The sequence below is a fragment of the Cebidichthys violaceus genome, unplaced genomic scaffold (assembly GCF_023349555.1).
Source record: "Cebidichthys violaceus isolate CVI_PGR_0920_01 unplaced genomic scaffold, fCebVio1.0.p SCAF_5, whole genome shotgun sequence".
Classification (NCBI taxonomy): domain Eukaryota; kingdom Metazoa; phylum Chordata; class Actinopteri; order Perciformes; family Stichaeidae; genus Cebidichthys; species Cebidichthys violaceus.
In genome coordinates this window covers 2901822-3025000 of record NW_027176705.1, presented here as the reverse complement: position 1 = coordinate 3025000, position 123179 = coordinate 2901822, and the positions used below count along the sequence as shown (strand labels likewise).

Genomic DNA, 123179 nt, shown 5'->3' with positions numbered 1-123179 from the left:
ATTTAAATCCTCGGACATAAACCATATGTGTGGTGTTGCATTTAGGTAAAATGAGTCCTGAAAAAAAAAGATTGGGATTAATATAAATATAAAAATGTGTAAAATATATCCTATTTCTCTTCAATACGAAACAGAAACCTATGATTTAACAAAGTAATACACCTGTTTGCTTAAAAGCCGTTCGGGTCAACATTTTCACCAAAAGGCTTCAAGGGTAGAGTGTCCTATGCTCATTCTCAGTGCTCTCATGTCCAGATGGCCACTGCAGACTGTTTTAATTGCAAATTGCATTGCAAATGACCGGTGGAGAGAGATGCTGGAGCCTATATTAACTCTGGACGCTGTTCTAGCTAAGTTCATTAGCTCCACCAATCATGAGTAGTGGAGGTGGATTGTTCAAAGCAACAATGCAAGTAAACAGTTCTCTCCAAGGTGTCTTTCAATCTCTTTGACGCATAGTGTCATAGGTTCACATGCTTAACGCTAATTGCCTTTGCAATCAAAAGACAGATACAAAAAAAAAATCCCAATTTCCCCTCCCAGAGACATACTCTGCATTAACAGGAGTCATGGCTGCAGTGCAGCAGGTTTTTATGAAGCAATATTTCTTTTTAATAACACCACACACACACACACACACACACACACACACACACACACAGCCTTGAGCAAGTCACAGTGTACAGATCAGAGTTTAACCCTCACAGGCCCCTGGGAGAGACAACTCCATGCTCCGGAGATCAAAACAAAATCTATTATTTCTATCCTGAAATCCTGCCATCGCTGCACTTTGGGCATGCAGAGAGAAATTTCACCAGTGCAATTTCCCTGCACTTTATAGGAAGAATTTCACTCCACAGCCAGGACAATAATCTGTTTAACATAGTGCATTATACATAAAAGCTTTAAACAAAAAAAAACAAGCACAATTGGTTTAGATGGCCCTTAGTTTATTGCAGCGAAATCTGGAAAAAACTATTTCTCAGAACAAAGAGATAAAGACTTGTTCCAGCTCACACAGTATATGTTAGGGCTATATTAAACATACTGTAGGTGTAACCTCAGTGTTGCGTTTACATGTAGTATGTGATATAAATATAGGCGGTCCTCGAGAGTAATAGCTTGTCTCATGTTGTAGGTATTAAAGGATCTATAGTGAGCAGGAGCAGGTGCGTCATTTAGGTTACTGAGCTTGACTCACATCACAGATCATTCATTGCATTGCTACAGTTGCATTCACCAATTTCCTCCAGCTGCCATCGCTGACACCCTTAAAAATGCAAATCCTGTAATCCAGCACCTCACAGGACTCAAATAGTCTCTTAAGTAGGCAGATGGCTTGCCAGAAGGAATGTATGTAGAAATGTAAGGGATTCTGCTTAAGTTATACGTACAATTATGTGAGAGGTGCTACTAATGTATTAGCACATAATTGCATTGAGCCATTAATTGATACTTGATACATGATTGTCAGGTACACAGCAGTGTTTGAATACCCAAAATTGTGGATGTCCTTTTTTACAAGCTGGTATTTCATGTAGAAATAGTTCAATATCAACGGTCCTCTGACACTATGGCCTTGACTGGCCAGTCTGTAAACTGCTCCAAGCTGCATGGCTTAATAAACCATCAATAACTAGCAGGTTGCAGATTCCACACACTTTCTTTCCATATGTTTGCCAATGATAGGGATGTTGGCATGTATGTAGTTGGAATTTTCAGTTAAAAAAGCATGACATTTTTCAGAAAAGATGACAGCTTGGGTTTGCTATCGGCTAGTGTTAATGTCGTCAACAGTTGCTGCACAGCTCAAACGTTTGACGTGGTGTGCGAGACGTGTGACATGTTTATTTTCCTCTTTAAGACTGTTGGCCACAGGGTTTCTCGGGCGCTGCTAGAAATGATTTCACAGCAGAACCAGGTAGTGCCTTGAGGGCAAAAACATCAGAGAAACAACTTATCAGAAGAGATCAACCCAATATTAGGAAAACTTTATACATATTATAGAAATGTATCCTAACCAGAATATGAACTACATTCCCCTCTCCAGTCCTCCTATAAAGATCTATTTGTATGTACCCCTTTATTTCGTGCCACATGGTTTTGGCCAATGACAGTTATTGCAGTCTTCATATGCGTGTGCCATATTACTGCATTACTGTGCCAGGCTAGGGTGGAAGTGCCAACAGGAAATGTATCATCCTACTTTGAAACATTAAAGCTTTTGTTATTGTGCTTTAAAACAGACTGATGGAATCTCACACTTGTGATTGCTTAGGCTATAACTGTGTCAAAGGAAGCAATTGAAAATAAATTACGGTATGTGAAAAAATGATGAGCAAACAATTCAGGTTCTTAGTAGAAATGTCTATGTTTATGTTCATTTCCTAGAGGTATCAAACAAAGCCCTAGCTTATAACGCAATCACTTACTGTCAAGAAAATGGTTTAAATTAAGTTTTTATGTAAACACACTGAAACTAGAGCATCCTCTTTAAATGGATCTCTCAAACTATAGTGACATTTTTGTCATTTTCCTCCAGCATGTGAGGCAGACACCGGTTGACCCTACCCGAAAATAAATTTAGCAAATTACGCAAAAGAAGAAAAAAAAAGATATTTAACAGTTTATGTTAGCAGTAAGTTATCTTTATTTCTCTGCTATATTTAATCTGAATTGCTCTGCCTCTTTCTCTCCTTTTCCCGATTCCCACATCACTCCCTTGGGCACAAAGACATATAATATTTCCTCACCACCATGGGTTGGTTTAATGTGTCATTTATTTATTTTTGTCTTGTAAGTCATCCAAACTGGGCTCTTTCTTATACATAAATTATGTATCCAACATTTATTTACCTTTTCTGGTAAACAAACAGCATATCCGAACTCCAGTGGTCTTCACGGAAACTTGCTTAATTAAGTGATTTAATCAGTTGCAAAAATACAAAAGATGTATTTTGAAGCAGGTTTTTTTTTTTTTACTAGATTCTCCAGACTGGAACATCTGTGGAGCTGTCCGTCTCCTGTCTATCAACATCCAAGGTCCTGAAGCAAGGGAATCAATATCTAAAGCTCAAGTTGACAGCAGTAGTCTCTGGTTGCACTGTGAAGCTCCCACTGTGAATGTACTGCAGGGAATATTATGAACATAAGGTGAAAGCAGTGCTGATGAACAAGAAGCTCACCTAAAAACACTTTGTCAATCAATGAAGGCTGAATGAAGAAATATGAATGTCAGCTGGATATTTTTTTTTTAAATTGATTTTTAAGCATTTACTTTGATCAGCCTGTCAATATTTCATTAAAGATGTGTGCATGTGAATCAGACAAGCAAACAAAATTGGATATACACGGTATCAACACAACACATACACAGTAGAGGTTAGAGACAGTTTTTCCTCCCTAACAAAGTCATGTTACTCTGTGGGGCTCCATCCCTTGCGTTTGAGCCTGCGTGTGTATCAATCTTCACCATTTCTTCAGTCTGACTGCACAGGTTTGTTTGCTTTCCCATACCTGTCAATCAAAGTGCAGGCTCGTATAGTAAAAGCAAGCTCCTTTAGCTTCTCTTCCAGCAACTGTGTGGCTGTCACCTTTGGTTGTTCCAGAAAGTCTCGCCACTGCAGAGATGAAATGAAGTATTAATGGGCACCTCTACTGTGAAGGGAGGACAAGGACAGATTACTAATCTGATTTATGTGTGTGGTCTCCCCGTCTTCCCGGACGAAGGTGCGCATTGATATGAGCAGAACGTACAGGCGCTGTTTTATTACGGACTTTGATGGCGACAGTGGAAACAGGTGCAGTATATTGCAGTGTAGTGAAGCTTGACCTCTGTCTGGTGAAGCTTTGTGTGCGTCTTCTCCCTGAAGTGGTAGTTCTATTTGTCAATTCTATTTGTCAAGGAATTCATTAAAACAACACTGCTCGTACCACTTGTACCTCGCCAACGGTCAGTGGAGGAAGAAGTATAATAGTTTTATAATGGTATAATATAATAGAAAATAAACGAGTATTAGCTGTGAGGTGTACTATAAAGTAAGTATCAAAAGTATGTACGCTTTCAGAGTGTCATTATAAATTACATTACTGGAAAAAAAGTGTACACGTGCCCAGTATCCATACTCAGAACAAGATTTAGCATAAGGAGTAGTGATACTTTAAGTATTGATCCACCCATCCCTATAGAAGAGCTGTGGTGGACCCTAGGAGGGGAGGAAACATTTTGTTCCTTTAGAGGTTGAATGTGCTTTCACACTAAAGAGAGGAAGTATTCGGATCAAACAATTTCTGTTCCAGTGTTCAGACATACTCTGCCCTTCTGGTCCTATCAAGCATTAGTGTATGTAGCTGTTGAAGTTTATATTCAAACTTTGCAGAGGGTGTGGTGATTAATAATATTCCAGTGCTTGTCTGAGCTTTCATGTGTGGAGCCTGATAATGTCCTCTATGTATGAAATCACCAACCGTGTGAGATTTTTCTGCTGCTGGTTTGCATACTCAGTATGACTGGAGCCGCTGCAACTGAAATCACTTGGATAGTTACTTTTTGATTTATATGTCAGACCTATAGCATAGATCCAGGCTGAGATGGCCTACTTTTTCATGGAATTATTCAAGGCATTTCTCTGCTCCTCCTAAAAGATCATTCCTCACACTGTTGCACAAATCATGAAAAGCTGTTATTGCAGGGTAAACAGAGCATCTGCAGACTGGCTCAGTGAGGGGAATAGATGGAATCTCAGGTGTTTGATGTTGGCCGAGTGTGGCCGTTCCTCAGCGGCAGCTTCTCTCCCTTTTTAGAATCCCAGCTCCAGGCTGTCCTCTGATCCCGTCATGTCTCGCAGGACGCTCCCTCTTGAATGCTTTTTTTGCAGATCTAACAGCACGTAACAGTAAAACCATGTCAATTATTTAGGGAATGCATCTCTGAATTCTCCTAAATATTTTCTGCTGGTCTTAGTTCAATGGTTCCTCTGTCACTCTCCAGTGAGAAACTAAAATTTGTTGGCAAGAGAAGCACTCCAGTCGACATGTTACCTTTTGAACCCGGCTAAGTGTGTCACCCAGTTTGATAGAATCCACACCGCCAAACCGTGCAAAATAAGGATTTACTGCCTATTAACTGGGATCCGAGTGTGTAGTTGGAATGCTTAAGATGCTGCAAACCCTTGCTGAAATTGAAGCAGAGTATTTGGCATTAAAATATAGTGATTTATGGACTTGATGAAGAACATGAAAGGAAAGGGCACAAATGAAATGCTGATGTGCAATTTCTAAAGATGACCAACATAAATCAGAAACAGTTTGCACGATATAAATTCGCAAAGTATCAGAAACACTCCTGCAGCTGAAGTGAAGGACTTCTGCTTTCTGTGTTATCTGAATTTTTATTCTTGAAGACGACTCTTTGTGGGTTTCAAGGACGACAGTTGTTTAGTGGTCTACCATAGTTATTAGGGATGCGAGTGTATTCTGTGTGACTGTGATGGATCAGAGAAGCATGGCTCACAAGCCTGCGTCAGCACTCAATGTGACACAGTCAATGGCCTCTGACGAATGAAAATTTACTGATGGCACTCGTCTCTCCTCACTGACACTGTTTCTTTATAATGCACTCCTGGTGTACAACATAGGGGAGGTCGGAAAATCCTCAAGCCTGCTAATAGAGTGCTGTCAATGTATTTGGATAATGCTTTTATAATGTCAAAACTTGTCCAATTTTCTTAATCTTTTAAATGTAAATTGTCATTATAGAGTCATTAAGTCCTTTCAAAATGTCATTACTAAGCCATTTCAAAATATAAGCCAACTGTGGTTTCAAAACTCCATGCCTTACACTGAGGTTGTTTAAATAATTTCTTTAAAATTGTAATATTTCTAAAATGCAAAATTTTCAGCCAGAGATAATCATCTCCATATCTTGTTTTTTTCCTCTCACTCTCATTCTCCCTCCGGTTATGGCGTCAACAAAATGATTATTATGTTGGTCATGCTTCACCTTGAATGCGATTTCATTATTCCAAAGCACAATCACCAAAGTGAGACTTGCCAACAGTTAAACTCATATTGATTGCCTTGCTGGAGGGTACAGTGATTGGATACCCCCCACCATCCCTCCCTCACTCCCCCCTCCCTCCCCCATCACACCCATCCTCATTTTCTTTTTAATTTTAATTTTAATTTATAATGTATTTTTCAGACGAGGAAAGTCTCCAACTGTGCAGGTAAACTGTGGCTGGTGTGCGATAAGGTGAATTTGGCAATCTTAAAAGCTGGTCTCATAGCAACCTATTAGTGCAAGTCTTGTGGCTGATGGGGAAACAGGCTCCCAGGCTCTGGGCATATATACTGTAGAGGGGGAAATTAGCTTGATGGTGGAGCCACAGAGAACTATAAAGAGCCGTAGAAAGTCTCTGGGCTGTTTCCCACTCAAATACTCTGTGCTGCAATTTTTGGGGGGCTATAAAAGACGAGGAATGTTACCCAGCGGCTTCTTGCATTACTGCGATTGTTATGCTAATGTACACCAACAACTGTCTGGGAATGTGTCATAACCAACCAACTGGCTGATTGGGGTTTCCATGTTCAATTCTGTCTTGACTGTCATCTTTTCGCTCTAATGGCTGCCTATTTAGTTTTTTTCCCCTATGGGGTAAGTGCACTGCTCTAAACTGAATATTCAACAATGAAGGCAATATGTGACCCTCCCCTGCACTCCTTACACATGTATGTATAGGCTGCCAGGAAACAACTGCAGACAAAGAACATAGATGGGCCTGCTTGGTAGGTAATTGATATCTGATACTCAGATTACTGTGATGTGTCTTAGGGTGTACGGTTACAAACTAAACCAGGGGATATGTTTAAAATGCAAACAAGCTGGCAATGCCACCAATGCCACTTAGTTCTCCATAGGTAGATATCTTTCATATATCAGTTTCCAAATAAGTTTAAATAGATTTGACACCTAGCGAATATAATTGTATTAATTATATATTGATCTGTGCCGTGTGTTTATGTTGTTGTTTGCTTGCTCCCTTGAATCTTTAGTATATCAATAACTTGTTTGTCTTGTAATTGCATATTGATTCAGCAAATTCAATGTGGCTGTAAGTGTAACTTTTTTTTGGTCAATTCCCTTTAAGACAGAGCAAATCCCTGCAGCCTGATACAATCTTTATTTTCCCTTTAGAGGTATGAAAACATTTATTCGCCAACCAGGTGCATAATAATCATTAGCATATCTTTGGAATTTGTCGAGCACCGGGAGACACGGACAGTTTACCGTTTACTGTACAGGACAAAACAATGCCTGAGTTGTGGAGATATGCAGCTGCTGAAAGAGTCCGCTGTGAGATTTCACATGCCACTAAACATGAACATCCAGCATTCTTGAGTACCTTTCTAACACCTTCCCAGAAAAATTAGACACAGCTCAGTAGCACTCAATGGGCTTCACCCCTGGGAAATTATCACAAGACAATGGGCTTCCCATCTTTCTTTTATGTTCTGAGGCGGAAATGGAGAAAAAAGAGTTTTGAGACTTCTCTTTAAAAAAAAAAAGAAAAAGAAGAAAAAAAAGGGAGACTGGCAATTTCGACAATCAGAGAGCTGTGAATGATAAGTAATTTTCTTGTGGGTTTGTCAACGCACAGTTGGATCCCTGAGACTCCATAGAAGTGGTGTTTTCAGAGGGATGATTGCATCCTGAAGATGATGGATGCTTGCTGGGTAATGTGGATGACAGGAGGATGTCCAGGCTGATGACTTGCCACTGGCAGCCATAACCACAGCCTCATTACACACATAGCATGAGCTAAACTCTTTATCCTGTAGCAGGAACAGTAGACAGGTGATCTCAATAGTCTTGCTCAATTAAGCAGGAGGATTCACACTCCTGTGAGTCTGTTCAAGATTCCAAACTATAAATGAGGATATCATAAAAAAGAAGTGCCTAGGATCTATCGCGAAGGCTGCAGGTAACCCCACACTCTGAGGTGCGCAAGCAAAGAAGTAGAATATCCCCCTCGAGAAATGTCAAAAATGATGATATTCAACGTATCCAAAAGTGAGACTTCTCTTACTTTGGGGGTTATTTCCTGCAGCTCATCCTTGGTGTGAGCTTACAAAGGTCTTATTTGCATATGATTTTGGAACGGCACAGGCGGGCAGCATCGACCCCTGTTATCCGGATGCACTGACCTGTTTCAAGCTGTTGACTCACACAATCCAGAGCACATTTCCTCAGCTACTACGGCTCAGTGAGAGGATGAAGAGGACAGTTTGAGTGCTGAGTCAGAGAAAGCCTGCAAAAAGAAAAACATAAAATGTTACCGTTAAACTGAGGAAAGGACTAAAAATACAGTATTGGATGAAGTGTGTGTGAGTAGTGCTTATTAGCAGGTTAAATAATCAGAAAACTAACTCCTTTTTTCAAATACCACCACAACAATTACAGATTCTAATTTGTGATTTGTTGCCTTTCCCTGTTTTAAATAACATTAGATATGTATCTGTATGGGTATGGATAGAACGAGCAACTTGAGAAAATGACAGAGGGCTTTTGGAAACTGTGATGGGCATTTCCAAGTTTATTCTTACATTTTAAACAAGAGTCTACAGTCATGCTAGTGGCTCTGTGAGGCTGTACTGAGGCACAGTAGTGCTTTAAGCTAAATGCAAGCATGCTAACATGCTTACCACGACAATGCTAACTTGTTGATGTTTAACTGACATACTGCTAATTAGCACAATACACATAGTGTAGATGATGCTGTTGGGAATGTCATTGGTTCTGCAGGTATTTTAAAATAATAAATAATGAACCCAAATATTGAACAAAATCAAATTTTGACCTGATGGTGACAGAACAAAAAAAGTTGGGGGATCACCAAGGTTACATTTCATTCTAGAGGGGCATACATGTCTGTACAACATGTAACGGCAAGTCCAGTCAGTCTGGATCAGATGGTTAGACCACTGAAAACAAATGAAATCCAAAACCTGCACAACTTGCAGTTATGCGGAGAATCCAGACCTCTCATTCTTCTCTTACTGGCAGGGTTCTGGGTTTGTTTCTCTCACAGGGGTTTTATTCTAAAATGTAGACTGAGTCACAGTTAACTGTTTGGAAAAATGTATATGACATCCAGTGTGCTGACTCACTTCCCCAGTGATCGCCTCTCTACTGATTAAATCAGTGAGTTTGTTAACCTGATGGCAAAGCACCCACTAGACAAATATATATTTCCCATTGAATGACCCAGATGTGTTTTCTCTGGGAAACAGCCACCTTGGCAATAACCAGCAGTACTTTATTAGATGTATCTTTATGTGGTGTGAAAGCTGGGAGAGCTCCAGGTAGTTGTCTAACCCATCCTTTTCTCTCCGACTATTGCCTCAGAGCAGCTGTAATTCTAGGCCTGTTAGGCTGAGAGCAGCTGTCTGAAGACCTCACATGTTCCACAATACTCTGAGCAATGAAGAAAGAGAATACAATTGTGTAGTGATCATGAGCAAAATGTTACCAGTTACCAGTGAGGATGCTCTTGTACGTTCCATCCTTGCAGTAAAATGTTTTTTTAATCCCTTGACCTCTGATGTTGATGACCCCAGATGCCTGTTGCCCATACATTCCCCACATTGTTTGTTTTCCACACTTTACAACATTATCACACGCTTCATTGAGGATACAGTACGTATTGTGTGAAGAATTCAAGACCAAGATTCCATTTTTAGGCCCATGACATGGAATTCTATCAGACACATTTCTGTGGAATCCAGCATGACTGTGACGTATGTGCTATCTTTGGAAACCTTGGACTAGAATTAAAAATTATTTTCTGCAGATTTAAACAAAGCTTGGCCATGCAACATGGCCTTGAGTGATGGAATGGAAAGGTTAAGCAACACACAGTTCAAATTGTCATAATTATATTGATGCAACAAGCCCTCTTGTGGTCTCCCAAAAGTTTGTTACATTTTATGATAAAATAAATACTTAGAAATACTAAAAAGATAAAGCTCAGTTTGAATATCATTTTGGATAGATGTACAGAATAGACTTGATTTACACTGCTTCTCTCTTTAGTGCAAAAAATTACAGTTCACAGTGTCTAGATAAGGACATTTGAAAAGTTGTTTTCTGTGCAGGAATAACTTAAATCCCCTGTTGCACAACTGCTCCCGACTGTTTTACTCAGCTTTTTAAATGTTTTAAAATTCTCTTAACTATTCAAGTGATTGCACAATTAAACGGCTAATTGTTAAGATGCTTACTGAAAACTGTATCAGGAATGACAGCAACAGAAACATTGGTGCATCCCTACCAGCAGTGCTACAGTATGTGTGCAAAAAAGGGAACTTATTTTGCAAGTGTGCAGACCAGCTTTAGCATGACAGATATTGAGTTCTAAATGGAGCGGTGCACACCTTTTCTGTTTCCCCCAGGCTCAGGATACCAATCCCTGTGACAGCTCCTCCCCTGAGAGAACAGTCTGTATCTTCACCGTGACAAAGTTCTTGGACCAACAGAGAGAGAGACAGTGAGATAGAGAGAAAACTAGATTTCTGTACTAAAGATATCCATATGCATCAAGGTAATCCACTATGCTACCAGGTCATGACCATTGCACTTTCTTTCATGGCTTGAATTAAAAATGTGGAAGAAATTTTCATCATTAAGAAAACCAAAACTGAACATACAGTATACAATAGCCTCTTAAGATGGACGTATTTTACAGTAGTAGAGGGAAATGTTTCATGGGAAAGCCTAATTTCTTTTGTTTTTCTTTCATAGTTTAGTTGTAAATCAATTATAATTTTTTTCCCAAAAGAGATACTGCAATTAGTGCTGCAGACAGACTATGTGACCAGACAATAATCTATAGTTCAGGACTGGAGAAATCTGACGACCGATCAATACATTAGGCGTTGCAGCCGATTCACACCATGTCGAGCTCCATTTTTATCATTCCCTCAGATGGATGCAAGCCTTGTCCCATCTGAGTGAGCATAATTAACGCCCGGTGATAAAACCAAGTCCCGGGGGAGCTGTCCACTCACAATATATTTAATTGAAGCGAATCATAAAAAAAGGATAAATTGTGAGTTATACTGAGCTGCCTTGACCAAAGGGTTCAACCATAAAGTGTTATACAAGGCACAGTCATTTTCTTTGGAGCATTCATTAAATAAAATGGTTCCAGGCACTGAAAACCAGGAGAGGATTCAGACTCACTCATGCTATACTCCGGCTCCTTTCCCTACAATAATGTGTGTGGATACAGACTCAAGTGAGAGTGAGTGTGTGTTTTTGTGCGTCTGTGTACAGTATTTCTTCATGCTAATGAGCCACTCCTGACGGTCTCTACTCACCTTTCTGCCCTGGTCTGTTGAGACCTCTGACAAAGCATTCAGAGGTCAGGGCTTCTCGAGACAGGCTGCTGGCTTTCTGATCCACTGACTTCATCAGCATGCACATACAGCATGCACACAAATTCAAGTGAACAATTCCCACTCACACAGACAACCAGAAGAAACTGAAGTTGATTGACGTATAAAAACCCACATTCACCAAACAAAGGCATGCACGCTTGCACACATTCAATCACTTCACGTTGCTTGAGTGCTTCCTTAACACTTAAGACCATATTCAAACCAAAACGATCCAATCACAATGCAAGGAAGAGGTTTACAGATTTCCTCTCTAGGTAATATAGCCAGACAGAGATTGCATTATAATACCAGGTACATTTGTTCTTTTTTTTGTCAGCAAGGACAGCAATAAAACAAAGCAGTTGAAAACATCCCAATTGCTTTCCTTGGCTTCAAATGACTGAGTGTTTGCTTCTGTTATAAAACTTGTTTCAACCCCTCAACACAATCTATTTATCATCAGAAAAACTAGGAGATACCATATTGAAATAAATAACAGTATGAAATAGAGTTGGTACAGAAACATTTGGGATGTTGGGCTACATTGCTGAATTAATGTTTTCATCATGATGCAGCCCCATGGTGATACTGTAGTTAGTCTTGAGCACGGTCCTTCCTAAAGTCGAGAGTAGAAAGTGGATGGTTGGAGTTCCTCAGTTCAATTTAATTTAAGATAATCAGAAGATCACAATGGAGACAGGGAAGATGCTGTGCAGCACATTACTCGGACTAAAAGAGAATATAACCGTATAAGATATTTTAAGATAAGCACTCACCAAATGATTCATTCAAAGAACAGAACGTGCGCAGAAAATATATTGATTCACAAAGTAATTTGTGAAGAAGGGGAGGAGATTGACCAGGACCTTAAAATGTATGAATGAAGACTGACAGCAGCTAGAGATTCAGTAGTAAGAGCAAAAAAAAAATATCACAAAAGCTTCATTAGAAGAATATTATCTGACTCATTTAAATTCACAGTGGGATTACATTAAAACCTGGGATTCAGCTGGCACTGCTATCAAGAATGACATACAGAGAGTGAGCAGGTAAAGTGCCAGTGGCGTGTTAAAGGCCACTTTGACACGTGACTCCAATCTTTCACCAGTGACCTTTTGCTGACAGTGAAGCCTGTCTACGTTTGGAGCTTCCCTTCTGCCTAGAAAAGCGCTACAGTACAGTAGTCTTCAACATGATCTGCTCCTGCAATGACATCCTCATGTACAGGTATATTTAAATACAACTAGGTCTGCAAACAATAGCAATCCCCATTGATAACTTTTGTAACTAGAAGTGCCACCACAAGATTTTTGGTTGTTAGCAAAATATCCTTTAACTTCTGGATGAATTACCATGACATTTTGTGCATTAATGTTCCCCTCAGGATGCATCGTAATGACTTTGGTGAGCCCCTGTCTTCTCATCTATCTTTTGATTTACCTGCAGAACCGATGACAATCCCATCACCCTGAGCTCTGTTAGTGTTAATATGGTCCTATTACAAACTAAAATGGTGAATAAGGTAAACATAGTACCTGCTAAACATCAGTGTGGTTATCTGAAAAGCACCACGTTGCTACAGTCTTGCACAGGCGCTTGCATAACTTCTCTAGTGTCTTCAAATTGCCAAGAATTTCCACCTGTAGACACCCAGCAGAGGATCCAACACGCTTTATAAGAGCGCTTCTTGAAGTAAAAAACCTATTTTTCATCTAATCCTGTGGCCTACATAAACTGAGGCATAAACTATAAAATGATCTTTCATCACTTTACCAGTTCCTCCTAAGCTGCTGTAATAAATCCTACAGTGACACATGTTCAGAAGAGTTGACTCTGTCTATACATATGTGTGTATATTTGCATCAGTGCCAGAGCATGAGATCATGGATGATGAAAAATGCACACTTAGGAAAAGCCATTGTGTTTACTAATGGTAAAATGATGTCACAGAGGCTTTTTGAGCCACTTAGCTCTGCAACCAGATCAATAGTGTAGCTTTGGGATTATTTACACCGTCCACATCTCAATTTAGGGTAACGTCTTGTTCATCACTCACAGATAAATGTATGTTTCTGTAGCAGGCAACTGAATAGAGCAGTTGTTTGGGTCAAACAGCCAATTTGATGAACCTGATTAGGTAAAGTGGGTGTCTATTAGAGTATTGATTTTTGAGTCATTCTGGTTGAGATCATCAGCTAAGTGGGGTGACACATAGAACTGAACATAGACCTGAATCTGCAGGGAATTTATTGACAATTGAAGTGAATGATAAGTGCATGTTCACTTTTAGTGCACAGTTCTCGTAGATCTAGCTGAGGTCAGTATGGATTATTTACTGTAGCTGAATGTAGGTCATATAAGTGTATGATGGTAAACTAATGTGCTGCTTTGTATTGATTCCTTTTGGTTTACAGCTTCAACGGGCAGGGTTGCAAATAAGACAGCAGAGGGATGTGATTAGCATTGTGCCAAAACAACAGAGGTATAACAATCCAATGTTTGGCAGATATTCGGTTCACCATCAATCTAAAAATATTCACTTTGCAAAGCAATCTGAGAAGGATCAAGCTCTCCAGTGTGTGTTTACTGCTCCCTCCTTTTCAATACACCTTCAGTTTGATTCTGACATCCCATTGTTTATTTCAGTATCTCTATTCCTGCCCTCAGAGGCCAGGCGACGAGGAGTGATGGTAAGATCTTGTAACATCGCATCTTTGATTCCTGGACCTCTGCCACAGTCCTGCAAAAGCCCCCGCTATGCTTGGCTCCTGTGTCTCCCCACCTTTTCCACCCCGTCACAGATGAGAGAGGAATACAAATGCCTACGGTCCCTGAAGCCCAACCCCCCCCGTCCTTCCTCTGCTGTATTCCTTCTCCCACATCTACACCACCCCTCTGTCTGACTCCCTCTATCCCTGACTGCTCTCCTCCAAGGACAGCCAAAGACATTCTCCTGAGTGCGATAAGAGTGATTTCAGCCAACACAACATGGCAGCGCTCGCACGGCCGTCTGTGGCGGCCGCCTGTGGGTGTTGCTGGTGGAGCTGCACTGAGATTGAGAGTTTGAATGCATATGTTTGGCTTGCTGCCGCACCACCAGTGATGTGTTGCGCCGGAAAACCATCTATATTTGTCTTTCTTCATCTATGACAGCAATGTCAGAGGACTACCGCCTTTCAAAGCATGAGGGGCTTGTCATGTTACAGATACACTTGCATGAGACCCAGGTTGAGAGGCCAAGGCCTGCAGCATGAATGATGAATGAATGGGACCTATTCTCAACTGTCAGCAAAGATACTGTATGATGCATGTTGTGTGTGAGTGTCTTCTCTTTTTATTTTGCTTTTTTAAGCCACAACTTATCAATGTTTAGTCCTTCACATGGATGATCACTAGATTCTTGTTGTGTACAGAATGTCTTGATGCTGTTTTCATTTTATCCACATGGAAATCCAATAAATTATATTTTGATGCACATGCTGTTGAAGGTATAAGTAAATATGCTATGCCATCCTGCCAAAATAATTCAAGGATACAACTGTAGCAATAAATCACAGCTTATCACCATTCAACTCGCTAAATCAGATTACTTCTTCTAACTAATCAATTAATCAGCATTTTCTGTGATGAAAAAAACACTTTAAAAGCTAAGAGGTAGAAATATGGTTAAAGACGCAGCAGGTGACTTGTGAACTCCAAGACCATGAACTTGTATTTGGGCCTGCACGCAGTTCTAGACAGGTAATGTATGGGTTTTATGACCATCATCTATGGAGTTGTTTGGTTCCAGAAGGACAAAGCAGAAAGAAGTGATTAAAAAGCAGAATGGAATGTCACACCTAATAGAAACAGAGCCGCTCAGAGGAAATAGAAAAGGAGAGCGGGAAGGGACAGCAAAAGGGGAGAGGAGGCAAAAAGCAAAGAAAAAAGGTCTATTTAAGTTTATGTGTGTGTGTTTGTCCGTGCACGTGTGTCTGGCAGTGTGTATCTATGCGTGTACATGAGTATACTGCAAGTGTGTGTGTCCATATGAAGGGGCCTGTAGTGGAATTGGAGAGTGTGTGAATGGAGGTGTTCTTGGCTCCACCAATTTCAGGTGTAATTACCCAGACAGAAAACGAGACTTAAGTGGACTAGACAGAGCCTCCCTGAGTCCCCCTTTCTTAGATACAGTCTCCTCCCTCCTCCCTCCTCCCTCCTCCTCTAGGCAATGCCAGGAGGACAACATCTATAGCAATAAAAGGTACAGTATACTGTATACCACCTTGGCTTGTCGGATTTAGGGAAGTTTGTAGCATCACCGGCATGTCCTTTGAAACATGTACAATTTGTAATGTTGTAATTCTGACCTACTGCCTGGGTATAGAGGCAGTAAATATATTGGATGGCCACTAGTATTTAGAATACTATTAGGTTGATTCACCTGCAACAAAAACATGTTTGAGGAAAACAACAAATTCTGATATCAGCAAAGTCCTTAACTGTATTGATATTAAAGTTTCGCAATATCTCCAGTATCCTTTTTATTAAGTTTGTATTCTTTTTTTTTAATTTGTGCAATGACGGTTTAATTGCTTTTCTCTTCTGCTTTCCCGTTGCCAAGGAAGCGCTGGAACTGGAAGCTGCCCAGTACTCCCACTCTCTTCCACATTTGACCACTGAGCTTTTCACTGAAGCACTTCCAGCTTAAGGAAGCATGTGGTCCTGGAATCCCAATATTGGCTCTAGAGTTTTTACCTTCACATTCTTTACAGAGGGCATTTTTGGCAGTTGCGGAGGTTTCCTGGTGCGACACGTTTGTGCTATGGGAGGTGCAGTGATAATGAAAAATGGGCCAAAGTCGTATTCAAACTCTCCAACATTGACAGGATCTTCAACCATCACTCATCCCGGGCAAGAAAAGAAAGCACAATTGGTTATTATTACAATTAGATTGTATGGACGCAATAGAAGAGGTGAAATGCTGACCCGTACTACTTTGGAGCAGGTGGCCAGATCTCACACATTGCACCTTTAACAACAATGTAAGACTATTAAAGGGGCTGGTGCTTTTTATTGATACTTCTGTAGCCTGCATGTAACTGCTAACAGCTAGCTTGTAACCACCACTGCAACTTCTTTTTTTTTTTTTTTTACTTTTTTTCTTTTCTTTTTCAGTTGCTGTTTCACTCAACAAAACTCACAACAAAAGGATGACAAAAAAAATAGAAATAAAAATGAAAGTAAAAGTAAAAGGGGGGTCACCATACACTCTTTTCAACCTTTGATCCGTACTTTACAGACCAACTGAGAACGCTACCCATCTTTTCTCTTGTATATTGTCCATTTTCCCCAGCGTTGATCAACTTCTGTTTTGACTGAAATTAGATTTAAAATAAAATAATATTTTGGAAAACCTTTGACAGCAGGATTTGAATATCTTCGTATTGTTGTGTGGAGTACATACATTTAGGTTCCTGGTCAAGACAAACGTCATACAGAACTATAGTAAAAATTGCTATCAGTTTTGTAAGGCAACACCATTGTGCTACTAATTCCTACAGTAACAATAATCAAAGGACACACAAAGAAAAAATGCTGCCGTGTCCTTTTTCACCACTTTGAACCACCTGCGTAGGCTATGTATTAAAGCATCTATTGAAAATGACTGATGTCCTGCCCCTTCCTTTGTCTCTCTGCAGCATAATGCTTCAAACTAATATATTTTGTTGGCTGCTCAAACACTGAACTCTCTGACAACATTGATCTCCGTTAGTTTTAGGCCTATTTGCTTTAGACATCATCTCTATGAGGTGAAGACCAGCTCTTTCTCAAGCTCACCCGAGGCTGTGTGGAAGGATGGCTCCCTGTCAGATTGTTAAATTGTTAAGCTATGATATTCAGGTCTGCGGCATTTGTGCGGAACGAGGCCTAAATGCAAGGAGACATCTATTACAGAGTGACCTTCTCAACAGACACCCCTCCTTTCTCCTCCTCCTGTCTCTCTGCCTCCTTCTGCATTCCCACTCTGTCCTTGTTTGAAACATTTCCTCACCTGGCTCTACAGGGTGTTTGTTTATTGGAGATTTATTTCAGCGCCCCTGCATTTACTAACTGAAGAAGACCATTGAATAATACAGAAACAAAAAACAGTCAAGACAAACAGATAACAGATCTCATATATGAAAACACACATTTTTATGGGAAAAAAACAATTTAAAGTTTGGTGAAAGAAAACAAATACAGATTTCCTCAGTCATCACTGTCTATTTTTTGGTGAGTATTAACCCCAGGATGTAAATTGTGAATGTTACTTTCTTTCTTTTCTGTCATTTAAAAATTTGAATTATGGTCCAGTGGAAGCTCAAACAAAATCATTATGAGGAGAGTCACAGACCAAGATTCACCCTCAGGCAAGGTGATGGAGCTGGCAGGTGGTGGATACAACGAGGCAGGGTAAAATAGGAAACAGAATAATTGACTTTGAAATGTGCACTTGGGAAAAAAACTATAAACATGCTTTAGAGGAACAATACTCACCACTCTACTCAGTGGGAGTAAAGATTACAAATGTACAGCTAAACAACCAATGTGCTTACCTTTTGTGTGTGCATGTGTGTCTGTTAAAATGTTTATTCCATTATTCCGGCCTGTTGATGACAGTGTATTGTACTAGGTACATTTATCATTTATCCAGGAGTAAGTATTCTGCATGTTTGCAATCTTTTAATTTTGATTCTGATTCAGAACAATGGGCTTGTATCTGCATCAATAAATACAGTTAAAATCCATATTCTTCATTTCTGGTGCTATACTTACAAACTTGATATCTGGGAAAGCAATGGACTTGCATTTGTGTAGCGCCTTTCTAGTCTTCCGACGACTCAAAACGCTGTACACTACATGTCAACACTCACCCATTCACACACACATTCATACACTGATGGCAGAGGTGCCCCCTGCCCATCAGGACTCTAAACTAATTCAAATTCACGCTCATTCACACACCCTTCGGGAGCAATTTGGGTTTAGTGTCTTTGCCCAAGGACACTTTGACATGCGGACTAGAGGAGCCGGGGATTGAAGTACTGATCTTCCGATTGGGAGAGGACCCGCTCTAGCTCTGAGCCACAGCTCAGAAAGTCTAGGAACTGAATGAGAAACCCGTTATCCTCCTGCAGAAAGTGACTGTTGGATTAGCAAAGCCGAACCTCAAGATGAGGAAGAAATCAATGGTGCATGTTAGTTGTGTTGCTGAGATGCAATAGATTTACTGATGCATGTTAACAAGGAACTTCCCCCAAGTTTGAGCTGATGTAATGTCTTGCAAAGGTCACCAACATTGTAAACGTTGAAAGAAAGAAATTGGGTATTCATGTGAGTTAACAAAAAAGGCACTGTGTTTTTCCTTTAGGTGCTTATTGTGCTTCTCCAATTTTCAACAGTGTTTTCTTCGGAGTCATCTCACCTGGAGGAAAAATATATTCATGTGACACTACATTTCTTCACAAAAAACATTCTGATACTTTTTTCTAAATTTTGATGTCATTTACTTGGTATAACTGGAGGTCAGCGGGCATCACATGAGCCCCTCTGCATTTCCCAGCTTTCCCTCTGTGATGTGGATAAGATGATGTCATTTTGTCATTTTGACCATATGATTATTGGCAAAGGGAGGTTGATATACACTATATATATATATATACACAAGTCCAGGTTTACTCACAGTAGTCACACTGTAAAAGTAGTTGTTCAGTATCAAACAATACTTCCCACTATATTATTGGACACCTAATAACATTTACATCAAGAAAATAAAACTGAATCCCAGTAAAGAATGGCTTCATGCCAGTATGGTGTTAATGCAATTTGAGTTTCATGCTTTCATCAGCTTCCAACTCCCTCACACTCCATCTTGCTCCCTCTCTCTCTCACACACTCACATATTCAAACGCACAGATGGTTCAGTGTCAGCAGAATGCAGTTTTATAATCAATTTGGACTCGGGGGTGGAGTGGGTTGATGTTCCTTACTGCAAAGTAAATCCCAAAGTGACTGTTGCTCACATAGTGCAAGCAGGGCAATCAATTTCACCCGTCTGACCACTGGAAAGCTGGGTGCTGTGAAAGATACGAGCTGAGGCAGAGTTCAGGCAGAGAACACTTTCCACTTGTTCCCTCAGAGTGGGGTACACTTAGTTCTCCCTGCCCCCATACAGATCTCCATTTTGACTTCAATCTGTTTTTCCGCTCCAATGAGGACACATTGTTGAGATAGCTATGAAATCATATCATAGCCTGCAATTGCATTTACGCCAGTGAAATACTCTCCTGTTGAGAAAATGAATTTCCATGGGAGGTACGCAATATGAAAAGCAGTTCCCTTCCACTATCTTAAGCCATCTTCCAAAATAAGATGCCACTGTTGTCTTAAAAATCCATTTTCAATGTGTCCCGTAATAAGGTGTTAGATTTGAAGTAGGAATACATATAGGATCACAACGTTTTTGAAATGAATGAGTATGTTATGCCTATTCAACAATAAACTTTTAAACAAAGTGACGAGCAAATTATTTATGCTGTTTTAAGAGATGAGGCTGGCAAATTACAAATACATCTAACAGAGAAAAGCGCTTAAAAAATAAACAAGAAGACATGATTTATTTCCTATGCAGTGCTGCATTTCAGATACAGATCACCCTTTTCCAATAAAGGAATGTTGCAGGATATGCCAATTTGATGTAGATTCATCAAAGTCATTTGTATTCCTTAGAGGTTTTCTGGTTTTATTGGCAATCTTATAAATGTGATTCTCTGAAATTGTAGGCTGCTTTAACAGTGGGGCCACCGGGTTTTTAATCTGTCTTAAAAGCCCATTAAAAGCCATGAATCAGTTGGCAAGATAAGAAACTGTGGAGGACGCTGTCGCCTTTCCCCCTTTAAGAACTGTGTAATTACTTCTCTCATGTTTTATATAGGTTAATGAGAACACAATTTTCTGGGAATCGTTGAATCTCATCTACAGAGATGAGGAAAACTATCGCCTTTGTTGGGTGAAAGCTTTGTCTCTCTAAGATCTTGTGACTGAAGACAGTTATTTTCAGATTGTCTACTGTGTATTGGTGAAGTTATTGCAGCAGAGGTTTTCGGGTTTCAAGGACCTCACAAAACCTTCTGTGGGCTGCACCTGGGCTACGAGTCCCAATGGAAAACCAAATGTGGTTCATCAGCCCAGTGGTCTTATGGCTCCAGGTCTGTCTGCCAAGGTGGGTTCAATCATGGACTCAAGAAGTTGGACACAGAGAGAATACCTATTTTGGGGCCTGAAGGTGATGTGCCCAACTTGTTTACCTCCTTGGTCCAATTGTTACCTGTATTTTCACAGAATGGGACCCATGTTGGGCCTGAGGATGATTCCTCATATGGGCCCTACTTTAAGCTCACCACTGCCATCAACATGGACTCACATGGGGGCCATTTGGCACGAATAGGACCCAAATGCCATGTGAGACACACATGGACATGTTTGCTGGGCAGTTCATGACCTGTGGAAAAATGTGAAGCACATCAATTGTCCCTGAAAAGGGACTGGGAGTTAAATCAAACATAATGGTGCTCTGTGGCGTTTTCTTCTTAACAAACAAAAAGTTTACTTTCAGTGTTTCTCACCCAAACGCAGCATGGATCTTTGAGGTCTAACAAACATGTTGAGTGCATTTCCTGAACACATTTGCAAAGCTATCTAAAAAAAAAAGAATCAAGCATTGTTTGCATTTGTGTTTGCTTGCTTGCAGTCTTCTTCATTGCCTTCTCAGCACGTTGTAGCACAACCAGCTGCTGAACAGAATAACGGGACATGACAATGACATGTACGTTCTCACGCAAAAGAAAACAGGGACCCACATACACTGCTCGAGTTAAAAAATTCCCAAATGCTGCAGCAGCCTGTCTCTCATTTCCTAGACTGCTGCTACTGTAAAACATTCACATCCATGCCAGTAAACCAAAGCACACCTGTTGAAGTTCACTGGTCTGGCCCTAATCCGCCTCTTCAAAGTCCCCAGAGAAAAAGTCGGACACTTCGTTCACTCTGCAGCCTCCACGCTCTGTGTACCACTCAGGCCCACGCACACATGTTCAAAGTGCTGGTCTCCTCTTCCTGTCATCTAATCTGTGATTCATATCAAATGGATGCATGGCTAATGTTCAAACTGTTGGCTTTCAGTTTAACTGGATATTATCTGGATGTGTTCCACAACCTGAAAATGATGACAGCTATCAGTATGTGTGTGTGTGTGTGTGGTTGTGAGAGAGAGACGTACTGAGAGACTTTGATTGTCCCTTGCTCCATATATACACAATTATTAATGAGCCACTCCAGTCATCTTCTACCATCTGTTTGCTGTGTGCTGATGGAACAGTGTTCAGTCGTTCTTCTATGTTTCATGCAGCTCCACAAAGTCTCTTGCATTATAATACAATACTCACATGGCATATGTAAGTAGAAAGAGTTATTGGAGGTTGTAGTAATTTCTTCTCTACACGCTGGTCGTGAAGAGACCCCCTCCTACACTGTAAGAAATGCATTTTAAAGTTAGCTAAAATAAAAATGCATTTTAAAGTTAGATTCAAAAAGATGCGTTATAGTTCGGTTCTATCTTCCAAAATGATTGCCTGTTTAGTATGAAATTACCCTTTTGTGTTTTGTTGCTGAGCCACATCCCAATTAGGTTAATAGATTTCGTCCCTTAATTATTATTATTATTTGTCGCATTAGAATAGAATTTCTTCACGGCCAGTAAGAAGAGGAACATTTTTTTCGCCAAAAAACTTTTTTACATAGCGTACTGTACGTCATATAGGCAAACAAACTTGACAAAATGTAAACCTATCCTACTAATAAATTGTCCCTGAATTCTGAACTACATAGTAAATAGTTACTTCATTCTTTTGTGCACCTTTAACTAAGGAAGTGCATCTTAGTGAGTAGGTATGAATCATTATTCCCCCTCAAGGCATCATCTTACCAAACTGACAAGCAGCAACTGTTTTTCTACAGTTCCCAGCTTGCAGCTACAGTTCCTAATTGACAAACCAAACACAGCAATACAGGCTACTTGAAAAAGATATTTGTCATCAATCAATTCTTCATTTATACCTATCAATTTGTCACTGTCTTCTCTTTGTCAATTTTCCTATTCTTATGTCCCTATCTATCACTTGTCCTTTCTCTTCCTGCCTTGCCCTCTCTATATTTATCTTGTGTCTCTTTCAGCTCACTCATCTGTCTCTCCACCTTCCTCTTTCTCCACCCTTCTCATCCTCTCTTTTTCTCTTTCTCAACCTCCTTTTGCACTTTCCCTCTTTCTGTCTCTTTCTTTTTTCCTCCATCAGTGTTGCCACACAGTCCTTCGGCCTCACTGATGTAAACTGACATGTGAAATATAGCTAATTGGAGGGTCTGGCGCTATTTAATCCCATCTGACAAAAAATCCATTTCCCCCTTCCCCCTTTGTATGCAACGTTCATCAACTCAGAAACAAACTTGTTGCATGAGGTATGAAAGGATCGATCATAAGTGAGTCACAAGCTTCCTTTACAAAAGGAGAATGACAGTATATTTCCTACAGTGTTTTTGAGACTCAGACCACATTGGTCTTGACATGGCTGACTGAGAGTAGGTTCTTATTGATGTGGGAGAAAAAAAATAGACCTTTTTTTCCGTAGATTTAAGTAAAGCATTGACACCCTATTCAATTTTCCACATTTTGTCGTGTTGCAAACTCAACGAACTCTTCAAATTTGAGACCACCCTCCCAGAAAATGATGGTCCATGATCTGTGGGTAAGGCAGACAAAACAGAGAGCCACTCATAAAGACACTGCTCCATAGCACTTAAACTCAAAAGGGTACCTTTAGGTGAAGGAGTGCAGATATTTGAAATTTGACATATATTGTGATGGAGCATAGTCATTTTCTTAGACTGACTGACACCGTAACTTGTTTAGGATTATACAGTAAGTCGAAAGTAACCATCAAAGAGCCTTCATCCAATTTCAATCAGCAATCTGGTAGCTAGCTGAACATTAACAACAATGCATATCATTATTAATCTTTTATTTTATATACTGTACAATGTGTGAACGTATACAGGAGGTTCTTTCATCCAATTTCAAATCAGCAAAAAAACAACAGAACAGGTACTTAGTTAAGGTAACAAAAACATCCTGGTTTGAGTTAAAATGACTACTTAAGTGAAGCTAGGTGACCTTCATCGTCATGAATACTTATAACCACACCTCAACTTTTAAGTTAATTCTCTTATGATGGGAAAATTCATTCTTGTAATCAGAGCAAAGGCACTTCCAAGGTCCCCTAAGCATGTCATTCACTGCTGCATAATCCTTCCATATCTCCACAGAGTGGGCCAGGGCAGTGAATTAATAATACTCTGAGGGCCGCGGCTCAAACCTCTCTCAAAAATGAGGTCTGACAAAGTCTCAGCTCTAATTGTATAAGCATTGCCACTTTTCGTCCGCTTCCAAGCACATCAGTGGAAGTAATGCTTGCAAGAGCTGCCCCCTTTGGCCTTGGCGCTGCTGTCATATCTCTGCCCTGCCAGCTACCCCCTCAGCGGGAAATCAAATACACTTAATGGAGAGGGGAAACATTACGACTGTAATCGAAACCTCGAACGAGATAAGTGTGTCACCAATCGGCACCTTCCTGCATCTCGTTGCTGTAGTGGAAAAACCTTTTACGATAACTCCAGTGTCAGCGGTCTTCATGATTTCACTTGAATGGTAGGATGACACGGTGCTTCATGTGCTGAATGTATTCAACGACCTTCAGGCACATGAAACCGTTTCAAAATTGAATTTCACCAATGCACAGCAGGCAAAATTACCTTTGAAAAATACAAGGTTTTAATACTCCAGTGACTATTAACACCTTAATACAGCTTTTGTATTTTTGATTTTCATGTGTTGCTTTCACAGTCACTCAGAAACACACACACACATACACACACAGTGAGCCACATGTCCATCTACTGATGGCCTACCCAGCTCCAGTGGGCTACATGAGTGCATGGCCAGTGGATCAAGTTCTCCCTTTGATTGAGGTCAGTGTTCCTGAGAGCAGAGGCTTAGTGGTGCTCGGCTCACCACAATCCAGCTCCTGTTTCAGGGGAAATGGGCAGACCTCAGAGGGCAACTTCCAGGTGAAAGACACGATAAGTGTTGGGGAGTAGTGGAGGACTGACGCTGTGTCCACATTAAAGATGTGGATTGCTTCCGTTGAGTCAAAGGACTGAGGTTTCTGAGAGATGCTGACAGACTTTGAACGTAAAGCTAGTAATTGTCTTGTATTAAAGAAGTTTACAGGATTTGTATCTGAGAGCTGTTAATGAGACATGCAGCTGCCGGGTTCAAGAAAGAGGGAATATAAGGCGAACGGTTGACCTTTCATCAGTTCAAACACGTAAATAAAAACCCTTAATGATATAGGTGATAAAAGACATCCGTTAACAAAAGTCTCTAAATCTAATCAGCAGTAAATATCCATTAACAATTTTCTAGACAGCTAAAAATAATAATTTAAGTGATCACTCACTTGCTAAAGAAATAAAGTCTTTTTTTCTTGTGATCAAATAATGTTTTCTGTGATTAATACAGCCAATATTTAATCTCTCAGCTTGAATGGAAACTGGCAAATTAGTCTGGAGAACACAGTGAGCCATGAGGAGTTAAATTATCCTGATAAAATACAATTGCACAGAAATATCCATGTTCCCTTATTTTCACATCACTCTTTGACAGTTTCTTCATATCATCCCGATTTGTATTGATTTATTTTACCATAAATATTGAGAATATTCGTTACATTCTGTATTTATTTCTGTTTTCTACAGATTACACACAATATTACACTTTCAGGTGTGTAGCTGTGTTATGATATTGTATTTATTTATCTTTATTACTGAACTAAGATTTTGTGCTTATACAAATTTCAAAATTTTCATTTATTTACTGGCCATGCTACAGGTAATATAAAGCTAAATTACAGTGATGTAGTTTGAATCACAACATGACAGGGAATTATTCTGAAATGACAACATAATAATGTGATAAATTCCTGTAATTACTGGTAGATAGAGTTTAATTACACATCATAATTATATACCCCAAAATACTGCATCACATGTGCATCAGAGTCCAAAGCAGCCTTCCAGTTCACTCTTCTTCTGTGTAAACTGTCAAGCCAACTCTCAGTGCCTCACGCTTTCATAAGACAATACGGTGTAGAACCAACAGCCTTCTCTCTTCATCATGGCTATACAGTAATACATTAACAACAAATAATGAAGAAATTCATCAGAGAAGACTTTGCATATAGATAGCCTACTTAAGCCGGAAGCGACCATTAACATAACTTGCAGGGAGTGGTGGATAATTAGAGCGACTCCTTCTTTCCTCCCCTTTCTGTGACTAATGGAGAGACCATGGTGACAGAAGGAGGACATGTCACAGGCTTTTAGCTTCCCAATCTACGATGAATCTCCATTCAATCAATTCAATGGAAATAAATTGCATATAACTCTTCAGTATTGTTTTGTTTCACCCACACTCACAAACTCTGCCTGAATTTAATCACCGTAAACCTAACAACAGTCTTTGAATGTTGTGTTTACAAACCTCAACCAACAAATCCATTAAGGAACATTTAAGCCACTGCCTATCTGGCCAGGCTCAAGTCCCCCTCAGGTTTCATTTTAGGTCCTGTAGTTGGGTCTCTAACCACCTGTGGACGAACAAATCTTAACCTAATAGATGAAGCGCTTATCCCTGCTATATCCCTGACAGCACTCAACTAATTATACAAATCTCTGGGAACAGGTCATTAACTACAGGATGTGTTAAATATCCTAAGGATTTAGACCCCATCCATCAAACATCCTGTCTTTACTCCCTTCGACGGGATGGGTCGTGTGCACATCAATCACTGCTGGGCGCTATTTGAAGCAGGTGGAGGAGTTGGGGGCATTTGCCAAACAGTTGGTCTAAGTTCCAGAGTTGTAGCGTAGATTGAAAGCATTGCCTCTTGTGTGATCAATGTTGGCAGCACGATAGCAAGTTTTAAATACGTATGCAATTGTTTCCCTCATTACCTTTTTCAATCTGCTGTTTCCTGCTGTCAAAAGCTTCTCGCTGGCATTAGCGACCCTAGCTGTTTTCACTTTTTCTCTTGACATCCACTGAAACACACAAAGAAAAACAAAGATATGACTAATAGCTAATGGTGCTTGGCTTAAGTTCGGATGACGGTGCAAATTAAGGAGTGCAAAACATGCCAAAAAATCTTTCTTAAGGGCACTCCCTGCAATGCCAAGTGATATTTAAACAGCTGGAGTTACCACTATTATTATATCAAAACATTTTTCATAACTTTGGATGGCAGCTGCAAAATAACACATTTCCCATGATTCCCATAAAAAAACAAAAAACCTGCAGGTGTTCTGTGGGATATTAGCAAAAGAGAAAAATGCTGTGCTTGTATTTTCTCAGATTATTGTGTCAAAGCTGCAACTCAAGAAATGATATGATTGGTATATTTTGCAATATTGGACACACACACATACATCACATAGCAGCTTATTCATTTGACATCACTGGCCTAGCTTGAGTGGTATGTTAACCGTGCAGCTGCAGTGATTTGAAAAGTGTCATGTCAGGGACCTGAAAATTGATTCAAGGAAATGACATGAAATGAGCTTGTGTGCATTACTCATGTGCACGACTGCTGCTCTGCTGCGCTCTATAGGTCTGCTCAAAGTTGCCTGTCAAGAATGCCAGGGTGACAGTGAGACGTCAGGCTGTGAAAATAACACATTAACACAACAGATAATCTATATCTATACCTTACATACAGTCCTACCCTGAAACATGACATGACACTGCCAGGTAATTGTTTATTCATCACATCCATGTATGGGAGTGTCTGTCTGTGTATGTGAATGTACATTTATTTTTTATTTATAATGTGTGGCATGCAAATTTGATTTTAGGTTGATGGAAATGCATGACAATGTTGCTGTTAATAAATATCAGATTTGACAGGACATGTCATGATTCATGCTCCATGTGAAACAAATTGTGTGGCGACATTGTTCGGGGTCATCTATCATTTCTGATAGATGACATATTCTAGAGTTAGATGAGCAGAGTTAGATGATAATATATATCTATTACCACCCTCATGCATGCATTTCTGCTAAATATGAAGCTACAACTCTGAGATTTTTAGCTTAGCTTATTCGAATAGGTCTCATGCAGCTAGCTTAAATGCCAAAAAACTGTACTGAAATGTACAAAATGTGCACATTTCTGTCATAGTATTACTGGATATCTATCTTTCTATGAATCCATTAATCTACTTGTCCTTGTACCTGCTTATGCAGCCATATATTCTCATAAATCTATAATTTAAACAATTCTATCTGAAATGCATGTCTCATTCACATCCAAAACATCCATGCAGCTGCAGCAGCACGAGGACAGCTGTGATGTTTCCCTTGTTGAGGACGAGACAGGAGAAAGGAGAGAAGGTGGAGAGATTGTCAGCAGCGTTTATTTCTTCCCCTCACAGTTGACGATGGATGGCTGCAACACTCCATCGTCACTGTTGGCTTCTGATAAGCCCATTTTTTTTTGAGGCCCAAGGTGGCAGGCCGTCTTAATGGAATTGCTCTCATCCGGGTAGCAGTGGTCTATCGACTGCTCTCACCAGTGAAAGAGGACCCCCTTTGTGAACCGAATGAACTGGGAGATTGATGAGGCTTAGCTGTGTGAAATCAGCCCAGCCCCATCTCCAATCTAGCCCGAAGCCTCCAAGGGGAGACTATTTAGGCGGTATAATTCATATGTATGTGAAAATGAAATGCCTCCACCGGGTTGTTGGAAAAGCAATGTAATGCCAACATATGTCACACTCAAGTGAAACAGCCTGGAGATCCTCCATGTAATTGGCAACAGAAAACACAACATAATGTATATCTCTGTCTCAGCGTTGTGCATCACCACCCTCTGAAAATAGGATAACATAGACTGTGGAACACTAGAAAAAGATGAAAACGGTTATGTAACAGTACAACAATAAATGGCACTGCATACACTTTTAGCATGACCCAGTTTCTGCCTGAGAAAAATGCTTTACATGAAATGACTTAATTGATACACTGTCAAAGGGGGTTTTCTAAATGTATGCTGTGCAGAGAAACAAAAACAGAAGAGTCTTTTGTCTGCAGGAACCAGTGGCTGTCTTACATTCTGTAATACAACAGGTATCCAGAGAGTTCAGGAGGCAGACGACAGGCAGATAAGATACTTATCGCCGCTGAGGCTCTACAGCCTTATCTCTCTTATAGAGACTCTTACCTTTTGGCTCTCACACAGGCAGACAATGATCCATTCTCAACAGGAATTTCAGCTCTGTGTGGAAAAAAAATATTTGTTTTCTGTTGTAACTTCATTTATGTCAAAGAAGAGTTGGATAAAACATACACATTGTGAATTAATATAAAATGTGGATATTTGGGTCTTTTAATTGTAAAAAACGTTCTTTTTGTATACTACTAAATATATGACATAAAACTGTTTCCATATTAGGCTTATTGGTCAATGTGACAAGATTATCATGCAACATATTTTGGTTGGCCACAATTATGGTCCTCACGTGTCCACAGTAACAGACAAACATTCAATAATGCTTTTATGAATGTTGTGCTGTATTCAGTGCTGTTAGATTGCTGTTAGGTTGCCCTTTTGTTACAGGAGCGAACAGTTTTTGACTACACAGGAAATTTAGTTTTTGAAAGGCTAAACACCAACAAATATGGATTGAGGCAGAATATTTTGTCAGATCAAAACATGTTGTAAATTTTGGAAATCATTTCATCTATCTTTTTTAAATAAATTTAGACTTTTGGACTGAGACAATAACAGATCGTCAATTTAGAGATTTTGTGGTTTTAAACCAAATGAAAAAAGGAGAAACAGAGAACGGGATTAAAGTGTAAACTGTACAATAAACAAGTCACGACTAAAGATCAGAATCAGAATCAGAATCAGCTTTATTGGCCATGTATTCGTACGCATCCAAATAATTTGACTCCGGTTTTTCCGTTGCTATCAACGTAGATACACAGAAATAGACAAATAAACAAAAAACAAGGACAACAAATTAGAACAGACGTAAGCATAAACATTTAACTCTGCTCCCCTCTTAAAAACTCACCACCCAACAGAATACGCCTGAGTAAATGGCGTCTGCCACAGACTTTGTCCACAAAGAGCAGCCAGACCAAAACTCTTATCGTGGTGGTGATGAATCAACCCTCAATCATCGGGCTGTTGCCAAGGCAACAAAATATTTTTTGGACAATCATTTTTTATATTGTGTTTTTTCTTAAAGCAATGTTGTCATTATGTCAATATCACCCAACCATATTCCAATATCTTGGTAATGACTAACACTAGCCTTATGATGCACTATACTTTTGTGCAAATAGCAATTAATATTACTTCATGGCAAAAAGCCCATTCTGTTAATGCAATTGTCCCCCAGTAATGGAGAGTCCTTTGTCTTTTCTTCTGGCCTCTGTGTCTTCAATGGTGGTGTAGCCATTTAGCCAACGTAGAGATCTCATTCATCAGGCCTGTGAGTGCCCTTGTGTCTGATCGTCTGTCACCAGCTTCCTTACATCTTTCACATCACTCCTGCTGCTTCTCAAAATAGAGCAGGAGATTAGGAAGAGGGGAGCATTTTAGCCAAGTCCCAGGAGGTCCATCATCCCCCTTCATCCATCCTTCAAACCTCCTCGTTTTCCACCCCCTCCTTCCCCAAACCCTCCTTTAAACATCCACATTCTCTTTTCTTCCCTCTCCTCCTCCTTCCTGCTTCTCCTCCCCATTTCCTCCAGCATCTTCACCTGATGGAGCCATCAAGGGAAATCATTGTCCAGAAGATGTGCTGTGTGCTTTGGGGGACCGCCATCAGTCACAGGGACACAGACTAGTCCAGACATGGACACACACTGGTGGGGCAGAAAGGATAAATATTGAGTAACTGCAGAGACTAAAAGCACTGCCAATCAAAGCTTTCTGAGTAACCTATATCTTAGCTTTACGGGTAAAATCTTAAACAATGTAAATGTGAATTAATTGCAAATGGTCTTAAATGAAACAAAACCCATAAGTGAAGGAATAGAAGTGGGTAAAATGAGAATTGCTTGCACAGTGTAATACAGTAATATAGTCATTTATATTATAGTGATCACGATTAAAAATCATATGGCAGGAAAATCTTTAAAGGGGTGGCCAGACTTCATTAGTGTCTTATTGAATGCAGGTGCACTGTAAAGTTTAAACCCTCCTACATGTTACTTTCATGCTACAGGCTGAAACCATTTAAATTCACATAGGCACATCAGTTTCCTCAGTAGTCGCATTTTGAATGTTGATGAATAGTGTTTCAGCTATATCCACATCATTTTAGACGGCAACACAAAGCTGAAAAAATGTAATCACAACTACCACTTTAAGATACTTTTTAACTTACTTTCACTTACTTCCGGTGATGTCCTGAAGAAGTGTTTCTTCCACCATATAATCTATTTAAGCAACCCACACCCCTCAAATGCATGCATTACCACTAATGCATTACATTACATTACAGTCATTTAGCAGACGCTTTTATCCAAAGCAACTACAATAAGTGTATTCAACATAGGTATTCAAGAGAACTACTAGTCACCAGAAGCCATAAGTGCATCTCCTTTTTTAAACAAGCATCTAAGAGCATGAACCAGAGCAAAAGTACAGTACCGAAACGAACTAATATGAATAGAATAAGTGCTAAGTGGAAGGCTCAGGGTAGTACTTCTTGAAGAGGTGAGTTTTCAACCTGCGCCGAAAGATGGGCATGACTCTGCTGTCCTGACGTCAGTGGGGAGTTCATTCCTCCACTGTGGGGCCAGGACAGAAAAATTGGCCGCAGGGACCTCTGAGCGACGGGGCAACCAATCGCCCCGAGGCAGCAGAGCGAAGTGGTCGGGCGGGGGTGTAGGGCTTGACCATGGCCTGGAGATATGAAGGAGCTGTTCCTTTCACTGCCCTGTAGGCTAGTTCCAGAGTCTTAGACTGGATCAGCTCTTACAGGGAGCCAGCATAGAGAACGGAGAAGGGAAGTTGTGTGGGAGAACTTGGGGCGATTGAACACCAGACGAGCTGCAGCTTTCTGGACAAGCTCCAGAGGTCTGATGGCCGACCACCGGGGCTCCAGCAAGTAGTGAGTTGCAGTAGTCCAGGCGGGAGATGACAAGAGCCTGGATGAGCACTAGCGCCGTCTCGTCAGTGAGGAAGGGGATGCCCCCTTTCAGTAAACATACTTAACTCTCTATACAAAGCAAACAGTACATTTACTGCATTTTTTATTAGTTTATAGGTAAGGATGAAGTCTATGAAACTGCATGTAATATTACTATTTCACAGTAGTTATTCTCACCATTTTAGTTAGCTAGTAATGTTTTTGGGATGGGGGTGATTAGCCAACGTTAACAAGGTTAATCAGTGAGCTCCAAGCACCATTTTACATTAGCCAAACTATAACATTGGCTGGCAGTAAGACAAGAAGTTTAGTTACAGGTGCCATTTTACACTGACATTAGCCAACATTGGTGAGCTATATTAGCTACGCTAGCTAGTGGGGAAAAACTTTAGCAAGCAACCTACAGATCCAATTTTGCGTTAGCTAGCATGCGCTCAAGTTTTGGGGTTCCCGGATTCACAGTAGCCTTACTTTGACTGTAATCCAGTTTAAATTTAAATTTACCTCTGAGACTCTCAACTTTGACTTCAGTGATCTTTATGTTTGCTCCATTCAGTTATATCATTAATAGGTCCTCAAATCGAAAGGCTTGTGAGCACCGTAGAGATGAGTTGTAGCGCACAAACATTACATTACATTACATTACAGTCATTTAGCAGACACTTTTATCCAAAGCGACTTACAATAAGTGCATTCAACATTGGTATTCAAAAGAACTACTAGTCACCAGAAGTCATAAGTACATTTCCTTTTCCAAACAAGCATCTAAGAGCATGAAGCAGAGCATAACTCAGAGCCAAAGTACAGTGCAGAAACAAGAAAAACAGTTAGTGCTATAAGTAATACGAATACAATAAGTGCAACAAGCTAGTATGAATACAATAAGTGCTAAGTGGAAGGCTCAGGGTAGCACTTCCTGAAGAGGTGGGTTTTCAGCCTGCGCCGAAAGATGGGCAGCGACTCCGCTGTCCTGACGTCAGTGGGAAGTTCATTCCACCACTGTGGGGCCAGGACAGAAAACAGCCGTGACACAAACCGTGAGCTAGCTTTTGTGAACTTGAAAGTCCAACGGCTCTACATGTCTGACACATATATTCACTTAACAAAAGTAGCTAGCAATCTCTGGCTCTCTCTAAAAATAGCAAATGGAATACACACATATGCCTCATGCTTTTTACTCTGCAGCCAGTAGAGTCTGATTCAGCCTCGTCCGGGTGTTCCTACAGAGCACGACAGGAACACCCACAGTCTGCCAGCGGCAGATGATAAAGTGTTCATCTTTTGTTAAAATACTTTTTAAAATCCCACTAGAGATGCAAGAGGATCATTTTTAGATGATCTTTACCTTAAGAAATGTGGCAAATTGCTCTATGCCCTGCAGAGGTACTCACACTGCAAGAAACCCATTAAAGAGCGCTCTGCATTATAATAACTGTTGTTGTGGTATCTACAACAAAAAACAAACAAAAGATTATCCTGCTTAATGTAATAGAATGAAACAATAATGAACTAAATAGACTTAGCATTAATCAGTCAGAGCCCTGCACAACTCTGCACATGCACAAGTCATGAAAATGTAAGATTGGATCTAGTAAAGAAGTCGAGGATATTTTTCTTCAAATAAAGAATCTAAATAATAAAAGTTGGGTTTAAATGGCCATCTATGCTACAGTTTACATTATCCTTGCAACAGTATAGGAAGTTTTTTGAACTGACAACGAGGTACCAAATATTGGTGGGTTCCAGCTCTAATTCCAGACACCATCACAAAAGGTATTTGTATCTAATTATCTTTGATAAATTAGCTATTTTCATTAAGATCCCACAAGACTTCCTAGGAGAGAAGAGAGTGCTGCTTCTGTTTTAAATCAATGCTCAGACAATAATTCAGTTCTATCTGTTCTCTTCAGTCGAGGGGCTGCATAAGGGAATCACAGCAAGACGGATGGTCCATTTCACTGAGATCATTGCTTTTCCTATTGATCGCCCAATGCAGGTCTAGCCCGAGTCCAGACACTGCTGAGGAGATATACGTAGCAGTATAGGAACATAACATGCACTCACTGCCCCAAGCAACCCCACTGCCCAACAAAACAGGTTGATACAATGTGGTAGTTTCAGCCAAGCAGGCTGGTCAGAGATGCATTTTAACTGAACTAATTCCCATTAGCTGTTCTGTATTGCTTACTTTGCGGAGATAGTTAGAAATCTGTCTTGTTTTCCTCTTTTCATGTGTATGCATGCTTCTTTGTCAGACAGCACCCATGCTACAGTCTCCACAATACCAATACCAACCCTCCTTGCGGCGATGATTGCCACACGTGTAAAGGTACGAGGCATAGCTCTCTCTGGACACTATCTCATCCAAGAATGTTTGGTTTTGTTGTCCTTTTGTTCTGTCTGAAGGAAACTGTCTGCTACAGTGCCCGCACAGTATTGAGTAAGCATCTGGAATGAGTCATAGCCCCAGTAATGGAAATCCATTTAGCTTGGACTGAAGTATAAGTCTGCGCAGGGAAGCGTATCGTCACGCTGAACTGACCCTGGCTACCTTTCAGCAAAGGAAGGACAAGCAGGCAACATTCAAGGTGAAAAGAACAATCAACAAAAAGTCTCACAAACAAGTGTTTGCAGTTGATTGCAGCTGAATGCATCTTTTTTAAAACTATTTCAGTTTTTTGTTTTATATGTTTTTTCACTGGATACACACTAATGACTGTATTCTTATGCAGTAAGCGCCTACCCTTGGGTGATTGAAAACTGGGTGTCCCCAGTGAACGAATGATCTGATCTGAATGAGAAGAGCCATGAAAGCTCCAGAATATGAAGCAAAATGCAGATCCATGGATCGTTAATATTTACATATCCTTCAAGACAGGGAGAATTGGATTTTGAAGCCGCCCTTTTAGTGTAATGTATGCGCTCTGGCTCTTGATTGTGACGTTGCCGCAGCCTGAGAGGCAAAACTGTGAATACATTTGAAGTGAATCTTTTAATGGAGACATAAAAGAAGGCCAGTGAAGGTCAGTCTCTCTGTGGTGCTGCAAGCTTCTGCACTCTCCTAAAATGTTTGGGTTACTCAAAATTGAATAAAACTGGCTTCCCTTCCAAATAGGATGTTCTGTAATTAAATTGTGCAGTCTTCTCCTTTACCACTGGAAATGTGAAGCTTAGTGTTTTCTCTTGATCAGGGGATCGTTAGAGTAAAGCACTGCATCTCGCCAAGCTCTTTTCAGGAGTAAAGCAATGCACTAATATTCTCTATCTTATAACAAATTGTGTTTTAACACTCGTGACTTCACTAAACTAGATTTATGAGACTTATTCTGCAACATATAAAAACAATCAAGAAAAAACACCAAAAGTTAAGCTGTCATCTTGATATTCCATTTTCTCCAGCAGAGGTGGTGTTAGTGTTCCTATTAAAGTGACACAACAGCTGAATGAGTAATGAGCTCCATCACTTTTTTTCATCTCTTTGTTCATCCCTCTCTTCAACTTTTATCATTTTGCTCTCTCTTTTTCTCGCTGTGTGTGTGTGTGTGTTCAAAAGATATGATTCATTTACAATTCTGTGCCCTATCAGCCACCAATTTATTTCAAAGTCCTTGAAGGTAAATCTGTCACTGACTGGTGATGTGTGTTACATTCCCTTCCAAGGACAGAAAGGTAATTAGAGATAAAATTGATAGATGATAGATAGATATAGGCAGAATATAGATGGATAGATAGATGGATGGATAGATGGAAGCTGTGAGACCTTCTCATCTGAGTCCATATGCAAAAACGCACAATATAATGAAATTCTGAAATACTTCAATGATAAACATATGGTTCCACATACAGCATATTTTATTCAGTAGCCAGTCACAATGCTCTCCCTGTCAAAATGACTCCCCACATTGCCATTCACCACCATCAGAGAATCAGAATACATTATACCTCCTCCCTGATCACCCATTTCCCCTGCACTGTAACCCGTTTTTGAAGAGTTGTATACCTCTGCAATTGTGGATAACCCTTCTAACGCCATTTACAATATTTTCATTTATTTTCATTGAGTACAAATGTTACATTAAGTGGAAAATATCACAACCTTTGGTTTGAATTTAAAAAACAAAACAATTGTCTGTTAATGTGAAAGTGTGAGCAGTGGAGACTTTTACAGCTGTAGAGTAACAGTGTCTGTGGGGATGACACCTGTCTTAGTGCTCTCCAGACGCTCCGCTCTAACATCAGGTCATTTAGAGTCACATTGGGATTGGTTGTTCTTCAGCCACTGATTCTTCTGTGTCTTTCAAAGCCAGACGTTGTTACTGCAGCTCTGTGCCTGTGTTCTCAATTTACTCTAACAAGGCTCACACCGACCACCATAAAAGTGTTGGTTGTCTATTAATATCAGGAATCGCCTGCTGTCTGTCTGGTTTTGTTTCTACGCTGCTGCACTGTTTAGAGCGTCTTTGGGACACTGACCAGAGGAGTTGGCAGGAGCAGATTGCATGAGTCAAATTAATCTGGGGGAGAACAGATAACTGCAGGCGCTCGCAGTTAGTTACATACTGACAAAACTAGGAAACAGTTGAGACTTCAGGAAGTCACTGTCCTCCACCAAGAAATAGACATGCACAAAACTTTCTTAAAATAGTAAATTGTTGTTTTTACACTTTGCGTTTTGTGTGGATTAAACAAACAAGATGTATTGTGTTCATTGAGCTTAAGGTAGGCAGATTGTGTTACCTTTGGACAGAGCTAGCTGGCTCCCCCTATTTCTAGTCAGTATGCTAAGCTAAGCTAAGCTAAGCTAAGTGGCTGCTGGCTGTATATTTAACAAATAGATATGCAAGTGGCATCAGCCTTCTCATCTAACCCTAAGCATGAACGTGAACAACCATATTGCCCTAATCTGTACACCAATTTCTTCAAAATGGCCACAAAAGTTAGTTGATGGACAGAAATCTGTGTGAATGAAATCCATATTGTATGCAGCAAACTAAAAGCGACTAATGTCAGTGACGTATTAGCTCATTCATCCGCAGTATGGCATCTGACCTCATTGGTCGGTGGAGACGGATGAAGCAAGGCTTCTCCCTCAGTCTGAATCTGGGTTTACTTTTGAGTATGTTTGCTTTGGGGTGGAAAAGCAGTGCGAGTCAGGCTCTGATGGATGCAGCCGTTAAGCCGCAGGCTATCAATCAACTCCAGCTGATTCTGAATGCGGCCCCACCGTGTGCTGTGCTGTGGCCCAGGGTGAAGGAGGAGAAGTCAGCTATTTCTTGCTGTCTCAGTGCGGGCACCGGCAAGTTAATCACAGAGATGCACAGCCTCCTTCCTCGGGGGGCCCGGAGCCTTGACGGCCTCCTCACAGTGTTGTGTCCAAGGCGAGCGACAGGCTGGACAAACAGATTGGCTGAAGCTGGATAATGAGGCGTGCTCTTCTCCAGCCAAGATGCCAGCCAGCCAAACACACACCACAACAAAAATAAAAAAAGTGCTCCAATAATAGGCAATTAGCCTTTCGTTGGCGAACTGCAGAGATCCACTTCTCTCTCTCCTTGCCCCCTCTTTACTACAATCTGCCCCTTTGGTTTGAATTATGCTCCTGATTTCTTCAAAAACTACACTCTGATTCTTGGTTTGAGTGATTTCTAAAATCCATAACTACCCAGGCTCCAAAAACATGATCGACCACAGACTCAATAGGTCACCCTGTTATCTATTACGGCCCTCCTTCTCATGAGAACTGATGGAGGTTGATTCAGCTATTTATCACAAATCTGACATCTATGAGAGCGGCGCTCGCCAACCCACCACGACAATATCGGACTCAAACACACTCATGTAGAATATGAGCTGTCCGTATCCGACTGCGTCTCATCAATAGCTGTCTGCTCACTGAAACAAATCACCTTTATTCATTCAACCTTGAAGGAAATGAGCCAGAGCTGGTAAGAGCAGGAATGAGTGTAATAATGGTGAGCCAACTGCTAACGGTGTTCTTGACCGTTGCCAGAGTGCTCCAATACCATCTAGTGGTGATTCTTAGCGCCCGCGCACACGCACACACACACAAAGAGGGAAGCCAAAATAACAATGAGTAAGTGGGGAGAAATTAAAAAAGGAAATCTATTATAGTAGTAATCTGTTCATCCCGCCCATCCAGCACACCACCTGTTCCAGCCTATTCTAAATCAATGCACCACCAAGACAAACTGATTCAAAATCAGATTTTTATCCACCGCAACCCACCGTTTACTCCATCCACTGCCTTCTTGGCAAATTGCACCCGTTGTTACTGTTGTCAGATGTTTGAAGTAGATATCACGTGGTGTGTAATGTGGCCATTTTCTGTATTTCCTGTGAATATATTATGTTGATGGAGCCATGCTGCCACATAAAAGGGACACGAATCACACCTCCTCTGCTGTGCACTCATTAAAGTGAATTGAATGAAATCGTCATACCCGAGTTGCAATGTTTTGGTTGTAAATAGTAAGTCAGTGGCTGGTATGCTTTGAGCAGCAGAGGCCTTTAAACACACACAGAGCTACAGTAATGCATGTCAGAGGTAAACCAGAGGTTCCTGGGGCAACGAGGGACACGGGTGGTTGTCCCTCTGGACGTTGACAGCAGCTCTGGAGAAAAACAGACACCAGAATATTTTGGCAAAGAACACCATCTACTGGAAAATACAAGAAATACATTAAGCCAGGATCCAAGTGGAACAACTGAAGCTCAGGGAACTCGTTGAAGGTTGGTGGGTAATGTAAAGCATGTATGAGATGCAGTTTGACCTCTTTTTTTGAGTTTTAGTGCCAAAACAAGTTAGCTAATCAATACTTTTATTTGTTGCTATTTGTTGGTGATACATTTTCATTGAAATGGCATGGAGATTTTTGGATGGATTACTCTTCCAGGAAACAAATAAGTTTTACATTTCCTACCGATAAACACTTCATCAGAACAGAATAAGTGATATTTCATAAAATTCTTTATTTATAAACTTGATGCAAGTTTACAAATTACTTTACATGGTCAAAATCACCCTTGCAATGGAAAAAATGAAACCAAACCAAAGCATGCTAACAGTGCATAACTTTATAACCCGGCCACTGCAGTTAATGAAGCAAGGTAAAGAACCCAGGAACAGGCCAAGTCAGACCTCAGACCAATATGTCGCTCGCCAAAGCAGAGAAGGTTTTTTGTTAGTCAGACAACAGGAGTTGGTGTGAGAGAAGCTGTTTTTTTTTTTTTTTAGGTGCACAACAGTCTTGAGTACACCATTATTCCAAATGTCAGGGTAAAGATGTGGGTTTACTATTGTTCTGATGGCACACAAATCTGAACTGCTACTTCTGTTGGGAATCCTGGCATCTTTAAAGGGAATCCAAAGCAGGTTGGGTGTCTTGTTAAGTCCATGCGTCTCTCATAGAATCTGACCTGGTTAAATAAGCGGCACGCAGGGAGAAACTACCCTGTGCACTGATGTAGGGAACCACAAGTAAACAATTAATGAACAACCGATACATCTAGTCTTTTTATCACCCTACCCGACCACTCTTTTGTCTTCAGTAGCTTGGTGTAAAACACCCATTGATATATTGACATGCAAAATACAGCAATATCAAAGAGACGGGGTAGATGTGTTCTGATCCCCTCATCAAGTGCAGGTTAATCCGAGGGTGGGAGCAAAACTCCGGCTCCACATCTGATTCCAAAAAAAACTTTTTTTTTTTTTTTAACCTCAGGTATTCAGAATTTGACAGCAAACCATACTGTAATGCCTTTTGGTAAAACAGATGCGTCTTACTAAAATGGCCCAAAACATCAAAAAAAGATTGACACGTTGAATCTTGCACTTTATGACGATATTCTGAAGCAATCCTTAGCAAAGTCGAGTGTGCAGTATGTATTCCTGAGTTTGCTTCTCCAGAGAATGCATGGTGACCAGAATGAAGTGATTAGTACATTACCAATGGCATCACAACAGCTAACAACCATGCCAATGATTCCGTCATGTTGGGATTTTTGCTTGAGGTGAAAGAACAGAGGAAATGGACGTCCTGCTATGAACAGGCTGAATGATTTTTACCCATCTGTACCGTTTTTTTGAAAATATTGGCGCTGTGACTGAGGTCAGCATCGCTGAGGAAATTCTAAATCAACCTAAAAAAACAAACAAGGAATGACTGTATGAATTAGCATAACTAAGCTTTCTATGCTGGTTTTCAGGACAATATACTTAAAACAATGCAAGTAACCACACAATAGAACACCCACAACAAACGTGTAACTGCATTAATTGGAATGCTCCACACAGTTTTCTGCATATTATTCACATTACATCAAAGACCCAGCACGCCGAGGGGTACAGCAGCGCTGAGAGTGGTTATGAATAGTAACCAGAGAGGTGGTAACGGGAAGAGCTGGGTCCCTCCTGTGGCAAATCTGAACAAATATTTATCAAACCTACACAAATATTCTGGAAACGGAACAGACTCCAGTCGATCTTCCCAGGTGTGAAGCCAGAAGGTATCAGGTCAAGACTATTGCTGTGAAATTGAAACTCGGGCTGCATTTTAAAACCAGCCATGAGGTCAAGGAAAAGTCAGAAGGTAAAAAAAGGTCACTTTTTTTTCTCCCCTCCAGACGGTTACAACTGCAGGATTGGCAAAGTGCTCAGGATGTGAACGAGCTACAAGGACTAAGCAGGCGACTACGCTGATAAGACTCATTTTCCTCAGTACAACAAAACTCCAAAAACTGTCTCCTCACTGCATAGCCTTACTGAGGTTCATCCGGTTTGAGTGAAACGATATGAATAGCCAACCCTCTGGAATGCCAGAAACAGCTGCGTCTAAGAGGTGCTGTCAAAAAAGGGGAATGGTACTGTTGCCAATAACATGAGGATTACAAATCAATATTTAAAAAAACCAAAAAAAACCGCAGTAGTCATTAAGCTTACATAAGATCACGGTGTACTTTTGTTTCCTTCTGCAAGAGTATCCATGAAGCAACTTTTTCTTATTCTAAATGGGTCTTGAGAAGTTGCAGAGCCCCTGCTGTTAATAGTCAAGGGTGTATATAGTAATACAGTCTTTGCCCAGTCAAAGACCCAGACAAGGTTACATTATAAACAATTAAATCCTTTTGCAGAAATACAAATTTACATGTTTACACGTGAAGTTAAAATCAACTACATTACAGTGTGATCCAAACCCAAACACGCCGCCGCGTCGCCTGGTCGTGTTTCTTGGGTTGCCAACACGCCAAACCTCTCCTGCGGGGAGTTGTCCAGTTGCTGGTTGTGGTGATGATGGCAATGATGATGATGATGATGATGATGATGATGATGATGATGATGATGATGATGACGACAACAACAGTGGTCTCCAACTTTGGAGATCAGCAAGATGCTGTTCTTCATTATGTGCTGTCCCACCCGGGCTGCAAAAGTCTCGTTATCTTCCTCCCCCACCTCAGGGCTTCAAGCCTTAAAAGAAAAGAGGTTTGAAAGCAAGCTCGCCCCCGGAAGCATGTTATTCCAGAGGAGGGATCTTGGCATTGCAAAGATAATACATGAGCACAATATTACAGAGGACGTCCATGGAGAGAAAGGATAGTGGTTCTTCCACCACCAGCATTTAAATGTCTCTCCCAGCCACCACTGCATCACATCAGGGATCCAGTCTGTGGCCAGAGAGGCAGTGTCAGGCGGATACAGTCATGCTGCACCGTTCAGCCCACAGCCAGCGAGTAACCGTGGCATGCTCAACGCCAAAACCAAAAAAGGGTGAGTGCGCCATATTTAGTCCGTCGTTTTCCTGGATTATGGGATGAATGTCGCAATGGAGAAATTAGATTGTACCAGACAACAGATGTACAGAGATAAATATTGAGGAGAGGACACTATTGCGAGTAGCTGATGAGCTTGGATGTAGATTTCAGGTGTCTCTGTGTGTGTGTGTGTGTGTGTGTGTGTGTGTGTGTGTGTGTGTGTGTGTGTGTGTGTGTGTGTGTGTGTGTGTGGGCACTGAATGAGGAATTTGGTTTGGAGTTCAAACTCTCATGTAAGAGAGCCAAATGGTTCGCAGGATAAAAAAAAAAAAATATTAATATTGGTCGCAAGGAAAAAAAAATAAATCGAAGACATGTGGTCCCAGTGCAGGAAAAGCAGGAGTCCGTTTTAGCCGTCTTCCTTGGGGGGTGTGTACCAGCCTGAGGGGGGAAAACAACAAAGAATGACGATACAGATAACATAACAACTATTTACAGTCCCCAGGTCTCCACCACCAGTAGTATCAGGGTTACATGCAGAGGCTTTTTGCATGTGCATTATATTCTGCCTCATTAGCATGTACCGACATGCTAATGGTTGGTTCAAGACCCAAAACGCTGTCTAGAAAGTGTTCAGTGGTAAAACCCAGGGCACATGTGGTTCTGAATTTTGAATGTTGATTCTTCTCTTGTTGAGTCTGTTGTCAATTCTATATTAAACGGCATATTAATTGGATTTGAATGGTTATATCATTACTTTATTCTGCTCTGCTTGCAAACAGCAGAATATCAGTTATAATGATCAAAGTCAAAAAGCATTCAGTTCATATACAGCTAGGCAGCATGTCTATGAAACAATGTTAATCATCAACAGTCATCATTGGACCTGAACATGACATTTTGAAATACATTGGTAAACAGCAAGTTATACAATTAATTTGAATAGTTGTTAAGACCATTATTTAGGGCATTTGTCATCTTCCAGCACACCTATGCACTACTACTTCTACTACTTTCCTGACATACTGTATAACCAACAACCTACACTTTGTATATTAGTTACTTATAGATTAGTAATTATAGTAATCAGCTTTATAGAAGCTTAGGAATTATGAATTTAAATACTAACAGCACCAAATAATACCAGTTGTTGATGTTCTTATCTCTCATTATGCAGTTTAGTTCTTAGCAGGAATATTTAAAACACACATAACAAATAGTCGTGCGTAGACTCTTTTCTTTGAATGTTATACACTCCTGAAAACACCAAAATCTAAACTGAAGGCAAAACATCTGAATAATCAAGTTGGTTTACTTTTTTTTTTCTTATTTTATTAAATCCATTTGTCAAAAATCATGAACAAAAGTATGAATCTCATGGTCTTTACATCTGTTTTGGAAGTCCATTTCTAGCAGCACACCTGACATTTATACTCTTAAGTATTTAATCTGCCGTAATAAAAAACTTGCAAGAGATTAGCTGGTGTCTTTGGTGGCTCACATAGGCTTCAATGCCCAAATGCTCCGTGTGCTATTGTTAGGTCAGTAAGATATGAAATGGTTTAGTCAGAGTCACGGTAACAGAACAGCCAAAGTAACATGGTTATTGCTTAAGTAGGACTCTGAATGGTGTTGAATCACAAGCATGTTGTACTTAGTGCGTACTACTATTATCTATTTCCTGCTAACTTTACAAATTGAGTGTAATAATGTGGACTACATAAATGTTGTCCATGTTTTGTAATTACACAACAGTACAAGCAATACTTCCCCTCAGCTTTGATGCAGTGCAGGGGTTTGGTTTCAGTAAACAAGGTCAGTAACTGGAGACAAAAACACTCACCGTTCTTTTCATGGATCTGAACCAGGGATTTGTAGGACTGCTGAGCTCGGGCAAGATTGTACTGGTTCTGTAGTAAAAGATGAAAATGAAATAACCTTAGAGTGTACACTGGGTTTATGACCAACAGAATATACAGATCAGGAAACAGATGTTTTCTACAAGTTAAAATAAAATAAAAAGCCTATCTAACTGTATCCAAATTCAAGAGCAAAACCCAGTGTATGGTGCAGGACAACACGCTGTCACTCTGCACAGAATAGACTCTTCGCTAAGTCCCGCCTCTCAAATGCAGACTGACCAATCACAGCGTATTATCAGCCCGTTCCATAGACAGGAACAGGGCCCAGATTTACGTTTCTAAAACGTTAACGTTTCTGAGGAGCCAATGTTAGCAGAAGTACAGCACATCAATCACGACATTTACTCTTTATAAAAACTTTCTTTTTTAAAAAAAAAAAGTATATCTCTGTCGGTTCCTTTCCATAATGTTGTTAGACGCTTATGATAACAATCTGAGCCAGTCAGTGGTAAGACCAAGCATTTGTGGTGTGGTGGTTTACTTTTACACTGATCTGTAACGTTGATCTTTATCTCTTTAACCGGTTTATACTGCAGAGTTAGTTCGACATGTCCTTTGTTAGTTTCTCCAAAACAATAGATCCTCCTCATGCAGGGAGTGCATAATGTTAAGATGGACTGTGACTATGGCTTGGATCAAAGCAATAGTCATCCTTTGCACACGAGTTCTAGTTCCCGACTAGCTTAGGCAGGACTAGTTTACCATGAACATGGCCGACTGCTCAAACCGCTCCGCTCCCTTCACTCCAGAAAAAAATGTTGTGGAAGAATTCAACAGTTTCAAGGACATTTTACAGGGAAAAGAGTGTCACCATAAGAAAATAAAAATCAAATCAAATCTCAACACAATGCAGACCTGTAGCAGAGTTGAGATGCTGTAGAAGGGCTCAACTCTTCTGTCAGGCTTAGGATAGTTTCCTTAGGCAAATAAAAATAACTCTCCTCACTGGTTTATGTATTTTTATATCCAACGCGTTACGTTGTCCTTCTCACTTAAGTCTTAAACCAATAGGCTTCTATTTTAATCAACACAGCCAGCTACATAGGCCACACAATAGCTTGTGTCTCACTTGCGCTGTATGCGCTAAACATTACACCGAAGCGTGTTATTATGCATCAGGTCTATTTTCTTCCATTTTATGCAAGTAGGCTTTGAGACCTGCCAAAACGCGGGGGACCTGCACTCAACACACAGCGTGAACATCTCCTGTGTGTACGTGGAGACAGGAGGAAGACTGAAGCTGCTCTGTGTACATGCTGCTTTCACTAGGCGGGCTGTGGAGACAATATGAAGACTCTAGCAATTCTATAGTGACCCCATAGTACCTCTACAGCTTTTAAAGAAGCTCCTGTCCCCCTTTTCATACGGTATCAGATGAAGTGCTTAACCCTGGTTGAAACAGTTGAACATGACATATGTTAATCTGTCAATAACACCGACGGCAAACACCGTTTGACAAATAAATTTAATCTTAGTTGCTCATATCCCTGCATTTAAAAAGTTAAATGAATTGAATAAAAGATGAAAGCCAAACACATGAAAAGATAAAAGTGAGAAACAACAACTAATTTGCATCTATGAGCTTCTGAGACATGAAATATCTCTGTTTCTTTGGTACTAAACGTATCAAACTCTGGGAGATTGAGTTTCGTTAACAGAACATGACAGCACAAAAAGATAAGCATATTAACAGCTTTGGCTGCATAAACAGAAGATGTTCACACTGCATAACAGACCACGATTTTAAAAGCAGGGAACCAGGCCTCGGTGTCAAAGCGCGGTCATCGTGGTCCACATCATTCATTATGTGAACTCAACATTATCACAGGACATCACCGAACTTAATAAGAAAGCTGCTTCCTCACTTACTTTATTGGCTCCAAACTGCACTCTGGCTTTTCCTTTGACTAAAGTGGCATTGATCTGCATGATGACAGACTCAATGGAATAGGCACTGCTCCAACCCTGCAATCAGAAAAACCAATGTCAATCAAATGTAAAACAGACACAAATATATTGATTATTATGTATTGCAAAATCACATTCTTTTACTTCTTTAAAAAAAAATACACTTGACATACCTGTTTGGTGAGAAGTTCCATGCACAGGGCACCTCCTCCAAGAACATAACTAAGTAAACACAGAACAGCATAATTAAGTCCTCTTCCAAGAAGAAAAAAACGTTGCCGCATCAACTGAGAAAATTGTCAATCGGGAAGGAAAAAAGTGTACCAGCTAAATGAACTCACCCTCCAGAAAGCACAGGAGAAACCACTCGGACAAAAGGTGGATCAAAGGGGAAATTATCCTGTAAAGCAGGACCAGCAAAAACACTCAATTTACAGACTTCAAAGACTCCAAAATGGTGTGTGTATATGTATATATACACACATATAGATATATATATATATATATATATACACATATACATATAGTATTTTTTTAAATGTAGAGTCAAATTTACTCACTTTATATGAGAAGTTTAGTAAAATGTAATCCATTCCTTCCTTTTCCTTGAGGACTTGTAAATCGCTGTGTAAGGGGCTATCTGGATCCACCCTGTTAGTCAATAAATTATGAAATCAGTCTGCGTTTATGCTGACGTGGAGATAAATAATACGCGACACAAGATCCCGCGGTTACTTACGTCCTTAGTTTGACGTGCCATTCATACAGGCTGTCGTTAACAAGCTCGACCGAATAGATGCCTGCAAAAGAAATTGATTATATAAGAGTTTAGTAAAAACTACAATGATTTAATCTCCCTTTTCATTTACAGTGAGGCAAAGCATAACATGTATTTGAACATGTACCTCCACTCTCATACCACTGTCAGTTAATTCTGAGGCAGTTGTTTAAGGCCTAGTTCAAAAGGTGAAGAATTCATTTTTGTGGTTATTACTTTTTCAAGGAATGACATTTGTCTTTGTTAAGCTTCTGTGGAAAAGTGTGCCAATCTGTTGATAGCCTTTAAACATCCCAGCTCTTGTATTACAGAGCTTGAAGTTCACCAACACTCGCCAATCACATCAAGTGGACAGAATTGATGATTGTAGTGTGTGGTCATACATATGCTAGTTTACGGGTTGAGTTATTTGCAAATGTTCCTTTCACTCAGGTCTGCACCAAAGAGCAGACCACGGTGCAGAGTGCATACCTGTCTTGTAACTCTGAGACCTGTAGATCTCTCTGAGCTCCTTCATCAGGCGGTCAGAGGCCTGCACGGAACCAGACACAGCTCCCTGCGAAATACAAAACATTAGTTCCATAGTATCAACGACAAGGGTCTCAGCACCCTAAAACATATGTACTTTACTGACTAAAGACTTACATTCAAGTGGTCCTGCCTCTGGTTCTTTCGGATTTTCTCCAGGATGGCCAAATTCTCCTTCTCGATGCCATCATCCTCGGATTTTTTCCCGTCCACAGGCTCCTCCTCTTTCATTTCATAGTGGTCCAGATCCTCTATGTCCTGTTGTATAATATTTGATATTTTAGGCAATTTAAATACTTTCTGGCTCTCCAGCAATACATGCAACATGAAAACGTATCAAAGCCAAAAGATGTGCTAAAAACATCCTTGTTCACTAGAATAACACTGTAACGAAGCCAACATTGACATTAGCTAGAGAATAACCAGAGTGACTAGATCATAGTCACATCAAACCTAAAGACAATAATCATGTGTATGTATTGGTGGAGGATAAGGACAGACATTCCATTCAAAAGCATCTTTATTAAACAATATGCTTTGCTCACAGCCTAAACATTCCTCTTTCAAGATATGCGAGACGAAGACGGGAGGAAATTACAAGTGGTTCATTACTGAGCATCTAGTCCAACCTTCTAAGAGCAAAACATTGAGTGTTTGGACCAAAGGTGACAACTTACCTCTCCCATCTCTTCCTCCTCCTCTTCTTCAGATGTGACCTCCTCTGTCCCATGCTATACACACACACACACACACACACACACACACACACACACACACACACACACACACACACACACACACACACACACACACACACACGAAGGCATTGAGTCAAGCTGAATAAAGTCATCTGAAAGAGCCTCATGAGCTGACCTCATGAAGACCACCTTCTGCTGACCATCACCACAGGAAGAGCCTATTGATCAGCTAAGAATGTAGGCGGCCATTTCAGTACTGAGCAAAAGTTGTTTGGATGTGCATAATTAAAAACATCCTTATTTAAATGAGCATGTCTTATTCCTTAAAAGTGATAAAATACTGGCCATGTCCTGGCTGTGCCATTCCATGCCATGCGGAGGTATCTCACAAGAGCACAACTAGGTAGCCTTGCCTTTCGGTCTTGTCCCACAGGACCTGCTGGCAGGGGCTGGTCCAGCATCTCCACATCTGGATGTTGGGGAAGGTTGTACAGCCGACAGAGATCACAAATGAGTTTCTTCAACTGCTGCAAAAGCTAGAAAATACAAAAGCACAAACAGGAGGGGATAAAGAGTTAGACAAACAGCTACACAGCAATGCCACGTGGCAGACATGTGACAGATTGCAGGCATGAAAAAAAATGTTGATTATCAAGTTAATCTTAAAATGTATAAAGCTCATCATCAGAAATCAAAATCTGCTTTACAATCTGTACAGCATTCATAAGGACATCTGTCCTAAGACCCTCACTTCAGATAATTACTTATCAAATGCGAGTGGACATCAATAAAATATATATATTCTTTGTAATCACCAGATCTTGAATGCAAAACTAGCAATTTGTGATTGTATGAAACAGAAGACATGGGATGATTACATTATTCACCAAGCAGTGTGTTTCTGGGCATTCAACCTTAAACTGTGGAATAACAAAGTAAAAACTTGCAGTGTGTAAGTGTAGCAAAAAAGTTAGGGCCAATGACTCTCACATGACGTCAAAGCAAGGATTTACACATAATACCACTGACACAGTTTGTACTCGTACACAAAAAATAGGCAACATAGTCATTAAGGTGCCATCAGCTACTGTGTTCTGCCTTTGCAAATTTGGTGCAATTCAAATGTAGGGTGCCGCTAAAACATCTGTGCAACAGTTTGAAACTAGATTGATCTTATCTATCCACAGGAAGGTTTGTCCCTTACCCAACACACAACATTAACATGTTTTATAGATTAAAGTAGACGAAATTATGGTGCAAAATGCAAACATAAAAAAAAACCTGACAGCTCTTCTATAAAAAGCACATTTTGTGTCCTACAACCAGAGCACCATGAATAAGTAGGCTAACTAAGCTCAGGATGTCACCACACGTGTAGGATTACATAAGAATCTGCGTGTCACTGCTACACCTTCACCTTAAAAGTTGTCCCAATGATCTAATGTCAGTCATTTGGTGTGCTTAAAACCTGCCAGTTAGAAAAGTTCAACTCATCCCCCAAGTACAAAGTCACACACATTTATGCCGCACATGCAGGCTGTTTGTGAAGAAAATTTACTTAAGCTCCATGCTGTGAGCATCTTGTAAATACATCCCTATAATGAGGAAAAACCCCAACGCTGCATCAGTGAACACTCTCTTTAACTCGTTCAGTGAGCAGAAAATATTGCAAGAATGATGCAAACAAACGTTAAAGGACAAGTACTTTTTGAAATGAATCTAGAATACAAATATAAAAAGCCAGTACTAATCACAGTCCACCTCCCTGTGATGAAGCTCAACACAGCAGGCTGGCATTATGTCAAAAATAATGCAACGGAAATGCTCCCGCTGAGTGGCAGCCTGGTCAACACTTGTAACGTTAACCTTCACCATGACAACTAAAATTGTCAGCAGCAGATCCTCACTAAGTGGGCATAATTCGTCAAAATTCTCCTCAGTGACACATAGTGGAAAAAAACAAAAATGAGTGAGGATAACTAACCAGGGTGCTGCCTTTCCTCACATCTTCCAACCTCTCCAAAACTTGCGCCAAGCTCGGATCATCAGAGTCCACAAACCATATTGGCGGCGTAGAGGGATAAGATTCCTAAAGACAGAGGAATACAGCAAAAAAAAAAACGGGACCGTTACATCAAAACATTTGACCTATATTCACCTGCGTGTCGCAGGGCTAAACATAGAATCCGTAAATAGCGTAACATTTGATTTAGCGACATTAGCATTCAGAGTGCAGTGTTAGCCAACAGCTAAGGTTGCTTATTATACGTCGTGTATTAGACCAACAAACCCCCCCTATTGAGACTGCGTAGTTGCCACTGACACTTATGAAACTACGGAAAACCTGTGCGACATAGCATCAGATTGTTCAGTCGTTGGGGTAGCCTGCTACCTGACTAGCAAGTTAACCAGCTAACTTTAGCTCGCTAACGACCAACAAGGGAAGTGTATAAATCCAGCATTTGTGTTCCTGTCCCCCTTACCGTTATATTACAGTGGATAATTAACAGCTTTTCCCCAGTTACATTAAACTGGCAGCTCAGTTCGTCAGGCTTCCAGTCAATGATCCTGAAGCGTTCGTGGTTTGGATCAAAAATGGACTCCAAAAACTTCAGTTCGGCCTTCAGCCCCGACACCGACATCTTCCACGCATCTCCGGCTGGGCCGCTGGGGAGGGGGAGAAGTCGGGACTTAGCTTTTAGCTAACGTTAGCTAAAGCCACAACGCAGATTTCTGTACAAAATTGGTTAAAATGTGGCAAAGCAATGGCAGACTGTCCCCAATAGGTGTAGCTGGACACCCAGTACCAGCTATTACAAGTGTCCGGACAAATTGAAGCGATTTGCTGATTAAGTTGCTAACGGTAGCTAGCCTTCAGTTAGCATTTGATAACAGCGCAGCGCTTGGCAAGATGCTAGCGAGCGAGTTAGCAAGCTAGTCCGTTGTTGTTGTCTTTCCGTCTATTGTTGTTGTCTGCCTAGGATAACGTATAGTTCAAGGTATTCGCGGTGTCCCGTGACCAGCTCTTCACAGTATCCCCGGACAGTTACTAATTATTAATTTAACCAGGGTTCAATCATACTATCTCCACGATCTGAGCTTAAATCCTGCTGTACGGACAGTGTTTTTCATCCCGGTGTGCAACTGTAGCTGGCCTCTTGTGGGGTTTAAAGATGGCGTTCTGCAACCTCCCCGTTCCCGCAGAATCCCAGCATACAGCGCGTCCTCAGTATATTTGAGGGTAAGAAAATAAAGGAAAGTTTACAACAGTTGATAATTTAGTCAGTCATTAAAGTAGGACAGTGGCTTCAATGTGATTTCATTTTTTTTGTGAGTGAAAACAAACCAATTTCCTGCATCAGACAATACATACATCAGTTAAAACTGGTGCACATAACTTTGATAGAGTTTCCAGTGCATCTTTTTGCTTTGGTACCACAAATATGGCTGAAATTATTTGGATACGTTTCCATGAAAATTATCCTTGATGCAGTGTCCATCACGAGTTGGACATACTTGATATTACAACTCCACATACGTCTTTAATACAATCAAACAATCATCATTTTAAATGTTGTGTTTACTCACAGAAATGTACAAAAATATAGTATTTTGCTATGTAAATGGGGCATTGACAATTTGAGCAATTTAACATTTGGGTGTACACAGTCTACACACCGTTCTTGATTATTTATTTTCAGTTCAGCACATGATGAACATGGCTATGATTCCAACTGATTTTAATCTAAGCTCACAATAAATGTGCCTGTATCATCTTGTTAACAATAGGTTAACTGGAAATAACAGGTTATTACAAAGAATAATATAAATGTCATTATACTTCATATATTTGAGGTCATACATGTTTATATATAGAAATATAGACATAATATGGTTCAATGAGGCCAATGATGTAAAAAAGTAAAAAATGGTCTTGCTAGGAGGGAGAAAAAAGCAGGTTTGATATTCAAATCCAAAGTTAACTCATTGGTAGTCTACTTGAGTGATCCGAGCCATATGATTTGTCTAAGTATAATAAGCGTATGTTCTTCTTTTGTTACTAAAATTCCATTACTAATCGTATTCAGAATCTGTCATGTGTGCTCTTCTGTTTTATCTAACTAAGGAAATTATAGGAGATGCTTGTAAAATAGGTCTATTATATCTTAATGAACATATAATATAACACATATTGACCTTAAATATGGAATCGCATGGCTGTTCAGGCCAACTGTTATTTCGCCCCTGCCTGATGCACATTTGTGAAAAATTATCTGCCATGCTCACAGGAATAACATAGTCCACATGCACTCTGCATCTTTCCCCACAAGAAACCATTAACAGTCTATCTATCAAATCGTGTCTGTAGTAGTATCTGGTGCCCACTAGGAGGTAGTGTTGGCTCAAGTTTCAAACAATTAGGGTTAGGGTTAAAGTAGGGTTAGCGCTTGAAAATATGATGTTGTTGGTCCTGCTCTCCACTAACTGGTGGTTAGCGCTTCAGGCTACATGAATATCTCTTCTGTTCATATTTATGTATATAAATGTTGACATCATTTTGATGGTTGAACAAATGGTAAAAGTGTTTACATTATTTGCACGTTTGTCGGAAAACTACTCTTTGATCACTATCTCTTGGGCATATTTTGACTTTCAGGTTTAAGGAGTCAGACAGGTTCAATACCAAGCAGGTGTCCTTTAATTAGATTAGACAGATTGTCTGGGTTTCAGGGAACACACCAACCCTTAAAAGCAAACTTTGAAAGTCATTCTCTTTGTGAGTTAATCTGATATCAGGAAAGATTTGGGAGTAGCTGACTGGCCCAGAACAGTGCTGTGCTGTCGCCTCTACTTATGCTATCATGAGTTCTAACTTTTTTTTTGGCCCTCCCCAGATAAGAGATCTGCCATAGACATTGGAGGACGCAGGCAACTCACACAAACATTACTGGTAAATTCGATGCTTAGTGTCTAATTTAGTCACACGTTATCCCTCAGACCTGTCATACCTCTGACATTCAGGGGATTGAACAGAGAAATGCAAATTCTTCAATTTACTGTGTAGAATATTGCAACTATGTGCAATAAACTCTAACAATCTACCTGAAGTCACTGGGTGTGCAGTGAGGTCAGGGACTTTGTTAATGCAATATTTCCTCATGAAAGGTCAAGGTTCCAGTCTAGAAAGCACTGTAATTCTTTTTTTTAGGTGGTGGTGTTAAATCAACAAGGATAAATGTGGCGAACACACATTGTGGCCACGTTTTCTTTCTTTTTTTTGTTATGTATGCATCTGTATAAATGGGTGAGTGAGGAAGAAATGTAGTGGCTGCCTCTTTATGTGCACTTCTGGTCTCGTGTGTCCGTGCAGTGAATAATGAAATTCAGAAATCAGTGTATTGGCCAGCCTATGATCATAATAATTAATTTAGAGTTGGTTACAAATATTTCAGTAATTAAGAAGGGAAATTATTTAATTCCCTGTTCAAATTGTAATATTACAGCCTACTTCCAAATATGAAGATTGACCGGTTGAATGGGCTGCAGAAATTCACTACAATTAAAAAAAAAAACAATTCACTGTATCAGTCCTGAGCAATAAAAGACATTACAAGGTCTGAAAGTAATAAGCTTAGTAAGATATATCACTTATTGATAAAAAAAACAAAAAAAACAATACTAGACTATCTCTGTTAACTATCAGTCTTTTACAGCACTTCCACCTTGCCACCTCACATCATTTAAATGTTGCTGACGTGTTTTACCCAAGTTGACTTTTCACTTAGGTTAGATTAGGGGTTAAATCTATTAGTATACATTCTTCTTCTTAGGGTGTAATTACTCTGCCTTGCGGGACTTGCATCTTCATGTGTCTACTGTTAGGATACTATATTATGGAAGATAGCAGTTATATAACATACTGACAAAAGCAATTAACCCACTCCACTAAACATGTTGCATCTTCCCACAATTCACAGCCACGGAGAGGGTTTGTACTCTTAGATGTATTTATTATACCAGAATATGTCTTCTTAAATCTTTTTTTCATAAATATTTTTTGTTAGTAAAATACACTATGCATATGTTTGTTTGCATTGGAAAACATTGTCATAATTGTTGTTGAATATTGACTGCACCCACAGTATTATATCCATTTCACTCATGTAATGATATGCAAATGAAGGGGCGGAGACAGACATTTGAGAAATGGATTGTAGACCTCAGTGCTTATGTTTCATACGTATATTTTATGCTGAGTGTATACAGAACATTCTTGACGGAGCATATCTTCAGGGATGTCACAAAGGCCAGTGCCAAGCCATTCAAGGGTCAGAACACACCAAAACAAATGTCTTTGGTTGACTCCTGATTGTCTTTTCAGCCCTGTTTTATGATTGAGCAGCTGACAGGCAGTTTGTCACAGCGTGCCTGTGTACGCACTAACAAAGAGGCAGATTGCTGTTGTCCTTTGTGATTTATACTGCTCTTCTGTTCTCCATCTGCACTAGACGAAAACTTAATTAGAACCCTGCCTTGTCTCCTCATTTCATCACAGACAGCACGAGCAAATCATCTCCCACCATTTACAGCCTTTATTATTTCTTTATGAACAACACCAGAACTGAGGAACTGGGCAGCATGGAGGCTCCACATGCCTTCTTTTTCATCTTGAACTCGAACCTCATTATAAGATGTAAATGCACAACTCTAAGCATGTTTTATTTCAGTCATCCCCTTGAATTAATAGTAAAGCAGAAGTGAAACTGCACCATCTGATCCCTCTTAAGCTCTGCTTCACAAAAGACTGCATTGTGCATTGTGTCGACGAGTTCAGCTCATTAGTCCTTATCAACAGAAGTATTAGGAGAAGTGTTAAAATACAGCACTTAGGTGCTTAACCAATGTCTTATAGGGATTTGCAGGTGTTTAGATGTTTAACTTTGGATAGCTGAAGCCATTCCTCAACTGACTCTACTGCTGATTCACCACATTTAGCAGGGCAGTTTGTCAGAGGAGACTGCACCAATCTCACCAAGGAGGAGCGATATTCAATTTTCTCCTGGGGTGCAGTATAAGTAAACGAGCAGAGACTGAGGCAACGGTTCACATCCAGGACACAGAGTCCTCATAGTGAAAGAAGCATCATTCACATAACTGACAGAGATGGTGGTTGGTTTTACAATATTTATGTCTCACACCATAGTGCTGGACACAAAGGCTTCATTTAGACTATACGGTACATCAGTAAAGCCTTTCTGAAAATGATCGCTCCTGTTGGTTTTTAAATGTTTTGCTGCAAAGCGGGATGACCTACACACGTCTAATGTGCCAAAATATGAGCTCTCTCCTTGAAACCAAAAGTTACACTAGACCTGTTCACAGCTGTACTTCAGTCATGTACATGGTCCAACAAATGTAAGTGATTGGAATTGCCTTATTGTGCGAAGGCACCCTGTTATGTTCTTGTCGGTCTCTTTCCAAATCTCAAATCAATCCAACAGCTGGAAGTGCTGCAACATTCATGAAATAATATGAATAATCTATCTGTAAAAGTCAAGATAGACTATATCAGGACAGCTGACTTAACAAACAGTATTGAGAAAAGTCCAATAGCATCAGTGGCAGTGTTCCTAGTCTACACTCTTTATGGCAGGAGTGATGGGGCCAGCGAGTAGCACGGCCCTCCAGGCCTTTTTCCAATGTCTAATGGGAGGTGTCCCCTTGATACTGACAAGCGTCTTGGTAAACTGCCCCCCAGAGGACCATGATAGTTTTTTTTCACTTTTCTCTAGACCCTACAAGAGCAATGCATCCAGATCACTGAAGTCAAATGCCGATGAGACAACAAGCACCGTGTGTAAAGCTGAACTTTAGAAATCATGTTGGGCCAAAAGGTTTAAGATCCAGAGAGAGAGAGAGAGAGAGAGAGAGAGAGAGAGAGAGAGAGAGAGAGAGAGAGATTTATCCCCTTGTTAACAAAGGTAATGTTGTTTCCTGCCACTCTGCAGCCATATGTATTCCTGTGGCTCCAGGATGGAAAGAAAGACAACTTTAAAAGATTAGGTGTATTGTAGATAAGGTAATAAAGTATACAGTGTATTTTAAGTGGTTACACTTTTTGCACCAGTGTCTTCCAAAACATTCAAAAGAAAGAAAGAAAGACAACTTAAAATGATTATGTGTATTATAGATTGTACTTTTTTACAGTGTCTTCCAAAACGTAATTACATTAAAAAGGCACTTGTCAATTACATGGGTCTTAGTCGACTTAAGTGTCTCTCCAATGAGCCCACAGAGGGCCATTACTCTCAAACAGTACTGAATAAAGAGCAAATGTCACCTTGAACTACTGTGGCACCGCTAGAAGTGTCTTAACAGTCTTTTCACTTCATCAGTAAAAAAGTTGAAGCCATAGATGGAGTCAGTTTTGAAGGAGAAGTCTGCAGGCATGACACTTTGTATTCAAAATCATATAATATGAAAATGTCACAGATGCTTCACACTGATAAGCTGTTGATGATCATTACCAAGCTTCCATCATAGTCAGTGTGGAGGCAATAAGTGCAGGAACAGCGAGAGAAACAACATCTACAACACTATCAACTTTAATAATGTACCACATCTCATCAATGATGCTGTGTGCTGGTTTTATAGCTTTAGATCAGGATAGTCAAGTGCTCATGCCTTCCTATCTCTATAATGAAATGCCAAGCATTCATCCATATCGAAGCCATTGCACACATTGATATATAAAGTAAAAGTGTGGAAAGCGGCAGGTTAAAGAAGGACTTCATTGTGAACTAGCAATATCACAGCCCGAGAGGATGCAAAGAAAACATATTTGATGGCAGTCCTTATATTTTGTAGAGTCATCTATTTTTCAGTTTTACAGGGTAATGGATAAATGGTCTGTGTTGTGCCAATCTAATTGGATAAGGGTTATCTGTGGAGCATCGCTGTTCAGGGGATCTGTTGTTCCTCATATGGTCTAACCAAGTAAACTGCTGCCTAATCACATTCAAGCCAAAGTCTTATTACTTTCTGGGGCACTGCTGCTCTGGCAAGAGGCAAAATGGGCCGGTGGAAGGGGTCTCGTAAATGACTGCACCGTTGCCAATCTATCCGTCCTAATGCTAATACAGTTTACAGGACCAGTGGGAGACCCTGCCAGGCTGACAATGGGGGAAGGAGGCCCAGTTTAAATCAATTAGCTAAGAGGACAAATATCATCTAAATCATACCCTGCCTAGCCCTGGGCAACGGGCCTGAAATGGAAGGCACATGCAGGCAGAGCGTAGCACTTAACTCAGTCCTGGCAAGAGTTATGATTGAGGTGTTGACAGTTAAGCATACGCTTGCTGTATCAACTAGCTCAGGCACCAAATGTCGAATCGGAGATCAAACTTTGAATAAATAAAATAATTTGCTTCTCTAAATCAAAACACTCCCTTAGAGTGAATGTATAGTATGTCCATTGAACCTTTTAACAGTATGAAACTAAGCCAGAAAGACAGTGTGTCTGATTGTCTGATGATGTTTAAATCGTCCTGATTGCAGGGGTTGATTTAGACAATTTTGATGTCTTTCCAAAGCAGATGATCTGCCAATTTGTCCACTTCACACAGTGATTGGCCAGGAAGACTGAAAGTACACGAGGCAGGTTTGAATTTCTCTCTCAAGCTATCTTTTCATTATTCACAGAACTACGTCTGTTACTTTTCCTGCGTACGTCCAGGTTGTATTATTAGGGCAATATTCTTTACAAATTTGCACAGAGAGCTGTGAAACTGTATCTTAAAACTTTATATGTGTACCCTGATTTGTGAATTTGTTCAAGAATGTGTAAACGTGTACTCCTTCCACCACCCCAACTTCCTCTTTATTGTCATTTTTACACTTTTAGTATTGTTTACTACTGTTAATATGATCTAATGTCATGTACGTGTTGTGGAGGATTAGTTAGAATCATTGTTACTGCTTGGATTAGATAAAAACTCCCTCAAAGAGACTTTTTCAACAAATGTATAACAGTTTGCTATAAAATGTCAGCTTTTTGACTGAGCTAAAGTTAGCTAACCAACCCAACAAATCCAGGAGAATTGTGCCTGAAGAGCGAGGCAATCTGGACAGTTTCTGAGATTTTCCTCCACCAGTCTAACTGTCTGCCTTCCTGTCCTGTGAGTATGGGCCAGTGTGGAGCATTGGGAGCGATATCACACAATGAGAAAAGGTGGGGGGAGACATTTGGTGGTTGTGCTGAGAAGCTGTGTGTGGCAGATAGCAGCCTCCACCAATGATTCTGATCACAGTGGAGACTTGAAGAAGGAGAGGGTCCCAAGGGGAGCAACATGCCATCTGGAATCTTGCGAACTGTGACACATCCAATTTACCTCTACCTGTGGACCAGTCTGTAACCTCTCTGTAGTCCTCACCAGGGCAACAGCCAGAGAGATTCGATGTAGTCACACCTGACAAGACACACCTTTCTGACAGGTCAAATTTATCTCTAAAGTAGAGCAGAGCAGATTCAAGATGTTTACTTTTGTTGTACTTTCTGTATTGCAGCATGAATTGATGTACAGTTTCATCCCATTAGCCTACTGTACCTAACGATAAATACGATAATTGCTTCGATTCTTTTTAGCCAGAGACCGTGTCAAACGTCTCCTTTGGACGCCTTCCACATCAACTACCATGTTGTAAATGAACAGGGACGTAATTAATTTTACGATTAGCAGTCCAGACTAAGTTATGCAGTGCTGGGATTTCAACATACATCAAGCCAAGGACGTCGCCTTAACCTCCCTCACTGGTTTAATGCCAAAGAAAGGCTCTTTCATTCATACCATCACATAACGTGATAGTTAAACTGCAGATGAAAAGTCACATTTTATAGGAAGATTTCTATCTAATCAATCATTTATCTTACTTCCAAACAAATGTCTTCAGATCAGACAAACAAAAGGGAGGGGAATCAGTATAATGCAACATTTAAGAAATTAATCACCCTCATATTACATTAGATGTCACAAATGTCTACTTAAAACTCAAGGGCATAAGACATGCAATTTATTTTCCTGTGACTTCGTGCCAACATCAGAATGTAATCTGAACAGTATCAATTATCATAACCCTGCCAGAAGGCAAAAAAGCATATTTCACAAAAGTTGAACTATTATTTTAAATATCTGAGTTGCATTAAATAACTAAATAGCAGTGGATCTTGCAGAACTGTATAACCATTAGCCTATTTTTAAAAATACACACTGTGGAGATAAGAAAAGTTAAAAAGTATATATAAATATGAAGCTACAGTTAGCTTGTTAGCTTAGTGTAGCACAAAGTCTGGACCCGGGGGAAACACCTAGCTAACAAGTGTAAAAACAACAATTCAGCATTTTACAGGGAGTTATGAACCCTCTGCTGGTTGCCTGCTAACTACACAATGTCAAATAATATTTAGTGAGCTTTAGATTTGCTCGGAGACTTGTTTTGTTACCATTTGACGAAGTCAGGCTATAGCTGTTTCCAGTTTTTGTGCTGAGCTAAGATTACTGACTGCTGGTTGTAGCTATAATTAACAGAATAACATGAGGGTATCAATTTTCCCATCTAATTCTTTGCCAGTAAGAGAATCTCATTAGTCAAAACCACAGTATCTTGTGCAATATGCAAGACAGCCACGGGATGGATAGCGTCTATGTGGGTATACCTTAGAGCCGCTTCACCAATAACAAACTATCCCTTTCGGCCTTAGTGTATTTACTTACAACTAATTGATGAATGGTTAGATTTCCATGTGGGAAATGCAGCTTCCCATCCAATCTGTTTCACTTATTTTGGAGCAACTACCAGCGACGATGCCTGTGGTGAGCTGATTATCTCTGCCCTGCATCATTAGCAGCCAGTCCAGACAGACACACCGCAATCAGTCACTTCGCCATCTGAACCCAGCCCCCCCAGGATGAGCTCTCTGCGATGATGAGGGTCTCTTGGGCACCGTGGATGACAGACGGGCTTTGTCCTCTCCATCCTTTTCCCTGGAGAGTTGGTTTGATGGTAACACACACACTGAATTGAATCACAGAGACATAACAATCCTGGCCAAATGTACAGACGTCATTAACCCAAGATATCAACTGAGCAACGGCTAAAAGGATATAGTTGCGTCATGAAAGCTCCAGTCACATACAGGTCAGTAACATCAATCACGCAACTCTTCATTCTATAATGAAGTTTCCAGGTACCAGTGACTGTGATGTTTTAAGGTAGTCACAATGGATTCACATGACTCCAAGTTAAGAAAATTCAAACTCACATGAAATTCATACATGAAAGTGCTATTTGTAATAGCAGTCTGAACATTTGTCTCCAAAACTAGCGCATCTTTCCACCTGTAAGTATCAAGTATAATGAGTTTCCCACCTCGTCCGGCAGTGGATTAAATTGTGTGCTCCTAAAGATGCATCCTCCTTCTGGGACCACCCTCATATGGTGTATTACCAATCTCACACTCCTGGTCATCTCCAGGCATTTTTGATAGGCATTGATTGAATCTGCACCGCTCAGTCAGTCCCACTCCATCATAATTATGTCCAGCCAGGACCAACGTCTCCAATTCTTCCTGTTCAACAAAAATGTGATCGTGTTCTATGCAATACTGGAATTTTATGTACTTTTGGAAAACTGTGTAATACATTTTTTATGACAAAACAAAATGCCCAAAAGCTAAATGATAGCTTCAAATTATTGTTATTATGTTATATATACTGTAAGACATATTATTTATCTTGTTAGTGGAGTATTAAATCTTTACTGTTCACGGATATTGGTTATGTTTACAGTCATAAAGTACCTCTACAATTTGGAGTGCCGATTTTTATTACTTTTGTCATTTCTTTTGCGTAACTCGAGAAAATCAATATTTTGAATCTGTATCATCAATCATCATCTCATCCACATATATTACTACACACTATTTTTTTTGTTTCCTGTTACCTTGCTATGACCTGGGTTATTTACGTAGCAGCACCATCTATACTGTATCTTCCTCCTAACCTACTTTATTTTTTACTGGCTGATTCGTTTGTCGGCATCTCTCCCAGCATTGTTACCGACATCTAACCCTTTCTTGTGACCAGAGAAGCAGAATGAAAGATTTACACATAGACACAGTTTGCTGGCTTTGCTTCGATCGGGCTCTTGTCTTGCAGCTTCTAGCACCTTTTTAAGCACATTAAGATCTCATCTAGGGCAGAAATAATTGATTCTCGTCAGCTGTGATCGTGGGGATGCATGTCAGTAAATAGTGCCTATGTAAAAAACCTCACAGTGACAAATGAGATCAATTTTACAGCTCTGTTACACAAAAAGCAGAAAAAACCCTGCAGTCAGACATAAATCCAATTACATATACACAGACCTATGCATGTGCATTACACAATTCAAATATGTGCACACACTCTGAAACATATACAGTACACAGATTTTTGCGTGTACATTGAGATCTATGATGTTGTTTCTTCTTTTTCAATCTTTTTTAATTATTCTGTCTCCAGAGTAATATTTAAAAAGCTGCAATTTCTTTCAGTTAAACACCAGCAGTATGAGAGCTCTTTATTCTAGTTTCTGGTCTGTCAGCCTCTCAGATTCTAATCTGCGACGACGTACCATTTGCAAAACCAGCCTTTCAACATTCAATCCATTTCGGTGAAAGCTTTGAAGGCTAAAATGACCAAGGCCCTTGACTGTGGACATTAGGAGAAGGCCACCTCTAAATCAGACTTCTGTTTTTTAGGGGGAAGAGGAGATCAGGGATTGCCCAGACCAATGAAGCCCTTCAGGATTTGTGGTGTTGTATCTCAAGACAGGTGAGGTTTAATGCCCCATCCTGAGCTGTCAAAAATAGCACTGCAGAGTACAATCAGTAGGTCCTGCTCTATCTGCAGGTGTCACAGAAGACCATTTATCTTCCTCACTCTTGCTGTATGACATATTTGACACTACACTCTGAGGCAGTTTCACTGTCCTGTCTATCACTGAGAAGCTGAATACATTAATACATAGGCTAATCTGTCTTCTCCAGAGACTATTCATAAGTGGCTGTTCAGTCTGACGCAACAGATATGAGCTGTTGAGATGAAACCTCCCTCTGGCTAATTAATATTTTTTTTTGCTCTCTCCTCCAATTTCTGTTACTGCTACTTTTTTTTAAGGAAAAAAACAAGCCATAAGGCGTGTGCAAAAATGCTCCACAAAAAACAGTGGCCATCCCCATAAATATTTAAAATGTAGTGTGGATTTAGCGTATACATATGTAGCAAAGTTTCCTCCCATGTCCTTTTTGAAGTCCTTACTACACTGCCTTTTAAAAAAACTGTCTACGAAAATGGTTTGCTTGCAGGAATATGAATCAATGAACGATAAGTAATTATTTTTGTGGTCAGTGTATGATTCTTTTCTGCAGAGTTTGTGGATGGTGTTTTAGTAGTTCAGGCCAAGTGGAAGTGCGTAGCATTGGATGCTTGCCAGTGAGCTGTTGTGACAGGCCTCAAACAATCAGGCAGCTTCCATGTTATCTCAGCATAGTACATATGTTTTATAGTTTATACAATTATGTAAAATGTTGTTAAATCTCCGACCACAACATTTGGGTCTTTGTTGAGCACTGTTTGCATTTTTCTGACCAGCTATGGGAGATGTATTCAGATCCTTTACTACAAGTAAAATAACCAATACCTCTATGTAAAAGTAAGGTATTAGTATCAAAAATGTATTTAATGTCTGAAAGTAAAAATGGCAACTACAAGTGTTATAATATTAAATATTGTGTTATTATATTGTATAACTGGACTGTTTATTCTACTCCTGTAGCTTGTCAAGCTTGCTTATTATAATTACTCACAGAGATCACCACAATTTTTTTTTGTATTTAAATCCAAACTTCATTCAAATTTTACCTGTCAAAAATGTAGTGGGGTGTAAAATACTATATTTCCTTGTAAAATGTGGTGGATTATTAGGTATAAAGAATCACTAAATGGCAACACTCAAGTAAAGTACAAGTGCTTTGCCTTGCATTTATGCCGTGAGAACAGTTTGAGTGGTCTTATGAATTTTACTACATTCATGCACACACGCAGATACACAAAAGAAATATCAGTTGTATCCTGAAATTATCACCATAATACTGACACACATTGCATGAACCAATGAGTTGTTCCGCAGCAGGCAATGGATGGTGGGCGATCGATATCTTCTTGTAGGCTGCGACTTGCTGATGGGAGCCAAGCACTCCAGGTAATGAACTGCCTGCTTGATATACTGCCCCTCAGGGTGGGATTGCAGTGGTGCAACATGGTACTGCAACAACAGCAATTCTTTGATTAGCCATTTCTCTTCCATCCTGCTTCCCTGGCACACAGGGAAATCTCTTACGCACGGACACTAACTGTCTGTCCACATGTCAACATGTCGACTGTCAAACTGTTATGTGGCTCCTGCTCACAGAGTGTATACTACTCTGCATACTGCAGAGACAGACAGAAGTCAAACAAGCACAACAAACTGTGAGTATAAGGGGCTCTCTTTTCATGGTGATTTGCAGCGATGTGACACCACACCAGGCTACTGGTAATGACACTCTGAAACGGTTTGAATCATCAATGGTTCACCAATGAGCCGTTAAATGCTGTTTATAGCTTTCTTTTTTCCATCAAACTCTATTCAAGACTTGGTTGTCAGTCTGCCAGATGTGTTTGGATCATCAATCATTTTTAGAACTGTTTCCTGTTTTTATTGCATCCACCGAGAATCCACACAGACTTCCTGCTAGAGTGAACTTCATTAAGATGAGTTAGAGATGTGAGCAAAAGGCTGTATAAGCTGATAACACTACACCAGAACAACATAGCAGGCTCTCTGTAAGACCACCAGCCCAGACTTCTAGACAACAAACCCTACAAATGATATATGCTGTGACCCTTGAACTTATTGGCTGCTTGTCATATTGCTGAACATAAAATATATAGCTGAATTTTTATTTTACTGCTTTACTTATTTTTATTGTTTTCCGGTGAAGAGTGTCAGAAAAGAGATTTTCCAACCAGGGACTTATATTTTTTTTAGTTTCTGCCATACTAATGATAGACATTTATTTCACTAATTCTGTAACTATATACAGGGAGATCAACCAATTAGGTAAGTCAAAATTTAAAGTTAAAACAAAAGTTAAATTTCCGTGTTAAATTCTTTTGAAAGTACACCTGCTTCTTCAACCTCAACCTAGAATATATGAATATGCAAATTTTTACTGGACATAAGGTGTCTCCTATAGTCCATTCTCAGTGTATGTGTCGATGCTACCAAACCAGTAGTGATGTCACAGAATCATCTCGTACATAAACATCTTAAACTTTGCCCTGTCAGCAGATTCATCTGAAAAATCCACAGAATTCATTCTTTGAGAGAAGGTCAAACATCAAAATGAAGTATCAAAAAGAAAAACACATTTTTGAGTGGAGGAGGGGCTTTAATGTTCCACTGTATGTTCCTCACATAATTTGTATACTTCTCTAAGAGTCAACATGCTGTGCAATTGTACTTGTCAGGAGTTTCTTTGTTGTTTTGCCTGGTCTGTTACACCGTATGCCGTCCTCTCACTCCCTGGACGTGCCATCCTTCAGCCATCCACCACATGCCCTCAGTCCTGCTCCCCTGACATCCCCGCCCCGCCTCCTCACCTGCATCGCATTCACTCATCAGCCACACTCCACATTTACCAGTTCACCTCTCTTTGTTTATTGTTAGATCGTCATCGTTGCTATACAGTCCACTGCCTTGTGGTCTTTTGATCACTGTAAGCTTGTGAAAATAAATCACTGAATTCATCCTGCTGCTTCCTCGTCTGTCTGTGTTTGGGTCCAATCCCTGTTTCCCTGCATTGCCAATCGTGACAGTACATAAGCATGTAGTTCTTTGAGCTAAATGCTCAATCCAATGGGATATTTCAGTGTGGACCAAAGTGTTGGACCGACCAACCAACAGACGGACTAACATTGCCATTCATTAAGCCACGTCATAGCATGGTTAAAAAACAACAACCAGAAAATGGCATTCATATTTTTGTTTTAAAGCAGGTAAATTGCTGAAGTCATATTGTGTGGCGGCAAAGCTTTTCTTTTTGCGGCTGAGCTTTTACTTTGTGGGAAAAGATTCCCCCCCCCCCCCACATACTTAAACCTTAAATACGTTGCACCTTCCCGATGAAAAGGGAAAGCTTGCACATTATGATTCAGAAGGGCCAGAGTGAACTTTTCCCCATGCAGGGCCTCGTTGCTGGGGTTAATAAAAGTGAGCCACCAACATCTCACTTATAATTGTTGTGCCTGCTTACCAATAAATGTAATTTGTCTGAATACAACCATTTAGAAGATGTTGTCAGGGAGGAGAGTTTGGGATTGGGCAATTCTAACATAAAAGTCTATTTGCATCACACCTGTCATCAAACTAATTGCAAAAGGTAGATTTTTTTACTTAATTCATCTTGGGATGTTTGACCGGGCACAAATTCAAGTTAATGTTTCTGAATCAACAGTTATCTATTTTTTTTTTTTTTTATAGAATCTATATTATGTCAATGTCTAAGAAAAAGAAAATCAGAATAGTGTCAAAGACCTGTAAGTATTTATTGATATCCATTGAGATATTTGGGATAAAATCCTGTTAGTGATTGGATCCTTGGCTTTAATCAAAAGTACGAACAACCCTTCTTGCTCTCTAAACAGAAATGATATATTAAATATCGAGAATGTGTCCTTGTAAATTTTCATCATTGTGTAATTTGATGAATTAGGTGGCCATTTACGAAATGAACTGGCCCATGGTTCATTTTTGATTAGTAATGTTTCACCACTAATGACTGCACTGGAGTTCATTCTGTATTCAAAGTATACTGTCGAGTTGCTTGTAGGATGAAAGTTCCATTGAAACATGTTTTTTGTAGCTTCCGATCAGACTTTGCTATTCATTAATTTCTCTAGTTGAATGTAAACTTGCAGACACTTGAAACTTGCTTGAGCCAGATATTCTATCAGAGTGAAAGTCATGTCTGCTTTTATTTTTGTCAAAGTAGTGCCGTTGAAATTCAGTCAGTTCAGACTCACTCAAAAAATCTTCGCTGTATATCACTAAACAATAACGAAAATCAAAAGTAAAACAAAATAATGCACTGTGATGCATCATAACTCAAACAAGTTTCAAGTCTCTGTAAGTGGATATGTAGTGGTATCATACAAGGAATAATAAAAGTAAGGTAGGAAGAAAACATTCAGAAATATTTTCACATACAACACTTGTGAAATAGTCTGCAGTACTGTAAAATATATATAGTTTGTAATAAATAGAACGATGCTTTTTACATCCAATTGTTTCTGTCTGCATCTGGATTAAAACTATAATGTTGCTTTGAATGTGCATAATAATGAAAACATTTGTTTTCTGTACAAACAATATGTCTGACATACAATTTTGGGCAATTGGACAAACAGTGCAGTCCCCTTCGACTCGATAAAAACACGTGAGGCTCAAAACCTAATCAGACCCCATTGATCTGCTCTCAATAATCCAGAATAGAAGTCTTTGGAGTTACAATTTACAACTCCAGTCGAGTCCTTGGGGTCGTTCTTCATGCCAGATACAGTTCCTTTACTGGCCATTATAATGAGGCTTTAAACTGCGTGGCCACTGTAAATCTGCCTCGCTAAGATTGCACTGCTCCTGGTCTGACTGGCCCTCACCTCACTAAATCTCACATCCAGGACCAGAGAATAATTTATTGTCCTCTCCTGACCACATTCGCCAAAGCAGTGTGTAGTCAGCAAATGACGGCAAGTCCCCAGGATCGTCAACTAATGTTTGTTGATGGGAAGAGAATTAGGCCCGGATGGATTTCTCACTGAGGATGGTGTTTTACTAAAGCTATAAGGAAAGGAGCCTCAAGCTGACATGTGACTACATGCTGGGTTCAAGACAATTACATGGAATAGTATAAAACTTATACTTTAAATCTGTAGAATATCCTCAGACATGGTCTTTCATAATACGTTCTTGGAGGGTATGCAGTGTCTTTTCTGTAGTTGCTGATTTCAATCAGTTATTAGTGTGTGGGGGCAACATAATTCATATAATTATATATTAAGTGCACTGACTGCATAGTATTAGTTCCCTAGAGTTCAGTCGTTTTCTCACCAAATCCAAGCGCAAAAGTTTATAAATTCACAACCCGCCCTTTTCCCTTTCAATTAGCAAAATACAGAGTGCAAGGTCAGTGAACTATCCCACCTTAGCTGCTGGTGTAAACGTCCAGCCGATCACAGACCGGGACGAGACCTGCAGGACTTGCTGGGGACGGAGAGAGCAGCGCTCCAGGACGAGGCTGCTGCGTGTTGACAGTGCGTAAAGACCCTAGAGGAGACTCGGTGAATTTTATGGGGCGGATTAAAGCAACCCCCAAAGACGGAGCAACAGATATCGCTATATGGCGAATTATCTCTTCTTTTTTTGTTAGGCATTAGCACCGTGCTGTTGAAGTGTTCAAACCGTAGATTCCGGCATGTCCGAGAGGAAGAGCGCTAAACACCGCAGCTCTGAGGCATCAACACCGACAACTCCCGCGGATCAGATGTTGCCGAAAAAATGACTCGGACTCTTTCCATCCTCGCTTACTTCCTCTCTTTGGTTCACTGTAAGTTTGTCTTTCTTTAAGTTTTGTGACATAACCTACTAATCATTTTCAGTCAGTGGCTCCATGGGGCAAATATGCAGATACCTCAAATGTCTTGCTTTGTTGTATTTTTTTTTATCAATAAAATGTATTTGAATGTGAACGTATAATTTAATTGAAACTATAAACACATGCATGAATAAATAGCAAAAATAACAGTATGATTCTACCTATAGTGTTACATTATTAAGTTACAGCAGGACTAAAGAAAGTGCTGCACCGGTTGCACTGATTCCTCAAAAAAAGATATTGATTTCAGCCTTATTGGTGTACTTGTTGATACTATTGTGTAAGGTAGGGCAGGAGGGAAGACTTAGAGATAAGATAGAGGGCTGCACAAGTAAGAAAGGAGTAGCTGCAGACCATTGTTTGATGTGGTTTTAAGTAGGTAGAGGAACTGACAGAGGCTGAGCAAAAAGGAAACAAAAGCAGTGAATTGCAGCCAACCTGATGTCACATGGCTCTAACACTGACAGGAGTCCAGCCTATTCAAACACAGTGTGTCTTTCGGAGCATTTTGATAAGTCAGACCTGGCCTGTTGTAAAATGTGGCCTGTATTCACCAAATGCAATCAGCACCCAATTTTTAGGGTAGGGTCACAACTAGAAGTGCACACATTAGAACCACAGCCCCCTGAACCTATACAAGTACCAGTTTCAGCAACTTTCCATCCTTTTCTTGACTTCTTCAAATTCACCTTTTCATGTCACCAAAGTGGGTTCACCTGGGAAGACCAATACCTCATAATGAAACTGTCTCTGAAACTGTCTCTGTGTGAGTATTTTGTCAGTCAGTGATGATATTTAAAGAGATGAATCTTCATGTGTGTCACAGAAACAAGCAGCAGAATATAAATGAGTCAGAGAGAAGAAAAAACCCCCAGCTTTTTTCAACTTTTGCCTCATGTTTTGGTCCATTCACACACCTCATTATGCTCTCGGGCCTCTTAACTATATTACATGTTTGTCAATTTTGTTTTTTCCAAGAGTGCTTTGCAGAGTGACCTTATCAACTCCACAACAGCTGACTCTACCATTGTTTTAACACGCCTGACCTCACTCTCCATCAACGTAATGTGAACACAACACTTGAGGCGCTGTTCATTTCACGCATTAAAACCTACACACACACACACACACAATTACACACACCAGTGGCAGTTCACGGCAGGTAATCACAAGTTTGGGTGGTTTGCCAGTGGCCCTCATCTCTGGGGAAGGCAGAGCTTGTTTGACTCAGGTCTCTCAGGGCTTTGACAACACACCATCTGTTAAACAGTGCTGTGGAAGTCTGACTGTGTTGGATGGGACTGCAGCCAAGGCACAGTCATGGCAGCATGCGCTGACCCGTGGGGCTAGACTGTGTGCGTGCCACACCCAGCAAAGCTCCAGGAGTCTGTGGGCCGATAATGGCACTCACAGTTTGATACTGAGCAAGAAGAGAAGCATTGGAGTTGAAAGTCCAACATTGTTCTTACCTATAGCATCGTCACAAAGGTTCGCAAAGGGGGCAAGCTGATTCTGAGGTTCTGCAGCCATGAACATCACTTTGCTGAATATTGACAACAGCAGCGGTTCTTTTTTACAGGCCCATCAGTAAGAGTCTCATGTGCTTCATGTGTGTTTGAGTGTTTCCCAAGAGTAAGTCGACTCAGCTACTCCAGACCATGGGGGCATTAATTACATGCTGGATGTAAAGAAAATGGAGGAGGTAGTGCTACATGTATTCCCTCTGCTCCAAATGAGAAGCACTGATCATCAGTTTCAATCAGGCTTGTCTTCACCCCTGACATGCTTCTTTTGTCAGGAATGGAGGGAAGGAGATTGAGTTGAAGTGTTGGTATTCATGGATTATTCTTACTTGAATGATACATTCAGCAGTTTGGCTTAAGGCAGAATAGATAGATGAGGAACAGATTTGTTCACTTTGTTTTCTCAGTGCTTGAGTGTTTTAGCACAGATGCAGGTAGGGAAGGTATACCTGTCTACATGTAGATTAGTATCAGAATTAGTTATTGGAACAGGATCATTGAGAGTGCTGGTATGTTTTGGGGAAGTCAGTATTGCAATGGTTCCCCCGACCAAAAAGCAAATGGGATTCTTTAAATATTTTTTTTACATAAAAGCTTCAAAATTCATGAGAGGGGTATTTACTGATATATTTTATATCGTAGAACAAAACATTAAAATCTCTTGAAGCTTGTTTTAACCACAGGCATTTAACCAATAACCCATTAAAACGTATTGACTTTGATAAGAGGGAACCGAAGATGCAAACCCATTTCTGGATTTAAGAACTCCTTCCTGATTGTTTCCAGATGACTCCATCCCCATATATATATATAAATAGAAAAAAAATAGTTCAATAGTTCAATTTGACAGCTGAATGTAGTGGCTTTAAACAACAACCTTTGTGACAATATGAAAACAAGTATATGGACTTTACATTGTCCGAGCATATATCCACGCTCCATGGAACACTTATGTTCTAAAGGTTTTGTCTTGATATTTTGGATGTGTATACTATGTACTACCTGTGCATAAAAATAATTGAACAAAATTGTGTCACCAGGTAGCCGCTGTGCCGACTCAGAGGAGCGTCTCATGAACTGGTTGCTGGGAAAGGATCGCTACAATCCGCTCATCCGCCCGGCTGTCAACAGGACAGAGAGAGTCCCAGTGAAGCTGCAAGTGTCTCTGGCTCAGCTCATCAGTGTGGTAAGGCACCAAATACTTCTGCCCACCATGAAGAGGTGGGTGTGTTTGTTTATGTGAGAGAGAATATGTACTGGGGAGACGAAGAGGGAGACAGAAAAATAAAGACAGCGAGAGAAAGAGGATGATGGAAAAGACAGAGGAAGAGCCACAAAGCTTTAAAGAAAGCAGTTAGTTATCCACCAGCCAGTGCAGCGAGGCCATAGCTCTAAATGGATGGATGAAGTAGAGGATAGATGTGGTCAGCTGTGATATCTGCCTCTGTCATGTCCAGATTGAAACTTCAGCACATTGGATTAAAAGGGGCCATAAAGCTGTTTTAGCCACAGTGATAGAGGTCCTCCTGTGATTTACAGTGGAGGCTCCTTCCCGCTGCAGACCAAGGCAGCAAGACTCACAGGCTCAGTTTGCATTGTACCCTTGGAATAATTGCCATTTGGTATCACTTTATTGGATGCGTATGTCATGGGAGTGTGATGACATTACCAACAACAAACATGTTAACAAGCAATCAAAGAAGAAGAAGGCAGTTTTTTTTTTTTTTACCTCACTTGAATCGAGATGCCAGAGTAAAGATGACAGTAAGCAGGAAGGTACATCTGATTAGAGTTACAACATTGCTGTCCTCATATTCCAATAACGTTTGCTTTGCAATGGAAGTTGCAAGTGTGTTGAGATGCTGACACTGTCCAGTTGAGATCGTAATTCATTCTGTGTGCAGAACCTTGTTGTCCCCTTGTTACACCAGCAGAAACTACTGTCTCCTCTCGGTCCTCAGCATCTTTAATGAGTTATCTTTAATGAATCCAGCTGTTTCATCCGCATTATGTCGGCCGGTATATATTGTTAATTGAGACTACACATTTATATAACAGATTGTTAACATGCCCGAGTGGCCATGGAGGCAAATAAGCAGATCAGGAGTCTCGAAGAGGTTTCAGATGAAGCTTCATTTATTTTTTCATTCCAACACCACACCAAAGGTTCGCCATCACCGACCACTTCCCACCAGTCTCTACCAGTTTCTCTACACAAACAAAATGAGCTCCTTATATACACCATCTCACTCTAATTAGCCCAGACATACCAAATATACATAAACAATATATGTACAATCAATATTTACATGATTTTACCAACCCAAAGATATCAATAATAATTTACAAATATCTACAATCCCTATAAATAGAGTAAATTATCAACACATGATTTATCTAAATAAACAGAGCAACACATATCTTGACTTCCCCCCCTACCCACTTCCTGGGGTTGGTACTTCATGGGACTATAAATGTGTGCTCCAGCCCCCGGAAAACCATTTTGCCTGAACACCCTGGGAAGAGGAAACAGGTAGAGGTGAGTTGTTGTAATATTTATACTAACTTGTATCTTTAGCTTGGCAATATAAACACTCTATTATTCTGCCACATAACTTATTAGACATTAATACAATCCGGTCAGTTCAATCAGTCACTCACTACCTTTGTCTATTTGTTTGTTCCCAGGGAGAACAAAAGGAACAACTGTGTCCCAGTTGTGCACACGGCTCCCAGCATCCACAGTCCAACAATAAATTTATCCAACAACATTGTGTGTGTTTTCCGTGGCATTATTTTTGTGAAAATTATCTTTGGTTAGCTAATACGATCATGTCTTACTAGCAATTATTCTATCTAGACCTTTTTTTGTCTGACTGATATGTTCCAAAATGTTCTTTTGAATGGACTATAAACTGGATGTTATTTACACTACAGATTATATTATCTAGGTGAGGATATTGTAATCATTGTCAACTGTGTAGCTATTTAACCATTCATCCATTACTTTTAGCTAACTTTACCAGACATTTATCAGTTAAGTTGAACAAACTACAGTATTTAAACTTCTCAGCTCGCTTGCTAACTTGTTTTCATACACTCTTAGTGGTACAACTGACTACTACTGGTTGGTATTGTGCAGGCAGCCTATTGTAGCTGTCTACCCAGAGGCTGAGTCTTGAAATCCAAGCTGTAATAGCCTGCAGTACTTGCCTCCAACTATGTGGCTGTTATGTCAAATGAAGGTGTTGGATGCAGGAAGAACAGACAGTATAAAAGAAGTGAACTAAGTCACCGTGATGTCACCCGTTGGTTTGTGGACTGCCATTTTGAAGCCTTGAGTTCGGCTTATCGTCCGTCGACATCTTGGTTTTTGGCCGTCGCCATCTTGCCTTTTTGCAACCAGAGGTGATGCGAGAGGGTGGAGCTAAGTACAATTGAACACTGAATACGCTGAAGACATTTTTAGGCAACCTCTGCCTGATGAGAAAGCTTTCTCTGTCACTCAGTGATGTGCAGTCAGGTTCGTGGCTGGTGAGGCACTGACTCGAGTCAGATTTGCAAATATATGAACCCAATAGAGTATCTTAAATCACCATTCAATTGGTAACTTGCACATTGACTACTGGTTGTTTTTCATATTTCATATCAGCATTCTTTATACACACATAGGTAAGGTACATATTTGATTCCACCGGGAGCGTGTGCGCCGCGATCTGCCCCACCGATCTGCCCCACCGATCTGCCCCACCGAGAGCGTTTCAGAAGCGGAGTGCTCGCCCTTTATCGTGAGATCCCGCGATAATCTGTGTAACAAACAACAGATGTATAAAAAGAACAACAAACACATAAAAGGTTACTTTACCTGTCCGACATTGAATTGCTGTTGATTTGGTCATATTTCCCTGTTTTTTGAGACATTTTTAAGCTTAGATATTGAATCTTACATTTTTGCGGTCAAATCAAAATATAAGAAGAAGAAGAGAAGTGTAGAAAAAGAGCAACGACAGAACAAGCATAAACCCGACCCGTGAGCTCTCGCACGCCCCCTTCATTGAGGCAGAGGTACTGTTTGCCTCCCCTCTGTGCTTTTTCACTGCGGTTTAATGTCAGATCAGCAACACTAAATAGGTTCTACACATACGTGAAATACATTACCTATTATATGGAAAGAAAGGACATATAATACAAGTATCTACAAATATTACAGTGTGTGCAGCAATGAGAAAGCAAAAGACACGCGCTCAACCCAGTTAGTGAGGGATTCACAATCTGAGGTGAGGCACAGCTCGTCGCTGCCTCACCTCATGTGTCTCTGTTTGAACAGGACATGCGCTAATTCAGCGATTTTGATTATAAAAATGCTTGAAATGATTGGAATCATACAGAAATTACATTTATAGCACAGATCAGTAGAGAAATATTAATTTTATTTTATTTTATAATTTTTTTTGTTTTTTACTTTTCATGACCGCACGTCCCTGCTGTCACTATAGCATGCACAGAGGAATTGATTGCTTTAATGGACTTCATTTACTCAACACTTGAACATCCACATAAAAGGTGGCAATTTTCCCCTATAATACAGTGTAACTGTTATATCAGCTAACATGCAGTTGTACTGTATTTCTATACACAATTTCAATTGTATTTGTGCATGAAAACTGTTCTGAAAATTCTGTTCTGTTCCCTCTCTTTTGTGCATTTTCAGAATGAAAGAGAACAGATCATGACCACAAATGTCTGGCTCACTCAGGTAAGTGTGCTGAAGCTCACCTGTATTCTTAGTCAGCCTAGCGTATGTCTTGTTAAATGTCCTTCCCTCTGAACTTGAATTAAACCATATCCATTCTTCCTCTCCCAGCGTGGAACAAACTGCTTCTGTAATTTTGCTCCAGACATATTTAACTGATAACGAAGCATGTAATTAGAAATGAGCTGGTATTGAGAAAGTGTTTGGAAGTCAGACATGACAGCCAGGTCTCTCCGTCTCTGCAGCACTGGGTGGATTACAGGTTATCATGGGACCCTGCAAAGTACGAAGGTATCGACAAGCTGCGCATTCCCTCCAGACACATCTGGCTCCCAGATATTGTCCTGTACAACAAGTAAGCATCACTGGAATGTCAAAGTGTTATGTTACATTCTTATGTGCAATGTATTAAAAACTAAGACAATTACATAGAATAATCTGTTAATATTGTCTTTATGAGATTGAATCTATGTGTCACAGTTTTAAAGTTCAAAGAGTACCCAGCAGGCAGGTTGAATAGAGCAGAAGATCAGCTTTAAAAACAAAAGCTAGTTCCAAAACCAAAATTGACTGGCCACAAAAACTGAGGGAGCATGCTCAGGCAGTACAATGGAAATAAAGGAAAAATTCCAAATACTAAACTGAAGACAAACTCTAACGAGGAACAAACAACAGACCACCTCACAACTGAAAGAGGGAAAGCCCACAGACTAGATATGCACTGGACTAATCAACTTATAAAACACAGGTGAGATAGAAAACAAGTGGGAAACGGACAAAGGCAGGAAGTACAATATGAGTAGTTTTCCTGTTATCTTCAATAACTTCACTGTGATTGTTGATAACACAGGTTCTCTAAAGTTCTCTCTCTCTCTCTCTCTCTCTCTCTCCCTCGTCTCATAGTGCTGATGGTACCTATGAGGTAACCGTCTTTACCAATGCCATTGTCCTTTTCAATGGCAGCATCAACTGGCTTCCTCCAGCTATCTACAAAAGCGCCTGTAAGATCGAGGTCAAGCATTTTCCCTTCGACCTGCAGAACTGCACCCTCAAGTTCCGCTCTTGGACGTATGACCACACGGAGATCGACCTGATCTTGAAGTCCGAGGTGGCGAGTATGGATGATTTCACTCCCAGTGGGGAGTGGGATATCCTGGCGCTGCCAGGCAGACGGACCGTCAACCCCCTGGATCCCACCTATGTGGACCTCACGTATGACTTTATCATCAAAAGGAAGCCCCTTTTCTACACCATAAACCTCATCATTCCCTGTGTTTTGATCACCTCTCTGGCCATTCTGGTCTTCTACTTGCCTTCAGACTGCGGGGAGAAGATGACCCTCTGCATCTCCGTGCTCTTGGCTCTCACTGTGTTCTTGCTTTTAATCTCAAAGATTGTTCCTCCCACTTCACTGGATGTGCCCCTGATCGGCAAGTACCTGATGTTCACCATGGTGCTCGTGACCTTCTCCATCATCACCAGTGTGTGTGTGCTCAACGTCCACCACCGCTCTCCGAGCACCCACACCATGCCTTCCTGGGTCAAGCTGATATTTCTTGTCAAACTGCCTGCCTTACTCTTCATGAGACGCCCTCAGAATAACTCTGCAAGCCAGAGACTTCGCCGACAGCGGTGTTTCAGGGCGAGGAGAGCCATTTTGGGCTTGGGTTACCCAGTCGCATCCAAGACAGCTTTCACCTTGTCGTCTTCTGCCCTGCTGTCTTCCAGTTCTGCCTTCTCCACCCCAGGACACAAAAATGTAGCTCCTCCGCTGAGCTACAGCCATTCCAACAGGAAGGGGGACTTGCGCTCCACTGATTACATTTCCAGTGGTTTCACCTCTACCCAGGACCTCCAGCAGACAAGCAACTCAGATTGGGCTGCTGATGTCCAGGAGGCGGTGGACGGGGTGCGCTTTGTGGCTGAGCACTTGATGGGAGATGATGATGATCAGAGTGTATGTATCCACATTTTAACAAAATGTTTTTACTACGTTTATACAGTGCTACACATTTTTGCTAAATTTGTTCTGCCACTAAATAATTTCACAACTGATATTTAACAATTCAAGAGAGATGGATGTTTTGTCTAAGGAATAATGTTGTGGTATAACAATTAATAGATTTTTAAGATTTGTGTTTATTTCTACCACCACTAACCTTAAGTAGGGGTTGTGACTGAGCAAATTAAAGACAGACTTTTGGTAATCAATCTCTTTCTCTGCTGAATCAATAAAATAAGGAGGTAACCAGGAATGAGAAATGACTTGTTTCAAAAACTGCCACGGTCTGCACTGAAAATGGGGTGAAAGGGTCAGTAGCTTTTCAGTGTAGGTCTCAGCAATATGGAAACGTCTGTCGTTTAACTCAAATATGTCAGCCTATAGCACCCTAATATTTAGATTAACTTTCAAGCTATATTCGTGGTATGAATAGATGGAACACATATGACAGTATATTGATATTAGTATTAAGTATATTACAGAACTTTATGTTCTAATTCAACCCAATTCAATTGCTAGCAAACACAACAGACTACAAGACATATTGATTTGATGTTTGTAAAATGTGTAAGCAGGGTTGACAGTTTGTTTGGATGCGAGGATTCAGAAAGGGAATCAGTCTCACACTTTATTCACTCATTCATTCACTCAGTTACACTCTCTGCCCCCAAGTGGCTGCACAGAGGCGTGGCAGCGTCCACACATGACACACTGGTGCAGGATTATTCGGTCATCTCACTGCTCTGCAATACTGATGGTTTATTTCAATAAAAGCTTGTGTGAAGTTCATTGTGGCAAAAACATGAGCACTGAGTATGTTTAATTTGATTTCTGTATATTTGCAGGTGATAGAGGACTGGAAGTATGTGGCCATGGTTGTGGATCGGATGTTCCTGTGGATCTTTGTGATCGTGTGTGTGGTGGGCACGCTGGGCTTATTTCTCCAGCCTGTCTTCCAGACTCAGATTGTTCCCAACCAGCAGCCCAGCTCAGAGACTCCTCGCATATGATGACACGGCGAGATTTCTTTTTTTTTTCAGCAATCAAGCGGTGCATCTGCAGGCCTGTAGTAGTTGCAACGTTTTTTTGGTTGCTTGAAGCCTGTAGTACCATATTGGTGGAGTCAAAAAGCAGTGACAGCATCATTTTCTATGCCAAACCCCACCAATAAAGCATCTGAGAGAGTTAAACCAGACAAAAAAGTACTTGCAACCACCCATTGTGTATATCAGGGGAACAAAGGATTGTTATGCGAGATGGGACGTACAACAAATGTCTCCTAATAATCGAAACCACATGGTCCACAGCAATACAACCATCTACAGCAGCAAATATTTTGAGGAAATGGTACATCTGCAATGGATGTAATGAGGCATCGTTGCACTGAGGTAATTTCCATTCATGTCAACAAAGGACAGCTGCAGAACTGGACTGAATCTAGCTTTCACTGCACTTAAGTATGCTGGACTTTTGCAGAAATATACCCAATATGTCTGAGTTAAGAGGAACACTTGTCTGCTGTCAGATGTTGTTTGATGCCTTATTTGTGTAAGTTCCATTACCATGTCATTGAAATGTGATGTGTGATTAAAGAATGAATAATGCCCTCTCTCATTTTGATCAAATGTATGAAATCCCCAATAAAGTCTTAAAATTTTCAGGGTGAGTGCTTAGTTAATCTGTGTTGCCGGTGATAAACTTCGTCCTCAGAGCCAATACGTTCGCTGAGAATGTGCCAATTAGAACATTTCATCACAGAGATAAGACGGCTGTTCACTTGAAATGTGAGAGTGCGTGACCTGGCAAAAAATAATGTTGATACAACAAAACTGTTGGAGATGTGGCTAATCTGGACTGCAATGTCTTGAAGCGCAGTGCATTTTACATAAGGCCAGGGCCCTGCCAAATATCCTTCAGCAAGACACTTCTAAAAGGATGTGTACAAATTGTACTTGTTTCAGGCACTAATCCATTGGCCATTCATTTCTGTCTTAGGGTAGAGTTGATCTCTGTTAAATGTTTATTTGTACATACCGGCAAATGCAGGTGCGCACATATCTGAGCTTCACAAAATGCACAAGCACATGCTGAACTGAACCCACACTCAACATTTACTGCTCAATAAACTGCTGAGTGGGCTCGTTAGAGATTCTGCAGTCTGTTGGTTCTTTTGTGAGACCGTCATTGAAATCAAGAGACAGCGATTTGCATCACTGTTGATGTTCCACCTTAATCTCTGTTTACAGTGTTTTAGATCATTCTCATTCACCTGTTGGCTTCCTGTCATTAGTGAGGAGAGACGCTGCGGTGCGACAACATATGCATCAACGATTCATCATCTGTTTCAATCCAAACAAAGCTAGAGGAGATGTCATTCAACACTCCATAAAAAATCCCATAAATCACATCAGCAGCCTTTTGTCATTAGTCTCTAATGAGATATGCATGGAAGCGTTGTCCTTGAGATTTGCCCTGCCACATAAGCAAGCATTAATTAGTTTCCAAGAAAGATCTACTGTTATCTAATCCTCAAAAATGGGGTTGAATCAAAATTACATGTTCCACTCCAACTTTATTTTTTTTTATATTCAGGATAGCCTTTGCAGCATGAAGGTCAGATTATCATTTATTACTACCTCTATGTGATGTAATATCCCCCAGGGGAGTGATTCTTTTTTCACTTGCCCCGCTCAAAGGAGTTGAGAGAGCAGGGTCAGACACCAAACACAGACTCTGCTTTTGGAAGAGAGTATTTATCGTCTGAGGGCACTTCAGCAAGGTGGATGTTTGCTGAAAAGCACTTGGACCTCCCCTTCATCCAGCTGAAGGACAGGACTGTCAAACCACTGGGCCAGTCTGCTGACTAAAGGAAAGAAAAGTGCTTCTCTGAACTCACAATAAAAAAGAAAAATAGAAGTGGGCTTACCAGCAGATATTTATATATAAAAAAACAACAACACACACACACACACACACACACACACACACACACACACACACACACACACACACACAGGATGTTGTCTGAAAACCAAAATCAATTAAGAATCAATCAGTCAATCAAGATAAATTCTGTTATGCTGAAGGCCACACAAACCCAGACCCAGTAGCACAGATGCAGTGGTTATTGTAACAGTTGTACAGTAACAGCCCACAAACTTTCTTCATTCAAATGCTGCCAAATCCTGACATGACATCCCTTTTGTTCTGTCAACGGAGCCCCGCCCACTTCAGATGAGTGAGATTAAATGAATAAAAAGGTATACATAAATATGAAATATAATAAATATTGAAATCTGTCATGTAAAATAATCACAATCAATACTTCGGCAGAAAATTATATTTTCATATCAGGATCACTCAATTCTTGATTAGAACCTGATTGAGAAAATATGTTGTTAGGGTCCTTCAGAAAGGACTTTTGTGTCTCTTAACCCTCCCACTCTAGAAAAAAAAAAAGTGCGTAGGCTAAATTTAGTTTAATTTCAAGGAAAATCAAGGAAAGGAATGATTTGTAGCCGATGCAAGCCTGTTGTGATCTAAAGGTGAAAACATGTGAACCCCTGACCAGTTTTGTCCTTGTTTTATCAGATTAGGTCGCTATAGGTTGCACTTTGTTTTGCAGTGCAGTGTGCCTCCTATCAGTGACCGTGTCCTCCGTGTAGCTCTGCCTCCCTCTCTCTCTGCTGCTCTCTCTGGAAACTGCGGACGCGCTTTCACTCTTCACACTTTCTCCTCCTGTCTGCTCCCCAGCGCGCTGCTGCCGCTGACCCTGGATACAATTTTAAATTTGTCATTTCAAACAGGATGAAAGGCAATTTTTGTTTTGTTGTGCCCAAATGTTTCTTCCTTCTGTTTCTTCTTCAACGTGAGTAATAAGCTACTACTTTAACACGCCATACTTGTTGCTTAACATACATGTGTTTAACAATATTGCCACATTTAATGATGGAGGCTACCTGTACAGAATTGGCAATTAAAAATAGGCATTTTGAAATAACCTCATTCGTGAACTATTTTCACATTCAAATCCTACGTGTTAATTTGGACAAACATTCTGGGAAGTAATAAATGCTGACTTTGAGCTGTTGTTAATTTATAGATGCATGCATTTGTGTTGGCGCAAATACACTCTGGTATTACAAAATATGCTTATTAATTCTAATCAGTGTACTGAAATAGGTTAATATGAAGGCATTCTCTGGCTGTTTGTCACATTGTAACCAAGCCCTGCATGGGCCACTTTATAAGCAACTAAACCACGTTGCAGTGACAGATCCATGTCTGACAATCTGCTCTTTTTCAGGAGGCTCCTGTTCAGATGCAGAGCACAAGCTCATCTCTGTGATATTCTCCAGCTACAACCAGTACATACGACCAGTGGAAAATGTGACCGACCCAGTCATTGTACAGTTCGAGGTGTCCATGTCACAGCTGGTCAAAGTGGTAAGTGCTGATGACTATGTGAGTTACGGGCTGCTTCTTCACCACAGTCAGATATATCACTCAGCTTAATGAGCAGTCATAAAAAACAAGGAATAACACAGACAGCATTACATGTGGAGGGTATGATCGTAAGAATAAATTGTGTGTGTGTGTGAGTGTGTGTGTGTGTGTGTGTGTGTGTGTGTGTGTGTGTGTGTGTGTGTGTGTGTGTGTGAGTGTTTCGATTTGTGGACTTTGGGCAACAAAGTTTTAGAGAAAGGGACAATTGAGATGCCATGAGACACCTGAGATGCTCCCTGCCAGTGTGCGGTAGCCCCTGGGTTAGAATCCTGAGGAGGAAATTACTAAATGAAAGAAGGGGCAGTGTGGCTGTTTGTCTGGCCAAGACAAGATGGGGAATGTCAGCTGTCTGAGTACCTCTCTGTTTAAGCAGTGTCTATCACTCAATCACTGCCACTTCTGATGAGCACCGCTGGATTTAACAGGAGTCTCACTAGATCTGGTTGACTGCAGACTGGCGGGGCAGACAGAGACTCAGACAGGTCTGGAGCGGATGTCGATAATTAAGCAAAGAGTTTAGCGTTGGAGAGGGAGGACAGCTTCTTTACAAAATTAACAGCCTTTATATTGTGCTCTATCACATCAGTCTCTCTGCTTGTGTTGAATGACAAGAGGAAGTGCTCATCAGCTCTTTTATCTAAGACATTTGAATGAAATCATCTGTTTACTGACAAGAAAACTGCCTTTAGAAATACTGTATATAAATAAACTTGTCTAGCTTAGTTTAGCATAAAAATGGAAAGTGTTTCCCAAAATGTTAAACTATATCTTTAAAATGTCATTTTTTATTTAAACATTTTTTATCAGCCAATAGTAACCAATACGATTAAAGTATGTCACTATGGATGCAGTAGTAGCCTAAACATAAGGTTTGTTCTTAGACAGTTTGAATGGATAATATGGGGTCTGACACATTGTCGGCCGTCTAAATAAGTTTTTCTTTGCCTTTTGCCCACAGACAATCTTATTAGAGACCTGTCTGGATATAGATATGTCAAAGAGGCAAAATGTATTTTGTTATATTCTCCTTAGCTCATTTGATGAAGCAGGCTGCGGTGCTCCCTGTGCTGATGGATGACTATAATTTCCAGACACCTGGTGCTCCTGACAAAGATACAATTGGTATTGGTCACTGACTGATTACAACAGGGTTAAATGAGCTCATTGAGACCGAGGTGGTTCAGCCATCATCTCACAATCAGTGAACATATACCACAGGCTCCACTGCTTGTGGCTTCAGGTGGCAGTGTGGCAACAGAGACTGTTCTTTAAAGACATTTTTATTCAGCTTATTCAGTTTCTTGCAAGAGTTTGACGACACCATCGATACCACTCTTATGTCTGTCTGTCCATTAAATATAAAGCTATAGCAAAGAGTCAGTTAGCTTAGCTTAGCTTAGCATAGCATAAAGACTGGAAACAGGGGAATAGCAAGCCTGGCTCTTTCCAAAGGAAACAAAATCAACCTACGATTTTGCTATCAAACACCGTTTCTAACTTTAGCATACACTTAAACTGGTATTGATTTATTTTTTTAGGTGTCTAAAGTACATTTTTCTGCTGCCCCCGTCCACAGCAGGCTATTGCTTTGCGCCTGTGCATGTCGATCTCTGTATAACCACACTTGAAAACATACGTATACTATCCCTTTAAGCCTTAGGTTTGATCACAACATCAGATCATGTGGCCAGCCATGTTTGGAGCATATATTCCCAAGAGACAGTACCTTGTGAAATGGTGCTATTCTTGCATTTCGACAAAAAATCATGCAGCCAGAGAAAAGATTTCGAAGCTTTGTACACCCTGGTGAAAAAAACCCACTCTAAATTTATCTTAATTTCACTGCACTCGATTTGATGATAAGATACAGGACATGTGCCTTAGCTATCAGGGCGCTATAAAGTCACCAGTCTCTCAAATATAATCCAGTTAAGATTGTCCCACGGCCCGTCCACCTATGCTTGCCAGCCATGTAGAACCTCTCCTGGATACCAAATGGTAACATGAAAGGTTAAGGTTTTGCTCTGGGTCATGAGATTGGTTAATTTACGGTCACGCACACACACACAGTGTTATTCTAACAACTGAGTTGTTAGATTGAAAGTTAAGGCTGTGCTGTGACCACTTGGCTCCAGCTGTCATGTGGGTTATGCTTCAGGCGTGGAGGACCCAGGTGCGCCTCTCTTAATCCTCTTGTCTGGCATACGCAGAGGGAAGCTCACAAACAATCCTCACCGGTGAATTGGACGATCGCCTGTGACAGTGTTCATCCTTTTTTAACTTCAGGATGTTAGAATGTATTTTTGTTTTTTCCTAAATATCTTCATTATCAATTCTGCTCTGTTTTCAGGATGAAGTCAATCAGATCATGGAGACAAATCTGTGGCTGAGACATGTAAGTTTATGGTGCATGGACCTTGAGCAAGGACATGAAGTATGGATCCAGCTTCCTGTCATACATGATTCTTCGAGGCTGGACTGACAGGTTGAATTATTCATGGAGGAAGCTCTTTAAGCATATTGGTCCTTCTAGTCCTACTTTCTTAAAGAAAACAAATCCTACAAACCAATACCACTGGGATTTTGTGGTCAATTTTCTAATGTTATTTATTATTTATTTAAAAAAATAATTTGACAGTGGTCTGGGATTCATATCATACTTTTCCATAATATTCATAATGACAGTGTGACAGAAACCTCTGAGCATCTGCAACACACTGAACCTGAACGATTCAACTGATTTAAATTGTACTTCATAATCATTTACATCAAAAATAAAACCATGCTGTATGCCTTGATGGTTTTGTCATTTCCCACTTAATGTCTCTGCTGCAATGATGCATAGTGCAGTGAACCAGATCGGAATGAAATGAGTCAGGGCAGGTCTCCAAGTCCCACATTACAGTTGCTGAGCAAATACACATATTCAATGTTAATGCTAAAGGGTTGTGCTGTAATTGCTCTTTGGTGCTGAGAGTTGAAGCACTGTTATTTTGATTTCTGTTGTTTTGGAGTTTCTTTTTGCACCGACCATCCAAATCTTACAATACACTGTAGATACCTACTATTTCTTATTTGAGTGAAATCACTGCAGCTCTCTGAGGTTGCTTTATTGTTGTTGCTTTATGAGTCTCATAAGCATCTCTGGCTGTCCTCAAGAGAGGGTCAAAAACGAAAGGTCCATAAAATACACTGTAAACTGTGGTCCATTATGTCACCTCTCAGACTACATACTGTGTAAAGTCAGTTTATATGCCACAGTTAGAGATGACGATCTCTCAACATTTTACAAGTGAATGTGAAGATTTGTATAGTAAAAGATGATCACCAGAAGGAAACTACTGGTACCTTCTTGTTTTTATATTAGTTTTGTAGCTTTATAAAGCCGTTAACAACAAACCTGTTTTGTTTAAACTGCTTGGAAATAAATAATGCACTTGCTAGGGTTTGTTTTGAAGGGGATTTTATGCTCAAGGAATGCGTTGTCGGTCGGTAACATTTTCTACAGACATTGATGGTCCCTAGAGGATGCATCCTAATGATTTTGGTGATCCCCTGATATTTCCTGTTGCGCCACCACAACAGGGATATTTGTGGTTTTGAGTGAAATGTCTCGACAACTATTGGATGGAATAGCATGAAATTTGGTACAGATCTTAATTTCCCCCTCACGATGAGTTGTATTACATTTGCTGATCCCTTAAGTTTTCATCATTGAGTCAAATGTTCGATTTAATTTTTCATTTGTCCAATATTTGTCTGACACTGTAATTCTTCTTGTTTTTAGAGTGAAAACATTCTGTTTTGTTTTTCAGATCTGGAACGACTACAAACTCAGATGGAATCCAAAGGATTTTGGAGGTGTGGAGTTTATCCGAGTGCCATCCAGCAGGATATGGAAGCCAGACATTGTGCTCTACAACAAGTGAGCGTAACAACAAATTAAAAAACCTGGCTTTCAAGTGCATTTAAGATAAAGGATTACTGGACAATGACAAGCTAAATCATTCACCATTGCTCATTTTGCATGGGTCATTTTTAGTTAGCATATTCCTATATATAAGGAACATCTCAGGGTGCAATTTAATGAAACCACAAGACATATATTTTTATAATAGCCATTTGTGTATATCCTTCTGTTTGATCTTCATTGACTCATCTGTCTCCACCCTTCACTCAGTCTTCCTCTTTTATTTGCTCACTCTTTCTATATGTTCTCTCTCTCTACAGTGCAGTCGGCGATTTCCAGGTCGATGACAAAACAAAGGCCCTCCTTCGTTACAATGGTGATGTTACTTGGATCCCTCCTGCCATATTCAAGAGCTCATGCAAGATCGACGTCACTTACTTCCCCTTTGACTACCAAAACTGCACCATGAAGTTCGGCTCCTGGACGTATGACAAGGCCAAGATCGATCTGGTGCTTATTGGCTCTACCATCAACCTCAAGGACTTCTGGGAGAGCGGCCAGTGGTCGATCATCGATGCCCCTGGTTACAAACATGACATTAAGTACAACTGCTGCGAGGAAATCTACACGGATATTACTTACTCTTTGTACATCCGCCGTCTGCCACTTTTCTATACCATCAACATGATCATTCCCTGCCTCCTCATCTCCTTCCTCACCTTGCTTGTCTTCTACCTGCCATCTGATTGCGGTGAGAAAATCACTCTGTGTATCTCCGTCCTGCTGTCTTTAACTGTCTTCCTCCTTGTCATAACAGAGACCATCCCCTCCACCTCGCTAGTCATCCCCCTGATTGGCGAGTATCTCCTCTTCACCATGATCTTTGTCACCCTCTCTATTGTGATCACTGTTTTTGTGTTGAACGTCCACTACCGCACACCAAAGACCCACACTATGCCCTGCTGGGTGCGGACTGTGTTCCTGGGGCTGCTGCCCAGGGTGATGTTCATGACGAGGCCAGAGAGGGACCCTGAGAAGGTGGCGGCGGGCGGCAATGTTCCGACGATGCATTCAAGGCCCTGTGCCATTCATTTGTCAGGTACTTTGCAGAAGCAGCATAAACCTCAGGCCCTGTCCTCCAGCGTGGTGTCCAGCCTGACGAACCGCCAACGGCTTTTCAACAAGACAGAGCTCTCCAACCTCAATAACTTAAGTGGAGACCCGGCCAAAGGTGCAGGCCCAGCACTCTTGTGCTGCGAGGGCCGTTGCAACTGCTGCTGGCACCAGAGGTCCAGCAAACTGCCCGCAGACTCAGGGGGAGGGAGCGGGGGACTGGGCAGCCTGGGGGCGCCGACTGGAGGCAGTGCCTCTGGGGTCGGAGGAGGGAGTCGATGCTCCAGCTCCGAGTCTCTGGAAGGAGGAATAATGTCTCTGTTGCCGCTCTCCCCTGAGGTCCGGGAGGCTATTGACAGTGTCAAATACATCGCAGAGAACATGAGACTTCAGAATGAAGCAAAGGAGGTGAGTGCTCGCTATCATAAAACATTTTTAACTATCGCACACCTTTATATGAAACCTATTTTGACAATGTCACCACACCATTGAAAATCTTTTTCACTGTGATCCTCTCACAGGTTCAGGATGACTGGAAGTACGTTGCCATGGTTATCGACAGGATCTTCCTCTGGGTTTTTATCCTTGTGTGCATCCTGGGAACAGCTGGCCTGTTCCTCCAGCCTCTATTGCTTACGGAGGACATTTGAATCAGTTTTCGATAAAGCAAATATTTCAATATTGTTTAACTGCACAGCAATCATTATACGTAAGACTCTCACCATGTCACAGACAGAGGAAATACAGAGCTGATCCAAAGTCAAGAAGAAACAATGACTGAGTCTGACAAATATTGACGCAAATGTTTATGTGACTGTGTTTTCACAGATAGAGTAGATACTTTTTGTTTGAAGAAGTGGCTGAAGGACTCTTCAATGCAGAGGACATTGTTAACAAGCAATGGCAAAGACCATGGTGGTTAGTCATTTCATTGTTTACATACTAGTTCTGAAGCAATATAAGCTACAATGCTGGGCACAAAGGAGGTCTGCACACTGTTGGGCTCTAAAAAAATTGTTTATTTCTCTTTTTCTCTGCTTAAGGCAACATTTCAATCTGTAAGATCTTCCTCAGGCAAGTGTGAAAGAAAAAAGCAGCCTTTTCTTTTTTGAGGCAGTAATCAATTCAAATCATTATCACCTGCTGGTCAGCAACTTTGTGTCCGCCAGTTAAGATGTTTTCGTCTTGCAGCCGAGCAACTTTGCCTGGATGTGCGCACTCTTGTTCTCTCTTCTGAATATTATCAGCAATGCCAAGGCTACACCGTTGCAATATCAATCATTTTCAAGAGTAAATAATGGGAATTTATTAAATTTAGTGAACTTGAAGCTAAGTTCAAGTTAAGTAAATAATTTCATATTAAGCAAGAATGTACGTATGTATTCACAAATGCAACCATTGTGTCACCAGGTCCACTTTGAGTGCCATGCTAAACATGTAAATGTGTTTATTGAGATAACAGAAAAAAAGCATTTAACACTTTCCATGTTACTGAGAACAAAGCAAGGTGGGGGACTGTGTTCAAAGAGTGACATCATGTGTCAGTTCTTTGCTACTACAAATGATTGTTGTAAAGGAATATGTCGCCCATTTTGTCATCATCTCAGTTGTAACATATTCCCAGTTGTAACATTTTCTGAAAAGTTATACTTGTAGTCTATGTGTGTATGGCATCCCTATGAGAAAATGTCATCTAGAATTCTTTTGACCTTGCAAATGGGATATTTACAATGCCCTGAAAGTATTCCATCTGCAAAGAGAAAAAGCATATGCTAACACATTTTTGTTCTGTTTTAATCACATATTTCTGGAAATAAATATTATAAAAAACATGTTATACAAATGTGTGAGGTGGACCTCTGTTGTATCTGTGGTTTCTCTGAACTACCAGGATTTCTGACACTGGAAACAAAAGCTGTGGGATGTAGACGTAATTTCAAGGAGGCCACTGAGGCTCTGTTTATTACTCCGTTCCACATCCTCTGTGCCCCCTTGGAGCCTACTCTGCTTATTGGATCACAATCATATAGAGAGTTAGTGATGAAGGACCTTTATTGGGTTCCTCTCTTTTCTTCTTCTAATCCTTTTTCCTGACAAAAATAAAATGTAAATGTCAAAAAGGGGTCTGCACTGCCTCTTAGTACCTTAGTGCTTCCACCACAGTTCTGATGCTGTCAGGAGTAAGGGTCAAATTTTCTCATGTACTTAAAGACTTAAAGACTTATAGATGAAATGGGTTGATGGAAATTACACTTAAATCACAACCTCCATAGGTACTAGCTAACAAAAATACATAATCTCCTACATGTACTGTGAGTCTAAGCATCCTGTGGTCTGACTCTCAGTGTGTCACTGTCTGATTCTTATAATACAACTAAAAATCAGAGCAGATGGCGAGCTATGTGATTACAAGAAAATCCAGCCCATATTTAATTGAATGCTGGCAGGGAAGCACAGACAGATACCAGCTCTCTGTCACATCTGATAAGAAACCCCTGGCTAATGAATTTAATTAAAGCTCACTCAGAACGTGTGTGTGGCTGATCTGCAGGAGGGCAGGAGATCTGCCGAAAAAAGATACCGTATGATGTATGAAATAAAGGAGCTTTAAAGGAGAATATTTTCTCATGGATCCTTTTGAGAAGTTCTGTCCGGCAAAAACTGTATATGAAAAGGAAGAAGAAAAAAAAAAAGATGCACTGGTTTTACCTGCCAGTAAAAGCATGCATGAACAATGTTTCATTTTGGAACAAAAGTGTCTCAAGACACCACAGAATGCACAGGAAGTGGCTTATTATAGTTTCTGTGCATTCATTATTTTAGCTCTCTGTGGGTGTAGACAAAAACCTGAGAGGTGCCTGTACAAGGTTTCACAAGGTGCTGTCTGTAGAGACAATGACTGTTACATTGCTTATAATCATGATCATAATCGCCATCCTTCTGTGTAAGTACATCGACAAGTGATATGTTTGTTTAACTATTGAATTGTTTGTATAAAGAGAAAGGATTAATTTGTCTTATTTGTCTTCAAGGTGCTCTGGCAAATCAGGTCACAAGCCAAACTAACGGTGAGCTTTCATTTAAGAGAACACATCTGTCTGCTGTTTTCTCAATGTGATTGTAAGACATTGTATCATTTCCAAATTAAACGTTTGTCTTTGTTTCAACAACCCAATGCAACAGATATATTTCCTGCGAGGATCCTGGCTCAACAGAAAACTATCAGCGAGAACAATGACCTTTATGTAACCTGCAGCACATTTGGGTTCAAGAAAAAGATCATGGTTTATGTTTATTTATGTAAAGGTGAACTTTGGATCAAAAAAAAGATGCAGAAGCCAGATCAAAATGATACCACCTTCACCATACACAGAGTTGGCCTTCATCACAGTGGAAACTACAGCTGTGTTTACTCCATAAGGAATGTTTCGCTTCCCAACATAGCCAAGAGAGGACACAACATGATTCAGATTCTGGTTATATGTAAGTATTTACATCCCTACGTGAAAGCATGTCAACGTTATTTCTCTCCACTCATTTTGTCCTTCTTGCCGCACAGCCAATTATCTCCCTGCAGATATTTCAATAGCTGGGCCTTTAACTGTCAGTGAGGGAGATGATATAGCATTCAGATGCGCTGTTTCTGACACCCTGCAAACACTCGGTAAATGTCAACTCATCCACTCTTACCTGAGGAGGAATGAGACCATCCTCCAAGTGCAAGCGTTTAATGTCACCCGGATGGAGGCAACCTTCACCATCGAAGGTGTCGTCATTAGGGATTCGGGCCATTACAGCTGTGTGGTGCTGCCATCTAAATGCATTCAAGAGCAAGAAAAAACTCTCCATGGAAATAACGCAGTGTTGCTGGAGGTCAAAGGTTAGTGGGTCAGCTGCTCATGGTTAAAAAATACAGCAAAAAATATAGAAATATAGTAATTTTTTGTAGTTTTCTGTATATAGTGCTTCAATGCTGAAAGTCTTCTAAAACGTAGTGTGCTCTTGCTCTCCAGTAAGTTTGGTCCTCCCAGTGATTGTCTCCTGTGGAGCAATAACCCTGATGTCATTAGTGGGTCTGTGTCTGTGGTGGATCAACAAACAAAGTCAGATGATCGAAGGGAAATGTAAAGGCAAGTTTTAGAGTTCATATTTTGTAGTAAGTAGTACTGTCATCGAATGACATAAAAAAAGATCTGTTATTAGTAAACAGATCTAACTTATATTCTGTATGACACTGCCTTGTCTCACCAACCATATTGTGAACGTCAACATTTTAACACTTTAAATGTTTTTTTTTTCCTATTTCAGCAGGCTACTCAGCTCCGTCCAAGTGAGTTTAACTTTTGACCCAGTCCCATTGATGCTGTCTGATGAATTTAAGAGCATTCCAAAAGCTTATGAGCAGATAAGCAGATAGTCATTTGGTTTCTATTTTGTACTGCTGTTTTCAGCGATATGTGCTCATAGACATTTTTTGTATGCAGGATGTTTACCGTGAACTAAAATATATCGGGTACACAAGTGAATCTGCCACTAATCTGCCAATGCTGAGTTGATTAAAGGGCTTGAATTGTGTGTTCTTAGTGCGGCGAGTCAGCCGGCAAATGCAGACATGGTGGAGGAACAGACAGAGGGAGAGGATGTGGAAGCACAAGACGGTATGTTGAAAATGGAATTACAGTAAAGGCATACTCTGGGGAGTTTGTAATGAAATTATCTATGATGACTTACATGAACATAATCTAGCTACATTCTGGTCTGAGTAAATACAATAATTCCTCTGCCTGAATGTATAAAACATTAAAATCTGTGTCTGTTCTATTGTTTTTGCAAAACCTAAAATGCATGAATGATCATGGCTTTTACATCCAAGTGGTCATCCTAATTCCTGAAGATCTGCTCAAATGTTGCTAATTTTGTGTCTTTCAAATTATTTTCATTATGACGTGTCTCAGGGTTATTGTGAAAGCAATTTACAGTGCTAAACTACTATATATATATTTGTTGATTAGAATGACACATACACAGACATAGATTTATAATAGAAAACAATTAACCCATTTATTGGTCTCTCTTTTACACATTTTAAAATCTTTTTCAACTCAGGAGACTCTTTCAGCATGGAAGAGGAAGAAGAGTAAGAAACATAAATTCATTTTAATACAAATAATTATTTCAGTGTCACTTCTACCCCACATGGCGAGCGTAAGTAACATCAATTTGGTAAGTAACATAATAATGTGATGTTCTAAAGGTGTAATATTTTAAACCACATGATAAATGACAATTTGCTAGATGAATCTGACTTCTTCTACCATTTTGTCAGGTATCAGAATGTTGTGGCTGCTGAGGACTTCACTAGCGATGATGATTGTGAGGGAGTGTACAGTGTTGCAGGTAAGTCATTTAAGCTACTTTGTGCTATTACAGAAATCGTTTTTTAACTTAACTTGTTGACAGTCATGGAGATGACTTTGAATTCTAACATGCAGATGAGAGTGATGATGGATAGAGTGGCATTGATCAGATGTGGGCCAACTGACACATTTTGAGTGCTAAAGGTAATGTAAAATGTAGCATTATAGTGTAATATTCTCAGCACAGCTGGCAATGTTAGAATAGAGTTACTGTACCATTTGTTTTTGTTGTTAAGATGTTTTTTACTCACGATGCTCAAAAATAAGGTAACGTGGACAGAAAATGAGAAGAATGAAAATAACAAAACTTGTCATTAAGTTATCAGCTTAGAAGGCATTACTTATGATGATGCTGCTAGTCATTTCAGATGAGAAAGTTTTTCTCTCAGCATCTTAAACCACAGCTTTATTTGCAGCAGCAGCACAGATGTGAATAGCATTTTGCAACAGCTCTCTGACTCATGAGAGCTAATTCTGCCATCACAAGTGGTAAAACAGAAATAAAGTTGAACCAACAATAAATGCATGATCGCCTATAAAAACATTTGACTCCACAGTTCGTTATTTAATCGTGAACTTCTCAACCACAGATGATCCACCTGCAAGACGAAATCCAGGACTTTTGTATGCAGTGTCCTTCAGAAGAGTAAACAAAACAGATCCAGTACTGACCTGAGGTTATTTATTCAACTTCTTGTTTTGTTCACCCTGTGTCACATTTTGTGAGAGTAAGGAAATGTGTACAGTACACCTGAATAGCAGTATAGCAGGCAGAGGAAAGAAAATGTCCTCATTCATTAACATGGACCTTAACCTTTCTTTGTGTGCAGACGGTTTAGATTCCCTTTTACCTCTTTAATGAAAAGAGTGTATGTTCCTGCCATTTTCTACAATCAGAGCTTCATAGAATATGTTACAGATATGTTGTATAAAACTACAAGTGTTGTGAATTGTGTTGATTGATTTGAATTTGACAAATCTTTTGTCTTGTTTTTTTGTTGTATCCATTGTTCAATGATGTAAAGTATATTCAATAAAATTAACAAAACATATATATCCTAATTTGACTGATATATATATATATATATATATAAAACAATATATATATATATATATATATATATATATATTATTATATATATATAAAATATATATATATATATATATATATATATATATACCAAGTGAAATGTTGCAATAATTCAACAATGTTTAACCAGTAATCTTTAAGCTGCCTGCCTCCATTATTGTCCTCTCATGAAAGTTCAACCGTGGAGTTCAAGGGCCTTATCTGATAAGAAAGCCACTCTATCAGCAGCAGTGGCTGTATGACTAACTGTGTTTTTCAGCTGATGAGCTACCAATCAAGATGAGCATCCCATATCTTTGTCACTGCTGATTTCTTCCCCTCTCGCATTACTGCTGCAACTCCTGTGGGAAATACAACAGAACACCTGATGGAAAGAATGGAGTTACGACTTTATCATCAAAAAATAGGGAGCAGCAGTGTGCATTGCTGTAAATATATACATAAATAACTCCTGTACATATAGAGGATTTAATTGTGAGCCAGGTCTTTCACTGGAATTTTTCCTTCTAAACATGTGAGGTTGCCTTATATACCAGAGCATTTCTTTTGAAAGGGAAAACTATTCCACGTAATACCTGCCATTAAGCTTAAACATTTTATAAAAGTGTTACTAATAATCAGTGACTGCAGTTTTAGCAGCCTACATTGAAAGCAAACATCTAGTCTGATAGAATGTGTCTCAGTTATCTTCTAATCAGCGTTTCTATGTATTTCCTCTGCCTGAAAACCTAAATCTGAACAGTGTCACATTTTTTTTCACCCTGCCCCCCTTGGAAGGTGTTGGTCTATTCTCATTGTTACACACAGCCAAACTGTATCCTGCATGGAAAAGCAGAAAACAAATACATTTTATTCAGTGAAGGCTTACATATGCGACACAACCATAATGCCCCTGCTGCATCTCGAGGAGGGCTATACATAGTAGACAAAGGATACCAGGTTGTATTTTTGTTTTGTGAAAAATTTTAAAAATGTATTTTCAGTTAATCAAAAAGTCCTAAATATGACATGTTTACATTTTTTTGTGAAAAAGAGTAGGACTCAGTTCAGGGTCTTTTTATTGTTTTTTCTTTTCAAGCATTTCTCAAGACACACAAATCTGAAAAACACAAGAGGGAGAAAAGCAATCGCTGCAACAGTAGACAGAAAGGACAGAAACACATCATTGTCATTACATTTCATTTCTTTACTGTACACATTTCTTCTAGAAACATTGAGTAACATTTCAGGGAAAACATCTATTCCTTTCAATATTCAACTGATCACAGCTGGATTAGCTGTCACATAGCAAAATATTAACTAATGTGAAGATGATCATTCCTTATTTCCTGTTTAGTCAGATTTTACTTTTCTTTTACAACACAATCTAAAGCATGACCATACTAACCCAGCAACAAACAACAAAACAAATAGTGCAATTGTTAGTAACAACAGCATCACATCAACAGAGTGGTAGGAGTACCAGGGCATTCTGTAGGACTCTGTTCTCAGGTGAGCTGCACCTTTGTGTCTCATGACAAACTCTATCCAGAAGAGAGCGGTATCCAGCGGCTTCATGGGCTGATCTCTGTGCAGCCCGGAGAGCCTCTGCATGTTCATCCTGTAGGAGGGCTCGTTCAAGACTTCCTGTATGGCATTCAGGAAGTTGTTGTCTTTGTCCACTGTGGCTAATGTAAGAATCTTAGCTCCGCCTCTCTCTTGCAGACGCAGCAGGTTGTCGTATTGGTCGAAAAAAACAGGCAGACCCACTACTGGGACTCCGTGATAAATAGCTTCTTGAACTCCATTTGTTCCTCCATGAGCCACAAACAGTTTCATCTTGGGATGTCCTAAAAGGTCATTCTGTGGCATCCAGTCTACTAGTAAAGTGTTGTTGCCCAGAGTGGCTGGTCTGTCACCTTTATGCCTCCAGATGACTTTCTGCGGTAATTTAGCAAAAGCTGCAGCCATCTCATTTGTTATATCAGCAGGAAGCTCACTCACAAAAGTCCCCAGAGACATGATGATGACTCCGTGCTCTCCAGAACTCTGCACAAACTCCTCCAAGTGTTCAGGAAGAGGTTGTGCTGGTTTACACTGGAATCCTCCCATATAGACAACATTAGGCATGGTGGGACGAGGGAACTCAAACACAAAGTCCACTCTCATCAACCACAGGTCTGCTCCCTGCAATAAGTCAATATATCTGACCTCTGGGCCAAAGAACTGGTCGCAAACAGCTTGATACTGTGGATATATAAAAAATCCGTCCTGAGTTTGCCAAATGAGAGAGAAAAGGTGATTTTTGACTCTTTGAATGAAAGTCATTTTGTCTGACAGTCCTGAGCCGGTCAATGGTATATAAGATAAAGGAGATGGCGCAATGGCCATATGTCCCTCTCCGCTAGTTATCCACCGCACATTATAGACCAGAGGCAGCTTAAGAGCATGAGCCAACATTATGCCTGCACCCCATGCCGGATCTGTTAGGACCAGGTCATACTTTCTGTCCTTTAAAGTATTCATTAAGTCTTCATCTTCAAACATGGTAGTAGCCATTTTGCACATTATTCTATGCATGTTAAACATTGCAGAAAACATCTCAGCCTGCAAACTTGCAAAGCTCAAAACTGAGCTCTCCCCCCTTTCTATGTCAATGATCTTCTTCAGGATCGGGTTAAGAAAGTCATGATTAAAGGCTTCAGTGACAGGAACTGTGATTGTCTTGTAGCACGGAGAGCCATCCTGGATGTACCAGCTTTTACTGGTTCGTACCACATCAATAGAGTGTCCTCGAGAGTGGAGAGCTTTGATCATGATGTCCATGTTCACCCAGTGGCTTCCCTCTAAAGGAACAATCAAAATCTTTCCTCCATGACAAATTCTCCATGACAAAAACACGATAGATAATAGGAGAAGAGAAGTTGCATATCTGTTGGGGGGCATCTTTGACCTGAAGGGAAAGCATAGATAAAACATCATTAATAATCACTCTGGTAAAGAAATCTGTCTAAAAACACCATAAAAATGACATGCAAAATGTATCTGTAACATACCTGTTTAACGTGAAGTAGCTCCGAGCATGCATGTGCTTAGATGTTAGTGTGAAACACCAAAGAAACCCACTGAATACTTAACTATACATTCCAGGGGAACTTGGATTATGGATAAGCTTTTCTTCACAAATGGACAACAATGTGGCCTCTGTGTTGAAGTTATGGGCAAAAATGGGTTACAGCTACTTATTTGTACCTCCCTGTTACAAGGGCCACATCATTTGGACTATTCCCCTCTTAGAGTGGTATGCTCTGCCTCCCCCTTAGAGTGGTATGTTCCGTCTACTGAGGTTCAGGAAGGCCACAAGAGAGTTTTTTCTGAGTTCCAGTAGTTAGGCCAATTAAGCCCAAAACGGGTGTTACTTCCTTTTTTTGACTGTTGCGTGCGTCCATTGAACTGTAAATACATTAAGTTACATATTGCTATGGTGTATGTGCAGTATTCATCCCTGTTTTGGTGATTCTTGTTCAGTTTCATTTCTGTTACTGCTCTACATGCTAATTAGGCTCACTTAACTGAGTCTGTGTTAGCTTCCACCTGTGTAGAGCCTGTGCTTAATTCAATGGGCCACTGTTTGGTCTCATTGTATTCTTGAATTCATAGTAAGTCTGTAAGCTTTGTCAGATGTCCACAGGTTAGTATTTGTTATATTCAGTCTGTAGTCTTGCTGTCCTACCTGTCGGTTATACAACTAAATGTCTTGATAGTTAATTGCTGTTAACTGTTAGCTATTCCCTGCAATGGGATGATGTAGTGTAGGTAGCTGTCACCATTGTGGCCTAATAGTTCCACCTTGTGGCTGTGCTAAGCTTAGCGGTGCATGCCATCTCGTTCTTTACAATGATTAGGCTTAATGGTTTGTCTTTTGTTTATTCTTCCTATTTCAGAATCCACGCACACACCTACTTACAAATACAAACTACAAAGGTATTTCTGTACACTCTGTCAAGCCAAACTCGGCAATAAAGTTTTCTATCTGAAACTACTGGACTATTTGTGATTTGACCATCACGTCAGTGGTGGGTGGTGATTTTCCAGAAGCTAAATTGTGAGAGGCACCATTGTCAGCCAACCTCTTTTTTTACTCCCTGTGTGAATTCTGTTCTGAATTTTTCTTATTCTGAGTAGCATTTTGCCCCTCAGTGTTTCATATTTATAGTCAATAACATGCTCTTCTTAGAGGAGGATTTTCAAGGGTATGCGCATACAAAACCAAGACATAAAGCCTTTAATCCTTATGGAGAGAGCCAAGATAGTCCAAATAATTGTAAAAGTGTGCCTTGTATCAAAACTTCTCAGTAGCCAATGATACTGACTAAAAGCAATGCCTACAGTAGCTGTCCAGGGCTGCCTTTTAATATAATATAAGTCATATGAGCTGGTTTTATTCAGAGTATTCTGGAGGGTATCCTCCCCCTTTTTTAATTTCATCCATCTATGTTTGGTTTAAAAAATAAATAAAACACCTCACGTTCTTTATCTGTGCTTGTTTTTGTTTTCAACTTTTATTTAAACTCTATATTAAGTGAAGCAGAGGCTAGAAGTAGAATGTCAGATTGTATAACTACAATCACCAAAATGTTCCTGCTGGTGGTGCCTTTATTGTTTGTTTTTTCAGCTGTAATGTGAAAACACAGCCACACAGAGGCAGTGCAGGCTCAACCAATGGCTAAGCCCCGCAGCTGCTGGGGAACAGACTTCCTGGTGCTTGGAGGGAGCGGTGTAGTGAACCTTATGCCCTTAATTACAAATCTCCATAGTACATCATGTGAGGTATCTGCATGAACCATCAATCAAATACCAACACAGATGTGGAGTTGTTATAAGAACCATTTTTCTACTTTTGATGGAGCTAGGTTTTGTGCTAAGGTACCGTAGGCTAGAAACATTCAGGACCCACAGTGCCTCTACACTGATCTGTTGCTATGGAGCGTATTGCAGTCTTCATAAAGAATGTGGGATTTGTCCTCAGGCTGAAAGGAAGGGCTGCCAGAGAAACTCAAGTCTGGGCAAGAAAGACCACCTCTCCTTCCCACGCATAGTCAGGCAGAATGAACAGAGAAACTATTAAACCATAAGTGTCCCTAAAGAGGAATGTCTTACCTGCATGACTACTCTGAATTATGATCTATAGATCCTGTTCATGTAACTGTGGTCTTCTGAATGTAGGAAAATAAATTGAGGCATATAGGTATTTTTCATAAGAAGGAATATGTGGCTCTATTATCTTGTTCTTGATCACATAAAATTGACAATGTGAAACTAGAATTACAGAAAAGCAAAGTTAAACATCATTGTTACTTGAATTATGCCAATGAGATAAAGTGGTCTTCGTTCCAAATGGTATGCAAACATAGAGGTATTTTAAATGAGAAATGAGAAAATCTATTGTGTGTGTGTGTGTGAGTGTATCTGTCAATCTTGTTAGCGAGCTGCCATATAATTCCCTGACTGAGATAAAGGTGTATTGAAATGAATTAAATTGAATTGAACTGAATCGATACATGGGACATTTATCCAAAAGGATCCTGTGAGGACATGTCATCTTGCCATTTTGTATCTACGAATCTCTATCAGACCCAAAGATACATTTTCCTTTTCCTATGACACCAGCAAGTGTAGTAGGTGAAATGAATGCATTGAAATGTACTGATACTGTATGTGAGATGTGGACAAAACAAATGGGACATGGAAGATTTTTCGTATTATAATATTTCAATTGATCTTTTCATTCATCATTAAACTCAGAAATACAGAATTCAAAATCTATCTAAAACAAACAAACAAAAAACATGTCTCTGTAAGATACACTCAGTAAACGAGGCCCCAAATCTGCAGCTTGATCTCTGGCACGGCTGTGGCTTGCAGTATGACTGTGGATAAGCAGAGCAGGACTCTATCGGAGTGGTAATCACAGTATCTCAGTCTTTCAAATCTCAAATAAGACCCATAACGAGCTGTTAATGTGCTTTGCCTCCATTTAGTTTAACTGTGGTTCTTAGAGGGTACTTCCAGCATGATTAGGGACGATGATGCTGGCCCATTTGTAAATAACGGGGATGAATAGGAGAGCAGAGCCCAGGATCGACACCAGGAGGAAGGCCCAAAGAAACATTCGATCCAGGACTTGGGCTACATATTTCCAGTCTTGAACCACCTGGAACAACAAATACACAGATGTCAGTCTCTAGACATATACTCAATAATTAAAAGCCAGATTTCAATAATCTAAGTGATGAGTGAGCAACATACAGTATTCAATCTTGCGAGGTTTATTAAAGCCTTTGTCATGATTTGTTTAATTCTGTATCAGTGAAAGCGTGGGGCCAAAAATGATTATTAGTACCACTATTGGCCATTGCTATAATTACCTATGGAATTACAGATGCACAAAATCCTACATACTCACCTCTCTGACCTTGTTTTCCTTCACCACATGCATGGTTATGTAGCGAATAGAATCCAAAGCTGATTGTAGGTTATGTCTGGTGTAGAGCAGAGATGTCAGTTCAGGTGTTGAGTCCTTCATCTTGCCCTGTCCTGCTGCTCCTCTTGTTCTGGCTACTCCAGCTGTGGCGTAACGGTCGGCATGGCTGCGCATGCACAGCAGCTTAGGCAGTCGATGCAGGAAGATCCTCCTCACCCAGGGTGCCATGTTGTGATGTGTAGAAGAGGAGCGATGGTGGATGTTGATGGCAAAGACAGTGATGATGATGGAAAGCGTGACGAAGATCATAGTGAAGACCAGGTACTCCCCAATGAGAGGGATAGCCTTCGAAGAGGAAGGAATGATCTCCTCAATGACCAGGAGGAAAACTGTGAGGGACACCAGGACTGAGGTGCAGAGAGAAATCTTTTCGCCACCATTGGAAGGCAGATAGAAAACGAGGATGGTGAGGAATGACAGGCCAATGCAGGGGATGATGAGGAAGAGGGTGTAGAAAAGAGGCAACCTGCGGATGATGAAGAAGTAGGTGATGGTGGGAAAGGTAGAGCTGCTGTCTGTCCTCAGACCACGGCTGCCTGTGGCCTTCACTATCTCCCATTCACCGTTGTCAAAATAGTCCTGCTTGTCCACATGGAAGTCCTCCAGAGTTATGTCCACCTGTTAAACACATAGTTAAATCTTGTGTCAACCACTGGTCATGACTAACGTACTATGGAGTGGAGACTCACCTGGGAGCCATCATATGTCCAGGAGCCAAACTTCATTGAACAGTTTTGGAGGTCAAAAGGGAAGAAGGTGACATCAATGATGCAGGCTGACTTGTAATTGGCTGGTGGTGTCCATGATATGGTTCCGTCGTACTTAACAACTGCCTTAGTGACAGTACCCTCAAAACGCCCATCTGAACTGTTGAAAGAAATATTATTTATTCAACTAAAAGATTCACCGATAGCTAGATTAGTTTATTGTTAGAACGTCTACTTCATGCATAGCTGCAAGTTTCTTTTAAGGATTTTCTAAAATCTAAATTCAAATATTAAGTTTTAGATTTTTTTCTGGTCCTTTAAAATACTACCAAGACTTTTAATGATAGAGTGTTGGCTATGTGTTGTTATGGGCATGACTATCATGTACATTTTGGAAAATATAATCGTCATTGCTTCCATATATATAATGTCACACACTTGTCATACAGTACAACGTCAGGGAGCCAGATCCTGTCAGAAGGGACTCGGATAGTTGTGATGCCCAGATAGTCATCAGGGTTCCATCTGAGTTTGCGGTCAATCCACTCCTACTTGAGAAGGAAAAATGTGGTAAAAACTCATCAAAGGGGCTTTAAAGGAAAGGTTTGACATTTTGGGAAATACATTTATCCGTTGTATTGCCACGGTCAAAATGACAATTTTTGATAAAAATCATCTGTCTCTAAGAAGCAACAGCCAACAGCCGACTATCTTAGTTTAGTGGGGGGGGAAACAGCAAGCCTGGCTCCTTGGTAGCAAAACCTGCCCACCAGCAACTCTAATCAACACTTTGTATGTCATGTATTCCATACAAAAACCCAAGTGTAAAAATGAAAAATCACAATTAGGTGCCGGTTTACAATGTCTTAATTATTGAGCTTTAGCCATAGACTGTATAAAATATGGCCGTAATCTCTGTGACGTCACCAACAGGTTCCTGAAGAGCCTTTGTGAAGCTCAAAGTGGGTCGCCACCTTGGCAGAGACAACACAGCATAATTTCCAGCTACTCCAAAAATGGGTAAAGAGTTGGATCATCGGCGGAGCTGAGGCTTGCCTGGGTGATATGGAAGAGGAGACAGCTAGCATCTAGCGATTTGGGACAGCACCCAGCTGTCACTCAAAGCAGCCACACCCTCAAATACATCTAACTGGTGTGAATTTTGCTACTTTTGGATAGAGCAAGGCTAGCAGTTTCCCTTTGTTTTCCTATTTCCTATTCCAGCTTCATATTTACTGTACAGTCTTTTTTGCAAAAAAGCCAATAAGCATGTTTTTTTCAAAACGTAAAACTTTTCCTTGAAGGTAGTATACTTAGTGTGCTGTAATGTTATGCTTGCATACAACATTTTGCCCAGCTTCAGGCCACAGGGAAGGGTACATGGTAAGTAAAGATAGCACAATTTGCTGTTAGGGTTCTAACTAGCAAATCTATTTGATTTGGCTTAGATATGCTACATGGTAAATACCTTGTGAAAGCATAATCTGGAGGGTAAAGCACTGCATGATTAAAGCCAAACAAAGGAGATACAATGACTAAATCTGACATACTTTGCAAATGAAACGTCTGATAGCTAGACATCAGTACTGGGGCCATTGCCCTTCCGTCACCCTTTTTGCATGATGCAATCCATCAACGTGAAAGGGAGCAACTGACCCAAATGGAAAAGTCTGGTCTGTGCGGATAACTCAAAAGATACATGAAAGACAGGACATCCGAGACCATGAATAAGGCTGACAGGAGCAGGAGCAGAGAGGGACAGCGTGTGGAGGCAGGTGCGTGGGCACAGGGCCGAAAGGACTCATATAAATGAGGACTGTCAGTGAAATGCCACCAGACCAGATTAAAAAAGGGTGACTGGTTGCCTCGAAATGCCATGTAATGCCAGAGTATGTTTTAGAATAAAGTAAACACTAAAAGTCATAACCTGACAACTTTACCTGTTTACTGATGATGGCTAATTGTAATGTTTAGGTTAGATATGTAGCTCTACTTGCCTGTTTCATCCACACATTGGTTGTCATTCGCTGATTTTTCTCATCCTAGAGCAGTGAAAAAACAAATGTTAAAATTTATATTTAAAAAGTAGCCAAGTTGAAACAACAAGTTGATTCTGTCTCTCAACCGTACTGTTCACTGACCATTCATGGGCTGGGGTTAACGCCTCAGTGACACACGTACATTAATAACAATATCAATTATCAGCGCTTTTTTTTCCTCACCACATCAACTAACTGGGAGATGGCAAGTCCAAACTTCACACTGATCGTCTGGTTTAGGTATTCCACCGGACGGACCCATTTCTGGTAGTTTCCAAAGAGGTATTTGAACAGCTTGTCCTCTGCTTTTGCAAAGGAGGAGAGTTTTGGAACCCCTAAAAATATATGAAATAAATAAAGGTTAAATAGAAAACAATTTAACAAATATAACAGCAGCTTTGATATACACAGTCGCCCTATATGCTTGATGATGAATCCATTTCCAGCTCTGTTTTGAGCATTGCTCTCATACAGCACTCCAATGCATTCACCTCTCTGACCTTACTACAGTGTTTATGTCATCTACCGTTTCTGGATATGACCTCCATGGTAAGGCTTTGGTTTCAAGAGGCAGAGAAACTAAAGCTTTGACCCAAACGCACACTAAATATACAATGGTGTTAAGAGTCCTTATAGCACGTAATGTATGAAAGCCTGAATGAGAGATATAATTCCCATCTACAGCATGTCCTTCACTACAGTAAGACACAGATATGCCTTCTTTGCTCTGTGACTCATATGCATCAGTGATTGTAAATAGTGTATGCACTCTCAAATCAAGGTGCATGTTTTTTTTATTTAAAAAATCACTGCTTACCAATGAATCTTGGGAGATTAAGTGTATGTATTGGCATGACTACTATTTTGCTTTAATTCAGTATGAGCTTCCTTTGCCCCCTTTAAATCTATAAAAACTGTATTTTTCCATCCGTGCATTCAGAAAAGCATACAAGACATGTAGTTATGACATTATGTGCAGTTATAAGATGAGGGTAACTGACCTGTTTTATATTACAGGGACACTGTTTTAATCATAGTCAAACTGGTGCATTGTTTTGCTGAAGCAGAGCTCCTCGGCAGTGTAGAAAATATTGATCACATTTTGAATTACAGACCATTTCTATTTATCCTGCTTTTTAAATCATTCCCCATCATGGTTATAAACTCAATTTATGGACGGAGAATATGGCTGGAAATCTACCACAAGGCTGACCACAAATGTATGGTGGTGTCACCCTCTCAGTGTGTGTGGATCAATAAAGACAAGGCTGCAACACCCTCAATCAATGACTGTGTGATAGGCAAATTCATCATCTGTTGACCCTCTCCCCCACTATCACCAGCATCTTGCTCCACTGAAAAGCATGCTGCAGAGTTAAGAAATTAACTAATACACAAATATAATGTATGTGCTACGAGGTAAAGGATATGCTCATTTGCATCTCATGCTGAGTGAAATTATTATCTAATAATTCATTTTCAAGGAGACCTGAGTCAATTGCTAAATCAATATAAATTAAACATTGAATATATGATGTGCGGTGTGCTACCATACAGATGGCGAGGACTACAGTGAGATCAAACGAAGATGACACGTTGCTACAACCGGCCAAATATGCAAAACATCAAAAACAGAAAAGAGAAACCAATAGATTGGAGAAGGCAAATAAACATAAAGGCTATACACTTACGAACATATGCTTAAACATACTATTTACATGTATACAAGTACACTGTACAGTTGATACATGCACACACACAAATATATACACGCTGTCATGGCAACAGCGGTTCCTGTCTCTTCCCTCTTCTCCTGCTAGTACAGACGGTTGATCTCTGTGTTGTGCATACTGTAATAACCTCTCTCATCCTTCCTCACCGGCTGTTCCTCACCTGCCCACAAGCGGTCATTACAGAGTTTACTGCCCCAGCTCATCACCTGACCCGGTCATCTGTCCAGCTGAGCTGGATTCACCTCACTACGTCCAGAAGAGTGGACAGCACTCAGTTACCTCGTTACTTAAGCTGAACAAATTGTATTCTGTTGTTCATTTCTCTTGTTGCACCTGTTCTGATGACCATTTGTCTGTTTTTTGACGACCACCTGCAAGCCTCATAAGCATTGCATGTGAATGCTCCCAAGTCGTAACCTTGGGAATATTTCCCCTCCATCCAACATGACCTCAAGCCTATACTGTTTTCCTGGTTCATGCAGCAAATACAAATTCATCGTATTAGTAAATTCCAACAATGTCAGCCAGAGGATGATATCTAAAATGTATAAGGAGACAACTCTATTCCCATTTTTATTTGTTGGGCTTCTGTCTTTTAGTTATTAGAAATGTGCTGCTTGTTCAATAACTGAGCTCAATTATTACAGTTTTCGTTCAGCTAAAATGCTTGATCACCCAAAAATGGAAATCAAACGACCAGAACAACAGTAAAAATTGATGTTATGAGGTAAGTGGTCGCACTGACATTTTTAGTTTTACTTGGCAGGCTGTCTTCACGCTCCACTGACCATCTGCCAATCTTCTCTCTCTGATTCTATCCACTAGAGTCCAACTTATCTTCGACTTTGCCATCTGTCACACTGAGGCTATTACATTCTACCACGGTGATTTGATGAGGCATTCCCCAGTCCTTGGGAAACTTACGCAGCGAGTGGCACAGGTGGCAGCAGCACAGCAATGGCAGCAGCAGCAGCAGTGCGAGAGAGGTGGCTGCCCCTCCTGCTCTCAGCATCATATCAGAGGTGGCACTGGATCAACACAGCTGGTCCCTTGGGCAGCACAGAGCTGGAAAATAAATATTAAAAACAGGGGTTACGAATGACAAAAGTGTAGCTTTTGTGTACAATGGGCAAACATGTGAGCTATTGAGAGTATGGCTTTAATCATACCTTGGGTTAAGGGTTCAAATCCCAAGGCAGCCACCACTGCTTTGTTTTGGTAAAGCTATGCAATCACAGTAACTGATTTCAGTGAATTGGCTGTGTAAGATAAACATCCTGATGTCGTCCACACTAAATAACAAACAGCAGTCATCACACCTTTACTTTGACCCTCTCCGAGGTAATTGTTACATTTTACACAGCAAGCATGTAAATGCTGTATACATACCTGCTTTGAGTGTCTTCCATTAAAACACAATCCAGAGCGGCAGCGGTGGTGGAGGCGGTGGGAGTCTTGACGACAGTGCTGCTCTAGCGCTCCTCCATTTCCATGCAGGTTCTTTCTCTCGCCTCATACAGATGCTGCTTTACTCCCTGCTGCCTCCAATTGTGTAGAGGCAACGCATCCTCCTCCTCCTCCTCTTCCTACAGAGAGCCCGCCCTGTTCCGTCCCCTTCTCCTAGCATTCGCGTGGTCACTAATAACAGACAGGGATGATCGCCCCCTCCATGCAGCCACCTCACTGCCGCTCCACAGCAGCATCAGTAAGTGCAGCTTTGCCACTGAGATTCTGCTTGTGATGTGATGCTACATTTAGTACCTCTCTCAGCTCCTCTCATTCCCACTGTATGTGCTTCCATGGCGACAGCATATTGTGGGACCCAGAAAATGCTGTACTAGATGGGGGAGGGGGGGATATCAATATCCAACTTGTGTTGTATAATCAATTTGCAAATTCATATTTAGTTTTTATTATGATCTTATTTCTCACTTTTTATTATTAGCTTGTAAAACATGTTCGGATACTGACCTCTGCATTTCTGTTTTATTCATTTTCTATTTCTTTTTTTAATTTAGTTTATTTCATCTTTAAAGGGAAAGTTCACCCCAAAATCTAAAAATACATATTTTTCCTCTTGTCTGTAGTGCTATTTATAAATCTAGGTTGTTTAGGTGTAAGTTGCCTAGTTTTGGAGATATCGGTCGTAGACGTGTCCGCCTTCTCTTTAATATAATGGGACTACATGGTACTCTGCGCCGGGTAATGATTTCTAGAAAGGAATGAGGCGCCCATATATATTTTCAATCTTTAAAAAAAGAGTAAACACTAATGATTTACGTGATCATCTGTTTTAAACTAATGGCTAAGAATGACCAGCAATGCTAGAATTGAATTTCCTTTGCAGAATGATTAGCAGCCTTTAAGACAATTTGTTTCCCATTTAATTTTTTGATCGGGTGAGTGAAAAAGTTGCAGAGGCTGTCTGTAAAACCAATCTTGTTGCATCAATATGACAAGCGCCCTTTTCAATATTGCATGCATGAAACAAAGTTACATTTCACCTATACTGCATGTTTTATAAAATGAGCGAATACACTGCAAAAGCTTAACCAAACTATACATCCACACCATCAAGCTAATCCAAATATATTGACATATGGAGAAAAATAATTGAATATGATGTTTAATATGAACATCCTACAAACAAGACATACAGTGACGAACGCAGCATTTAAAGAGGATAATTTCCTGATAGCAAATATATTTTAATTGAAAAAATGTATATTGTGTTTGTGGTAATATTGTCATCACTAAGTGACATTTAAAACCTATACACCATACTGAAGAATAGACGGAAGGACATGGTAATGCTGCCAACTCAGGAACGCTGACAATTTAGGTTGTGCTCTCAAATTATAGTCAGTACAAAAGACTCCATTGGTACAAAGCCAGAGCAGGTTCATATTAGCATATCAGAATTATTTCAATGGCATTTCATGAGTAGCCTGTTGTTTAATCCTTAATTATTTGCCAAATAACAAAAAGATAGTAAGCAGACAAGTTTGCCATGTTGTCATCTTGTGTTTGGCAGGTCTAATGAGGTTTACTCAATGTTTCTATTAATATCGTAGTGATAATAGAACCCAGAAATGGTTCTGATTGGCTCTGATCGGTTTCAGACATGGGTTTAGGTGGAATCTGTAGCCTCTTTGCTTCCGAGTCGTTTTCTCTCGCAAGATTGCATGTGACTCACAGTCATCTGGAGGGCAGAGGCCTCATGCACAAAAATATCCTAACTGCTTGTCCTATCTTAACATATTTCCGAAGAGGGGAAATCCTATCTTTCTATTACAGAAACAATCCCTAAAGTCCTGGCTGTGTCCTATTCTATCTCAGGTCAGATTTGTTTTATCCTAAATGCAGTTGGGATATTTTTTTTTGTAAAACCAAAAATCCAAATGTCATCCAAAACTGAGATAAAATAGGACTTTCAGTTTCGGAAGTTTCTGGAGTCACGCGCCAGTGACTTTCTGTCGCTTACCGTGCGTGATTGGTGACTTTGTGTGTCCCTCTCTTTTTTTTTAAAGAAACTAACCAATGGACACTCAGGAAATAACTAAGGCCCTGCCCATCAGCTCTGCTTGTCATTTAGTCAACCAAAGAAGGAAAAGGCTCACGGACATATCGCCGAATCTCCCAGCTGTTTTGCAAAGCAGTAACGAGGATAGCGGTGCTTCAGTGCCTGCTTTATTCTTCCGATGAAGATGAATACCGAAATATTAAAGATCCGTTTGAAGATGGGTAAGTGCAGTCCTAGTCATTGAACAAAAACGTTCTGTGAATTGTTGTGTTTGGGGGATCCGGTGGAAGAAAGGGGAACTGCATCTCTTTCAGTGAACTAAGTAACTTTAAGACAGTTTGAGACTTTTATTCTCTTTACTGGGTAAAAGTAATTTTTCACAAGAGATTTTAAGAATTTCAAAAAAACTGGACTTCAACTTTTCAGCTTTTGGGTCAAACTATCTCTTTGCGTTCTGGGACGAATGAGAGACTCAGTAGAGAGAGAGCTGACATTGTTCTAAACGATTATGAAACACGTGGGTATATGCCGAGTAAATGTTCTTGGTCCTCAGGGAATAAACAGACAAATGGCCTAAATGAGGATGAATGACATGGCCACTTATATTATGAATTTAATAGGCCTAAGATAATAATTAAAAGATGCATTGTGATGGAGCGTATTTCAATATGTGCCATAGTTCCTGATGCTCTGATAATATCAATCAGTAACTTCCTTATCATGGTGTTTGCACGCACATTGCTGACAGTTTTATCTTTCACTCATTCCTTTCAGTTTAAAGTGCATGCACTGGACAAGGCAAGTTCCCTATTGTGACTTTTCCTGCATGGAGGAACAATACATACGACAGTAAGTAGGCCTACAGATGGCCCTGTTAAGAATAACTGACCATTTGTGTTTATTGTATGTTAATGGTCGTTTGATGCTAACTTTGCTGCTCAGAAAGTGGAAAAGAGATATTTAAAATCCAGCTGCAGTTTGTAATCTTGCTGTAATCCTATTGTGCAAAAAGGAATGATTTTATACAAATAAGCTTTAAATCTTGATCTAATTTACTTGATTTGCACAGTAAATCAAAGCAACAGTAGCACAACTTAAAAAAAAAAGAAACAAATTGTGGCTGGAGATAAAAAAAAAAAAAGACTTGTTGGAGCTGATTAAAATGAATGAAAAGAATTGAGGTTGCAATGGAAAGTGTTGGTGTACAGTATCTAAATAAACCAAAGATCCTTAACTGCTGCATGGACTGCATGTTAAAGGTGCAGTGTGTAGGATTTGAAGCAGTGAGGCCGCAGATTGCAACCAACTGCAACTTTTTCCGTGTGTCAAGCGTGGAGAAGAACTACGATGGGCGACACAAAAAAGTGAAAAAGCGAATGGCCCTATCAAGACCCAATGTTTGGTTTGTCCATTTTGGGCTACCGTAGAATGTTGCAGCCGACTCTGTGAAGGGCACCGGCTCCTTATTAGATATAAGCCGATCATTTTAATGTGAAAAACACACAACAATTCTTATTTTCAGGTGATTATAAGCTAAAGAAAAAAACATACTTATTATTACATTATTATTAAATTCCATTCCTGCAGGATCCCTCTAAATGTGAGGTACTTTCCATTTAAAATGATCCCATGTTTCCTGCAGCATGGGTAGCATCACAAGTGTTTGAAATAATTTTTTTCACCATGGTCAATTGGTTGTCCATTGTTTTATTTTCAGATGAGGCTGATCTATTGTTGCAGTGTTTTACTGCTGCTCGTCCTCTTTCCCAGAGACTGTCAAGGTGGCAACATATTGGTCCTTCCCCTGGAAGGCAGCCACTGGATAAACATGGATATTCTACTTCAAGCGTTGCACTCGAGAGGACACAATATAACCATTGTTCGTTCCAGCAAAAGCTGGTACATTAAGGATAAATCCTCTTATTACAATACCTATACAGTTCAGGTGGAGAGGAGCCTAGATCAGAAGTTCATTACAGAAATGATATCTAGCACCATTCAATTTGAAAGGGGGGCCCTTCCTTTTGTGAATTTTCTCCACGCGACTGTAGGAATGTTCGGCATGTTTGTTGATGCTCACACAACTGTGGGTGAATTTCTATCAGCAATACTAGATGACCGAGAGTTGATGACAGCCATAAAAGATGGCAAGTTCGACCTGGTGCTCACTGACCCCTGCTGGGGTTACGGAGTCATTGTGGCCAAATATTTGAACCTTCCTTTGGTTTATAATGTTCGGTGGCTGATAGCTGGAGAGGGTCATCTTGCTGTTGCTCCTTCACCTATATCATACATTCCTATAACAGGATCTGGAAACACTGATAAAATGACCTTTTTTCAGAGAGTTAAGAACGTCATTCTGCATTTAATAACTCAAACACAACAACAGCTGGTGATTAAGCTAATATACCAGAAATTGTGTGACAAATATCTTGGGCCAGACTATGACTATAACCAGTTAGTGCTTAATGCAGACATTTGGTTGATGAGAGTGGACTTTGTGTTTGAGTTCCCTCGTCCCACCATGCCTAATGTTATCTATATGGGAGGATTCCAGTGTAAACCAGCACAACCTCTTCCTGAACACTTGGAGGAGTTTGTGCAGAGTTCTGGAGAGCACGGAGTCATCATCATGTCTCTGGGGACTTTTGTGAGTGAGCTTCCTGCTGATATAACAAATGAGATGGCTGCAGCTTTTGCTAAATTACCCCAGAAAGTCATCTGGAGGCATAAAGGTGACAGACCAGCCACTCTGGGCAACAACACTTTACTAGTAGACTGGATGCCACAGAATGACCTTTTAGGACATCCCAAGATGAAACTGTTTGTGGCTCATGGAGGAACAAATGGAGTTCAAGAAGCTATTTATCACGGAGTCCCAGTAGTGGGTCTGCCCTTGTTTTTCGACCAATACGACAACCTGCTGCGTCTGCAAGTGAGAGGCGGAGCTAAGCTTTTAACAATTAAAACTGTGGACAAAGACAACAACTTCCTGAATGCCATTCAGGAAGTCCTGAACGAGCCCTCCTACAGGATGAACATGCAGAGGCTCTCCGGGCTGCACAGAGATCAGCCCATGAAGCCGCTGGATACCGCTCTCTTCTGGATAGAGTTTGTCATGAGACACAAAGGAGCAGCTCACCTGAGAACAGAGTCCTACAGAATGCCCTGGTACTCCTACCACTCTGTTGATGTGTTTTTGTTCCTGGTTGGAACTGGGCTGCTCGTGCTTCTAACTATTTTTGTTTTCATCAGGTGTTTATACACTGCAATGTGTAAATATAAAGTGAAACGTGACTAGTCATTCAATAATTCTATCTGTAAATATAGATCTTGGGGCTTGTATATGAGATTTTTTGACGGCCCATTTATGCAGCGTTTTAACAGTAATGGCATTATTTTGTAAATTGAACTTGCTCGATCTTTAGTAAAGTATGTGTACGAACTAAATTGGTGTTGTAACCTTTTTCATAATGAACACTACAAGTAATGTAAATCAAGTTTTATTTTATTAGTCGCAGTGGGGATATTTCTGTATTTGTTCGAGGGCAATGGTTGGGGCGTTCCTAATATCTTTAGGTTTTATGAGATAGCAGGGGCTGGTGGTAACAAAGAAAAACAAAAGTTCAAGTTAGAACCACCTTATCTAAGTTGTTGTTGCTAAATGCAGCTCTATAAAAAACTAGTCACTGAGGACATTTGACAGGCTCTGATTCATCCTGGAGAAGCTAAACTATGTTTTCTGACTCATTCATTATTTCATTTTTGTCCTGTGTCGTGAGCCAGTTTGAGTTTCACACCTCCAGCCACCAGGTGGTGCATCTTTTTTTGTTGTTGACACAACTGATGTAGGTGAAAAGAGGTCATTGCATTCAGCTTCAGGTGTTGCTGCTTTGTGTTGTGTGACAAGTATTCAGTTTTTTAACATGCTCCTGCTACACACAGCCTTAGTTTATGCCCAATTTTGTGTTTAGTACTATTCGTGGAACATCTGAAAGGGGAAGCCTTTGAGAATACTGGATCAACGAATGGTGAAGCTGTAAAGAACCATACAATAAATCTATTTGTTTCTCTTCAAACTGGTTATTTATTGGAAGCACATGTCACTGCAAAGTCTCACAGCAGCAGCCTTTCAGTGGCTTTTTAAGAGTAGATAATAGATACTACACTACAGGTTTTTCACAATAGTATGTTTGACTTCCTACAATAAACATGTTTCCCAAGAGGTGTAGTCTCAACCTTAAAGGTGTGCACAGGTCTGTGCTTCTTTTTACAGGTCCAAAGTTCAAGATAAAGTAATCTTAGATCAAAGTGTACACTTTGTCAGTGTTTTGACCTTAGACTTAAGATTCAGCTGAGTGAGTTATATTAATCTGTATTAGTTTTACAGCTTGTTAATGTTGTCTTGTAGTTTCATATTATTTCACTTCTAATATAATGTCTAATATCAGTATCACCATGTTTTAAAGAAACGTTTACTGTAGATTATTTTGCCTCATTACACTATAATGAGGCAATAATTCAATGTTATTTGGTTCAGCAGAACTGTCGTCAGGGGCGAGACAAAACAAATAAAATAGGAAGTGATTTATCAGTGTCATGGGTTTGTATACAGCCCTTCATAGTCCTCACTCAACAGTATGAAGCAGAAGTTTAGCAAAGCCAAGAAGGTTTTGATGTATGTTTACATTTATAGATTTGTTTCCTGCTTCGTGCCATAAGATTTGTATATATTTTCTAATGAGTACAACTGCTATACTGACTTTTTTTAATATCTAAGGTCTGATTCATAGCTTCTGAAAAGATAACGTTCATTGTTTTCAAAATCAGGTCCATGCATTTTTATGTGCATCAGAAAATGTATGTAAGAAATGTGTTATACTTTTCTGTACAACTGCTGAAGTAGTTTGATATACTGTAAATAATGTAATATCATGCATTATACATTGAACTACTGGCATTCAACAAAACTGCCAAGGGAGGGGTCTTGTTTTTTTGCATAAATGTCACACTTTATGTGTTGTAGAAAATGTTGTTAAACTGCTCAATCAGTTAGTGTATCATCTAAAATATACTGTTGTGGTGCTGATATAAAATGTTATTTAAAGGTGCACTGTGTAAAAGATGTTTATGTATTGTGTTGCCAAGAAATCAACAAAAAAAATACCCCTGTCTCCTAAAAATGATATTCCAATACAACAAAACTGCTTTGTGAATTACCTTCGAGGGAAAGATATTTTGTCATGGATTTCGTTGGCTATTGACGTATCACAAATAAGTTTTAAATGAGCCCGCGAAAGTCCACCTATGGAGGAGGCCACGGCGCTGGATGGGTCCAAAAACACAGGGCTGCTGTTTCTGTACATTTGTTCCCTAAACATAACCAAATACTTTCTTTTTTGCAGTTTTTATATTTCAGTTTGAATTCAGTTTGTCTTCGCCCATAATCTGGGAGAAATTAAATTTTTCCCCAAAATGTAATTGTTGCAAAATAGTTGCATGTGAATGTAATTTTGTAGGAGACAAGGTTGACTGAAAGGAGCATGCTAAGCAGCTAGCCCCAGCCCGAACTGTTTTGTAATCCCACTTCAGCCTCCAGAGGGGATGGTGAGTCACTGTAGCGTCCTGTCTCCACTCAGTCCAATATAAGAGGATGAAGAAATAGGCCTGCCCTGAGGACTTATCAATCACGTTCAAGGTACAAGGTCTGTTTAGCAGGTCCTGGAGATGGATCTTCAGTTCTGGGTCAGCAAACATTCGGTTGCTGCCATTTTCCTGGTTGGACACAGCACTTCTCCTACTCGACGCCACATGTGAAGATCATAAGATAGCTTTGTTATTTTGACAGGCTGTTGGAGTTTAAGCAGTTAGAATTTTGCATAGTCTTGTCCTGCTAGTTTTTAATCTATTTCTGTTTTTATAACCAAATGACAGTAAATTTAGATTCTATGGATTCAGTAGTAGAGGGGAAATGCTGCCCTTATTTGTTTGGAGCATGTGGCAAGATCTACACGTTGCACTGGGGTACAAATCTTGCAGCAAAAATAAACAGAAACATGTTTTTCTATTTATTTATTTTTTGTCTTGTATTTTAAGACATCACCAGCTCTAACACAAATATGAAGTAGACCACATATGCATATACAGTAACACTTTCCTGCAACACTGCAGTACTGGCTTATTGCACCATGATGACTAAGCTTCCCCAGTAAGGGACAAAAATCTTTTGCAACTGTTGTGTGGGTGGGACAAAAGAAACCAGGAAGTGTTTTATAGCCACAGTAGTGCGACTTAAAGCTCTTCACTGCTCCGTTTTGTTTTGTTTGGGTCTTAACTATCTGGTGAGAGACATTGTTTACAAGAGTGCTGGTAAAGTTTTCTCTGTAATTTTGACATTTAAAGATTTTGATTCATGAGAAAATAGTTAGTGATCTTTGTCGAGAGGGTGTTAAGCAACGTTTCAGTACTGAGAGGAAAACATTTGTTTCTAGCTTTTGCCAGCTAATGTTATTGAATCAAGTCAATTGTTAGACATTTGATCAATGGGTGCATGGGATTTGTTACACAGGGATTTTTTGGATGGAAGCTCTCATAATATTTCTGCAGAATGTACAGTTTCGGTTGTAAAAACACTTCTGCTCAGGGAGATTAGGGTTCAACACAAAATACATGCGGAGCACTTGGCACCAAACAGCACTCTAATTTCCCGAGAGAGGCTCCATGTGCTACATCCACGTGAGGGCTGTCACAAATAGAAGCATCCACTCAAATAGAGAGACAATTGAAAGGAACGTCACTGTAGCTCTTTTGTGGACATTCTCATGCATCATATGCCTTTGTGCACACATTTCCTGGAATACTAAAGCAGCAGCTTTTGCTTTTTTCTGTTCTTCTTGTATTTCAGACAGCACTGTTTGAGACAATTTCAAGATGTTTTTGTATTTGGCTTCCATCATCTCTCTTTTGGCTGGCATCATTCCAGCTGCCCACGGTGGGAAGGTTCTGGTATTTCCACATGACGGCAGCCACTGGGTGAACATGAGGGTGCTTGTTGAGGAGCTGCATTCAAGGGGCCATACTGTGACTGTCATTCGAGCTGCAGACAGCTGGTACATCAGTGAAACGTCTCCACATTACAACACTGTCACAGTGGATATTGCCGGTGGTGGAAATGAGGACTTTTTTCGTCTCTTTGTCTCTGAAGTTATTAAGATTAAACGAAGCAAGGCGTCAGCGTGGGCCCGTTTTGCTTTAGACATGGAGTTAAAGGACAAGTTCTTTGAATTACACAAGAAAGTCTGTGAAGTGGTTACGTACATATTTGAAAATAAAGAGTTGATGAAGTCCTTTCAAGATACCAAGTATGATGCGGTTTTGACGGATCCTGCTAACGGAGGAGGAGTAATGCTGGCTCACTATCTCGGACTGCCGTTAATGTTCAATGCTCGATGGACTGTTCATGGTGAAGCCCATTTTGCTATTGCACCCTCTCCCCTTTCCTACGTCCCACTTCCACCTTCAGAATTAACAGATCAAATGACTTTCTTTCAGAGGGTGAAAAACGTTGTTTTTTACACCATGAGGATGCATCTGTACAAGCAGATAGTTAGCCCACATTATTCTGCATTGTCCAGGCGCTACTTTGGTCCAGATGTAGACTACTTCTCCCTGTTTCAAGCAGCAGACCTGTGGCTCATGAGAGTGGACTTTGTGTTTGAGTTCCCTCGTCCCACCATGCCTAATGTTGTCTATATGGGAGGGTTCCAGTGTAAACCTGCAAAACCTCTTCCTGAACACTTGGAGGAGTTTGTGCAGAGCTCTGGAGAGCACGGAGTCATCATCATGTCTCTGGGGACTTTAATTGGAGAGCTTCCCCATGACCTAGCTGATGAGATCGCTGCAGCTTTTGCTAAATTACCCCAAAAAGTAATCTGGAGATATAAAGGTGACAGACCAGCAACTCTTGGCAGCAACACTTTACTAGTAGACTGGATGCCACAGAATGACCTCCTGGGACATAGAAATATGAAACTGTTTGTAAGTCATGGAGGAACAAATGGAATATATGAGGCCATATATCATGGAGTGCCAATTGTAGGAATTCCCATTGTGTTCGATCAAGCCGACAACCTCTCCAGACTGAGAGCAAAGGGAGTTGCAGCGGTTATGGATGTTTCTGAATTGGACAGGAAAACATTTCGGAATGCCATACAGGAAGTCTTGAACGAGCCCTCCTACAGGATGAACATGCAGAGGCTCTCCGGGCTGCACAGAGATCAGCCAATGAAGCCGCTGGATACCGCTCTCTTCTGGATAGAGTTTGTCATGAGACACAAAGGTGCAGCTCACCTGAGAACAGAGTCCTACAGAATGCCCTGGTACTCCTACCACTCTGTTGATGTGATGCTGTTGTTACTAACAATTGCACTGGTTATTTTGTTGTTTGTTGCTGGGTTAGTATGGTCATGCTTTAGATTGTGTTGTAAAAGAAAAGTAAAATCTGACTAAACAGGAAATAAGGAATGATCATCTTCACATTAGTTAATATTTTGCTATGTGACAGCTAATCCAGCTGTGATCAGTTGAATATTGAAAGGAATAGATGTTTTCCCTGAAATGTTACTCAATGTTTCTAGAAGAAATGTGTACAGTAAAGAAATTAAATGCAACGACCAGATTGACAGGCAACTTGCAAGAGCAAAGTCTGTGTGATTACTAATTTTTGTTGATATGTATGCAAGCAACAGTGTACACATTTACTTGTGTTTCTAACCAAGTGAAAGTCTGAGAACCCATGGCAAATGCAAACTACCATCAGACTAGTACAGTAACGGGATAACATGAACCAAGTTACAAATTCCAACTCTTCTATACTCTGTTTTACTGTGTACTTTATTATGCTAAAATCACATTGTTAAAGGCAGGATTTCTGAAAATCAACGGTTCACATTGTTAATAAAACAAGCTGACTGTAAAACTGGACAAGTTAAATATACTTTTATTTCTTATTTCTTCCTGAACCAGCTTAAGTTTGCCCCAAAGAAAGGCAAACCTCTAGGTTTGATGAATAGGTGGTGTGTTTAAAAAGAATTAGGATTTGTTGATACCTTTACCAGCCAGCAGGTGATGGTGTTTAGCCATTAACAGTATTCCCCTATACTGTTTAAGTAAAATACAAGCTACTTTAAAATATGACATTTTTCAGAAGTCAAAAGAACACAAACCTGAGCATTGTAGGCCACATAGTAAAACTAGCCGGTCACATCATCACAGCATGTTGCTATAGTTTTTTATAGGGGCCTGACTTGTGGAATTGCAACAAAACAATTTATACTGAATTGTTATCACAATCGAAACCTTTTACATGACTAAACAGTTGACACACAGGAACATAATCCAGCTTTATTCAAAGTTATTTACTTTTCACTCATTTGTCTTGTTATTGCTAATTGTGTAAGAGTTGAACACCTTGGACAGCTTTTACTCCCCTATGTACTTTCTTATCACCTGTGCGTTTAAGAACATAAAACTGCTGTGTACCAAAGTCCTGCTCAGGCTGGAGCCAGAAAGCACTAGCCACTGTTCTGCTCTGTTGCAAAGGAGAATATTGAACAAAACACATTGGATGCCAAAAAGGTAATATGTTTTAATATTTTGCATGTATGACTGATAGCTATCTGAAATACTGTGTTTTTCCATAAGTTCATTTTTAACTGACATGTAACAGTTCACAGTTTTCAGTGATGAAACTAAATGCAACAGGCTACTTATACTCCAAAATTATTAAAGGAAAAAAATGCTTACAATTATAAAACTTTTTAAAGATTAAATATCTTCATTGACCCTGAAGTAAACCATATTCAGTATAATTAATTAATTGTAGTGGTTTGATAAAAATATTTAAAAAATATGCATTTACTAAAAAGCAATATGTTTCCTTACCAACTTTAGAAAAAAAATGCATCCTTCCTGGGTCTGGATCGCTCTCTGCTTGCTCTGTCCACCTGTGATTTACGGTGGGAAGGTTCTTGTTTTTCCATTGGACGGAAGTCACTGGGTGAACATGAAAGTTATCATTGAGGAACTACATTCAAGGGGCCACCAGGTTTCTGTTGTGCGATCGACAGACAGTTGGTACATCAAGGAAACCTCGCCATTCTATACTTCAATCACGCTCGAAGCGGAATCTGGACTTGATGAAGACTTTGTATCTACTTTTGTGGCTCAGTTGCTGGAAATCCAGAGGGAAGGGAAGTCTGTCTGGACACGTTTTAAACTGGAAATGGAACAAGCACAAAAGACCTCTCAGTTACATGAGAATACATGCAAAATGCTTGAGCTGCTTTTTGAAACCAAAGAACTTATACAGTCGCTACGGGATGCCAATTATGACCTTGTCCTTACAGACCCTGCGATACCAGGGGGTGTTATACTTGCCCACTACCTCAGGTTGCCTCTTGTTTTCAATGTCAGATGGACTAGTCAAGGTGAAGGCCATTTTTCAATTGCGCCTTCTCCTCTGTCTTATGTTCCAATGACAGGGACCGAGCTTTCAGATAAAATGAGCTTTCTTGAGAGACTTCTTAATGTTATCATTTTTGGCTTCACAGAATATCATATTGCACAGTATGTTTTACCAATTTATGTCAGCTTGATTGATAAATACTTAGGTCCAGAGAGCGACTTTATATCCCTGTTTCAAGGAGCAGACCTGTGGTTGATGAGAGTGGACTTTGTGTTTGAGTTCCCTCGTCCCACAATGCCAAATGTTTTCTATATGGGAGGGTTCCAGTGTAAACCAGCAAAGCCTCTTCCCGAACACTTGGAGGAGTTTGTGCAGAGTTCTGGAGAGCACGGAGTCATCATCATGTCTCTGGGGACTTTAATTGGAGAGCTTCCCCATGACCTAGCTGATGAAATCGCTGCAGCTTTTGCTAAATTACCCCAAAAGGTCATCTGGAGGTATAAAGGTGACAGACCAGCTACTCTTGGCAACAACACTTTACTAGTAGACTGGATGCCACAGAATGACCTTTTAGGACATCCCAAGGTAAAACTATTCGTGGCTCATGGAGGAACAAATGGTGTTCAAGAGGCAATCTACCATGGTGTTCCTATCGTAGGGCTTCCATTGATTTTTGATCAGCGTGATAATCTGTTCAGAATTGAAGTAAGAGGAGCAGGGAAGATAATTGATATTTTTAGTATGGATGAGGACATCTTTTTTCAGGGTATTCAGGAAGTCCTGAACGAGCCCTCCTACAGGATGAACATGCAGAGGCTCTCCGGGCTGCACAGAGATCAGCCCATGAAGCCGCTGGATACCGCTCTCTTCTGGATAGAGTTTGTCATGAGACACAAAGGTGCAGCTCACCTGAGAACAGAGTCCTACAGAATGCCCTGGTACTCCTACCACTCTGTTGATGTGATCCTCTTCTTAGCTGGAGCTGTCCTGATAATTCTAATCACTTTTGCTGCATTGATACGGTGTTTATGCTCCATGTGTCTGAGAAGAAAAAGTAAATGTGATTTTAAAAAAGTAAAATAGCAATCACAATGAAATACGATTTCAATATGTAAACATGAAAATTTTGGCAAAACTATTTGTACTGTGATTAATTGGAAATAACAGAAAAAAACCCATTTCTAGTTAGATTCTAGTAAAAAAGACAACGAGCCTAAATTATTCAGTGCTTTATAATGCTTTATTTAATCAACAAAGAAGAACATAGATGTTTAAGGCTGATTATATTTGATTTCACAATATTCTTACACTATTCTTATTTCACAAATCCTGATAAACAAACATGTCGTCAAAATATGTTGCAACATTGCTGAGAAGAAATTAAAAGCATTTTCAGAATATGTGGGTAGTGCTCATGAGTTCATCCTCTTTAATTAGCACACAATGGAAATAACCTTTGCATGTTTTGCTCCACTGACTTCCAAGATGTTTCAAATTCACTCAACATGATATACTTAGATTTTACATTTTTAAACAGCTACATTCTTTCCTCGATGTTGCACAGTATTGGAGATTCATGCTCTTATCTCTTCCAAGCCAAGTGTGGATTTAAACATCCAATTTCACACACAAAGATTAGAGTGACATACCAGGGCTAAACTGGGCCTTTAAATGCTTAAATCCATTCTTTATATAAGCCATAATGTGTTTTTTACCTGTAGGATTTTGTAATATGGTACAATATTTTGGGACAACACATAACATTATCTTAATGGAGAGCCAATTTCATTTTAATCGGATCATCTGACCTTTATATTTCATTCTAGAAGTCAATCTATTGAGGTAATGACTCCTAAAATGGCTTTTTCCACATGAATATAACCATTTTAAGAATAAAAATATTCTATAGCATTTCTGATTTCTTCTAGCTATGGTCTGGAGGGGCTTACATGATATGAAACACATCCCTTTTGATATTTCTCTTTCCTCTTTGACTGTCCCCTCAAGAGGGAAGGGTGAACATTGTTGTCACCAACAAAAACAAACAGGCAACTTCATTAATTAAAGATGCTGATCCTAACTTAACCAGTATGAGGTGCAATATAAAATATTAGATCTTAGCTCATGATATACTTTCAGTATGTGACAAATGCAGCAATCTTTGCCTTGGCATAACAAAGGAACAACTGGCTCAGGTCTGGCTTTAAAAACGCTCTTAATGCTGAGGGCGAGTCATTTGTCAAACATCGGTTGTGCGTTATCTATGATGAACACTTTGGACCTAGAGCCTTGTAAAATAGTATCTGTGGCTCTGGAGAGTTGCCAATGTGTGTATATCTCTGTGTCCCATTGCCCCTAAAGCTGTCCGTTAATTCTTGAATGTGGATATGACTCTGGAGACGTTTGTCGGTGAAAGTCTTGTAGTAAAAAAAAGACAGATAACTGCAGCATTTACCAAATTACCTCTAAAAGACATAAGAGTGATAGGCCGGCTACTCTGGGCGCCAAGGTCGTCCAAGCAGTTTATTGCTCATGAAAGAAAATGAGTTCATGACTCCAGGAGTCACAGTTTTGTTTGCCGATGAATACGATGCCCTGCTGTGTCTATCAGTGAGGAAAGCAGAGTGGATAAAGACAACAACTTCCTCAGGGCCATACAGGAAGTCCTGAATAAACCCTCCCACAGGATGAACATGCAGGGTCTGCCCCAATTTCTACACTTAATGGGCTTAACTGGCAATAGGGAAATGTTGTAAATAACAAGAAATACAAGTCAGAGCTGCACTACTGCTGTATGTGTAGGTTTCAGCAGACTTGCACAGAAGCTCCAGGCTGCAGAGATAAGCCAAATAAAGCCACCAAACCACAGTCTCCTTTGGATAAAGGATGTGCTAAGACACAAAGGTGTTGCTAACCTGAGAATCCACAGACAGTCTTTGTATTCCTCTGTAGATAGTATGCTTTGTGTAGCATGTGTAACGTTGATTATTCTGCTGTTGTCTTAGCAAAGGGCCCCTGTTTCAGATGTTTTAATATATTGAATGTCTTGCATTTAATATAAATCCAAAGTTGAAAGGATATTCCTAATGTTACCATACTGTTCTGTCCCACCGTGGTATTAGTAAAGTTCACTCGCGAGAGAGATGTTACAATAAAAATAAAAACACAATTTTCACAACTGAGTTGATCACACTTTAAGACAAACTCAAGTTCCCAATAGTGCAGGTTTGAGAGGATTGTGGAAACTATCTACATACTAACTGCTATTATGACATACTGTAAAAAATCCCTGAGTTTTTTTTTTAAATAAATAAATTCTTTTATTACAAAACAATAAAAAAAACATACTGAAAATTATGTTACAGAATTTGTGTACATCCTACTATTGGCTGGTTGCAGCCATGATACCAATCATCATGAAAATGTTTTTACATCTCTAGCTGTCAAACAGGTAAATCATTGGGAATATCAGTTCAGTCTGACGGGGGTCCGACCCTACATAAGTTTGAAAACATTTGCTACCCAGGAGGGAAAACAAAAGCATTTCAAGTGGAATATCACCATGATGGAACATTTTCATTTTGAGCACATACACCTCAAACAATAGTACAAGTCAACCAATGCTAGTCAGATCAATATTAGCTGCCTGGTGGATTCCACTTTTGTCAATATAGCTAATACAGAAGGCACAAAGAAAACTTCCATGTTAAAAAAAAATGAAATGCTATTTTCAAGGTATAAAAATGTGAAAGTAAGAGAGCAGAACTGACTGTGTTTCTGGCTGACTACTTGTCCACTAAACACACACTCAATGAGTCAAAGTGAAACACCACTTCAAAGAAATAGTTTGACATTTTGGGAAATATCCTTATCTGCCTTCTCGCTGTGAGATGAATGAGAAGATCGATACCACCATATCTGTACGTTGAATATGAAGTTGGCTGAAGACTGGAAGAAAGGGGAAAGAGTTAATTCACTGTTTCACAGGGGGGGTTATGTGCCAGACTATTTCTTGCAGTAATTTCCTTAAGTCTCTCCTGGTTGCATGGCAACTGCTTCCATGCAAGTAATAGTCCAACATAACCACCCATAAAACAGCAAATTATTGTTTTTAAACTTGTACGGATCAGACTAATGAGATAATTGGTAACTTTTAGAGATGCTGGCAAGCATTGTGTTACCTTTGGACTGAGCCAGGCTGACTGTTTCGACCTATTTACAGACTTTATGCTCAACTAAGCTAACCAACTGCTGGCTTTAGCTTCATATTTAAGGGACAGACATGATATTATCCATCTTCTCACCTGACTGAAAAAAATATCAAACTATTCTTTTAAAGATTCCTTTAAAAGCAAATAAGTTGCTGCACTGAAATATGGGATGAACACGGAGACAAGACCGGTTACATATTCACTGCTAATACAGAAAAAATATAAAAAACACTGTTTTCAATAATATCCATATTTACGGCAACTTCATACAGCAGCATCATTGACCATTCAAGACCTATGTCGAATCTGTATAGGGGCAAATACTTTCAAGCAACACTTCTTGACAACAGTTATGAAAAGTCACAGTAAAGTCTGTGGAGGGTATTTACAAAGTGTCCATGCCAGCAGGGCAGGTGTGGTGGCCGGTGTAAGTCCCCTTATGATGTCCTGGTCCGTAGGGAGCTCATCCTGAGCACAGTGAGCTCGGCTACATCTGCATCCTGCATGTCCACCTCTTGTTGGCAGCTTTCTCTGATTACATACACTATGAGACCCACACAGATGAAAATGAGGAGGACTATGCCTATAACCTGGAGTACAAAAGAGTAGAGCAACACTTTGTTTAGTAAACATCCACAGAAGAGGTGTATTTTTGTTTAACAAAGTGTATTAACAAAGCTATATTAATAGTTTCCAAAGGCCAATAGCATTACATTATGTATACATATTATTTCCCATGCATACTCAGAGGGGGAGGTGTTTTCACTCCACTCATCCTACGTAATAATCTGTAAACCAGGAAATATTCAACTCACCTGAGAGAAAACAAACAGCTGCTGTGAGCGGAGCATTAGTTCTTGTGGAGTGACATCTCCTTCACTAATTGGCTCGCACCACTTCTGCGGAGCTGCCTTGTCAACTATTACAAATCTACCCTCCCAGTCTGTCATAGCACAAGCAAAGTATTGGCCATCGAGGAACAACAAAATCAGCCACACGATCGCAGGAACGAAACTGGAGAGGGAAACAGTTTTCCTGCACCACGTATCACATCTGCATCCTTGAATGATCAGCATCAAGGTGAAGGCCATAACGGCAGGAATGATGAAGAATGCTGATGAAAACACTCCGTTCCATGTAGGGTTGCAAGGACACTCAAACTCCAGCTCCACCAGCTTCTCTAGTCCCATGAGGATAAATCCAAAAGCCACATTTGATACCAGAGGACTGTTGCTAAGTTCATTTTTCAGCCTGGTAAGCCATTGTTGTCTACTTTCCATACTAGATTGACCGAAAAATGAAGGCAACCGCTGCAAAAAGCCCAAAAGAGGGTCCACCGTTGTGAACACATTGGCAACAGCTAAGTGATGCGTAATTAACGCATCCAGGGGTAAGTTTTCCCCTCGGGCAAAATGCCACACTTCCACTCTGATTGGTTTTGAACAAAGGAGGGTGTGCCGACCGCTCTGACATTTCTCTAGCCGATTGGTCTGTGCGAAGTTTCAGGTGGGGTTACATTTTAAATGTGGTCTCCGATGGACAAACTGGAGGGAGTGTTGTAAAGTGGAGGGAAGTTTGTTCTGCACAGACTGGCCATTTGCAGGAGTTCAGCACAAAAACAAGCATGGAGGTGTAGGCATTTATCAGAACGCATGTGTCAGTGAATTCTACAGCTCTCTGATGGACGGGATATTTAAGGAATCAAATTACAGGCCCAAATGTTCACTGAAACTAAAGCGAAAAAGGACATGTTACAAGTAAAACGGGTATTTTACAACAAAAAAAAGTCACTGAATAAAACTTCATAAAACTAAAAGCCGAGTTATGAATGTATCAAGTGCTCAGGTGCCTTTTGGTTTATTTGTTTCAATTTATTGTCCGCAGTTATAAAATGGAATGCACGCTGACTGTGTTTAGTTTATCTCAACTGGCCACATGAGGTCGCCCGTGTAGCAGCACAGATTGAAGATAGAGAGGATTACAGGAGGCCATATTGAACTTTCAAGGGGACGTGGTACATACAGCTTGAGAACACCCAGGCCACTGATGTGATGACATAATTTATAAATGACCTTAGCGAGCTCAAGAGCATCACCATAATCTCCTCACATTAAGTCATGACAGGAGAAAGTATTTAGCCACTGTGAACCGGCTTGGAAAGGTGTGACTGGTGAAACTGTCTAGATTGGTTTTAGTTCGTCTGCATAACCATTGCAATGTGTTTTTTTTCAAAAGCAGAGCTATTCACCTCTAGACTGTAGAGAAATCTATAGTCTCTGCATAGTTTGTGACAAATCTGTCTTGGCTTCCGGTGATAACAATTTATAGTTACATTAATATTGCAAGAGGTGTTGAAAAGAGTGGGGAAATAACATAAGACAGGCTATTACTGTAGTCGCCTGCACTTCAGTAAATACTGTATGAGCAGGAACTAAATCGTCTAAATGGTAGGGGAGGAAAAT

General features: G+C 40.2%; 7 protein-coding genes and 1 pseudogene across 8 annotated transcripts; 5 read left to right on the top strand and 3 right to left on the bottom strand.

Moving 5' to 3' along the window:
* Positions 1 to 38772: 38772 nt before the first annotated feature.
* On the bottom strand, positions 38773 to 50598 carry ube2q1 (ubiquitin-conjugating enzyme E2Q family member 1). Its single transcript, XM_068730531.1, has 13 exons — positions 49894 to 50598; positions 49395 to 49499; positions 47824 to 47946; positions 47390 to 47443; positions 46830 to 46970; positions 46656 to 46740; positions 46146 to 46206; positions 45967 to 46057; positions 45748 to 45806; positions 45580 to 45628; positions 45368 to 45463; positions 43420 to 43486; positions 38773 to 42017 (listed from the first exon to the last, which is right to left on the bottom strand). The coding sequence occupies exons 1-13, from the start codon at positions 50050 to 50052 to the stop codon at positions 41986 to 41988; spliced, it is 1122 nt and encodes a 373-aa protein (XP_068586632.1). The 5' UTR covers positions 50053 to 50598; the 3' UTR covers positions 38773 to 41985.
* A 16230-nt stretch (positions 50599 to 66828) lies between these two features.
* Positions 66829 to 77084, top strand: chrnb4 (cholinergic receptor, nicotinic, beta 4 (neuronal)). The gene is made up of 6 exons (XM_068730924.1): positions 66829 to 67154; positions 69766 to 69911; positions 73437 to 73481; positions 73724 to 73833; positions 74382 to 75435; positions 76326 to 77084. Exons 1-6 carry the CDS (start codon positions 67106 to 67108, stop codon positions 76488 to 76490), a joined length of 1569 nt encoding a protein of 522 aa, XP_068587025.1. The 5' UTR covers positions 66829 to 67105; the 3' UTR covers positions 76491 to 77084.
* A 2199-nt stretch (positions 77085 to 79283) lies between these two features.
* chrna3 (cholinergic receptor, nicotinic, alpha 3) lies at positions 79284 to 86815 on the top strand. Its single transcript, XM_068730956.1, has 6 exons — positions 79284 to 79348; positions 79787 to 79926; positions 82337 to 82381; positions 83802 to 83911; positions 84217 to 85417; positions 85531 to 86815. The coding sequence occupies exons 1-6, from the start codon at positions 79288 to 79290 to the stop codon at positions 85657 to 85659; spliced, it is 1686 nt and encodes a 561-aa protein (XP_068587057.1). The 5' UTR covers positions 79284 to 79287; the 3' UTR covers positions 85660 to 86815.
* Positions 86816 to 92557: 5742 nt separating this feature from the next.
* ugt5c1 (UDP glucuronosyltransferase 5 family, polypeptide C1) lies at positions 92558 to 94648 on the bottom strand. Its single transcript, XM_068731023.1, has 2 exons — positions 94552 to 94648; positions 92558 to 94448 (listed from the first exon to the last, which is right to left on the bottom strand). The coding sequence occupies exons 1-2, from the start codon at positions 94581 to 94583 to the stop codon at positions 92849 to 92851; spliced, it is 1632 nt and encodes a 543-aa protein (XP_068587124.1). The 5' UTR covers positions 94584 to 94648; the 3' UTR covers positions 92558 to 92848.
* Positions 94649 to 97246: 2598 nt separating this feature from the next.
* Positions 97247 to 104046, bottom strand: chrna5 (cholinergic receptor, nicotinic, alpha 5). The gene is made up of 8 exons (XM_068731024.1): positions 103908 to 104046; positions 103443 to 103583; positions 100969 to 101120; positions 100744 to 100788; positions 99185 to 99294; positions 98729 to 98906; positions 97962 to 98657; positions 97247 to 97709 (listed from the first exon to the last, which is right to left on the bottom strand). The coding sequence occupies exons 2-8, from the start codon at positions 103531 to 103533 to the stop codon at positions 97551 to 97553; spliced, it is 1431 nt and encodes a 476-aa protein (XP_068587125.1). The 5' UTR covers positions 103534 to 103583; positions 103908 to 104046; the 3' UTR covers positions 97247 to 97550.
* Positions 104047 to 106128: 2082 nt separating this feature from the next.
* Positions 106129 to 110120, top strand: LOC137887807 (UDP-glucuronosyltransferase 2C1 pseudogene; annotated as a pseudogene).
* Positions 110121 to 112306: 2186 nt separating this feature from the next.
* Positions 112307 to 115026, top strand: LOC137887399 (UDP-glucuronosyltransferase 2A2-like). Of its 2 annotated transcripts, none has more exons than XM_068730357.1 (2): positions 112307 to 112382; positions 112946 to 115026. In XM_068730357.1, exon 2 carries the CDS (start codon positions 112972 to 112974, stop codon positions 114547 to 114549), a length of 1578 nt encoding a protein of 525 aa, XP_068586458.1. In that variant the 5' UTR covers positions 112307 to 112382; positions 112946 to 112971; the 3' UTR covers positions 114550 to 115026. The 2 variants fall into 2 exon arrangements, with proteins under 2 accessions (XP_068586458.1, XP_068586459.1); XM_068730358.1 differs by having other exon boundaries at positions 112321 to 112410.
* Positions 115027 to 115602: 576 nt separating this feature from the next.
* On the top strand, positions 115603 to 117906 carry LOC137887398 (UDP-glucuronosyltransferase 2C1-like). Its single transcript, XM_068730356.1, has 2 exons — positions 115603 to 115677; positions 115993 to 117906. The coding sequence occupies exons 1-2, from the start codon at positions 115667 to 115669 to the stop codon at positions 117587 to 117589; spliced, it is 1608 nt and encodes a 535-aa protein (XP_068586457.1). The 5' UTR covers positions 115603 to 115666; the 3' UTR covers positions 117590 to 117906.
* The last annotated feature ends 5273 nt before the right edge of the window (positions 117907 to 123179 follow it).

Bases quoted from the DNA above. Each gene is read 5' to 3' on its own strand.
- chrnb4 (XM_068730924.1), top strand. From the start codon at position 67,106: ATGACTCGGACTCTTTCCATCCTCGCTTACTTCCTCTCTTTGGTTCAC. The intron at 67,155-69,765 runs GTAAGTTTGTCT...TTGTGTCACCAG, and splicing joins CTTCCTCTCTTTGGTTCACT to GTAGCCGCTGTGCCGACTCA. The intron at 73,482-73,723 runs GTAAGTGTGCTG...CCGTCTCTGCAG, and splicing joins CAAATGTCTGGCTCACTCAG to CACTGGGTGGATTACAGGTT.
- LOC137887399 (XM_068730357.1), top strand. From the start codon at position 112,972: ATGTTTTTGTATTTGGCTTCCATCATCTCTCTTTTGGCTGGCATCATT.
- ugt5c1 (XM_068731023.1), bottom strand. From the start codon at position 94,583: ATGCATGCTCGGAGCTACTTCACGTTAAACAG. The intron at 94,449-94,551 runs GTATGTTACAGA...CTTTCCCTTCAG, and splicing joins AGCTACTTCACGTTAAACAG to GTCAAAGATGCCCCCCAACA.
- chrna3 (XM_068730956.1), top strand. From the start codon at position 79,288: ATGAAAGGCAATTTTTGTTTTGTTGTGCCCAAATGTTTCTTCCTTCTG. The intron at 83,912-84,216 runs GTGAGCGTAACA...CTCTCTCTACAG, and splicing joins GACATTGTGCTCTACAACAA to TGCAGTCGGCGATTTCCAGG. The intron at 85,418-85,530 runs GTGAGTGCTCGC...ATCCTCTCACAG, and splicing joins TTCAGAATGAAGCAAAGGAG to GTTCAGGATGACTGGAAGTA.
- chrna5 (XM_068731024.1), bottom strand. From the start codon at position 103,533: ATGATGCTGAGAGCAGGAGGGGCAGCCACCTCTCTCGCACTGCTGCTG. The intron at 98,658-98,728 runs GTGAGTCTCCAC...TGTGTTTAACAG, and splicing joins GGACATATGATGGCTCCCAG to GTGGACATAACTCTGGAGGA. The intron at 97,710-97,961 runs GTGAGTATGTAG...TTGTTGTTCCAG, and splicing joins AGGAAAACAAGGTCAGAGAG to GTGGTTCAAGACTGGAAATA.
- ube2q1 (XM_068730531.1), bottom strand. From the start codon at position 50,052: ATGTCGGTGTCGGGGCTGAAGGCCGAACTGAAGTTTTTGGAGTCCATT. The intron at 49,500-49,893 runs GTAAGGGGGACA...CTCTGTCTTTAG, and splicing joins TTATCCACTGTAATATAACG to GAATCTTATCCCTCTACGCC. The intron at 46,058-46,145 runs GTAAGTAACCGC...ATTGACTAACAG, and splicing joins TGGCACGTCAAACTAAGGAC to GGTGGATCCAGATAGCCCCT.